The sequence below is a fragment of the Bombus fervidus genome, chromosome 15 (genome assembly GCF_041682495.2).
Source record: "Bombus fervidus isolate BK054 chromosome 15, iyBomFerv1, whole genome shotgun sequence".
Taxonomy (NCBI): domain Eukaryota; kingdom Metazoa; phylum Arthropoda; class Insecta; order Hymenoptera; family Apidae; genus Bombus; species Bombus fervidus.
In genome coordinates, this window is record NC_091531.1 from 6,273,883 (window position 1) to 6,418,061 (window position 144,179).

A 144,179-nucleotide genomic window follows, 5' to 3' on the forward strand; every position below is an offset into this window, starting at 1 on the left:
ATCGTGGGACACCGTTGGGCACCGTGGGACTTCGTTGGACTTCGTTGGACTTCGTTGGACATCGTTAAACACCGTTGGACACCGTTGGACAACATGGGACATCGTTGGACACCGTGGGACACCGTCGGTCCAGTTTGGATCACCAAAAGCCGCGAAAAGAATTTTGGATGTTCCTGACTGGACTGCAACGTGGGACACCGTTGGACACCGTTAGACACCGTGGGACAACGTGGGACAACGTGGGACACCGTTGGACAACATGGAACACCGTTGGACATCGTGGGACATCGTCGGTCCAGTTTGGATCACCAAAAGCCGCGAAAAGAATTTTGGATGTTCCAGACTGGACTGCAACGTGGGACACCGTGGGACACCGTGCGACATCGTCGGTCCAGTTTGGATCACAAAAAGCCACGAAAAGAATTTTTGAGGATCTAGACTGGACTGCAACGTGGGACATCGTAGGACATCGTGGGACACCGTTGGACACCGTGGGACAACATGGGACACTGTTGGACACCGTGGGACACCGTTGGACACCGTGGGACATCGTTGGACATCGTTGGACTTCGTTGGACATCGTTGGACATCATTGGACATCATTGGACATCGTTGGATATCGTTGGATATCGTTAGACATCGTTAGATATCGTTGTACAAGTTCTTACGATGTCAAGTCCATTGTGAGCCCAGTCTGTACAATGATACTAATCTAACTTGGCACGAAATATAAAAATCTGTCCTCCTTTCACAGTGAAACTCGCGGTTACTTTGTGAACTGGAGTGCGTCACGTGTGTTCATTGATTTTTTCGAAAGATTTTTATTTTATTCTCTGATCGGTCGCGGTTTCTCTTTCGCGTCTCCCTACTTTCAGGGGAAAATTAATTCAGACATTTCGGATTTTATAATTGTTTGATATATTCAAAACTTTAATGTAGCGAAAATAGAACGTTTAAAACAGTTTAGTACAACGATTCGTTCTTTGTTCCTTTCGCATGACACGAAATTGTATATACAGTGTCAATAGCTTCAGTTTCTTTTTCTTGTTCCAAGTTAGATTAATGTATCTTTGATACCGAATGGTGCCAGTAGGGCTACGAATTATTGTACGATGTTTAGAAAAATCAATGTAATCATTGTGTAGGATGTAGATTTTGCATGTATGCATGCTTTAAAATTTGAATAGATTCATATAAGCGTTGCGTAGAAGATGAATGTTTTTGTAGATGTATACATTTGTTTTCCTGTAGATCGTCAATGTGGAACTGCGTATAATCGTTAACTGTGTATCTGTTTGTGCGTCCTCTCCCTTTCCCCACCACTTCGAAAGTTGCACAACAGAACTAAGGTACAAGGAGTCATTCAGTCGCTGATTTCGCACCGACAACACGTGTTGCGTCAACTCTGTTACGTATTCTAACTTATTGGTGGCGTCGGTTCTTCATTACTATATTTGTAACGACGATTAACGATCGATCCGATGAATTTTCATGGAAATTTGATAATATTTAATTTATTTCATCAGACAGGTCTGTATGAACGATTCTGTTGCCGTTTTATTCGAGCATGGGTAATATTCAATATACAATTTATATTTATTTGAAAATTATTTAAATATAATAAAATTATTTTAAATATAATTTCCTAATTATTTGCAATACTAAGATGAAAGTAAAACCGATTAAATAAATCATTGTTCTATTTCCGATATATGAAATCATTCTCTCATTCGATACGAATTTTTCACGAATTATCTTATTTTTTCAAACTGGATTGTTTTTGTAGACAGAGTTTAAAACATAGAAATCTTAATAACTTCATTATTTCGATAGCTATCGTAACATTCACGTATCGAAATCAAATTATTTTGTTATATTATGTAAATTTACTACAGTTAACGTCATAAGTATATGCAACATTGTAACTTGCATCGCGCGCGTTTGTGCAGTATTCTTTAAGTATATTTAGTGGCGAACTTTTGAATTCTTGCAAATATTTTCCAATATTTATAACACGCGACTATAGTGTATTAGTGGAATGCATATTTCGTATTCTAATAACGAAAATTCACAGTATGTATTCTAATAGCGAACAGTATAATTCTAGCAGACGATTGCATTGCATTCACGGTATTCGTAAGCATTTGTTCGCTATCGAGAAATATCTCACAATTTTCAACTAATATTTATCATACTTGTCCCAATTTCTTAATAATAATTTTTAAGTGTAAAAGAAAGAGCAGTATTTTTTAAATAAACGTTCGATAGGGAAAAAAGGAAATTATCAAACGATGTTTCGGTTCTTTTCCGCCCCCCATCCCCCAACCCCACCCCCACCCACTACGCCCTTAAACAGATTTATTTTCAGGGAATATTTGTGACCGCGCGCAATGCGGTCGTAGAGTCAGTGTTTGCTACGCGATAGTTTCTTTTCAATATTTTCAAATCACGATAGTTTTGATTAAATTCGATCGAATAATCACTCGCGAAGTTAATAAAATTTTATTAATCAAATTCGTACGCGATATTAGAGTTCTTGTTCGCCGATCATAATTTAAACGGTCGCGATAACGTAGTCTTTTATTTTTCTTTTTTTATATATTTATTTTTTTGAATATTCGTTTTCGGTATTAGAGTCAGTGCCTGCCTCAAGAGGATAAAGCCTCTCCAGGAGCTCAAGAATGTAAGTAGTTTTATATATTGTATTTCAATTTGGTCTATTTATTATATTTGGTTTGAAATATTGTTAATTATAAAATAAAAATGATCGATATTTTAGAAAGTTGTAAACGTCCTTTTTAATTGAAATAAAGTCTTAAAGTCTTAATATTAAAGTACGATAAAACTGTCTGATACGCATAAAAAATCACTGAATGTTCTCAAACCTTTATATTAGAGTTGCAATATACATATTTATTAGAGTTTAGTCTTTATTATTGCTAAAGTTTCAAATTTGTTATTATGTATTAACGATATTAATGATGTCTTATGTTTTGTTATAGACATATCACTGCTTCAACTTCTTCATCTTCTTTGGGAACGTTTCAACAGTGGCTGAAAAGCCAAGAATGTAAGTATTTTTAAATATCGTACTTCAATTATGTCCATTCTGTATATTTTTCTTTGATCACTATCAATTAAGAAATACAATTTGATTAAAAATTAGCTTAGCATCTTCTCAGGTTATTCTTTCGTTAAAATAAAATAAGTGTTAAATTCTTAATACCGAATTATGAAACAAATGACTATCGTATTTAAAAAAATCATTAGATTATTAATTTTTAGATTTTTAACTTTCATATTAGAGTTTCACTTTTTATACTTATCAAAGTTTATTAGAATTCCAATCTTTATTATTACTAAAGATACGAATTTAATAATCATCGTGATTTATTCTGTAATAGATTTTTCGCAACCCTCATTTCCACCACTGGACCCTCCACGGTTCCTGCCAGACGTTAATCTCCATGATGATATTCGCTGGGACAGCGCAGCATCCATGGTACGTCCTCTGTTTCTCCGCTTCGAACGGTGAGTCGCATGCGTTTCTGTTCCTCCGGTCACCCAATCATGTCGTAGGATGAAAGGTCCGAATCGGCACGGGTGACTGGTTGTATACGTAGAATTTTTTGCGAGCATAGTGACCGCGGGTATTTTTTATACCCGTGAGTAGTAACACTCTTTTATCAAATTTATTTATTTAGGATAGGTCTTCTTGCACATCGCGATTATAACAATTAGTTTTTTAATAATTAGGTTAAACATATACGCTTGAGAATATATTCGTGTTATTTATAGATATGCATGTTAATATTCCGTATGAATATTTGCAAATGGAAAATATCTACACGAATATACCTGTATGACATAAATACACTTGATCTTAAGCAATGAATTGATCGTGACAATATTAAGTCACGTTCGTTTATTTCATTTTGGCTAGGATTTAAAATATCAGTTAAAATTGATTTTTCCCCGTAAAAGAATGTGTGAAATTTTAGGTGCAAGAAGACACTTCGCGACAGGCAGATGTTTGAATCAAAGCGATAATTTTGAACACTGCTTCTGCACTTTAGAATATATGCTTTGATAAAGAGATCGCCTGAGATTGTTTCTTTCTTAGTAATATATTTAGAGTCAATAATTCTACTTGATCGAGTCTCAGTCTTTTTTCGATTAACGCTATCTTTTCTTGCAATATTACAATTTCCTTCTGATTTATTAAATTAATAAAGTACAGTTACTTGTTTACTATTAAATGAATATAGTAGAGTTAATAAGAAACGAAGTAATAAAATATAAAATCAAAGAAAGTTAGTCCGTTAAATAAAAATTACACAAACTGATCATCTTTTTAGATCAGGATTTTCAGGTTTAACCCCTTCCGTGCCCATTGTCAGGACCTCATTCACGTGCCCAGGTGCTACTTGAATGGGAGAAAGACATTGGGCACGATGATCTAGAATTAAGTAATGTAATAATTTCTCAGCGACTGACGACGCGTTAGTGTATCGTGCACGACGTATTTTCCACATTCTGTGTGTGTGTGATTAGGCCGTGGAATTGCGTCGCTTTTTTCATTCCTTACAACTTTGAATATTAAAAATGTCGAGACACGTATCGATTCAATTTAAGTCTCGATACAATCACAATTTCTGATAATATCATCTTAATATTGCTATCAATTGCAATTATAATTCCAACTTTACTTATATTTATTTTCAAAATATAATTCCCTCAGACGTGTTTTATCACGTTTCACGCAATGGTCGCTAGCCTTCGTCAGTCGATTTCAGGAAAAAGGTACGTACCTTAGAGTATGCATGCGTATGTTAAGCTCGGGTGTCGGAGGCGTCCCGGGACGTCCTCTCTAGTGTAGGACCTTTGCACCCGGGCGTTTGTGTGAGAACCGTGGAGCGAGTGTGTTGGTGTGCATGTTTTGCAATTTTTTAAATATAGCGCTAGGTAGGATAGGTAGTATACTTTCTGGTGTGTCTGTTAATTGTAAGTAGGTAGGGCCGGGCAGGTTGGCACAGTCTCTGGTCGGGTAGGCACGTTTTCGTGTGACCAACCTGTTTCTGGAAATTTATTTGAAAAATCGACGGTGAAACTGGCACGAGTAGAGCATGCTCTCGTCTCTGGTTTTGCCTATCGATTTTTCGAATTTCGCGGTCGCGGTCGCGAGTGGGTTCGAAACGAACGTTTATCGCTCGAGCACGCACGTGCGAGTGGGCAACGATCACAGCTGCGATCGTTGGCCAGTCCATGCGCACTTCCATCAGCTTCCGCGGTTTATATTTTTATTTCACCTTTATAAGTTTTTTTTTGGTTTGCGATTTAGAAGTCTCGAGCTTAGATTTAAGTTTCAGCGGGCATTGCGCTCGAAGAAAGAAGAGGCTATATGCCGAAGAGGCCCGACAAACTGTCACTCAAGAGGGCAACTACCAATGGCTACCCATCCTCTGGGTCGTCCAGAGCATGGGAAGTCATTATCGTTACTACTTTGTCACTATGCTCGCTTTTAGTGTTTGTAGTAATAGTAGTAGTAGTTTTTGGCCGATGTATATATCGGTCCATCGTCCCATTGGGCAAATCGCGATTTTTTTTATTAGTGTGGCGACAAATTAATTACGGGTTGAATTAGAGTTGCGAAATAACATCGCGGCTATTGATTAGTGTCGCGAGAAAATGATTACGGTTTGAATTAGAGTCGCGATAAAATGATAAATCGCGTTTGCTTTAGAGTTGCGAATTACGACATCGCGATTGTCTTTTGTAATTTTTATTATGAATTTTTAGAATTTCTTAGAGAAATATACCTATCAGAATTTGTCCTGTTTTCTATTGTTTAAAATTCAATTATAAAAATGTTGATTTTTAATTAATTTTAAAGTATTGCAAATAGCAATACCAGAATATTTAAAGTAGCTTTTTTATATAGTAAATAGTAATTTTCATTGAATTCACTTTAAAAGAGTTAGCGTTGCGATATTGTTCCATCGCGAGTTCTATTTATTTTTCCTGTTAGCGTTGCGATAACGAAAGATCGCGTTTTCTTAAGTAGAGTTGCGTTTACGAAATGCCCAAACCCTCCGACTGCATTTGTCGGACACTGTTCCTGGATCACACGATACAGCTGCAAGAGCTGTGCAAGTGTGATCGTTGATCGGCAACCTCCTAAATGGTTGCACTGCGATCGTTCGCTATTAGTGTTGCGTATTGTTTAAATACGAGTGCGTAGATTTATATTTATTAGCGTTGCGTATCAAATTTCGCGAATTTTCAGAATTTTTTTTTTTTTTTTTTTTTAATGGTAGATTTATTGATATTGCAGATATAAAACGAAGCACTCATCGCGTTTGATTTTGAGAACTTTCTGCTTTATAAATATTAGTAGTAAATTAGCGTTGCGAAATAAGAATATTCCTTTCCACTCACGGTTTGTTGATCGGGTTTATATAGAGTGGAAGGCGATCGAATTTTAGTAGCCCTTCTGGCTACTGCTTTGTTTCTTTTTCAGCGCCCCTTAATGTCCCCCATGTTAACGCGCCCCTTAATGTCCCCCTTGTTAACGCGCCCCTTAATGTCCCCCTTGTTAACGCGCCCCTTAATGTCCCCCTTGTTAACGCGCCCATTAATGTCCCCCTTGTTAACGCGCCCCTTAATGTCCCCCTTGTTAACGCGCCCATTAATGTCCCCCTTGTTAACGCGCCCCTTATTGCCCCCTTATTAACGCGTCACTTAATGTCCCCCTTATTAATGCACTTCTTACTAACGTGCTACTTATTAACGTGCCCCTTATTAACGCGTCCCTTATTAACGCATCCCTTATTAACGCGTCCCTTATTAACGCGTCCCTTATTAACGCGTCCCTTATTAACGCGTCCCTTATTAACGCGTCCCTTATTAACGCGTCCCTTTTTAACGTGCTTCTTATTAACGTGTCCCTTATTGCTACGTTTATTACTGAAAATACTGCTACAAGATATATTCCTTTATCAGCATGAACATTACCACGACTGCTAAAATACAGAACTTTATTATGAATGTAATATATGTATATATTTTTTAAATTATATTTTATATATATATATTTAATATATATGTAGATGTATGAAATTGTGAGCGATTTCATGCGTAACAAAATATTATAATGAAATATCTTAATATTGCTACGAAGGCTGGAAATATTTTTCAAAATTTAATTCATTGCTATTAGAATTAATGCTGCTGATCGTTCGTTCTTAGAAACATAACTTTTAGAATCTTTTCGACCGCGATATTGTCAGTTTTTTGACAGTAATGTAGAATTTTATAAATATTCGAATTTCATTTGCGTGAAACAAAAGTTCATTCGCGATCACCGTTCGTTTGTAACAACAATTTTGCACAAAATGATTTATGTGCACATCTTTAGGTTTGTTAACTGTACTAAATAAAAATAATATAGCAATAAAGAACGATATAATAATAATATAAATAAGAAGAAAGTAACGATAAGAAAAACATTCCATAAGAAATAACAATAAGATAACGATAAATAAAAATATAATAATAATATAAAGAAGAAGAAAATAACAACACGAAAAACAGATAGAAATAACAGACAGTAAAAGTTAAAAGGCAAGAGCTAGCGATTTTATATTAATCGATTTTTCTCTCATCTTTGTATTCGAATCAGATTTTCAATTTTTACTTCAGTTCAAATTCAATTACTTGAAACTCAATTACTTAAAATACTCGCTTTCAAATTTCCTATTTTTGGCTAAAAAGATACAAACGATTTTCTATTTTTGCTCCAAAAATTTGTCAACAGCAATTTAATCTAATTGACAATTATTACTTTATTTTTAGATATTCTCATTTCAAAGCTGTCTGAGATTTTTTTCCAAGTACTAATCCAGCAAACGAGTTTGTTTCAGATTCACCAATTTACATAAAATGCATTCCAATGACACGTTGGAGTATCTCGCAGCATTTTCAATAATTATACATATTTTACAGAATTTTACTAATCTTTCGCAGATTGAATTTGTTTCGCAGTCTTGTATGGCATCGAGTTCTCGTCAAGTTTGTGCTATCGAATCTCTCGCAAAAAGCTCTCTCATACTCCCTTGATATCATCCATTCCCTTTCCCTTTGTTACATTCAGATTATTACGTAGACGGATTAAAGTAGATGTTAAGACTTTTACGTAGCTGTAATTTATGGTTAGGTAGATTACTTTGACATAGTGTTCTATGTAAGTAGGTAAAATATATGTAATCGATAGTATTGGGTTGTCAACCCAATAGATAGGTTGATATAGTAGTAAGAAGTATGGCATGGTAGAAAAAGCATGACATTGTATATATTAGATTTTTAGTTGCACGAGCCCTAGTCAGGTCTAGTTTTCGCGTCGGTTTTTCATCTCAAAGCTCCTTTTGCTGTCTGTTTCGAAGATAATAGAAACGCACAGCAAAAGGAGCATTTACTTGACGATAAATAAATTTTAGACTTTTTTGCGTAAAAGGAGGGTGGATGGGTCGCGGTTAGGGTGGGTCTCCACTCGCAGCACCTCCTCGTGGTGAGACCCGGGCAATCGGTATTATTTGATATATAATTACTAATTGTATCACTATACAGCGAAGCAATTAAACGTATAACTGATATAATTATTAATTATATGGCAAGTAATATGAGCTAATTGGCTGCGAACCTGACTAGGTGTTCGTATCAATGCGTCTGTGGTATATTACATTAATGAAATATAATTCAGATATAATTTAGAAGTGTAACTAATAAAAATAAGTATTTTTGTTGTTTACTATAAATAAGAATTCAGTGTTGGCAACTATGTAATTGCGGATTTTGTCGTTACCACCTAATGACAAAATCCGCAATCACTTAGTTGCCAATCCAATAGAATTAAATAACTCCATTTAAATCTCTTATGGATTTCCACGAGTAAAACCATTTTCTATTTCTCTACGACTTGTACGAGGTAAGCTACCGCTCGTGTGTCGTTCGCTCTGAGCATCATTGTGCGCCCCGCTGCTTAAAACTGACTTTCTTTCGTTGGTGTAAGAAGGTTAGCTCGCGGCCGATTTTTAATCGTCAATAACCAAAAAGCAAAGCCGAAAACGCAATTCCTTATTCTTGATTCTCGTCTTATTTCGACTTCAACAATTACTCCTTAAATTTCCTGGACACCCTGTATATAGGAACGAATTATTGAAAATATCGATTTCTACAATATACCCAAAAATCATCGAGATTGAAGTGTAGTTAGCTTTTCTACAGTTCAACACGAGTCAATTTTATTTCACTCGAAAACGATAATATGTTTTAAACCGTTTCCTACTTCCCGCGCTTTCCTCCAATCCTCTTTTACGAATAATATTTATTAATCCCTGAACATGCAAATGAAATAGCACTCGAGCCACGCTGAAAGTACCATTTGATACAGTTCAATATAAAATTACGTAGAATTGTTGGTGTGAAGATTGAAAGTGATTGCTGTGGCTGATTCGAATCTCTTTCACTCAACTACGCATGTACAGTTACGAAACTGAATCAAGTCTAGTCTTTACTACGCTAAATGTTCCTTGTTACGTGGGGTAGTTGGAAGTCAAACGTTGGCAGCACTTGCTATATCACTATGTACGGTCGATAGCAGTTCTCGAGTGTCTAGCAGTGGCACGTGGTTATCGTGCTACTGCTGCCAGTATGATTTAACACGCTTCTAATATATTTTCTTTTCTATTCTTTACGATATGATTCGAAAGATATTGTTTCTTATGAACCACTATTATCGTTATTGTGCCACCATTAACGTGTAACTGGATCATTGAACTTGCTGTTGGTGAACATGTGACACAGGTAAATCGGCATACTATTACACGATACATGTAGAAGGATAACACAAAATATTTGTGCAACGTTATATTTTATACCATTTACATAGCGATCGATTTAGAATAAAAATTTAAATTTTGCGTTATAAAAATGTATTATTATTTATAATTATATGTTATTATTAGAATGATACGTATATCTGATGAAGAAACACTCAATTAGGAAATAAAGATATATACGTTAGGTATATACGTTAATAAAATGTCTCATCAAAGACAAGTTGCATCAACTCTACGTTTCATTATCGGAAGATTTCTTTGTCAATTTATGTTATTAAATTCTACTTCTTCTACACCATGGTGGCGAAAGGAAGCTTCAAAAGACTTTATTCAATATTTCTTCTGTTAAATTTTTCTTTGTCGTCTTGCTCTTACAGTTTTATGAAATTCGGAGAAATCGAAGTATTCTTAGTATTATGGTAAATTGTTCTCTTCCGTAGTGAATTATTTATAATTTCCTAGTCGTAGACATTGCTTTTGGCTTTCTGATTTTCGCAATTGGCTACTATGAAGTACCAAACTCAAAACCTCCAGGAGACCAAAGTGCTGGCGTAAAAATGTGAATCTTCACATAATACAACAGTAACTGTACACGTAGAATACAAAATCAAAAAGACAATATTTTTCGATCCTCCTTTTTTATCGACGAAATTTTTTTGCCAGCTAAATCGCATAATTTCTTCGATACAATTAGTTTTATGGTGTTTACATTTTGCCTCGAAATGAGATTGTATATTTTCGTTACTGCTGTGGATAGATAATAACTTCGTCGATAAAATATGCTCGATTATTCTAATTTTTATCGAATTACTGGAATTGATATCACTCTGTTGCGTTAAACAGAGATCTCGTATTACAAGGCTACATATAATAATTTCCACCCAATTCTATAATAAGAATGTTCATTTTCTAATTTTTTCCTACCATTTAATGCAGCGAAAATTTTTAAATTTATTAAATTTATTAAATTTAAATGTTTCGTTTTTCATGCAGTCTTCTAAACCCAATTTTTTATGAATTCTAATCATGTCATCGTTCGTAATTAAGCCTACAATTAGTAGAAACTCTATAGAAGCAAACATGTAAACGCTTGGTATGTTTAAATATAGTACTGTAATAGGAAATATATTGTTCGTATGATAGGAGATCCACATAACGGGTGTTCATATAATGCAGGCTCTACTGCATTTATCGCTTTCATACATATTTTTTGTTACGACTAAAAGATACGTAAATCGTTTTATTTATCTCCTTCAATAATTTTGCTCTTACGTAAGTATTGATGTGGCAACTAAGTGATTGCCATTAGGCTGTATTGACAAAATCCGCAATTACTTAGTTGCCAACCCAATAGTATATTTCGTTTAAGTGATCGTTGATCTTTACAACGGGTTAATCAACTGTGTACATATTAAGCAAACAGAGAGTTTCGTTGTATTATGAATCTGTCTTGGTACGAACGAGTTGTAAAATTGCTTAAAATTTTGAAAAATCAAGATTAATTTACAGATAAATTACCTGTCTGTAACAAATCAACGACCATTTTTAGTTATCGAGAACGTTGCTTTCTCATTTTTAATTACAAACCACAATAAGCTGCGATAACCGATAACAGTTAACTAAATAGTAACTTCCGAGTGTTGAAATACGCGAGTGGTGAAATCGTGAACGCAAAAACAAGTACACGTCAACGACCGGTCAGGATGTTTCCTTCTTTTCTCTAACATCCATCCTCTTTCTTCATCAATTTCTTCGTCGATATTGTCGGTAAAAAAGGAACTCGACTAGTACACGAAACACTAATGAGGACACAACTCAGTTGGTGGTGGAATAACGTAGGTTTTTTTATCAGGTTTGATATGGTTCATTATAAGACTATATTAATTAATATAAAAAACTGTCGGTTCCACTATCAGCGACTTTTTGTACAATAACACTTCTTAAATTTTATTTCTGTGGGCTCTAAATTATATCATTTTTTTGCGAAACAAATTGCTTACTTTTATCATCGACAAATAGATGTCCCGTAAGACCGTGGGTCATTGAGGGGGGAACTCCACCAAACAGATCATCGCTCAAAGGCTAGAGTTTAGTAGATCGAAAAAACGATACATATACAATGATAAGGACAGTAGTTATTTAACCGAAACAGAATGCTATTTCTTGGGAATGAATTACGTGAAACGAGATACAGAATTCAATTGCGTATCGACGGTAGGAAATTGAGAGAACGATGGTTCGTTAATATCGATCGTGTGTGATACTTTAATTTTTCTAAAATGATTCTCACATTACTTTGAACAATCGTGTGAAAATTATAAGATCATGTTTCTTTAGAATTATATTAAATAAAGATATATTTTTCTACGCGTTTAATATTATCTATAGATATTCGGGTAACCAATCAGGTTTCCCAAAAGTCGATCCTTCGAGTATAAATTAGAATAACGAAATCTTCTAATACAACTTGTATTTTAATATCAAATCTTTGCGCCTGTCGAACAAATCGAGACGATTGGCCGTATATTTGTCGTATTCCTTACAGCTAACTTGAAATCATTTCACATACAAAGTAACATATAAAACTGTTGTATTTTAATATTTTATGCATGTTTACATCTCAAATGCTATCTTCATCGCTGTTTCTCTATCATCAAGCATTCATTCTATGTGAGATATTACTACATATAATTTCGTCGATTAATAACGAAAAATCAGACTGGTCTTCGCTCGACTCGAGCTTTTATTGCCGCGTCCCACGCTTACAGGGTTCAACAAATTTGAAAATAATATTCCTATTGCCATCGACTGCCTAGCTTAAACTGACGCCGAAGACAACGCGATCCGAGAACGCGGTCTAATTTGAGATAATAAAATCTTATAGCCAATCGAAGTCGATCATTGTACGTTTCGTAAGGTTATATATGAAAAGTTTAGTAACCCATTGAACCTATTGCATTGGCATGAACGCTTCGAGTTCCACTGCGTGAAACGAACCGATGACTCCTCCCCAGTGCGAAGGGTTAGGCTGTGGTTAATTTAGGTCAATACTAAGTTAATAATAATAATTTTTGTTTGAAGCGTCGAGCGTTGAAAGTTTGATCGAGTAAAATTATTTAAGATATATATATTTGAAAATAATTTTAATTCAGATGTTACGACTAACTTGAAAATTTATAGAAAACACGTATTATCTCATCCAAGTTGGTTTTAAAAATGAAAATAATTATTACCCTGTTGAATTTCTTCTATGAAGAATCTTACCGGTAATTTTCTTTTTCTCTTTTAATGCAATTTTATAGTTGGCTAAATGTTTTAATAAGGAAATTATATGATATTCGTTGCAGAGAGAGAGAGAGAGTCGGTGTCTGCAAAGAGTGGGGGACACCGTTTTTACTTATCTTTGCAGTTTTTATGCCATCTCAGTGCAAGAAATCGGAATCTCGACGTAGAGTTCTAACCGTAAACGATACCAAGCTGTAAGAAAGTCAGAATGATCACGTGAAATGGTTCAATCGGCGGTCTTGTCTCTGACACCGAACGTCATTCTAAAATAAACAATAATCATGATGAGCGAGGTAAATAAATCAATGATACTTCTGTTTCTCTATCATTTCCTCTCTGTTCCCATTTCTTATATTTATTACTGGCTTCCTTCCTTATTTTAAAGCAATTCAAATTAACTTACATTTTTTTTTTTCACTATTAAATATTCCATTATAATAATTATTTTTAATCCCTGAGAGAGCGAATGAATTATTGTTCTTAAATTGTGGGATTAGTATCTCGAATTACTGTTCTATTTATTCATTGTTAAATTAAATTCTGATATTTTCAAATCTCACCATGCCATTATGATCTTCTATTTATTTTCTTAATTTAATTAGATACAATTACTTCGTTCAATATAAAATTGAATAATTGATGATTGCATTCAATTAGATAATTCGATTAAATCAAGCAAGTCAAACAGTCCATTAATTTTTGTATAATTCCTATGTAATTTCGAGATAACAGTATCACAGTGAGAACAAAGCAAAGAGAATATTCCCTAATCGTAATATTTTTCAGACCACGCTTTACCATTTTTTTTCTATGGAATTTCCACCATCGCTATTTCAGTCCCTCCACCAAAATTAACAAACGACGAATGACCTTTTTTTTTTTTTTTTCTTAGTTGAACCGAGACGAGAATACAATACGCGGCCAAAAATGGAGAAAATACTTCCGATGGATGGAGGAAGTGTCGGTGGAGCCAACGATGTGGCTGTACATGATGGCATTCATGATCACCTCTGTCGTGGAACAAGCTTTTTTCGTCTACAAAGCGTGTCGAGTGGATCACGGTTATTCGGAAGAAATTTGCGCTAATTTGAAGGATAACGCGACGATAAACACCAAAGTACAGGTACGTGTAATACATGCACCGTGTAATCTAAAAAAGTCGGGAGGATTAAGAACAGGAATGTATCTTGAAACCCATCTCGCTCGAATAATTAAAAAAAAATTTTTTAAGATTCGTTGCGCTGATAGAGTGCGAGAGAAAAAAAACAATAATGACGATATATTTTACAAGATTCATGAACGATATATTTGCCGCAATACTTAAGATAAGAATGTAAGCACTTGAGAAGAACAAACATTTTTAACATTGTGAGATAAATATGACGATGATGTAAGGTCCGAATTTTTTAATCGAAATATGTTAATTTTTTTCAATGGTATCAGCATTGCAAAATTGAGTACTGTTTAGTCTTATATATATATATATATAATATTCTGATAAAATGAAAAAATTCTTAATAAAATATAATATGATGTTACTTGTTAGATATAATAGTAAATGATATTAAGAAAAGATAGAATATTTTATTACACTGGGCATTGTAGAATTTATAAGCCACACGTGGTATGTTTCATGGATATAATCAAGCAAAATGTAGATCAGCAATAGTATAATAAAAAATGTGATATATATATATATATATATATATATATAATTTAACAAATTCTCTATTATAATTTTCTAATTCCCTGTTAAATTTTTTTACACACTACATCTATATAAAAATTCCAATCCAGATATATGTTTAATTTTTAATATTAGATATAAGAGGGGATATGCGAGTGGAATCTTGACAAGTGGGTGGGAGGTAGAAATATATAGGCAAAGAGCCAAGCGCATGAAATACTTTGAATATATTGATGAAGTTCAACTTTTAAGACTTGGGACACACTATATATATTTTTCTACAATAAAATATGAACATTTTCAGGTAACAGTGTCGAGTTTCCATCAATGGAACAACATAGCAGGCCACGTGGTCCCTATAATACTAGCTCTATTTTTTGGGAACTGGAGCGATCGACGTGGTCGAAAATTGCCGTTAATTGTTGGGCTACTAGGAAAGTTCATCTATTCTTTTATGGTTGTAATCAATTCCATGATGGATACATGGGATCTAAATACTATAGTATATACAGCGAGTCTTCCCATGGGCATGTTAGGAGGAGATGTTGCTATTTTTGGTTCCTGTTTTGCATATATATCAGACATATCATCCGTTCAACAAAGAACCCTAAGGATTACCATTTTAGATGTGGTTTACCTCAGCACTATGCCTACTGGTAAATGAAATTCTATATTTTACTTAGTTTTGAAAAGTATGATGATTTTGAGGATTTATGTATTAATAAATGAATTGTGGATGTTTATGCAAATTTATATGTTTATGGAGATATGAAAAGAGACAAGACTCAAATATTATAACTTCACTATGGATATTTTATGATGCGGGACAAAATGACAAGATACTTTAGAGATTGACCATTTTAAGGCAAACAGAAAAGAAGTTTTGACAGAAGATAACTTGTAAATGATGAACATGCACAATTTATTAATAAAAAACGAAAAATTAATAATTAACATTAATAAAGTATTAAATATATATTAGAAAAAAGGAGGAAATGTAAATAATACATTTTTTATTTCAGGTGTGGCTCTGGGCTCTTATCTCTACTCAAATGTTGTCAAATCATCCTATACCGTAATGTTCAGCATAAACGCCACTTTATTAGCTTTAGCCATTTTGTACTCACTGGTTAGGCTAAAGTGGCAAACACTACCTCAGCAACAGTCACTAGCAGGTACTAATTTGTTAACTGACTATTTTGATAAGAAACACGTGGTGGCAACTGTGAGGACAATGACCAAGAACAGGACAAATCATGGAAAGCTTCACCTGTGGCTTCTGCTGGTCATCATGATGCTATATACTTTCCAAAGAGACGAGAAACCTATGAGTTTCTTGTATACTCAATTGAAATTCAAGTGGGACGTGAGAAAATTTAGCAATTTCAGAACATTCCAATCAGCTACCTTTGTGATAGGTCAGTTGCAATAAGATTTGTTCTCTTTAAAAAATTTGTGACGAATATCGTATAGAAAACTGTATAGAAACTTATCACACAGTCAATTATTTGACAAATTGAAATTTGGTAAAGCTACAATTATTTTTAAAAGAATTGAAATTGAAGTCAATTTAAAGTAAGATTTATTGTAATTTAGAAAACTTATTCTCGCTTTTATGAAAAGATATATGTATGTACGTAGTTTGTGTACCTTTTAGGACTGAGTTTTGAGCCTTATTACCAATTAGCAATTTCTTTTTACAAATTTTTATAAGAATTTGCAGAAGCTTAAATGGCAAATTTTTTATTATTGTGAAAATATTCTTATATAAAATGCGAAAAATTTGCGAGAAGCTTATAGCTGATGATAGAGTCTAAAAATTATTATAACCATCATAATTTGTCCGAAGGAAGCTAAACATCCAGTCACACAAATATTTCCCATGCTGTTTCATATCAGTGAAAGTTGACATTCTCAGTTAGAGTACTTTCACTGGCTGAAAGAGTGGTTTTCTCTGTGAGAAACAGTCATTGAATAATCACGACGCTGAAATGCATTGGCGTAACTTTATCTTTATTTCAGCAATGCTAATCGGCGTGCCAGTAATGAGCAAACTGATGGGAATTAGGGATACTATTATGGTAGCCATTGGCGCTATTGCTCATGCTTCTGGAAGAGTAATATTCGTCTTAGCCGAGAAACCAGAATTATTCTATGTTGGTAATAAGAAACTACAATTATTCGTTAACATAATCATCAAGTGCAACTAAAAATAGTTACCATTTTTTAAAATATTTTTTTTGATTTTCTATTTCTATAGTATGAAGAGTAAAACTAATTAATAAAATTATACGAAATGTTTTTTAAAATAAATTAAGATTTTGGAAATTAGATTCGAGAATAATTGTACAATAAACATATTTTATAATTTCAGGTGCTACTGTAGCTGCTCTTGGACCAATAGTGGCACCAGTCCTGAGGTCAATGACCTCAAAACTAGTTCCTGCGGACGAACGAGGTACTTATATAAATTGTGATATCTTTTCTCAAAATTGAGAATAAGTCTTTTAAATAATAATTTTCCTTGATTATAATGTCAAATATAATCATAACTTTGCAAAATTTTAATTTTTCAAACGATTGATTGTCTTCAGATTATCAATTTCATTTTAATATTTCATATTAACAATTCTCATGGCAATTCACAGGGAAGGTATTCGCAATTTTATCAGTTTGTGATAACGCAGTACCTTTGTTCAGTGGCATACTATATTCCCAGCTATATAATGCAACCATAGACTCAGCACCTAACTCAATTTATTGGCTGACCTTTGTCACTCAAGTGTCCATTCTAATTCTTATTCTGTGAGTATAAAGAATTTATAAGATGAAAATATAAAGCATTTTATTAGACTAACACGTGTATTCATATATTCAACTTCAATTATGTTTCAGAATAATTCAGTTTTCTATGAGGAATAAAACACATTTAGAACACATGGAATATATAGATAATGAAACTGACTGTTCATCAATACCTTCTATTATGAGTGAAAACACAAGGAGACGGACTTCTAATGAAGATGTATGCAATTGAATCTTAGACAAATCTAATTTTAATTTTCTTTTTATTTTTTAAGATATATATATGATTAATAGGCTGCTGATTTCTAATAGAATATAATGAGATACAAAGAGATATTTCTAAAACACTAGCGAAACAAATTTCCTTAGATTCAAACATATGGTGTGTACCGATGTGATCTGTATACTAACCATGATTTGTATATTTTTTTTAACTGTAAATTTTCATTTTGTGTAAATATCCGCCGTCTAATGATTAATATTGTATTATTAAACCCCTATGAGTCACAAATTTTCTATAGAATAATTTCTTCAGATTCCATTAATGTAAACCGTAAGACCTATATTTCATTAGCTGTGTTTATAAAAATGTAAATATGTTTATCTATCCATAGTGCAATGATTAATATTTTATTACTAGATATCTATAGTCCATACATCACAAATTACATGTATAAAAGAAGAAAACTTTAATTAATTATGCAAAAACTTTTAATTCACCGTGTTGAGAAATTTCCTTAGATTTTTAATATATAATATCTGTTAATGTATTATATATTTTATATTATATATTTTATATAAATTGTATTTATATAAAAATATTATAAGTCGTGTATTATTTTTCCCTCACAAATTAATCTCTAGTGACGCGAATTGACCATGTTGGAAAATTTCATTAGATTGTTATTATATGATTGTTAAATATACAATCGTTAATTTTATTTGTATAAAAGATGTTACAAGTTACAATGTGTTGTGTTTGCTTCGCAAATTAATTGGTCTAATGACGCGAATTAATTGGAATTACATACTTTTCTTCCTTCGTTTGTCTGACTAGATTTATTAATATAAACATGAATCATACTGTTTTAGCATTCAAATCAATGACTAATGGCAAAAAAGGAATGTGCACTTTGATCAACTAATATTTACATTTCATTTCGATCTTTACATTCGTTTGTTTTTTTTTGTCCTCATCTGAGAATAATCCACCATCTGCTGAATGCAAAATCATGTTGCGTCTAACTTTCGATTAGTTAATTACTATTCATCAGGTGTCCACACCAAACGTGTCAAGGATGTAGGATCATTGTTTATCATCTTAAGTATTCAACGAATGATGGCAACGGAAAATCAACAAAAACTATATTTTTGTTTTATTCCTTGCTTTATCTAAAATATTTCTGATAAATATTTTTTAATTTAAAACATACAAATTTCCAAATTATTATACATTTGAAAAAATTACATATTTTTAATCCAATTCTTCGTAAATATCTTTCCTTCCAGAATTAATAGACTATATCTACAAAAATTTATTTTAGATTAAACCAAACATCTGTGTATTAAAATTCGTGTATCATGCACCTTAATTAATTAGAATTAAAAATTAATATGTATAAAAAAATTTCACCGCTACTTCTACAATATTAAATAACTTATATCTCAAACAGAAATTTAATAAAATTTATTTAGCCCATCGAAATCCAAAAAATTCTATTCCTATTGACAAAGAAGTATTTTGCATTGTAGTAAATATTTAGCATCAGAAATCCGTGCAAAACGTTAGTTGCGAACGACGAGCTAAAATTAACGTTCCACCGTCCAACTATGTAATTTGAGACATATTAGGGGAGATAAAGATCTCGCGCCAGACACAAAAGCAGTATCAAATTAAGGATTGTTTCTTCCAATAACCCCAAACCGATCAAAATAGTAACAAACAATAAATGGTTTTCCATATAAATCTTGGAAATTTATGACTCTATATTTTTTGAAGAATTTTAGAGTTTTCTTTGTTAAAATATTTAGAATATTTAATTATAAAATATTTGTTGTATTTCGTTTCTAATCAATTTTCAGTTTCTAAGTTATGAATTTTAGCTGACAGTAGTTTTAACATTAATACTGTATAATTTCAATAAACACGTTTACAATACGTAGACGTATCGTTGGTTGAAATTATAAATTTTAATTTATTTATCATGTATAGCTTATGAATTTTAATCATTGGTAAGTCTACCACATACAAACGGTTAAATTTCCTGAAAGCGCGTCTTCAGGAACCTAATAAATGAAAGAGCGTGTATGAATGAGAATTAGCAGGCGCGTATGTGACACGCTGCTATGAAAACGGGAATTCCTTGTTTTGTTCATACGGGTAGTATTGCCATGTGGCAGACCTCTGACCCAGATTAACAACCACCTCTCAAAAACTCTCCAGTATAAAAGGTCCGCAGCTTCTGCAATCATCGCCTGTTCATGCTTAAACACAAACTGAAGAGCAACTTGTAAAGTTTATTTAAAAAAGAAAGAAATTTATTCAAGATATCCATCAGAAGATTTTCAGCTTATTTCTACAATGGTAATATACACTCCCAGACGTTTGTTTATTTTTTTTTTTTTTTTATGAAGAAACATAGAATATTGCTAATTAGGAAGAATTATAAAAAGCTTTCCAAAAATAATTTCGGAAATTCTGAAAGATTAAATGAATTTTCCATGTTCAATAACTCTAACAAATTGCAATTATTTCTAGATTTCAACGAGAAGACTCGTCATTATCTTCATTGCAACTCTAGCTATGTTTGCAGCCTTAATAAATGCGAAACCAGCAACGATTCGCCCAGCAGGCGCCATAACAGCGTATCCTATACCACAGCGACCACCATACGCACCAAATCCATGGGTCTATCCAAAACCCACGGTCGAACCAATTCATCAATGAAAATCATGAAGTTGGAAGGTCTAGGTGGAAGAAGAAATATGTAGCAAGGAAAAAATATTTAGTAAGTTCTTGGAATTCCTTTCCATAATTACCAGACTGTGGCTTTTTATAAAAATTCGCATCTTTATAAACGTAATGAAACAAATTTCACACAATCCAAGTAATACTTTGTTTCATCCACTGAATATTATAATATGTATTATATTTTTGATATTCTTTTGCATTCTTTTTATTTTTCCTATAGATGAATAAAAATCAGCATTTTAATGATTATCATATGAATTCAATAGAAGTCAATAGCTAATTGGCTAGAGAGAAATGAAACGTGTTAACGCACTGTAAACTGTAAGTCATTCATGAGTTAACTATGGTCAGGTATAATTTACTAACCAGATCACATGTGTTGTACACGAAGAGCAAATGAAATAAAAGAGAGAGAGAGAGCAACTTCTCGAATACGTGTAATAATATCGGGTGTCCAATTCGTCATTCGTTACTTTGTAAAAGTATTATAGACTATTGAAAATAATCAAACGAAACACGATTTTATTTGCGTTTGGTTATATATAGAAGTATAGATTGTATAATGTATACAGAGTGTTATGTAACTGTAAACAATTTATAATCCAGTAAAATCGAAACAACAAAATGTATAATAAAAATTAATTCACTTTGTTCAAAGAAACAATGTAGAAAATTATAACAAAAAATTATTCCATTTACAAGAAAACAATTATTAATATTTAACGCGTTAATTTTTCTACAATTCCACTTTCCTAATATAATTACATATTCATGTCATTCCAAAAAGTTACTTTCTACTTTTGCACAAAACGCTATCGATAACTAAAACGCATTATCAAATTTCTAGAAAGATCTAAACAATGAAGATACGAATCTTGTCGTAGAAATAAAGACTTACCTTTCGATGAACTCCTCCTTTGTTCTTCATTTCAAACGTACCGAAGGAGTTGTAAAAAGATACTGCTAATGATAGCTTCTATTCTTCGCTGCTTCTTTAGCCATCTTGAAAATAACAAACGTTACATGATTATACAGGGTGTTCAGGAATAAAAACATTCAATATTCAAATATATGGTACATGCGACACACTATACTGAGCAAGAAAACTTTCGTAAAATTTTCGTAAAATTTTCGAGATGGTTCGCGACTTTATAAAATATCAAGGGTATATAGAAATGGAAAGAGGACATGTGGGACACTTTCTATAAATATAGTAGTAAGTAGCTAGTAGTAAGTCAATTATGCTGCTAAGATGAAAAATACTCATATCTCGGGAATGGTTAAATTTTCGTCCTATGTTTGCTAAAGTTCTTTTACTCAGTATGGCGTTTTCTACGTATCATATAAATATTAGATGGATCCTTTGAATATATATTTCCGTCAGTTTTCTGTGTAATAATTTATAAACCAATGACATTAATATATTTAAAAAATACTCGATCGATTTTATTAATTGAAATTTACAAAGAAATTTACAAAGAAATTTACAAAGAAATTTACAAAGAAATATATTCTCTTTATTTCCCATTTCCTTCTTCCTACCTTTTACGTGTATAGAACATTCCAGATTATATTAATAGGGAAACCGTTAATCGTTCAAAACGTTAATCTACTTTTCGTCACATTTTTGTACTAAAAACGCAATAAAAAGGAAAAAGAATTAAAGAATTACCTGTAAAACTGAAAACACGAGAAGAATAACAATTTTCTAGATGAATTTGCACTAATTTACCAGCACTTTTTACATAAATCACGGAATCGTTATAATCACGTACTAGAAATGGCCGATCACTTCGAATTCTCTATTGCACTAAAAAGAATCGCGGAATAATGTTCTCCACCGGAAGTAAAACCACCAACATAAACAACCAATCACAAACAAGCTTTTTAAAAAAGACAATGGGGATTGGTGGATACTACCCAAATCATAATTTTATGTAAGCAACAATGCAATCATAAAATGAAAATTAGAAAAGGAATAAAAGAAATTCCTGGTCTAGAAATCTAGATATGATTGACAGATTATTTTAAGATAGAGAGAAGTAAATATAAAAGGCTCAATTTTGATAAAATACATTGTTTGTATGTACAATTGACTACTGTAGTGCCCCCCCCCCCCCCGTGGGGAGAATAATGTGGCAGCTCGAGGGAGCTTGCCGGTTCCGTTCATTCGAGATTATCGTTACGTTAAATTAAGAATGTTAAGATCGTGCTGTCACATTTTCGTGAATTTTTTAAGAAAATCACGGCTGAAGTACAGTGATCCTGACTGAAATCAGGTAAGTTTATTAAATAAATGATTTTTATAATAAGAGTCGTATAAATTTCGGTATAAATTAGAGATTTTTTAATTTTCGAGATCTTGGCTTTCGATCGGTAAAATGTTCGAGAAGATTTACGACAGTTAGATTTATATCATATTTTCTCATTAATTTTACCGGATCTTTCAAAATTTTAATTTAAAGTGATATAATATTGTATATTTTGGTATTCGTTATGAAATAACTTGAATAATAATTTACGTGGATTTTGTAAGATAATCGCGGTTTAAGTCCAACGATTCTGACTAAAATTATGTGAGTTAATTAAATAAATGATTCTTCATGTAGAATATGTATAAATTTTGAAATAAATTAGTGGATTTTTAATAGGAAAATTGATTTTCGTGACTTTAGCCTTCGAATGGGTAGGTGTACCAAAACTCTCAATATTTAGTAAAAAAACAAGAAATTTAATATGAAATTTTGTATATTACAAGCAAATTTGCATGAACAATGTTCTTTTATAATGTCAGAGTCCCAGAGGAAGTATCGATACAGAAAGTTAATTTTTTCGAATCTCCTATTTGTAAAAGGAACAATCTTTTTCTGGTAAAAGTATTTTCATTCTCAATTTTACATATTATTTTTATCAAAAATTTAATATATTTTGTTTTTCCATTATTTTCAAATTGTAAATTATTAGAATTTTGTTTCATTTTTTTAACGTTTGAAATTTAATATTAAATTTTTTCTGTTACAGGAAAACTTGCGTCGATTATCGATTGCAGCTATATCATCAAAGAGCTTGAAGAGAACGCGCGACAACGATATCGACAAGGTAAGTGGTGTTACCTTTCAATTTCTTGTCTTCTGTATGTGTAGCCTTTGTGAAAATTCAATTGGAAAAATGTGTTATTTTTTATAACTTTTTCCACCGTTAAGTTCATTAAAAATTTAATGCGCGGCAATGATTCGTTTTTACCTTAGTGAGCTTCGTTTGTGTGCATTGATATAGGTTTATGGATATACTTCTAGCTAGTGCAATTTTTTGTAGCGAAGCTTTTTTATTGATATAGTAAAAAATTTAAAAAATTTTTCTTTTCGTTCTTTGCTATTCAATTTCATTAATAATCATTATTAATAAATTTCATTCACGCTCATTTTATATATGGTAGAAAATGATTTCATCTAAAAGAAAGAGCTGTATGTAAGTCTACGTACGAATCGTCAGATTTTCATTCCTATATTATAAAATATAAGCAATTTAATACCAATTCTTGTGTGTTACAGGAAAATTTGTTCGATCATCGTCTTCTACATAGCAAATCAACGGCAGAAGGTAATATGAAAATCAGCGAAAGGTAAGTGGCGACGATATTTTCTTCCCATTGTTTTTAATTTTTTATACTCAAATGCACCCATAAGGCCTCCCTGAATGATTAGAGAAAAATGATTAGTGTATATCATAATGCGTTTATTAACGTTAAAAGTTGTTACTTATTTTTTATTTTTCTTGCTGTTTTCTTTCGTTGAAAATTTTACATTATTTGAAGAAAAACTTGTATAAAAAAAAAAAACGTATGTCTTTAAGTTTAAAATCTCCAGTTCACAGTTTTAAAGAATCTGGGATATATTATTATATATAAAAATAGCTGCTGAAAAGTCTTGAAAAATATTTGTCATTATTAATTTATTATCAGTATATCCACAGTGCAATGTTAAACGAGGGAAGATAGATTTATTAGCCAATAGTTTCTTATTTTCTAGTCGTACAATAAATATCCACCGACACGTATGTAAAGAAACACTTATTCTTTTTTTTTTTTTATAATATACAGCACCAACACAAACATCATGAACATTTATTCTTGCAAAGCGATAAACGATAAAAAGGACTCGTCGGGAACGAACCGATATAATTCGATTACAATTTGTCCCACATGAATAACGTACAACTGCAAGGGAATTCGCGTTATTATGGTAGAACGAATTCTTTGCTAATACGAAAATGCCATTCTATACTATGTCGGAAGGATATATTATGTCTCAATAATAGGCAGCCGTAATTTTGTCAAATACACGTTTTGCAATATTCGTGAAACTATTGGTGGGTGGTAGTTCCAATGAAAATGGATGATAGTTCATGGTAGATGAAAGTGGATATATGATAAAATATTTCATACTGGGTGGCTGGGAAAGTAAATGTATATCGTAATACGTAGATTAACGTTAAAAATTGCTACTTATTTCTTATTTTCCCGCCGTTTTTCTTCGTTGAAAATTCCACGTTATTTACACGCGACACGAAAAGCGTTTTTTCGAATATAGTTCCCGCGTATTATCAAAACGTTCAATCTAATATTTTTATATTAATCAATACAAATAGATTGATATTAACCTAGAACGAAATACGTATTATAATTGTCAAGTATAAATTTTCTCGTCGCGATTTACTAAAAATTAATATAGAACACGACAGTTAATTCGTTTTTAATTTAAGAATATTATTCTCACGTACCAGCGAATACGAATATTTTTATAATTACATGTTTCTCTGAATTCATTTTTTCCAAGTATAAGTTTTCAAATTATACATACAATCGAATTAATAATCTGTATATCATATAATAGTTTGGTTAGATTACATTAATTTTTGTTAGTTTTATGTGCTCTTAGATATGGAAGGAAACAAAGTGCATTATAAGCATTTGATACCTTCCTTTTACTGGAAATGCAAAAATGATATACAAGTAGCAAACAAACTGGCACACAAGCGTTGTAGTTGAAATTATACCTCCTTGAGCACGGCTTACTTATGGGTGATTTCTTCTATGTTTATGTATATGTACTTTTGTATGTTCTTTATATATATATATTTTTTTCTGTGTTTTTAATATGTTTTTGCATGTATTTTTTTTATGCATTTATATATTTTTTATATCTATGTTTTTGTATATGTTATATTGTTATGTTCTCCAACATGTATTTTTACGTCTGTTTTAACATTATGTAAATATATTTTGTCTGTTTCAACATTTATATGTATATATATATATATTTCTGTAATAGAGATACAGTATGGCTTTTTAGTATTCATTACAGAAATATTCTTTTTCTGAATTACTCGCGTTTTATATGCTGCATATGTGCGCATAATTTTGATCATGACGATGATTGTTTATGATCATTCTATCGATTTGAAATTATTTTATCATTTTATAAGAATATTTTATTTTTTTATATGATTACAATATATGTTAATATTTTACTTGTGATATGTATATTTACTTGTGTTTAGATTTATATGTATGTATATTTATATTTATATGTATATTTACTTATTTTTATTATGTATATCTACTTGTTTTCATATATGTCTAGTTTAATTAATTATTTTTATTTATAAACTTGTTATTTTCACATTATTAACTGATGACCATTCAGATTTTTGTTTCAAAATTCATCGTTTTAATTAATTAAATGGTAATGTTCTTGTTTGCTTTTTAAATTAATTTTAGTTTTTAAGTAATTAGATTTTTGTTTCAGTTGTTTTGTTTTAACCGAAGATATCATGAAGGTAACGTGTCTGTTTAATGTTTCTATATTGTTCAACTCAATTGTGAATTAATTTTTCATTTCAATGTATTTATTGTAATTCTAATTTGTTTAAACGTCAGCTTTTCTGTTTGATATAATTGTTGTGCATTGTGAGTGGATGGACCGGCCTGAATTCTCGTCTCTCATGCACAATAATTTAATTTATGACATATAGATTTTCACTGATAATATTAATTCAATTATGCAAGCGAATTGTAGTTTGTAGTATGCTTTACATTGATTGGATCACCATTCGTGGACCATGGAGTAGCGTTCGCTTTCGCTACACGTTCCTGCTCGTGCATTACTCACACATTTCAAATGTTGCGCTCGCAATTATACCAGCTGACTTACTTACGTATTGCCACTCTTTCATGTTGTCAGTCGGCCTTCCTGCTTCTTCGCGAGCGGTTTGAATGGCAGGTCTTACGTGTGTCGCGTGATCGGTCTTTTAAACATTCAATTTATGAAAATTTAATTTTCAGTGTTGTTGCTTCCATTAATAAAGAAAGGTGATTAAGAAGATGCACGTGTCTAAGGAAATTATTATTGCGGTGCTGGCCATTCAAATGGTTTCCTCTGAATCAGAAGGTCTTCCAGGAATTTTGGGAGGAATTGAAAACGTCGCCAACAGTGCTACTGCTTTCCGTAAGTAATTTAAAAAAAAAAATTCTAGTTTTATTTCTTCTATTTATTTCTTTAAACAATTTTCTTTTACACTGATACAGAGTTTCTTTTTTAGTTTGAGCCTCGTTCTTCGTTGCTTCTTTGAAGCAAATCTTGATTAATTCAATGGAATTTGGAGAATGATGGGAGATGATAGAGCGTTTCTTATTTTACTAAACTTGATTCTCAATTTGTAAATCTATTGTTTTTTTTTTTTTTTATCTCCCCTTATTTAAGTAGTTTCGTGTGAAATTGATTCTGAGTTCGATTTTTTAATTTCAATCTCTGTTAGTTGTTTGAAATAAATTCTGAACCATTCTATGCAATTTGAAGAATGATGGAAGATGGTAGAGTACGTTTTGTTTTCCTACATTTGATTTTCAATTTGTAGATCAAGTGATTTCTAACTATGGAAATGGAATAAAGTGTAACAAGACATGAAGCCAATTATGGAAGTTAGCCTCATCCAATTATTTTTAACTCGTTCATAGAAGAAAATACTTTCTCTTAGATATTATACTGTAATCTGATTTAAAAACTCATCTCCAGTTTTATTAGATTTGAAAGTTCTGTCTTACACATAGAAATCTGTATCTTAATTTACACAAATTATAATGTATATTATCTTTTTTGTTTCATGTTCGTCATTTGTACGATATATACAAGCATTAGCATATTTTGCAAGTAAAATATGCATCGTTTTTGCTCTGTTATTAATCTTTAAAGAAATATGTTATTCTGAGGAGAAATCAAGGTTTTGTCATAAAGACATTTTAGAAACAAAAAATTAATATTTCGCAGATAAGATCGGTGAGATAATAAGATGATTCAGAAACAAGTAGTATTCATACGTTTTTTGTAGTTTGAGCGTCATTTTATAATCATTATCAACTAGATCTGTATATCCTTTTTATTGTATAACTACAGCAATTGTCTCATTATGCCAGTGATTGTACGCTGTACAAACTCAATTACTGCGAATCTAAAAAATCACACGTACATTCCAATGTTCGTGACTGTATCGCGTCCAAGCAATCGTTTCCTCGTTTTTCCGCTCCTTCGTTTCATTTTACTGCATCATTCGTCATGTTCACATCGTCAATACGTTTTCATTTAATAATAGTTACTTAGCATTATGTAGAATTTTTTCGTCGAGCTTTTAAATATCTGCAAGTTTTCTTTAATTAAGTTGTTTGCATTAATTTCATTATTTTGAATAATTACTTTGTTTGGAGAAATGTATTATCTCTAGAAATTTTTTAGATTTTTAAAAATAATCTGTATTTGCAAAAGAATATCTTTAAAATTAAATTTATCAGTTGCTATTATATATAAATACTTCATCTTACTGTATTACTACTGTATTTTAATTTTCCGAGTTCAGTTACTCAATCTTCATCATTCGCTACTGCATACATCAGTTTTCATTTGGAAGCCATTATCGTGGTTAATAACTCGGTTTGACCCTTGTTCAAATGTCACAAGTACACTCGTGAAAATGAGAAGCACCTACGCTGAATTTACGACCAATCGACCGTTTGTTGATCGTTCGTCAGGGAAAGGAGTTGTGTTTCATTGGAAACTTTGCGTTTACTCGTTTGTTGCAGTGTCAGGACTTTTGCAACGACAGAAAGAATTGATACACCGCGTTACGGACACGGCCTCTAATTACAGTATGTGACACTTTCATCCCAACAGTTCTCTCAGTCATAGTTTCCAAATTATATTCCATCAGCTATATTTCCATTTCATTATTAATATTTATTTCGAAACAATTAAATATTAATATTTTCATCAGAAAATTTGTATTCACGTTAAATTAATGTTTACTCGAAATTCAGTTACAGTTGAGTTCAATATTGATTGGATTTGTAATAGCCTACAATTAGTCCAAGGATATTATCATGAAAATGGAATGAAGCTTGGAAAGTTGCCTCTATAAGAAAGCTAGTATTGCACCATGACTGCAACAGCATTTTTAATGGACAAGCCTAATGCGAGTTTCAGTTGCTAACAACATCGTTCAATTGCGATAACAACCGGTTGCGAAAATCTCAAGAGCTTCTTCTGAAATATATCCTTGCTTTGGCTAACATCAATTTTCTGATAATTTGGTAGTACCACTGCTTGGGCAATACTTGATAGAAAATACTGCATCAGCCAGCAACCATAATTGCAATTCCAAAGCACGTTGACAACCTTCAGACCTATTTTTCCTGTAAAGCCAATGAAATCAACTTTTTACCGTAGAATTTGACCTTCCTAATTCGATATGGGTATTCATTACCAATTGCTATTTTTCACAAGAATACTTTCTGCGTCACCATCAATCTCCATCCTCCGCTAAATCGCTTTATTATGACTATCAGTGCTATTGTAAGTGTAATTATTAAAAAAAAAAAAAAAATAAAAAGTAAAAAGTAAACGATGCTCTTTTTTATTGTTTTAGTTAACACCGCGGTGGAGACACCGAGGAATCTTCTCATCAACGCGACTAAATTCACCACTGGTTACAGTAGGTATTCTAAACTATAAGCTGATGAGAGTATTGCACGACTTGTAAAAACTTTTCACGAATACATTACATTGAAAATCTGTTTGAAACTTTGTCAATGCAATGAATAGGTTGCGGTTTTCTATGCATTTATGGGAAATTTGAAAATGTAAAACCGTACAGAAGGCACATAGTATGGAAAAATATATAAAATTTTCAAAGTATAGTGCTTTCTATAAATAGGTAAGAGAATTTTCTATCTATATGTATGAAAATATGAATTTGCATAAAAAACCGCAGTCTAGTAATCATGATAATCAAATTTCATTTACAACGCTAATGAAATTTTCACATGATTTTGTACAACACACATAGTGTATTCACGAAAAGTTTGAATGCTTTCGTGAGCCAGTGTATGTAATTACTGCAATCGACACTAATTGAGCAAAGGACAGTTGACAGCGCAGCCTCGAAGGGTCTGGAGTTGAAAATTCGAAGGTTCATAAACAAACTTCGTGCCAGAATGCCCTATGGGATACCAGAACTTGGAATACCACCTTTAGAACCGTATCGTCTTGATGAACTGGACATACATGTAGACAATTCGGACATAGGGAAGTAAGTTAGAGGATTGATTAAGTCTTTGGTCACGTTGAAGGTCCTGAAGAATTCCTAAGCCATCATCTATGCTTTAATCCGATGTACTTTGAATATCAAATGATTTTCTGTCACATTTCCGGTATTGAAAGAAGTCGAGAGAACTTCCCGGAAGTTGTTGGTATGTTCGCTAATGAACGACTTCGTGGCTCTGTCAGACTTCTAAAGTTTGTGAGAACCTGAGATTATATGGCGGATAAGTTTAGGAATTCTCCATATAGAGAAAGTTGAGACTAGGAAGTCACGTTTGCTGCAGAGTTTCATGCAAATGTGTGAAAAAGCAGCCGAACTTGACTTACGCGAGTCTTACGTACACAAATACCGTGTATTCAAACTATTTCAAGCTTCTAAGTGCTCAAAAAATTTAATTTTTATGTTGTTGGAATACCAAGTCCAATTTCTCGGCCATCAGACTGAAATAAATAAATACATACATAGATATTGAACATATTTGTTTACGTCTGCTTATTGTTAGGAATATCTTCAAAGCAAGATAAAAAGGAACATCCTGCATGAGAGGAAGAATAACCTTTTATATAATACCTATTCTCACGCTATCTGTTCAAATTAGTGGCTAACATTGTATTGAATTTTTCAGTATATCCATCGTTTTGGAGGATATCGTGCTATACAACTTGTCGACCTTCGTGGTCAACAAAGCGAAACTATCCTTGATCGGACCAACGTTTGCAGCGAATATTTCTATTCCGGAAATATACGCGGAGGGCCTTTACAATATATCCGGAGTACTGGGGAACACAGTTGATTTGAAAGGTGCTGGGTCTTTCAAAGCGAATGTATATGATTTCCAACTGTATGTGAACAGCTTATTGGGATTCCACAAAGGAGTGTACTTGAAGACCTTTGACATGGACTTTTCATTGAGATCCATCGATATCAGTTTGGGAAATTTCATGGATGATGATGAATTGTCCGACGTCATGAACAAGGTGGGATCACTTTATCAAATTACCAATAGTTAGTGGTTGGTTCGTAATTTAGGAGCTTTAGCGGATTGAATTAGAAATAGACTCGAATTTGAGTATATGGCTTATGCAACATCTATCGAGCAAAAAGAAGAAAAGGATTAAGGTATAAATAATTTGTAAACGACTTTGCTAATTTTATATTTCAATAATTCACAATAATTTTTATTATTATTATATTCACCGTGTGAAGAAGACGATCAAGCAAAAAAGTAATTTTAGATCTCTGATAGATTGAATTAATTGGAAAACAGTACATTTTAGTACTTATCTTCTGTACCATGGTTCGAAGAAATCTTATCAATTTTTATTTACTTCGATATATCTTACGAATTTTTATTGTTGTAATATTTGTTTTGTTGAAGAAGTTGTTAAAGCAGAAAATTCAAGATGATATAGTTATTCATTTAATTTCAATGTTCGAATGTAACAAATTGGTAGGGCAGAAGAACCGTGAAATTGAATTTGCATGCATTTATCCGTAGGTCTTTAAGGAGTTAACACCAAAGGTCATAGAAGTTATCAAGCCGGACATACTTCCGGGTATCGAGAGTTATGTAGGTAGCAAAATTAACGAGACCGTCCATCAAATTACCCTGAAGGACATAATTAGTGTGCTGGGCAATAACGAAATCCGAGAATTTACGCATATTATTCCGGTATAAATATATTTCTAATGAATTCTATCATTTGTAAAAAGTTTAAAAAATAATACCAACGATATTTAACTATATATATATATGTAAATGTAGATATTTAATAGAAGCAAAATAATTTTAAGATTTTAAGAATTTATAGAATTCAATTTAGTATGTTTTTAATTTAAAGTCAAAGATAGTCATTTGTTTCATTCTTCTTGAAAGATCTTACAAAATTTGTCAATAGTTACATTTTGAAAAATTATACTTCAATAAAATAGTCGTTGGGAGTATTTATTAAATTATGACTATCATAAAGTAGGTTCTTTAAAAAGGTGATCTTAGATATGAAAATTTTGTTCTATAAAAATAGAATTTCTTAAGGCAGCACAAACATTGATGTTTCTTTAAGTATGCTTTTTTGAAGTAAATCTTGTCTGTATTTCTTACAATTTTGGAGATGTTTAGTGATAAGTAGAGTGTGGTTCTTTAATCTTGTAGTTTGTTATAGAAACTTGTGTAAGTTTTTTAGTAGTGCTGTTATAACATTGTTCTGAATGTTCCAACATGTTCTTAAAAATGTACTTTACTATATGGGAAATATACAAGTTCTTATTACGTATGTACAGAGTAGTATCTGTTTTCGCCTCTTTTCTTGTATTCTAGCCACTTTCACCAATCCTTCAAATATTCCGTACACTTTCTGTATATTACACGCCACATCTTATCGAACGTTTAATGTTTTTATCATTCACAAACTGTTAAAGTAAAAAAGTAGATAAGTATTTATAATGTCGTGTTGCGAAGGAAACATGAAGATAAACTAGGTATTAAAGAATGTTTTAAAGAAATTCCAAGCTCTTTATCAACAATAATACAAATGTACAACGCGACACTAGTTTTCCACTCAGATTCAATGAACTTGCGCCGAGGGACAAAATTGGTACACTTCATGCTTAATTCATTGATTCACGTGCCAGCCGAGAGTGGCATTCTTAATTTCTCGGCATAGAGTGTGAAAGTGTCTGGTCCTTGAGTCAAATCTCGTTTACTTATCTGCTCGTATCATTTATTAACTATCAAAGTCATTGATTCTGTCATAACTAATTATTGATTGTTATGACGATAATAATGTAATACAGTAATTTGGACTCTTTTGGTACTTCTAATATAGTAGTGTATATGTATTATCTTCTAGTAGCTTAGAATACATTGTTCATATATATACATTGTATATAGTATGTACATATTATATGTATCGTAAATAATAAAAATTAACGTAATTTAAAATAATATAAGTAATATTGTTATTCAGTTTATGTTGATAAAAGTAACGAGTTATTAAGAAAAATGTATTTTGAAGCATGTCGATCGTCAATTATACTCAAGTTAACACAACTAACTAATTTTTCTACATATTATTCATTAATCTTTCAAATACCATAACTAATTAGGCAATTTTTAACAGGAAGATCATGAAACATCAGCATCAAGAATCAAGATGGAAGATAGAAGAACTGCGCAGTTACAAGTAATTCGATGATAATCAAGTAAATGGCTAGTCATTCATAATCGATGCTAATGATAACTTGCCCTGTTAAGATTAACGATAGGCCAATAACCAGATTTGCTTATCGGCTTATTAAAAAGTTATCGGCTCGTTGGTATAATTTTCCCGGATTAATTAACGTGTGATACCTTCTTGAAGAAAGGAGAACATTCTGAAGGTACTTGAAACTTCAAACGAAGAAATTTTTATTATGACTTTTCTTTCCTTTTTCCTATCTTCCCATTTATATCTCGTTGTATGATAAGAAAATTTTCACGATAATTGTTAATTGCTTCTTGATCCACGCCGATAACAGCAGACGCTTCTACGCTTGATAATTTATGGATTATTATGAACGTTGATTGTACAGCGATTACTGAAATGTGACGGTTTAGAATATTGATAGTCATGCTGAAAGAGATTGATGAGCCAGAATTGCTTTTGTCAATTTGAGGGGCGTTTTTCTATGCCTCCTATGATAGGAATAAAAATCAAGCGACGCATGTAACATGTTATGTAGTCGAGCGCTGTTTGATATTCCCTTTATCGCTTTGCTCTGAAACAAAGGCAACTTTGTTTGTTTCTTCATTGCAAAATGGGAATAAACATATAAACATAGTGACTTGATTAAATAGTCCACTTTGTAACTTACTAGAGAAATAGCAGAATATTCTTCTGAGAAAATTTCAGAATTGTAAACCGAAGAAAAATCAATACTTCTTACTTCAATAATTTTATAATTTATATAACAATTTTTCTGTTTCGTAATTACAATATTTATTACTTTAATCAAAGTCCTGGCAGATCTCATTACATTCCCTTTATTCATTAGAACAATGTTTTCAATCAAAGAAGATTGTTCGACATCTGTTACTTTAGATTTTACAAATTTATTAATTAGAATACTTTCAGAGATTGAATTATTCGTGTTTCTAGAAACATTTCAATAGAGAGGAAAATTTCTATTGTCTCGTCGCTTTTTATTTAGATGAATTTTAGTAAGTCAATTTCACTTCTTCTCTTGCCTGATTTTACTGTAAATACAAAATATTGGATTGGTTCTTGAACATCCCCAACTATAAAAGCGGTCCAAGCTTTAGCTAACAATAGATTGCGATCGAGTCGCAACGAGTCCATTATCATCGTTATCGACGCTATTCTACAATATCGTTATCGTCGATCACCAAATACTTGCACGTGCTCCACCTCTTTTATATTTCGAGTGGCCCGTTTCGTAGATAATTCTTTGTGACCCCTTTTCAACCCTTCTATCTCGATGATCGATATCGATTAACTCCAAAATTTAGGATTCTTATTTATACATCTGTTTCCTTCATTTTTATCAATTATATCATCTTCTAGTTAGAAATTGATGTTTCCTATTTGCAATTACAAGTAGAAATTCTCCCAAGGAAGCAAGGTATGAAATGTATATTGTAAACTATCTGATACATTGTATTTTTTGTCATGAATGGCTCCTGAAGAGTAATCTGTTCTTCCACTGCAATCACTTTGTTAGTTCTCTAATAGGGTGAAACATTTCATATGTGCCTCCAAATGAATAAGACTGCAGACATTCACTTGATTGCTATTGTTTCGGATACATATATATATATCAATTATAAAAATTTATTTCACATAATTAGAATTGAATCGGTCAATTAGTTCATAGACAAAACGTACAACGAATAACTTATTTAACCAAGTAAATTCATGATTGATAGTTAAACAAAGTTTCACCGTGAAGTTTGATGGACGTCCAGAAGGGTTCTTTGTTGAGTAATAGATGACCTAAACTAGAATTGAAACTCGAAAATCCTCTTTCAAAACCGACCTATGTTACTCTTTAATTTGTGGTAACAATCTAGTTTCTAAAATTTGAGAACTACTTTTTCCTTGTAGCTCGCGGTAACGTCCAGTGAAATATTAAATTTACTTGTTCATTTGGTTTTTGATTAACGATAATTCTTTTCTATTTTTCGCCTGCTGTGAAATTATTGACTTTGTATTTCAACTTAAATTTCATTATATTTCAATTTCTTTTCCAGGCTCAAAAACTCCGCCCGAAGCATCCCTTCAGTTTCACCATCAATTCAGTTTGCAGGAAATAGTATTTCTCTGTCAGGACAGCAGTGCGCTCTTCTATTTTTCACCTCGTGACCGGAGTCAACGAAAAGCAACAGTTGGCGGAGCTTCGGAGCGACGAGGAAATAACTATGCCCGAGTATTGTTGTGACAAGAACGTGTAGCTCGCGTGGAAAGAGAGAGAGAGAAAGGGAGAGAGAGAGAGAGAGAGAGCAAATCGAAAATCGCACATGCGTAAGATTGGACGATATAGAGCACCAGAAGAAGACAGTCGCGCTTAAACGGCGCCCAGCGTCAGACGTGTTAGTGCGTCGTCAGAGACAGTCGATCATCCAATTTATCCAAGGAACAGTTACCTCTTCACCAAAAGAATCTTAAAACGAAGATCCAGTTAGAGCGGAAAAGAAATTATTGTCATTTATGGGCGGATAAATCTTTGGTTGGGGTTACTAATGATGGGAATCAGGGATGGTGCTTTGAACTTTCTTCGTGAAGATTTCCACCACTTTTGCATTTTGTGACATAGGAGAACGCTTTTGAGGATCATCGAAGTATTTCTTCAGAACTTCTATGTGGAATGAAACGACGATTCTGATAAATTTTGGATCCATCGAAGGAGTGTTAACGCGTCTTTTGCCAGCTTCTTTTGCATTCCGCCGAGCAGCTTTCGGTGAGTGACAATATCTAAAATTTGTATAACGCCTTCTGTAGAACGAGTACAACTTTTTAATATTGAATAGAAATACAGAGACGTGCAAAATATTTTTATCAAATCATTATGTAATAATAGTTATTGGTTGAACACTTGTCAAAATTTTAGAATAACGCGTGTAGAATATTTAATATCTTTGTAAAAGAAAGTCAGGGACTGTGGCAGTTTTTCAGCACCGCCGCTGCAATATTTATTTGCACAAAGTTTCTCAGAAATAAAGTGCATCCCGAAAGAGTTCAGAGCAAGAAGAATATTTAAAAAACTCCTGATAACTTTCTATTCGATACTCTCCAAATTGTGCTACTACGGTTTTAAAACATTTAATATAAAAATTATTTGTAAATTATTTGTAGGGTTTTAATGCCTGAGGTATGAGATCAGTTCGTTATTAAACTTCAAAGTTCAAATAAATTTCTAAGGTGGCTGGTTAGATGAAAATATGTACCAAGAAATATTCATGGCAATTGTGTTTCCTTGAAGTTCTGACTTCCTTCGTATTTTATGTTCTTAAAAAAAAAAAAAGAAAAAAAAAAAGAAAAAATGTGAAAGAGAAGAAACAGAAGAAAAAAGTACGAAATCTGGCGAGTGAACACATAAGCGGCATTTATTAAGGTCGTCGGTGGAAATTCGCGGAGCTCGAGACGAGTTTAATGTTCACGAATCCATGCTGCTAGATAAATACTATCATAAACGACGGCTCTTTGGATCGCCTGTTGGGCAGTTGATGCTTTTATAAATAAACTCCAGAATCCGTTTCTGGTGTTTCTAATCGTCCCGGGAAAACATTAGTAAAGTGAGTTTTAATTAACTAGACGCCAGGTGTTAATACCATATTGCTCCACTTGGTCGTTCGATCTGATAGCAATCTGTGTACTTGAAACAGATTTTTGACTCAAGGAAGAGCGTTGTTGATAAACGTATCTACCAGTTCTTATTACTGTTATTTTTCTTGAAATCTGATGAAATTTAAAGTCGAAGAAAAAGTAGGAAAATGTTTGATGCGCCTAGTTTCTTTAAATCAAATAAATTTCTGGCAAAGGCCATTAATTATTCTTTGATTTTAGAGGAGCGAGATTTTGTAGTAAACAACAGTGCTGTTGATAAACGTTCCCCGGAATGTTTACTGTTTCCCTTTTAATCTGATAAGATAGAAGAGCGAAGGAAAAATTAGAAAATGTTTTCTTCATCTAGTTACGTTCAGTAAAATTAAGTGGTTTCTGTTCATCGATGTGTAGATTTACTGATAAAGAACTAATGAGAAAAAGAGAAGATAGAGAGAGAGGAAGAGGAATTATCGTTTAAATTATCAGTTCCCTATACATAATAGTAACGAAGGAAGGAAGGTATTTTGATAATATTTTTCATTTATATTCGTTTTCTATCTCCAATTCTATTTTCTATCAAGTGATAATTAGCTCTGACTTAAATTGTTTTCCACGTCACGTTCGAAAATTTGATTTTGTGATAGAATATTCCTAGATGTTCTATAAAGTTTAATAAAGCAAATTTAATTTAATTAACAGAAGATAATACTTCTAGCGAAACACTGAAACAAGCGACTAATAGTTTCACGCTGTTATAATTAAGTAATTAATTAGTCAGGGTGTTTGGTCTAATCCTCCAGGCGTAAATATTTCAACTATTTCGAACATTTTCATAATAAATCCAACATTTACGTATTAAAAATGTGTCACATAGGGAATTTAATTAAAGTTACCCTTGAGAGAAAGAGTAGCGAGCTGTGCGATGTCTGTAATGCAGCACATCGAGCTTTATAAATGAGCTTTCTTGAAGATTATTACAGAGGAAAGAATAAGGAGTAACGAACACTTTTAAGATACAGCTCTCTCTCTCATTTTGTTTTCTCACTTCTGTACATTAAGATCTTAGGACTTTTTGTGATACCTACAGCATTATGTCAGTAATTTGCAGAATCCTTCGATACTGTCTTAAAAGGTTTATCCCTTACTTAAAATAATTTCTAATATTTTTCACTTGTATTTTTTATGGAGATTTCACAATTTTTCTCACAATAGAGATTAAAAATTTTTTGTTAATCTCTATTTTGTATCTCAATTGTATTTTCAGACCAGAAATCATAGAATTTGTAAAATTCTCCATTTGTATTCTCTATAAAATGAAGATATATAAAATATATAATGTGGGAATTTTGAAATTTCTCCCTTATATTTCTTAAATACTCATTATGGAATTTGTAAAAAGTTTGTTAATTAGTATCTTTTAAATATCCACCATGGGAAATTTTAATATCTTTATCTGCATTTTCTGCATACATCCATAAAATGTATCCTGAATACATCCGTAGAAATTGTAAATTTTGATTAATTTAAAAAAGATTATACAGTTTTCCGGTAGTGGGTACTTAAAATACTAATTAACAAATTTTATATAAATTTGGAAATAAGTGCTTGAAAGTACAAAGGAGAAGTTTTAGTATTTCCACGCTGCATAATAATTGTACTCGGAAAATTCTCTACGCTGAGACTTTTTAAATGATATTTTTCTACATTCATTTTTCTTTAATTGTAGACATTCATGTGCGGATTATTACGTTTATACATATAAACCATGGCTTGTGTCAGAAGAAAAATATTTTTTTTACAACAGTTCTGTTACGTTCTTTTGGTGTTGTGTCTGCATATGGAGCAGAAACGTTTATCATGGATTTTCTGTTGTATCATGGTTGGCTGTTGAAATATATGACTGGAAGCAGATAATTTGGTATATGGAAGTTTATTAGCTTTGATGGTTGATTAGGAGGCATGTGCGCTGAATTTCTAGCTTATTCTCAAGCCTGGTAGTAGAACGACCTAATGTATAGTCAGACACATTATCATGATTAAAGGTAGTTCGAATAGCGTGGACATACTATATTGTTTCTGCATATGCTTGATTCGTCGAATCAGAAAATCCATTGACAAATTTAATTACTTAATTTTTCTAATTCGATTGCCTTAACTTAAAATTACTGTAACCATTCAGCTTTGCTATTTAACATTTTAACTTCAAGACTTTGGAACTGAAAATTCAACGACTGACGTGGTTTGGCTTTAGATGTAATTTTTCTAACATGGATAGATCCCTATAGATATAATTTTATTTTATGGATAATTATAGCTGCATTTATGAAATATCGAAATACTTTAATTTCAAGTGTATTTCCCACATTTTTAAAAGCTAGTTTGATCTTCCAACATTGTTAAATTTTTGTATAGGAAAAACTTGCTAATTCGTTGTTTTTGCACTCTGGTTATTAAAAACACTATACAATCAAGGATGAAATGTTAATGACTTTTGTTATTACAACTCTCGGGCATATTACACCTATGTTATGCAAGGATAATGTTTCAGGATATTTTTATGGAAATTTGGAGTAACAGAGACTGCGTGAGGAACTCTGACCATTCTCGGCATTTTCTTGGATGAACATTATCATTCCATGCGGCTGCAGAATGACGCGTTGCTGAAAAGAAATAATTATCAAAGATGTGAAATTAATTGTAAACGTCATATACCTGTGTTAATTGAATATTGCTGCTCATCATCGATTTTGAAATAAGCGTCTCTGCGTTTTAACACGATTGACAACATGTTTCTCAGTTGTTCCTTTTGAGATTGAATTTTGTTTCTTTCGTTTCTCCCTTTTAATTCTGAAACGTTAGTTCATGAGTTACATTATTATCGATATTATTGAGATTATTTCAACTTTCCCCAATACTCAGTTCAGTGTAAAGTTATCTAATTCAGAATTTGTATCTCTTTCTTCCCAAAACTATTTGATCTGTTTAATCAATCTTTGCAATAGATTGTTTATCGTTTATATATAAATATATTTCTTCTTTTTTTATATTCACAGTTTTTAATTAAAGTCTTATTATCTCAATTTTCCCAAAGTTCAGTGTGTTGCTTAATTACACCGGGTCCAGTGGCTCAGAAAAGCCAGAGTGGCAGCATATTCTTCCCTCTGTTGCAGTAGTATAGTGGTAATTCTACAGGAATTTTGGTAGAAATAGTTGGGCCATTGTGAAAGATCAAAGCGTGTTTGAAGTTTGAAAAAACTCAGGTTGAAAGCGTTTTTAAATGAAATTGGCATTTTGAATGAATTGACAAAGAGAAATGTGAATTAATTGACTAACGAAATTGTGAATTAGTTGTTTATACCGTTACCAGTTACTTAACATTGTTTACTTAAAACTTTCTTTACATCGCCACTAAGTTTCACAGTTTTAACTTCTTTAATTCGATAATCGTTGCTTTCCATAATCTGCAAATTTAAAAACTTGTAAAATTAAATACCTCTAAACGAGTTCCTCGAAAAAAGTGATTAAATTCTTATCACAGAGTTACTGTAAAAGTTTCAAGAAGTTATTTGACAGCTTGTCAATTTCTCCGTTAGAATGAACTTCTTGTCATGACCTTTCGAAGAAATTGAAGCGAGCTTTTTGGAATTTGCGACGTTCGTAGTATCACGAAGCTCGTAGCATCACGAAGCTCGTAGCATCACGAAGCTCGTAGCATCACGAAGCTCGTAGCATCACGAAGCTCGTAGCATCACGAAGCTCGTAGCATCACGAAGCTCGTAGCATCACGAAGCTCGTAGCATCACGAAGCTTCCACGTAGCGTCGCACAATGTGTTCGGCATTCGGCACGTGACTCATCGTATTAAGACAGAAACACGCCTTTGTTGGCCCTTCAGGGCATTAATTACAGAGATGACACATTGCGGAGTAAACCAATTAATAGCGTGACATCGGCCCCACTTTACTTTCAACCTATTGCCTTCTGCGTATATAAGACCTTCTATATATGTGTGTGTATGGTTTCCATGAGACGATCCTCTATCCCCTATCGATCTCTTGAAATGGTCTTTGGTGTCATCAGGTCGTTCAAAGATATTCCTTAGGTCTGTGAAGTTGACATTCCAAAGCGCAGATTTCTTTTTGCAAGAATCAAACGGTATTCGTTTGTCCACGATTTGGCACATTTCACATTTGCCTAATCAAAACGTTTATTTGTCCATACTTCAACTAAAGGTTACTACCAAATTAAGAAATTTGTTGTCAGTACCACCATGAAGATATTTCATTGATTTGTAAATGGGATATAATTCATGGGGGTGCTGGTAACAAATTTTTTAATTTCTTGATATACTTTTTCTGAAGGGGTGGACAAATGAAAATTTTGATTGGACAAATGTAGACAAATCGTTGACAAACAAATACTGTTTACTTTTTATAAAAATCCTCACTGAGGATTTGCTCAATCTCACAGACTCGTCGCCCTTTGTAGTTTACTTGCTCGTTTCCGACTTCTTCTTTTAACTTCTAATGTAGATCATTTTGTGCAGTGTCTGTGTTGGACAAAATTGTAATTTAAGTCAGGGGCCATTCAAATGAGAGTTGAGTTTGATTGAGATTTCAGATTATTTGGTTTATCGACTGCATCTTTTTTCTTTAAGAAATTTTCATAATTTTATTTCATCAATTTTATTCTTGTTCTGATTTTGAAATTGCAATATAGCTCTACAATACAATTTTTTTAATTTTATTAAAAAATTTTATTAGCACGAGTCACATCTGTACTTACTGAAAATTGGAGCAATGCTTGCTGATCAGCAAGTACATGGTAGTTCCTTATCAACTAAGTAAATACCTCTGAAATTTTTGTTATTGGTTGACAATTGTTGATTTGTCTGAGAACATTATTGCAACATGACACACAGTGTCCACTTCAAAGTGTTACTAAAATTATAATTATTTGTAAATCATCTTCAATATTTTTCGTGCTCCATTGGCTGACAGATGTTGATTTCTCCTTGAATTTTATTAAAACGTGGCACAATGCCCATCTATGTTCAAACAAGATCTTCTTTACGACATTAGGAACTATTTCCAGATCTTTGTTATTCCATACCCCACTTGCTCCATATAGAATTTCTTGAAAAAATTTCTTTATTCCAATTAATAAGTTAACAAAGATACAATAAAGTTGTAGAAAATCAAGTCAACTGATTAAGAAAAATCTATTATGTATGTAAAAAGTAAAATATGTAAAAATAAGTATGTGTCTACGATATTGAATTTAGAAAAACTTAATTTTTACAATTTCCTAATGCGATATACCATACATACCTCTTCAATGAACGTCGATATTTCTAGAATAATAATTATGAAAATTTTATTATGCCGTCAGTGTCAAGGATAGCTTTTCTGCAATTATTATTGTACTTTGGTGTATAGTCGTTAAGAGAGTTGCAGCTACGACCGTACGTGATTCTGTATCCTCCTAATTACTGTTATTTACGATCACTATTACAGTAATCACGTTATCTGATCGTTTGTTTCTACAACGGTCCTGCGTGTATCGAGAATTAATCTCTCAAAGAGATTAATGTTGCAGACAAGGTGGTTCGTTATCCGTGGCTAATAATGTGGTTGTCAATTCAAAGGAATCGGTAGTTTAACCTCGATGCATCCTTATACCTCTAACTAATTTGCATATTTTGTTAAAGTTCCACTAGAGCATTATAAAACCTGCACATATATCATTTTCCTCTCCCTTTTTATTGTGTGAGTCCAGTATTTATTATTTCTCGCATAATATTAATACAATCTTATTAATATTATAGATATTATATAACATATAATAACAATGCATTTACATATTTCTTCCTGGAATATCCTTTTAGTCAAATGTTCCCCTAACTATGACTTGTGTTGCTAAAGAGCCTGGAATAAAATTTTAACAATTACTGGTTTCTGTTGTCCAAGTAGAATGAGAAGTGGGTATGTGTAAGATACTGAAGAAATTGAAGACCTAGTTTCCCTTGAGAAACGATAGTTATAATATGTTGAATATTATGGAATCAAAAGATTGTATCAGTTTTAATTGCTATAATTTTAATAGATTCCAGAGATACGAAAATAGGAGGAGGTATAAGCTGAAAGGCATCCTAAGGCGAAAGGCAAAGATTATGAGTAATACTAATAATAATAGTAACTATAATTCTATTATTATAATTGAAAATTTACTACTGGAATTGTAACTTTATTAGTAGAATTCTATTGTCTTTTAATTACCACAATACTATTGTCTCATCGTCGTTCAAAGGCGGTAGGTATTTTTGCACCATAGTGTCTTACAGTTTTGCAATATAAAACGAGAGATGATAGTTGCTAGAGTCCAAGGAACTACGTGGACCATTTTCAGTCCGGCGAAAATTACTGATATTTACGTAGCTCTGTTCCCAGCTTCTCTGCTCGATAGTACGTTTAATTGCAGCTAGATTAAAGTTCAGTGACCTTGCTGAGTCTGGAAATAAACGTGGGCTAGCAAAGTAACATGCGAAAAGCGGGGTTGTTTCGAACAAGTGCTGCGTAACAAGCTTCAGCTATGAGTGATGAGTTCTACCACTAACGAGCCAGGAAGCCGCTCCTGTATACTTTCATTTTTCGTTTATTATCTAGTTTTCTTTTTTTTTTTTTTTATAAAAGAAATAGGAATACCTTGTATATAAAACCACATTTCATTTCTCTCACTTGAGAAATTATTCTGTTACAAGATCTGCTAAAGTATTATTGAGAAATTGAATTATTAAACAGATTGTAAAACAAAGCCACAATTCTTTAAGATATTTGTATCGTAGACTTTCTTGCAGTTGTTTTAAAATATTTATGACACGTTATTTAATATATTATCACACGATTCAATTATTTAGTTATTATACATGATTCAATTTTTAAAGATGCAAATACTCATTAATATCTTTTTCTTAGAGAAAAGATGCGGCTAATCTAGCGCAGTGCATATTTACAATATAATCATCCGGCTCAATTCACTATAACTGAAATAGAAATGCAAAAGCAGGCGTTAAAACGGAGAAACTCAAAGAAGAGAAGAACATTCCATCATACCAAAGAAATTGGAAAGCTACTTGCAGTTGAAGATTATAACACTTATCAAAGATGCAGTTGACTTTGATCACATGGTTGCATGCTGTTCAACCCAAAAGGGAAAAGAAAGAGATGGTCAATTGACTGATAATATATATATATATATCTAGAAAAAGTGAAAACATATGATGTAATTGCAAAAAATGTAACAAGCTACAATTGGCGAGAAGAAAAATATTGCAATCAATTTGCGGAGATAAAAACAGAGAAATAGTATAGGGTGGTGGGTGGTAGCAACTATCGAAATGATCTGAAACGAACAGACCGTAGAAGTCATATAAAAAGGGATGCTCTTTCCTATGTTTGTGAAACTCAAGTACGAAACTTTCTTTTCCCTTGTTTCTCCCTTTTTCCAGTTTTTGCGCAGAAAATCTTTCTTCCCCTGCTTGTTTCATTAGTAAACTACAAGGATGAAAATGTATAACTTCCTTGAGTTATTACTTCTTTATAAATCTTTCAACTTTTGTGCAAGTTTAATGTACGTCTGGCTTGCAGAATAGCAAATCTTCATTTGGAAAAATGACTTTAGTAATTAATATTGTCTAATTTGTTAGATGCGAGAATTTATAATTTAAATGAAATGCTGTGTATCTACGAGATATAGTTTTTAATGTTACGAAAAAATTAATATTGATATTGACTTACTTTCAAATTTGGGAACATTATTACAAAATTGGTTCAGACTGTTACTACTTTGAAATTATCAAGGGTTGAAATAATAAGAAACAATAATGTTTAAAGAATACTATGTTCAAAATTGTGTAACTAAATGAATGGAATCAGTTTCATCGACGAATTTTCAATGTTTCTCTTTAGTGCTTTTGATTTTCTAAATAAGAGTAACATTTGTTCAAACGTTTTATTATTTCATAAAAATTCCTTATATAATTGCTATAAAGTGTAGTTAGAATTTACAATGCACTACAAAGAGTCAAATGTAAAAAAGAAAAGATGAAGAAGCTGGAAGAACAGCTTAATTTTCTGCATGACGGACCAAAAATAATTCCTCTGGTGACATACCATAAACAGACTGCCTTATATGGATATCAGTACAAATTCATATTTTTACGAACACTAGTATGTTCTACGACATAAATACTGTGAGCTGGAAGTTATCTTAAACCGGGAAGTAAGCGTCATAACAAATAAAATAATAAATAGAATAGTAATATTTATTGCACCATACGTACGTTACAATGTTTTCTGATATAATACATAGCATTATAATAGAGGTCTAATAATAGAGAAAGGTAGCCAAATACGGAATATCATTTTGTTTCTCAAATGTCGTTCGTATAAAATCAATCACGACAAAAAGCACTTATTCTACTCGTTTTTCTGTGGTTGCCACGAACGTTTGAAAGTTCCTTTCTCCATTGTATTGATTTAATCCTAATCTTAATTTGATACACGAATATACCAATTCTTAAAAATTAATTCCCTGGATTTCTTGTTAAGAGCATTTTTCCATTTCCTAGGTGACCGTTTTAATAAAAAGATTCAAATTAAAACACTGGAGACTCCTGATTTGACTATCGTTCGGATAACCAAGGAGAGAAAAGCAACTCCATATACAACAGCAGAGTTACTGGCGTGTTCACAGCTAAAGGAAATCGTCCAGCCAATTTAATAATTTGAGACTATACGTTTATGATTACACGTACATGTGGCATACACCAAGCTAAGTGTAAAATCCACCAGCCACTGTTTATCAATATTATGATAAGCACCTTACTTTGGACTTATTGTATATTTTTGCATTGCGTACATCTATGTATCTTCAACATCTCCACAGATGAATAAAAATCCTCAGTCGTAAAAATCGAGGATGGATTTTAGCATAGAGTGTCATCAATTATGTTGTTAAGGATGAAAAGCTTGGCTGGTGCGATTGCATTCGCGTGCGTGACCCCATTTCTGGTTGTGTCGCGTAACCGGGAAGCCTTCAAGTGTGTCGTCCGCGGCTTCGCGAATCCAGTGCTTGCAAATCCCTAGGATAAGGCCAGATTTATTCATGATTCATCGCCGTTTACCCGTATTTTATTATCGCCCGTGGCTTTTACGAGTCTGTCTTTTACGAGACCATCGTCACTGCAAAGAAGTCTCTCCTCATTGTTCTCGTGTTCATGACAATCCGTTGGCCTCTCTGAATACCTCGTCAAACTCTAAGATAGAACCTGGCGGTGATAGCCTACAATATATACTGGATTACGTTTATCTTCTCTCGTTTCTTCTCAGAGACTTAAGAGCTGTTGTAACGCAAATATAATTTCGCTTTTATTTTCGATGGATGTTTAATTGACTGTTCTTTGATTTAAATACCTCTTTAAGAGCGGGCCATATAACATGTGAATTAAGAGTAGAAATATTTCAGTTAAGAGATCATTATCATATTATTTGTTGTTTATCGTCACTTAGTGAGGTGTGCAATTTGAAATTTTTATTCTATTTGACACAGTTGCAATCTTTTATACGGATCATTTTTATATTTTAACGAGCTGAGTATTCTTTAATTAGAATCTTTTTACTTGTGTATGTTTTCTTGATAAAAAATTTTTATTTTGGAGTTTCAATGTCGTTCCAGTTAGAATGATTTTATTTCCTTCATTTGAATGGCTTTTGATGCTTTGATAAAGTGGTATTTCTAAGTGATTAATTGTAGGAAATTGTCGTACAATTTTGCCGAGTTATTTGTTTCATTTATTATGATGATTTCTTTAAATATGGCGGTGTTATTGGTACACTTTTTTGACCCTGTTACCATCACTCTTTTTATTTTGGACATTTTCTTTAATCAAAACTCCATCGTCTGCACCGTAAATGGGACAATTCTCTCAGGAGATACTGAAAGTAACATTTTTCCCAGAAACTTCCCAGTATATTCTTTCTCACGTATCTATCTTCACAACTAATTAAACTCTCCATTTCCCATTCTTTTCTACACTCTACTTAATTCCAACGCACGATTCGTAGACAGAAATCTATAGAAATGTCAGAATCGTTAAGAAAAAACAATTCCAGATTTTTCAAACATATTTTCTAGATCTCCAATTCCATGGCACGAATCTTTAGTAATTTAGACATTGGCTGTCAAAACAGAGAAACGTTTCTTCTCTCAATGTATTGTTTCATATAATTTTCATTTTGATTTCTTTAATGCAACATAAAGTCCAAAATAATAGAAGTCTATCAATCAAAATTTCTGTGATAGTTTCTTAATTTTTGGTTCTCTTATTCCTTTTATTTCTAAATTATCAATTTCACTGATTTTTCCTGTGTATATTATTGATACATATAGTAATACAGCTTTATATTTATATTTTTAACATAGTTATATCATTTCTACTTTGTGAACGAGTCCTTGCACCCCTTCAGTGGTCAAAGGATGTAAATATAGATGACTTTATTATTATTATTTTATATTATTCATATTTTAATAGTAAATAATTAATAATTCAGTGGCAAATAATTATAACTGATAAATAATAAATCTAATATCAAGAATTATACAATTAAATAAATAACAGTGGGTGGCGAGGATTTTGTTTTATAATTTCGGTGCCTAACACAAGAATAATATTAATAGAATAAATAATAATATTTATTATTGTATTTATCCAAAAAAGGGCAGCAATTCTTCTGATCTAGTATTAACCAAATGATAGAATCACAGCTACTCTTTTTCCTAATTTTCCTCGGGATCACTGGTCTACTTTCATCGTAAAGGAAGCGAGGGTTGTAAGGTAACTTCAATTTCGGAGTTCTCAGGACATCAAGCCCACACCATTGCCATTGGCATTTCCATTTTCTTTGTGGAAGCCTAGCATTCTTGCCAGTAACGAAACGAATCTCGTCGAAGCTTGCAAAGCAAAAAAATTCGTCAAAGGAACGTGGTGCAAAGGCAACCATAAATGGGTAGCGTATTCATGTCAATGAAAACAAATGTCAGTAATACGTGGAGGATCAAGACCCAGAAGTCTGTGACACATGAGGACTGTTCCTTTAATCGTGTAATTTCCTGTGTTTTACTACTGTACATCCTAGTAATCTTAATTGTAATTTTACTTTATTTTAAGTATCTTTAGGCTTGTGATCTTTCATAGTCATATTATAATTTATAATAGTCATAATAATAGATAATAATAATGGACCTTCTCGAGCACCACGTATACACAATTGAAGTGATTCAAAATGTTTCAGGTCCCATTACCAAGTTCTCATTTCGTATTATAACTAATTACTAAACATTTATCGGAGCAGAAGGAAAGAACGACTAGATGGACAAATTGAGTTTAGGAAAATTGATCTGATATTAGATGAGAAATTGATTGGAAAAAGAGCTGGATAATTATTCGTAGAAGGTGACTGATGGTTTAAACCCTCATAAAGGGTAGGGCCTCTCACTCTTGGAATACTAAAAGAGAGTTAATAAAATGACAAACAAGGACGTGGCCTTTTGGGTTTGCCTACGAGTCCATTTCAGCCTTGGTTTGCGAAATCGTGATTATCTTATTGATTTGATTGACCATGTTAGGGCCAATTCAATTACCAGTATCGAACAAACCCTATCGGAGGGATTCTGTAAGTCGGAATTGTGAGGGCTTCTAATTTCACCGTATGATAGCAAATAAAATTATTGTTATTGAATCTATGTGTTTCTACTTAGATTTGTAAATCTTTTTAGGCGGAAACAGGTTGTTTGGTAACGTTCACGATTTTTCTTCACATTTGTATCTTTTTAGCTATCTTTCTTCTTTGGATATATTTTGTTCATAAAAAGCGTGGAATGTATAAAAAAAAGTAGTAATACTATATCGAATACTATAAGCAAATATTTAAAAGCTATGTAATTTTTAAAACATTTACGGAAATGTAACATGTAACATTATGGGTCATATAAAGCGAAGGAGGACAGTGTGTTGTAAATATAAAAATGGTAAAGATATATGCAATACTTACAAAAAGAATCGAAAATATTGATAAAGAACTAAAGAGAATCAGAAAAGTTCTTTCTCAAAATACTTGTTGAACTTACATACTTAAACCTTGTTCTATTTTGGAATTCAGACATTTATGAGGAAAATCGATTCACATTTTATTGTCTATAGATTAGAGAAAGTATGATTGTATGTTTGTATGCGATTTATGTGTCATGAAAGATAATTTGTTAGATGTGGTATTTCCACATGGCCTATAGTATCTAATTGGCAAAATATAATCCGTTTCAGGGTACGGAGAGTAGAACACGAGTACGGTGTGCTGATTCAAAGACGGAAACGGAATAAAACGCAGCTGGTAAAATGAATGGCTACGTAAGTTCTATAGTCAAACTACTATCATACTAACAGTACAATAAGTTTATTAGTATTATTGTTATTATTATAACAATTATTATTATATTGTGTTATTTGATATATTGTATTATATTACATTTTGTTAATTCATAGTATATTATTTATCACGTTATATTTTGCTATGTTGTATTATATTATAGCTACATCACAGAAGTTGTACTTGGCTTTAATAATAACAATTCAGTAAAATAGAAAGAAATAGAATTTTACTTTACTATTTAAATTTTATTTCACACTTCACAGTGTGAAGTTGAAAATCGTTAAGATATTCAGAGTAAAATTTTTTGCATGTTTGAACCAATATTTAGTACATTATGGTTGAGAGTAACGACCGTGGTGGAGAATTCCTCACCGAAAGAAAAGCCAGAAATAGAAGGAAAGGTATGGAAACGAAGCTTTCTAGATAGTCACGAATCCCTTCTTGTTTCGATATAAATCCTCTGTAAATATCAATAATCCCTTTGTCACAGAGGTTACTCATTCATCTTCTGTTTTCTCTCTATATTTGGAAATAAAACAATCACGGTGCTTGAATTTTCTCTTGAAAATCAAGTCCCTTTATATTACCTCTCTATTCAAATATAGTCTTGTCAATATATTGTTTGGAACTCTTATATTAAATTTACCTTATGTATGTCATATAGAATTTGTACTCTTTGAAAATTACTGATAGACTGTATAGATGGATTTTTATGCAAATTTATATCATTGTAAATGAACACAGATGAAAACAGACATTGGATAGGGTGTGTATTAAACTTCTCAATATCATTTGCATTAAATTTTGCAGTTCCCTTTCTTCAAACAGAACAAAATAGGGATCTTCGGTATTTTTCTGGAATTTGCTGTTAAATTTATTTCATTCTTATTCCATAGTGTTATTATCTGTCAAGTTTGAAACACACACGTCTTCGTTATATAAACATTCTCTTATCCGAAGGAAAAATTGTGCTCTGGTATTATATCAAAACTGTGAACTCTGATATTACAGTTATTTATTTTCATCCTGCGTGGTTGTTATTTTTGGACTTATTATCTGAAGTATAAGAACATTCTTCTACAATGTGAAGGAAGATCGTTATAGCTTTAATATAAATATCTTAGTACGGAACACTGAAAACAGAGGCCAACAACTAATCCCTTCCAAATCCTTATTTTTCTTCTTTTAAGAAAACTACTTATCACCAAGAAATTGCACACCGTGATTACAATTACTGAGGAAAACGGAAACTGCTATTTGGCACTTAGTTCATCTCCATCGATTGAAAAATACACATATTATTAAGAAGGCTGATGATTAATCATCATTTTTGTTACTATCATGAAACGAGCCAACGAAAACCACAAGAACTCGTTTGTCCAGGAACAAATTGCGTTATATTTTTTTAATCAATGAAATAAGCTTTCATCGTGTGGGAAAAATACGATATTTCATAAAAATTCCACGATGCTCATATCATTCTTGTTTTTCATGCAGCCAATCCTATATTTGCTTTAATTTATGTACATTCCATCTCATATAGAATTTTGTACATAGTTGCATGCATTGTGTTTACAACTTTTTCCAATCAAATTATCTTATCGAATGCTATTTTTACGTTCTGATTATCACATTCGCTGCTATGAACATGAAACGTCATTCAATTATTTTAATTTAATTGCAAACAATTTTGACGAGACGATTGTTGTGTCTTTATGTATCCACGTCTTGGAATTTAACGTTGAGAAGATGAAAAAGAAGTAATGAAATAATGTGTTGAAAGGAAAACATCTTTTTCTTCTTCCAACTAAATCCTATAAATTTTATGAATTTCAATGGACAATTACGAATTGTCTTGTTTTGAAATTCATATCATATCATATCATATCATAGACGTTTCTTTGACAAAACAATATGCGTATAAGTTGTTATTCAATAATGTTATATATATGTTTTTATACTACCTTTTACAAATTGTATTTCTGTATTTTTTATACTTCGATAAAACGATATACGAGTAAATACCTATAATTCTATTTCGGAGAAAGGGTGTGGACAATAGCAGCGAGTGAATGTGAGTAATGGAAAAAATTGTGAAGTCAGCTCCCTCCGGCACTTCACAGTCGAGCAACATACGAGCTACTGGCATCCACTGAATTTCCAGGATTTTCCAATTGCAACTAGAAGAATTGCACGCTGCAGGCGATTTTCTTACGAGATGTTGAAATATATGTACATATGTTACCCTTCGCATTTGCATGGGAAATATCGTCGACACCCGTCGTTTGCTCACCAAATATTTCTACAAACTTGGAAAACTCGTTTCTGTTGTTTCATCCGTGAGATAAGCTTCCCTTTCGAACACGTGAACCTTGTTAGATAAGCTTCCGCTGGATTTCTGAATCCTAGTATAGCATTCTGTGGTTCGATGATCCATCTGATGCATATTTTAAGATTAACTGGCATGTTGTAGAACAAAAATAATCGGATGTACAAGTCTTGTATTCTCTAGGATATACTATGTATGTGTATATGTATGTATGTATGTATGTATGTTGATATATAAGGCGGCCGATTTTAACTTAATAAATATAAGTTTCATGTGTATAAAATACACAAATACTCTTATAATACATAGATAACATTTACATTTTATAAAATATTACTGATATTTCATTTAATTTCATTTTATAAAGGATATTAAATTTATTGTTAAATGTTGTCACAGATTTTATTGAGCACAATACACAAAATGAATTTCGCATGTAAAAATAATACAATGTCAGCTTAACGAATTGTTAAGAACGCTTTCAAACGAAGGTATTAAACTTATTGGAAAAGTCCGTTGATCATTGTAACTTGGTCGGTGGTCCATTGTGACCAAACACACAGTGGATTAACAACAAATATCAGGTTCTGTTCTCAATAGGAGCCGTAAAAGATGAAAGAACCTGGTCTTTGAATTTATTTGGGTCTCGTTGTCTTGATCACCGGTGCACTTACCAGCGTACTCTCTGGAACTATTATAAACCAGGTTTGATGTCTGATAATAATTGGATGAGAGAATAGGGTTGGTTTGTTGCAGTGGAAACGGTTAGTGGGCAGGGATCTGTTGGTTTATTTTCGAAATTAATACACAAACTATAGTGCAAGCAAACGTAAGGGACTTCCTAGTCCAGAAATAATTCCAAGTTCTGGTTAGTTTAACCCTGTTATAGTCTTTTAATTTTTATGGTCTTCCAATTTCACTTTTGTTTTAAGAAACAAAAAGAGTTGAAGATTACTGCAGAAGAAAACAGAAAGTCATATTTTTATGAAGGATTAGTTTTAAAATGCAGTGTTCCATTAATTAATTAACTTTCAAAAAGATTAATGCTTTTAATTAAATTCACTTTTTCCATAACTTTAGAAGTACTTCTTGTGGTAATATCAAAATACCGAGAATATTAAAATATTGTTTGTTTTTCCAATTACACGTTTACTTCTACAATACTTATGTATCTGTTCTTTTCATTCTAAATTATTCTATATTGAAATATGGCTTTTTAGTTATAATGTGATATTAGTATCTGAATTATCATATTTTCCTTTATCTTCATATCAAATACCATTAAAATTAGGTAAATTTACAAAAACGAATTTCTCATATTCATCTCCTGAGAACTTCATCTCTAAAAAATGTTTCATCTTTTTTTCAGGAGAACGTAGACTTTAACAAACCTGCGAGTCTCAGCGATCAGAAACGAACCCTGAAAATGAAAGCTGACCAGTGCCAAAAGGGCAACATTTTATCGTCTGGTGAGTGTTTTATCTTCTTCCTTTTTTTCTTTTTTTTTTTCTTATTTTACTAGTGATATCGCATGCATTTTATCAAATAAAACTTGAAGACTATACAAAGGCTCCCGAAATCGCTTTAACAAAAGTTAATAAAACATTCTTCATACAATAGTATACATTTTTCAATTGCAACATTGTTAGAGATCTACATCTCTCTCTCTCTATGTCGATTATGTGTTTAGTAATTTTGAAAGATTTTCTTAAAAAAGAAAAAAAATAAAGCTGTTTTAGTACTTATTGTAATTATAAATAAATATTGAATGCTGTGCATAATGCATAATGCTGAAAATATGAATGACGTTCTAAAATAATTAACAGGAACTGGAAGGTCGAGAGTTTCAACGATTACTGACTTCGATGTCGATTAAGCTCATAGCCAAGGGGGTTGGTATGGCTTAATTCGAGTTATTTCATCGAATTAGACCATCGACAGTTACGGAAGTGTAGCTACGTTTGGCAGCTGACGCTACTCCATTCTCCATTTCCATGGAAAATCCCCTAGATATCTTCGGATATTGGATACACTCTGATGCAGTTTAATTAAAATTATATTGTAATATCTTCATTCGATCTTTCCTCCTGTAATGAAATATTATCTAATTTAAAGCAGACATCATAACTACTATTTGATAAATTTGAAAAATTATACTATTAGAGCTAATATTTCTTTACTTACAAAGTTTGGGTTGCGAATAACCATTATGGATGATTAATATATATTCTCAATATCTCAAGATTCTCAACTAGGAGGATCAATATGTATCTTCGATATAATATCATCAGTATTTGTTGACAATATTGTTAATCGTCTAAGAGCACTCTTAGTTCATTCCTTAAAGCTAAATCTTAATCCTCTAAGTATCTAAGTATATCTACATCTTAAGCTGTTATATAGATTGCCATACATATATCTACGTCAGTCTTTGGAATTTCGTTTCTCTTCGTGTTTCTTTGGTTTGCCTATCTATCCATGCGGAAAGCTTTATGCTTCCCTTTAATGAAGTTTACCAGTTCCTACGTTTTTCGGTTGTTGCTCTTACTATTTCCGTGCATTCCTTATTTCTCAGTGTGATCCATCTGATTAATCTCGCAAATACGACAGCACGCTACTAGTCTGTAGGCATGTGATAGGAGTTTGAATGAAAGCGTAGATAAAGTATAATGAACGAAGAAGATGAGATAAAAGGAAAATGTAAAATCGAAAGACAAGAGCTACGTACAATAAATAACAGCGAATAACATAACTTCACACCATCTTTTTCTTCCAATCTTCTTCCTCGTGAAAATATTTGGAATTTTTCTTTCATCTAGCGTGAAAAGTATTTTCCTTTCGATAACGCAGCCTTTGATATTCAAATATTACATATACGGAATTTGTTAAACATCTGGAGATAACATTTCATATAACATTGAATTTCGTGTTTGGGTAATGAAGGTACCAACGCCAATCCTGTAATTAATCATTCAGCGTGAGTAACACATACAAATATACTGCTTCATCGGCTTTGAGCTAGGGGATTTCACGATCATTCCATGAATTTCCCATGACCCGTTTGTAACGAGAAATTTATGAAACGCGACAGACGTACCAGAAGTGGAAATTTAATACGAAACCACCCAGCTCTCTAGTGCTAGTCTGGTTATTTGTCCCACACGCTTTAGCGCCGCGTGTAATTCGAGAGAACAGGCTGGTGAAAAATGCTGAGAATCTAAATGCCTTTCGAATCGTAAAAGGATTTGGTAAATTCATGGGTCGTTTCCCGTTGCTAGGGGAAAATTTAGCATGAAAAAGAACGACCGAGGAAATGGAAAATGGAGCTTGGATTCAAATCAGGATTTTCGTGTCGGTCCAGGGCTTTGCTACCTCATCCAATTATAGCTTTCGCACTCCCAGATGCGGGCAATAATAGTACTTGTTGCTAAAAAATTGTTTCTCTTCTTGTTCCTTTTTTCAACGCGTCCTGTAATCACTAAACTTCGGTTTTTAAATTCACACGTTTGAAGGAAATCGATGGATTTAACTCCATTAAATTGACCCCATCCAACGCATGATACTCTTTCACGAGTCAATAATGGGTTGCTCAGTTGCCACGAGATTAAAGATTGTTAGCGAATCAATCGAAACTATAGATTTTATTCCATAATTTGCTCGATAGGATTGATTTATTTTTAAAATTGTAGTAATCATGATATCTTTGTTGGAGGGACAAGAATATAATATGTAATATAGTAATATGTAATCGTATTAAATTGAATAATAATTTCCAATTGACAAAATATTTTGAAATTAATAAATTTTGAAGAAAAGCGTATAGAAAATGGTACTGTTTCATACGTCACTGTCATCTTCATTATTATGCAGCATGTTGCTATTTTATAGACAGGAAAAGATAGCACAATTGAAATAAAATAAAAACAGTAAGCACAAATTATGAAAATGGACATTGAGGAATATTTAAAAAGATTATATTCATAGAAAGTGCAATGAAGAGTAGAGAAATTTGTCTAGGGTAGTGAGAGACATATCTTCGTTTAATATATAATATATATTATATATTTGATACATAATATATTTTAATAAAAAGTATTAATTGGATTGGAATTTCTTTCTTACAGTTATTAGCTGATCGTTTTACATTCTAATTCAAACGAAGAACTACGTGGACTGTTTAATTAATTAAGGGGGATGTCTTCGTCCTTGAATAAAACAAGCTCCGTAGAAGTAAAAGAACACGAGGAGATAATGGATTGAAAGAAAAGGAACCGACCAGACTGATATAATAATTAAATTACGAGGCATCGTGTGACAGGAAGCATATATTGATACTAATCGCTTAATGAAAAATCGATTCGTGACAAAGCTATTCTGTTAACGAGCCTTTTCGGATCTCCCTGTTAAAAAGCAATATAGTAAACGGCTATCACGAATTAATTTCCATTTTAATTATCATTTAACATTGTTTTATCAAACAAAAGACATGAAAGGAAATATTAGATGTCTTTTAACATCTTTAAAGCAATTTCATAAAAATTGCATAAAAGAATTGTGTAACTTCTTTTTCTATACTTTTTCTTACTTTAATTAGCGATACAATAATTACAAATTTTAGCTGCAAATATTGAATTTCCTTTGCAACAAATGTGAACAAAATTAAGAAGCTTACTCAAAAAGGAAGCTATACTTTTTCTTTAAAAAGTTGTTAAAGATTAAACAAATTTCGTTTATATCATATTTTCCTCAAATCGCATAAGGCATAAAATTTGGCACATTTAGATGATCTTCGTTGATTAATTTCAAAGTACTAGAACGATCGATAACGTTGAGATATCGGTTGCGTTAATTCCCTTCAACTCGTGAAATTTTATACCAACAGGATTGCAAGTATTGCTTTTAACTCCGGTTTCCAGCTCCTCCTTCTTTCCCTTTTTTCGAAAACTTCGAACCCGATAAATCAATCTTGACGTCGAGATAATTTACAAGGCTGTCGACGGGGTGATAACAACTCATGGAGAATTTCGATTCAGTAGCTTCGCCGGGCGTGTACCGGAAATGGGCCACGCGCGTGCCTCAGGAAACAGATGAGTCAGAAATGCAATAACGCTTCTACGAGTCACGAAAAGTCAAAGTGGCGAATTCCTCTGCTTCTACTTCGGCGAAATTGTAATTTTAGTCATCCTGCATTTTTTATTAATTTCATTCTACATTAATTTAACATTAATTGTAAAAAACGCTGGATTCGTCGAAGCAAAATTGGAAAGTTTACTTTGTTCCAGTATGAGAAAACAGAGAATTTTGTTTCGATTTTACAATTTTATTTCATTAAACTGTTACGCGTTTTGTACTTTGTTTTACGTTTTGTACTTTGTTTTACGTTTTGTTCCTTTTGTAATTGTTTAGCAAATTGCTCAGAAAAGTGTTTATTCTAGAAAAGGCAAACACAATGAATTTGTCGACTGCGTTATCGATTGACGCGATAAAAAATGTTATTTCCATCAGTTTTGTAGTTCCATTTCGTTGAATATCTCATAATGCTGTACTTAGAGTAATAATATTATATAGTAGGAGATAGTGGAAATATGTAAAATTAAAATGCGACAATATTGGATGTAAAATCAGAACATTCGCTTGACGTCGCGCATGACCACAAAAGAATTCTTTGAATAAAAAAACCGTCAAGATCGTTCAGTTGTCGCAATGTCTCGGCACGATACATCGAAGTGTCCATTATTCGACGAAAAATACACCGGGCAAATCCCGGTTCGTTTCGACAACCGTTTTCATTGAAAAATTATTTTTGTCCATGATATCACTGGCTCGAACCAATGGAATTTTATTTATCAAGAAACAAATTAAAACTTCTTTCTTAAATTCTGAGAAAGAAATTCTAAGATACTCAATTCCTAATTTAATTAACGACATCTATTAAGATTTCGTTGCTACGGAATTTTAATTAAAAAATATTTATCAAGAAATAAATTCAAAATATTTGACAAAGAGCCTTTGTAAAAATTCTACAGATCTCTATCGTTACCATAGCCAACAATATTTTCATGGGAATTATATTATTGCACATTTTAATTAAGGAGTAAATTATAAATATTTGATCAGACTCTAATCACACGATTATAATTACGCTACTTCACTAGACGATTAATTATAAAATATATTTATAAAGAAGTGTATAAAACTGTTTAGAATATTTGTAGAGAATTTTATATAAAACGTGTAACAGGAATTGCTTTGAAGTTGGAAGCTTTTACCTCTGACGAAAATGAGAGAGCAGAGTCACGTTTCGGCGAAATGAAGAGTTTTCGAAATCAGAGCAAAATTGAACGAACTTTTGAAAGCCGAGTAAATGTGGGATGATGATAAAAAGCTCCTTAATCCAATACCTTCCCATGAGTGATATCAAATGTAAACCACGCGGTCAGCTTTTTTTTTCTTTCGTGCACACGCGATACCATAGTGTGATATATTGCTTCCCTGCCGTGTAAAAAATGAAAACAAAAAAAACATAAAGAATGTCATGGTGTGCAGGCTGGTGCCCGGAAGTTTGGGATGAGATATTGTGCTGGCAATCAACTGCACCTGGGGAGTTGGCCATCCTGCCCTGTCCATCTTATATCACTGGGTTTGATGTCCAGGTAATTATCATAATTAAAATTACAATTCCTGCAATTTCTAATGAAAACTTACTAAAATGTTGCCTATTATATTGTTGTATTGCTATTATCGAATCATTAAGGATCATAACAATTTGAGGTCTATTCTAGAAATCTAGATTAACACTTTAATAATGAATTTGAACGATTCTAATTTTCATGATGTGTTTCACTTGTACTTCACGATCTGTTCTAATGAATGTATTTGAATTTTCAGGCGAATGCATCCAGAGAATGCATGTCAGATGGCCAGTGGTTTTGGAATAATAGTACCAATAGTACTTGGAGCAACTACAGTCAATGCTATAGAAATTCATTGGTGACTATTGTAATGACACTGCCCGATGGTCAAAAGAACAACGGCACTCTTATTAAAGTAAATGCTTGTGAACACTACTAAATTTATCAGTGACATTAATAAGAAACCATCCAGAATGATCCACAGATAGCATATTTAATTGAATGGGTCGTTAGGAAATATAATAATAATAATACTACCATGGAACCAGATTCTGAGTTTTTTGTTATCATCTTGGAAGTTTTAAGAAACCTTGACGACTTTGAAGCTTCAAGACTTCATTGATCATGAGAAAGAAACTAATCTGTGGAAAAAGGAACAGAAATGTCAGAAACTCGTTCAAAGGAGATAGAAATCGATGGGAATTACGCGAATGAGGTCAAACATTTTTCAAAAGGCAGTCGATGATTAGAGACTATTTATTGCGTTCCTGATATAATTTTCAGAATTGCTTAACACGACGTGAAATCCCATTACGTGTAATTAATTCGATAGTGTTACAATCTTTTGTGTATCATGGTCAATTTGCTTTCGCAACAAAATTAGTATGTGAACCATATCGGCGGCCTCTCTTTGATTGAAACCTGCGGTTTATCGATCAAATTCACGCAGACTGATTTCCCCCGTGCTTCATAATGTCTCCAATTACCTTTGCAAGATTTAATAAACATTCTAATTAATAATAACTTATGTTTCAGAAATTTTTTCCGATGGTAAAGACCATCTCGAAAGTCGGGTATACCGTCTCTCTCTTCACTCTGGTGATAGCTTTCTTAATTTTGGTTGTGATCAAGTAAGTATCAGCTCAAGGATATTATTTTTTATTCCTGTTTTTCAATTTTTAATAAGTAGCTTATAATAAAAGGTATTTTTATTATTTAGAGTTAGAGCCTATAATATTTCAATTTTTCTAATCCTCCATTTTGACTATATTAGGTTGTCGCATGAGCTTGTACTAATACTTAACATTACTGACTTCCATATATTAATTCACATATTCTACGTTTCAAAGTATAACGTTGAATTAATTTTATTTCTCGGGGGTAAATCAAAATACGAGTAATCCGACCGTCGCAATTTCATCAAGTACAGAAGAGAATTTAGACAGAGAGAAATTTTTTTGATGGCGGGTCCTCTTTTTTTCTTATTCAGTAATCCTCTTATCATCTGCATCCACCAGACACTTTTAATACTAGTGTTGTTTATAATTCCATGCAAGAAAAATTAGAAATACAAACGCATGGAACAATTTATTAATTTTATTTTAACTAACATGTTTCAATATCTGATCTTTAAAATCCCGAATCATTACTTTAAGTTTATCCCAAATTGGACGTAGGAAATTGAGGTGCCCCCGGAATATGCTGCACATGCATTTGTTCGCCTCGTTCATGCTCCGTGCGTTTATGGCGCTGATGAAGGACGTACTGTTCGTCTCTGGAATGGCCTTAGCTTCAGATGTTATGATAAAAAATGGAAACACATATTGGCTAGTGGACGAGAAAGAAAACAGCTGGCTGTGCAAAGTGTTCACCAGCTTCTGGCAATACTTCATCCTTGCAAACTACTTTTGGATATTAATGGAGGGGCTCTACTTGCACAACTTAGTCTTTCTAGCACTCTTCACCGATATAAACTCAAGCATCATTGGCTACGTTTGCCTCGGATGGGGTGAGCATCTCTCAATAGCTATTTTCTGACTAATGTAGTAATTCCTTGAAAATTCTGAGCTTCTCTAAATCTTATCAAGTACATTGTTCATTCATATGATATAGTTAATTCATAGTTCTGTTTTTGTTCTTTCCTTTTTTTATTTTTTTATTTTTTTTTTTTTTTTTTTTTTTGATATTAATGTGGTAAGAAATATCAATTTTGGAAGGACTTGCATCATAAAAGATAGCACTGGCGATGTGAACTTGTCGTTCGTGTTGTCTTATGTTGTTGCTTAGAGTTTCCTAAACTGCTTTAGCGAAATTATCATGTAAAGTAGCAAAGTTAGTTTCTCTACGTGCCTGTGCTCTCAGGTCTCCCAGCTGTATTCGTATCGTGCTGGATAGTGGCGAGAGTGACTCTTGATAACAAGTACTGCTGGACCACTCATGAAAATTCCAACCTCTTCCTCCTCATTCGAGTTCCGACTATGCTGTCGATTCTGGTAAGTTACGTAAGGCTACATAAGGAATTTTCCAAGATAATCGTGTAGCTTCTGTATTCCATTCAAGTTGTTCAACTTTGGATCTCACTCTCCTTGTCGCAACTTGGGAAAAGCGTTCAGAACTTTTTCCACATTAAAACTTTTTGATCACTTCGATAGACTTGAATATGAGAACCACCGGTTTCAAATTCCACAGATCAATTTTGGACTGTTCGTCAATATCGTTAGAGTGCTCCTGTTGAAGCTCAAGTCCACAGTATCGGAGGAGACGCAAAGATACAAGTAAGTTTCGCCACCTAATTTCCGATAAGTCCTTTGAGTTATACACCTGTTTACACAACCTAGTTCTCTGAGAACTCCTACAAGCTACCTCGTTCCAGAAGATGAGTAGCTTCAATTCTCTTTGAGTGTAGATTGTTCTTCGCGTGTTAAAGACTCTGAATTACTTTGCAGAAGGTGGGCGAAAAGCACATTGGTCCTGGTGCCACTTTTTGGAGTACATTATACCGTTTTCTTAGGCATGTCTTATAGTATTGGTGTAGATGAAACTGTTGAAGTTGTGTGGCTCTTCTGCGACCAACTGTTCGCTTCTTTTCAGGTATATGACTTAGAGAGTCTCTACACTTTTCTTCGACTTCACTATTTTATAATATCTTCATCTGCAACGTCCAATTCTCTTTGCTCTTTTCATACCATTGTGGTTTAAAGTTCCATCCTCGTCAGTTGTTCATTATGACATTATGATTATGGTTCTTAATTAAATTTCTTGTTCTTTTTTTGGCAATAGGGTTTTTTCGTGGCCGTTTTGTATTGTTTCCTGAACGGTGAGGTACGAACCGAGGTAACCAAGGCGATCAGGAGCCAGAAATTGCCTCGTTTTCGCACTAGGTGGAACTCAAGACCATCCACCCACTCTAGCAGCACGTGCAGCTGCAATGCATCGAAACTTGGTAGACGGTCAAAGCGGCCACGTTGGTGGAAAAAACCTTGGCTCTGTTTTCTTCACGACAGGACAGCTCGACGCTCAACCCACTCGATGGCGAGTACACAAGGTGTCCTCTCTATCCTATCAAATCCTTCGTTCTCTCACGCACGCCTTCAATGCTATCTCGATACCGCTGGCTGTTACATTTTCAACACCGTGTTTGACATTTCATTTTCATATCTTCATCAGTCTGCATGTTTTTGTGTTATGTTCTAATCAATTAATGTATTTTAATTTGACGAAAGATTTCTACCAACATTAAAAATTGGTATGCGTGATCGGATCATTTGTTCTGATATTATGGACTAGTTGATCATTATTTCATTACTTTCGGTAGATATCAGTCCATATTAAATTATAATACCTTGAGAAGTAGGTTGTTATTCTACAGTGAATCTATAGAATAGTTGGTGATTAAAGCGGGAATCATTAATAAGAATCATTAGTAGTCAACTTGATATTCTTTTCTGGTTATTAATATTCCATTGCTCAAGACTTTCACCAGTCATTCGTTATAATTTGTCGTGAATGATGATGATGCAGTTCCTCTTCCCATTTATTATTTTTCCATTTTCTTTGATTTATGGTTCAGTAGAAACAGCGAATCCCTGCATTTGTTCTTGCAAATCTCTGTACAGAATAGTTGTTCTCTTGCTTGTAGATCTCTAATATTTTTCATTCCGAAGTGGAAAGAATATTAAAATTTTAAAGATGGTATGATATGTCGCTTTCAATCTTTCATACAAAATTGCTCCTTTGTCTTGCCATATATAATATTTTCCCCAAAAAATGAGTTTTAGACGGTAGAATAATTGTAAATTCTCAAACTCTTTTTAAACAATTTTATTTGCCATTCTATATTTGTTTATGTCAGCATTGAAAGTATTCTGGTTGTAAAATTGCGTGAGCTACAATGTAAATTGATCTGATTCTTTATATTTAATGTATTTCTGATGGAGTTGATGAGGGTATCGAAGCGTTAAGGAATGTGACTGCTCATTCTCTCAGATATTGGTACGCGAGGAGGTAGTTTAGCGAGCAGCAGAGGTTACTTGGAAATCGCAGGGAACGGACAGAGCGCATATCCGGGAAATCAGGATCAACAGGCGAATCACACGTCACCCCTCTACAGCAAATACACGGATCAATCGTTACTTTCCTTTTGCTCGAACGTGAGTACAGAGTTTTCTCCACCCACCTAAGTGATGGAGTTACACCCTTTTTATCCACATGATCAAGTATAAAAAGCAATTTTATAAAGTAGATTTTTAAAATTGTATAATAAATCGTATATACTGAATATGTCATAGAAATTTCAAAGATATTGAAACGTTTATTTACTTATATAAATAAATTTAATTAATTAATGAATGAATTAAATGTTTAATAATATACTTAAAAGTATATTAAATGGAGCTAATTTATTTTTTTATGAACTTTCAACTAACTAGGGGTTAATAAATCTATGTTCTAAGATTGGATTTTATTTTAGGTTTCGGAAGTAACACCTTGCACAGGGCTCAATACAGATAGAATTCGAGAGCAGCATTGTTGGAGTGATTCAGAGTGTTGTCATCTCGCCTATGAGCTACACAATTTACATCATGGGCTCTCATAAAACCCGTAATCAGATTTAAATCAGTTTACTACTAAGACTCTGCGTGCAAACAGCTAATAAAAGTAATGAGAAAATTTCTTCAGTGAAAGGACGTGTACTATACACGATTATTATAAAACATATGAAGACTGTAAATCCATCAACGGTCCGTCAAAACTGTTTTAATCATAACGCTGCTAAAAAGTCTTGAATAATTCAACATCCACATTTCTTCTACTGCTTTTTTATTACTCTATATTTTTTATAATGAAATTGCCAAAACGAGGGAAGCTGGACATACAAATTTTCTATTTTTATAGATGTTACTATTGAAACAAAATCTTTTTACCAAGAAATAGTAAACTTCTATGTTTTTAATACAATTATAACGTATAATATTTGCATTATAATTGTTATACAAAGGTTTCTAAAGGGTTTCATTGAGTTTTACTATAGAGTGATTTACGAAACAATTTAATTGACAAGTATTATCACCGTAGGGTAATTAATACAATTTAACGCTGAACTGTAACAGTGATAAATGACTTACCAGTATTTCTATGGCCATTTTACTTTAAATTGCTAACTGTAAGCTTAAACACACGTGTTTATTCTTTACAGAAATTCTTATGTTCTAGATCTACGAACTGCATCAAGTTACGTTCAGTCCAACTGTAAGTGCGTGTGAAATTATAATAATTTAAACTAGATATACATGTCGCTCAGAAAGTTCGTTCCGATTTTTAAGGAAATCTTAATTAAGGAAATTTTAAAGGAAATGCAGCACATTTAAATTTGGATATACATTTATTGAATTATATAGAAAACTTTTCAATGTGATTTTTTATGTCGACCAAAGAGTTAAACCTTTTGCCACTAAGAGAATTTTGTAATGATCTATATAGATGAAAATCTGAGAGTGTCATGTCTGATGAATACGATGAGTGGAGTAGCACATCCCTACCAAGCTACAACAGCGTTTATCGAATAAGAAACTAACTATAAAACTAACAAAAATTAATGTAACCTAACTAAACTATTATATGATATACAGATTATTAATTCGATTGTATGTATAATTTGAAAACTTATATTTGGTAAAAATGAATTCAAAGAATCATATAATTATAAAAATGTTATGATAAGTTATTAGCTGGTACGTGAGAATAATATTCTTAAATTAAAAATGAATTAACTGTCGTGTTCTATATTAATTTTTAGTAAATCACGACGAGAAAATTTATACTTGACAATTATAATACGTATTTCGTTCTAGGTTAATATCAATCTATTTGTATTGATTAATATAAAAATATTAGATTGAACGTTTTGATAATACGCGGAAACTATATTCGAAAAAACGCTTTTCGTGTTGCGTGCAGATAATGTAGAATTTTCAGTGAAGGAAACCGGCGAGAAAAATAAAAAATAAGTAGCAATTTTTAACGTTAATCTACGTATTACGATATACATTTACTTTCCCAGCCACCCAGTATGAAATATTTTATCATATATCCACTTTCATCTACCATGAATTATCATCCATTTTCATTGGAATTACCATTCATCAATAATTTTACGAATACTACAAAACGTGTATTTGACAAAATTACGGCTGCCTATTATTGAGACCTAATATATCCTTCCGACATAATAGAATGGTCATTTTCGTATTGGCAAAGAATTCGTTCTACCATAATAACGCGAATTCCCTTGCAGTTGTACGTTATTCATGTGGGACAAATTGTAATCGAATTATATCGGTTCGTTCCCAATGAGTCCTTTTTATCGTTTATCGCTTTGCGAGAATAAATGTTCATGATGTTTGTGTTGGTGCTGTATATTATAAAAATAAAAAAGAATAAGTGTTTCTGTACATATGTGTCGGTGGATGTTTATTGTACGACTAAAAAATAAGAAACTATTGGCTAATAAATCTATCTTTCCTCGTTTAACATTGCACTGTGGATATACTCATAAGAAATTAACAATGACAAATATTTTTCAAGACTTTTCAGCAGCTATTTTTTTATATAATAATATATCTCAGATTCTTTAAAACTGTAAACTGGAGATTTTAAACTTAAAGACATACGTTTATTTTTTTATACACGATCTTCTATCCTTTGATCTGTAGATGTTATGTACACTGCATCAGGATCCGTTGAACCCGACTGTAAACGGATATAGATATATAATAATTTGAGTTGGATATACATATGTATTAGCTTTATATATTGTACATCCATCTTCAATTATTTTTTCGTGTAGTCTACGAGCAAAGTGAACGACCGTTAGTCTGTGAATATCGCATTATCTCTAGAACTACCATCCACTAATTGTTTTGCGAAAAATACAAAACATATGTTTGACAAAATTACTCTTGATTCTTATCAGGATAAAAAGATTAGGGAAATAGTTCAGATTGGTAGTACTAGTGTCAGCAAAGAATTTATTTGACCAGGGTTACGTGGATTTCCTGAGACTTGTATTTTAATAATAATATGGAACGGATTGAAATCGAACGAGGTCCGTTCCTAATGAGTCTGGATTAACTGTCAATATGTAGTTCTTTGTCGTTTATCACTTTGTACATAGCATATGTGAATATTTGTCAGTGACGTGTGTATTTATGATGTACAATTGCAAGCAAATGTATGTTTTTATTCTTGTGTATACTTGTATGTGTGTATTCGGGTTGTTATTTCTTGCAATGAATTCAGCCTACGAACGCGAGGAGATCGGTTGAAAATTTTCCACGTGCTTTATTGTCTATCTGTATTCCAAATCTAATCAATACATTATCCGTTATCACGTTATGGACAGTTCATAATTAAACATAGATGTATGGAGACATTCCGATTAACGAGGGTTACGTGGAATTTTTTCGATGTCAATTTCATTGTCAATTATTGGTTTCCTTTCTTATTCGCTGTTATTGTTTTACCAGAAGGATTCGTTGAAAAAATATTATCGAACGAACATATCAATATTACGAATGAATCATAATTAGTAAATCAGTGTAGTAGCTGGAATTTAAAATGAAGACTTGATAAACAGATTCAGTACTTTGATATGTAAATTTTTTAAATACATGAAATATTTCAGTATATGAGAGCATCTCAGATACAACATTTTCTCTGATTAAATCATGGAAAAGTACTATTTCTGTTAAAAAGTACAAATGCGTAATTGCATTGGATTGTATCATATTTAGAAACATTTATACTACCTTTTGTCTCAACAGCTTTCTCTTTTAGAGATCAAGTCCAAGCTGTTATATATGTATAATCGATGTAAAAGTTCATAACTGATTGAAATAATGTGGAAAATATGTATACATTGTTTGTTATTTTCCTAACAGATTTTTTTATTTGAAAACTATTTGGTCTACAATTTTGTGCTAAATACAAGCACGTCATTTTTACAATAGTTCTTATCAATGATTCATGTATTTACATTATCACATTCTACTCATTTCCTTGTAGTTTCTACAGTGGCACACAATAGTAATTGCATCTGTTATTTTCTCGAAATATATCTTGCAAGTGGACACTGCGTTGAGATCGACTATGCTGGCCACTATCAAATCGGATATTCACTGTCAACGTAGTGTCCATTTGCGAGAAATGGTCTCGAAAGCAACTCGTGATAGTTTTACTTTCAAATGAACGTGTATCTTTGCAAATCATTCATTCGTACATGAAAGTCATCACTATGATCCTTCCTCTACAATTGTACCTATTAACGGAACTTTCTTTTTCTCATGCGGCAAACTGAGTGGTTTACTGAAAATAAAAAGGATATATTAAATAAAAATTAACAACAAATGAACAATTTTATGGAAGAATTACGTAATATTAAATTATAGAGGAAAGACTTTAATGGAATATTGTGTTTCTATACGTTGGTCAATTACCTAGAAGCTCCAATTACAAAATTTATCTAATTACTAAAATAGACAAATAATTATATTACTAGTATTTAACAATACAAAATAGTGAAAAAGATTTATTAGAGAATTAAAAAATTATTATTTTTATTATTATTATTATTATTATTATGAATTCTACACTAATTATCTGATATAACTAATACGATTATATAATGTTTAGTTCCCTGTGTACATAGAGGTCTGATAAGTCAAATAGGCGAGTGAAGAAGAGTTGACAGAATTGCATCTCTTGTTTGAGATTTATTTGAAATTTATTGGAAATCCACTTACCATCCACTGACGTTCTGCGCGGGAAGACATGTGTTTTCCAGTTGGCTGAAAGCCTTTCCTTCTTCGCAGACCTGCAATCGTGGCCGACCATTCACACACACGAAATAACGCTGACAGTCATAAGGACTGGCGTAGAACTCAAACTTGTACAGCCGATTTTCATCGTTAGGATCATTTGGGCACCGGAGTCCTAAGAATGCTACATTGACAATAGTAAAGCAGTAATTAACAATTAAATAGTGTAGTGAATAATTGAAGTCACGAATCACACAACAGCATAATTTCACTTTTTGCTACCATATTATGTAAGTTATTGGTGTCAACAACATCACAGATGTATGAAAGATGCTATTTAAACTTACTTCAAAAAAATCTAACTCTCTTGAAATATTAATTGGTGTTTCTGTCCTGTTACAGAATGCACCTCAATTTCAATAACAAAAATAATTATTCCCAATATATTTGGCAAATTTTTCATTAATTTGAAATTTTGACGATAAACTTGAAAATTAAAAATAAATATCTTACAAATGTCTTAAATGTTTATAATTCTTTAATATTGAAATATATATATTCGTAAGAATTCGAGAATGTGAAAAGAATTATGTGTTTAGATTTAACTCATCATCTTCCACTTTCTGTAGAAATCCTGTTCTTGTATGATGTTTTTAATATGTAAAAAATTCCTTACGCTGTGATGTGACGAAAGAAGATAAAAAAACACGTTTAAAGGATGTAAAGAAGAGGAGATATAAAATCCGCTCACATTCAACATCGCAGTCTGGTACTTGATCAGGCCAGTCGCAACGATAAGATTCAGAGTTGAAGGCCAACCCTTCGGGGCAATGGAAAACATGTGCTCTCCCCTCTACACAGGACATGAATGTACCACAATTGCGTTGATCTCCGATTTTGAAGAAACCATACTGATGGGGACAGTCATCCGTTGGCTGTGGTGTCTCTGAAAATTAATTTTTATCATTTTAATGTAATTGCCAATACAATTATTTTTCAAGCATTTAAATTCTGTCTTCACATATTCTCAATGATTAAAATATACAATTCTCCTAATGTGAATAATATCAATGAAATTCTATAAAATGTAAAGATTAAATTCTGTAAAATGTAAGTATAATATAGCAGAGTTAATTTACAAAAAATGATCAAATTTGAAAGAACTGTTTTCACATGATACTAACGTCGGTTAGGTCTTCCATCACAATTCACACCCGCAGGATATTCACAAGGATAGGCGAACCTCACGTTAGGATTGAATAAGAGTCCCTCAGGACACAATTTGTGTTCGGGGATACCATCAATGCATTCGATGTAAGCGTCACATTGGGATGGCACAGAAAATCGACCATTCTTTTCAGGACAGCTATCTTTGTATACGCTGGCCGCTGTAAAAATAAGATAAACAGCTTTCTTTACTTGCTAACTCTATTTAATCTTGAATCATGTTATTTCCATACTCTGTGGAAAAATTGGGTTGTTAATGATCCAGTAAATATTCCACCCTCGATTTTCTTCCAGAGGAATTGTTACATTGAAAAACGTTTGAAACAGTTTGGTTCAGAAAAATAATAAGTTCATTTTAATATATGCTTCTTTTAGGTTTCCCTTTTGGAATATTTCTACAGCAGCCTATACAACTGTTTCTGTAGATATGTTGCAATATATATTTGTTAATATTTTTGCAATTTCCAAACATATTTTTCAATTGAAGTAATAGGTAAAAATTCTCCTAAACATATTAAAAGATCCAGTTTGCCTATGTAATATTAAAAACTATGTTTATATGTAATGCGAACAATAATATTGTTTAATAATAATTTAATGTGTATTATATTTATTATATATATCATATATGTTATACATTTAATAATGAAAATTTGAATTTCAGGGAAAATAATGAAGCAGTCACGGTATAACAGAAGAACATTCTCTTGAGATTGTAAGTAACTGTTACGGAACGTGAAGATGAAGCTATTAGGAGAATCCAGTTTTTTTAACGTACATTTGTCAAACACCTGTTCCGATATTATTTCACGACAGAGTTTCTCGATGAGAGTTTTATGAAATCGTCTGGTTCTGTGCCTCTTACTTCATAATTTCTGAAGTGATCCACGACGATGATCTTCCAGGAATAGATATTTCGAAATGTTTTCATTTTCTAAAAGATAAAAGTTAACTCGTCACAGTTTATTAAGAATTTTTGGCTCAATTTTTATCCACTCGATTTAGTTTTACTAAATTTAATAATCGGTTCTCTATAAATATGGTCTAGTTCTTCTTTAACTCGTCAATCTCAATATAAAGTTATATATATATATATATATATGTATATTAATTGTTTTAATTTATTCACTACTGTTTTTTATATATCCGTCATAATTTATTTTAATATGTTTTGCACAAGTTTCCCATAAAATCTTTTCTCCAAATTCTTTCATTATTTTATTATTAATAATCAAAAATATCCCTAATTGCCCACTACCTTAATTATCAGCTCTGTAATATACTTCTTCCTGTTTTACATACTCAAAGAGCTTTTAAAAAATTTCTTCCTCGTTTTCGCTTAACGCCATTCTATTTCTTTATTGAGAAGTTAAGCAAACACAGAAGACGTTGATTGCTAATGAATGGTTAATAGTTGCAGAGCTCTTTTCGCGGACCTTCGGATTGGGAAACCCTGGCCCCTTGCATAATGCAGCACCTTGAAGACGAAACCGGTCCCTGAACCGCGCATGTATTCACGCTCACTATCGAAGTCTCGAAAGGAGAAAGTTCGAGGATGCGATTTGACCTCCGCACTTCTCTATCTATCTTCATCTTACAGTGAATATTATTCAATTATACTAACCGAAATTGAAATTGAAACTAAATCAAGTCGTTCACAGATCGAAGTGGTTAATTTTATTTTTTGATATTTTTGAATTTTCTCGATGGAAAAGCATTTAATTGACGCTTCTTACATAATTTCATTAACATTCTCTATTTTACGATTTGTGAAGTTAACCGATTTGGCAAATAAGCAGCTCAGTTCACTGACTAACAACTAAGGAGTGAAATAATGTGCAATAGTTATGTAAATGCAATGTTATTAAAAGACGTACATAAAACGAGTTACGTACAGAGTTTGGTATGGATTTAAAAATTATTATGGAATTATGGAAAAGTATTTTGGAAAAGTAGTTAGCGTTATAAAATAGTTGCAAATAAAAGGATTTCCCCTTTAACCTTTTTGAAAATCTAAATTTTATGAATTCAAACTATATGCTTGAAAGTACTTAAGTGAACTTTTGTAGGAATTCTTACATATATGTGTACATATAAAACGCGTAAAAATCACGGAAGGTATGAAAGTCTGAAAGTACAGCGTGATGATACTGTCAAATTACCACTTAATGCCAGTTCAGGATTAAGTATCTCTCGTTCACTTAGCGGAAGCTGTAGCTTCCCTCAGGCATCGAGATCGTCGTCTTCAGTTTACGTAACGTATTACAAAATCGGAAATCTATGATTTATAGCATGCTTTATTGAAAAATATTGCAAGAATATATTGTAGATGTTTCACTTCTTAATTGACATGTTCGGTATTAGTGAATTAATACCTAAAAGTTTCCTTTCTTTTAGATAAATCTTCGGCATTAAAAAGTTGATTTCTTTTGTAGCGTGAATAATAAATAACATTCGGGTTAGCAATCGAGTGAGGATCTTAATGAGAAACGGTGTGATTTTGATCGTATAACGATAACGAAAATTATCGTTATATCGTGAGAGAATGGTCGTGCAAAACGTGACATGGTGATGCAACATGATGATGAAGAGCTGAATGGTTTACCGGGACAGTCAATGAATTTTAACAAACACGACTATTTTTATCGATGGGATAGTTTGGAACCTAAGCAACAAGACACAATTTACATGAGCAAACAAGCTAAAGCCATTGAAATATCTCTCTTCATCTGTTTCCACTAGTTGACGAACCTACATAATGACCAGAAGAATCTGTGGAAGTATCTTTTAATGTATTCTGAATCCATAAAAGAGGCAGTTCTTGGATTCTTGAAAGAACCGGTTAGATCAGTATTATGGGAAATATTCTATGGATATTCTGTATATGTAAATTTTTAGTATTATAGATAACAGTATTTGATAACAAATTAGCATTATTGTAGATGTCTTATTTTATGGGGCATTATGATAAAAGATATCTAATATGAGTATTATAGAAGATCAGATTTTAAAGAGCTGTAAACTTCATTGCAACAGGTACTCTACCAATTTTTATCTTCACTGCAATTACTAGCACTTAAACTGATTCTGGAATCCCTATTATCGCAATAACTGTGATCATTAACAAAGAAACTACACTGAAGTGATATCACTGTAATAATCGTCATATTATAATTTTTATCACATGATCCCATTGACTGAATACAAAATTGCTAATTATATCTGTTCTATCATGTGACACTTGAACTTGAAAGTTGTATATTTATCTATCTATATGTTTTAAGAATGGTATATATTCTCCTAGCTTGAGTAAGAACTCAATATCTTAGTATTTGCATTTAATTAAATAACATTTAATTAATTGAGGGCCTCTGGCAGAAATAAATATGGTATTTACTAAAAATGTTCATTAAAGTTTTATAGTTTATTAGAAAATTAGAAAATTAAAAACGTGATCCTTGAAAATAGAGATTTTTTTCTATGATTGCACAATTTCTTTTCTATCTATCACCCATTCTTAATTAATTCCACCATAACGAGCAAATTACAAGTGATAATATTTTTCTTTTTGCAAATAAAACGTATTTTTCGTTAAACGATATATTTTGAATAATTTAAATTGCAAGGGATAATAATATCTTTCATTTTGCAGTTTATCATGAATAAGATAGTCTCTCTAAGGAAGAGTCTCTCATAAGTAATCACAGATGAGCACACATATCTTCAGGATCCATATATTATAAGACGCAAGAAATGTCACTGATTCTGCTTTGCAGAATGAAGAGAACGGCGTTCGCTTTCTCGAAGATACGATCTTGTATAGACGAGAGCGGAAAAGAAGCCCCCTGGAAGGAATGCGAGTCTGGTTGGTTATTTCTAATAGACGTAACGCAATCATAAAGAGGAGCACGCGTATTGGCTGAAAGTGCCACATATGGAAATATCAGATATAAAAATACGTAGCGATAGTCCTCCTTCCAGATAGATACTGAATCTAGGGTAAGTGCCCCCAATATCGCCTACCAAATTTTTAGTTGTTTTCAAATAAAAGGTAAAGTCTCAAGCGAAAGAGATACTATTTGTCTTTCATGTACAAATATAAAATACGTCCTTTCATACATATATATTTGTGTAGAACTTATGTTGCCGAATCCTTCCTACTCTTTTTTCTCAAAATATTACTGGTGAGCGATATTACGGGCTAGGCCTAGGCGATATTAGGAGCACTTACCCTACGTATATACCAATGGAAGCGTTCACATGACGATTTTCGTGACATATAGTATTGCGATACTGGTGTTTCGTGTATCCCAAGTACCTCCGCCGCTGGCGATACTTTTCGTACGAAGTCGGTAGATCAAAGAATGATCAACACAGGCGATAAACACAGGCAACCTATACACGAACAAATGAGACTGTACGTTTCATTTCCAGATGTGTATCACGAACGTGTATCGCAATACGCGGTTCGTGATACACGTATCGCGTGTGAAAAGGGCCATAGAGGGCAGACCCTCTCTTGCCCCTGTGCCGTCCCGCGAAACTTTCCAACTGCTCACAGTACTCACAGCTCGCGAAGCCGAGGACGCCGCAGGCGATCAACAAACAAACGGTCGTTGTTGTTATGGTCATCTCGAGCTCCTGCTGTCTCGACTTCCGAAACCAAAACTATCTGAATCCTCCTGCTCACGAGCTTTTATGATCTTCGCTCTACCACCACGCATGCCGGCTCCTTCTCGATCTTCTCCTCCCTCGTACGTTTTTTCGGATCATTCAAAATTTTGAGATACTATGTTACATAAGTCGAATTTGGATTTGCAATAGATTACTATGGGAGAGTAATAGAAATTTGGATTTGGATAGAAATTGAAGATTGGGTGAGAATATTGTATATTAGCAGTACATTGTATATTTATACTTCATTCAATAATATTTAATTAGATAAAATCATATTTGACTGTAAATATTTCTGCGAATATATATTTTTAGAAATACAAATAAAAGGATAGGACATAGAATTGTGATTTGTTTCATCTACTTTGGATATTTTACATATTTTTATACATTATGTACATTTCATTTATTTTTAAAAAATTGTATTTATAAAGAAATATTTTGGTGTATTTCTATATTACAAAATAGAAACGATGACCTAATGCGTAATTATTTTTTTTTTAAATTATACTTTTTATATCTCAATCTATAGATACAATTAAAATAAAAAATGTGTATGAATAAATTAATTTTTTTCATACAATTGCATTATCTTTCTTATTCAAAAATAGTTCTTCTTCCGATTTGAAATATTGGTTCCTCAAAACGGCGCCTGCAATGTCATCCTAACCTCACTTTCTTCGAGCTCGTAATGCAAAGTAACATTCCAAACCGAGTTTGTCCATCTTACAGCTTATTTTTCTAACGTATCGAAGAAAAGGTTTGAAGACGACCGATACGTAGAAAAAATCGAAGAAAATGTCAAGGCTCTGCTGGTTCGACGCCCGAGGCTTCTCCAACCGCGAAACTTAGCACATCGTCCGACGTTGCGCAAATTCACCGCTTTTTTCTATAACTTCTATATTATTCTTTCCTGCGTACTTCCACGAAAGGATTTGTATCCTTTACATTTTCATGTGAAAATGAATCATCGAAAGTGAGTATTCATAATTTCTTCGTAAACACAGTTACATTGTCTGTATCATTTTTTTCTGGAAATGTTTTATGTGTTCTATCAATAATCAAAATTATGGTAGATAAAACTCTTGCGAGATAATTAGTTTTGCACTTAGGTGAATGCGTTTGTACACTTTGATTTTTATATTTTCTACTTTCTGTTTTAAATTTATTAACTTCTTTTCTTTTCTATATTGTCAATTTATTTGAACAATTGTTTTTCGTGTTAATTTGCAGGAGGGAGAATTGACTTTGCACCATTTCATTCATTGCCATTGTAAGGAGTAATTACATGACTCTTTGGTCTTGGAGCAGAATTCGTTCCCAGCAGTGTTTCGATACGATCCTTTGTGTAGCGTTCAATGGTTATTATAACGTGAAATTGATTTTAGTTTACGCCTTATGGTATGGTTAACCATTATTTTTACGAGAGAAGTTAAATTGAAAAATTAACGAGATGCGTGGGACTCGTGATATGAAATATTATTGCATTTCCTTACCCATGATGGAATATATGGTTATAATTTCGGACGCTATAGGTTATTTTAGTAACTCGAATAAAATAATAAATATTGATAAGAATATGGAAAACTAATATAACTTTGAGATCTTCCATTTAAATTTTGGTGTATTTTAATATTATGTAAAGTGGTGTGGGCAATGAACTCTTTTAATAATAATAAATATAAATTAATATTTACTAATGAAATACATTTAAATTATTATTTGTAATTAATTGTTATAATAAAATTCCTCTTAATAGATGTAAAATCTGATATACAATAAAGAATATTATCATCATAAAACACATTATTAATAAAACGAATGTTAATTAATGTTTATTAATTGGTTAATATTTGTGAAATTTATAATGAAAATTTTTATTTTGCTCCGTCGATTGTTGTCATTATTCTGAATAACATATTTGAGCCAGAATAAGTTATAGGAATACATATATTTTACATTGCCAAATTATGATATTGAATTAAATGTAACTGATTATGTTCGATAATTCGACCTAGAATGAGTAAAAGTTATATTATACGTGTCCATTAAATTATTCAATCTTCTCCATTTGTATCAATTACGTATTCCACAATATTTAAGCAAACTAAACTGCTTCCTTTTAAATACTTTCAATTGCTCGTAGGTGCAATCTCGATTCATAGTTTGAAAGTAGTTTGCGAAAAATTAAATATTATTTAAATGAGTACTTCGATTTTTTGATTAGAATTTGCAAACTTTTATATAGGTATTTCGTGACTTAAAAGGAATATAGAAAGAAAGATGAATTTAATCCTTTTAATTAAATTTTGTTTTATTAATGAAAGTTTGTTTATTTTATGGACACTGTGAGAATCTCTGACTTATTTCAAACGCTCAGAATCACTTTGGACGCAATAAACACTTTATTTTTACATAAGCGGAACTTAGCTTATTTATTTAACACTTTAACCTAATCCAATTTTCTAAATCTCGGCATGTCCCGATGCTTCGAACTTTTGTCCATAATTGATTATTTACAAAAAGAAATACGTTGATAACAAATTAAAATAATTGAAATATATGTACACAACAATGTCACTACCGAGGTACCGAATAGATGTGACGTTCAATGTTTTTTCATGTCCTGCATTTTTGGGGTCACCTGACACCTCGTATCATTTTTATATCGCATGCGACGTTATCGACAGTAGAGTAGCGGTTTGAATCGAAACTAAATTTTCCTATGAAATTACAAATAAGGTATAAAACTACAGTTTTAGCCGAATTCGTATTGAAAACACTGATTTTTGGCAGGTAGATATGTGACAATCTTTTATATCCTCGGTCGATAATAGTATGCAACAAGGTATTATCATTGATCGGTGACATAGATTTCTTTGGCGGGTGATAACGTAGAGAACTTCTTTAGCCTGACATTGGGCTGCGCTTCTTTGATCTAAAGTTGGCGGTATGTGTAATGAAATCAGTCACTATGTCTGCAAATCAAACAAATTTTCATTTGTAAAGAAAGCTAATTAAGAGAATTAATCTGGCAGACCAGTGCCTAAGACGGTAATGTGGCCGGCTACCACCACGAAATCAGAGTTCCAATCTCGTTGTCTCTGCACTTTTTCTAAAATTATTACATATGATAATAATTGACTCTATTCGTCAACGGCCTTAGCCGCGGAAATTACCAGATACCCATAAGAACACCCAAGTCAAGCTATGTTACTTTTTGAGATTCTTCCGGGAATGTTACACATTTCATTTTTTGAAAATAAATGTACAGTTGGTTACTTTCTGAATAATCACTTTTATTTTTGATCCTTATCAATATTAAACAACGTAGTTACGTAAGGGTATATATATTACATGGAAAATTCTGTCCTCCTAGTGCGCATATATCTTCCCAAGATACCACGATTTTCCCCGAGAGAAGAAAAAAAATTTGTATTTCGATAATTACACCGACTCACACATTCTCCGATCTAGTTCTCCCTCTCACGCTCAACCTTTCACTCTCTGCCTCTCTTACTCCGTTATCTTTTGTCCTTTTTCACTCCTCCACACTGGAACATATTACTCAATTTTCACATTGTTTCTAAAATCATTAACTTTAAAGACGATTCAAAAAGCATTTGCATTATTCAATTCAAAAACAATCGAATTGATCTCTCCAAATAATACTCAAATGATATGTCTTTGTCCGTTTATCTATTTTCTTGTAACGTTCTTTGTTTTAATCCTTATCCGTTCCCGTAACGAGAAACGTATCCTAACCTCAAAACAATATAGAATTGTAAATATAAAATATCGTAAAATTTTAAATATACCGAATAAAAGTTGAATAAATAATGAATCTGATTTCTTGTTTCGTCCAGAATGTGGGTGGACCATGTATCATCCAACCCAATATGTGGAAGGACCAACATCGCTCTACACGATGTACCAAACGAAGTAATTCCTCACTTTCAGTGGAGGATGCACGATCAGAACTCTGAAAAGCGAATTTCCATCGAGATACCCTTGTTTTCGAACGAAATTTCATGAGTTTGTCCATATATGTAGGGAACAAAGAGAAAGGGATCTGGATGGAAACTCTGTGGTTACTTGGAGGTAGAAACCGAACGGGAAACGAAGAAAACTAGTTTCTTCCCCGTACTGGCGTCACTTCCCTGTTTGCAGCAAACGAGATAAAGAAGCGAATGTTTATTTAAATCGACGCACACGATCCCTCTCGCTCGTCAAACGCGTTGGAAGATAATTCTCATCGTAAGTTGCGCCACTGAACACGTGACTATATTTTTCTGACATCACTTCGCTTTCTTTTCGGTGTTCCGGAGTAATTTACCGCAATTTCGAAGTACTCTTTGTTCGAGCATGGTGCTTGATGAGCCTGAGTGAACCTAACGTTAGTCGATTCTACTCGAAAAATCATTTTTCTCGCCTGTTTTCCTTACGCGAGGACGAGTAGAAGAAAAATTTGAACAACACATCGCCTTATGTTTGCAATACTTATACAATCACACAAGAACATTTCTTTTTAAAAATTGTCAATCAACTTGATAAGAATTTTTGGTAATTTTATGCTCTTCTTATGTATGTTGTCAAAAAATAAGAGGTTCTTCTTTCTAGGGAGTTTCTGAGATTTCATTCGCGTTGGTAGGAAGATGTCAGAGGTTCATCGAGCAGCCATACGTCGCAGTAGGCCATTTCCTCCTATCTAAGAATTTGAAAGACTAACTAAAAAAGCAAAGAGCAAAGTGCCGCGTCGAGATTCCGCTTTTGCCGTCATTATTCTTCTCCATTGGTTTGTAAAAGAGATTCTTGAAATTTTACATTCCACAAGAAAAAAGAAAGATCAAAATTCTCTATTTTTTGGAGCTCGAGTTATTTCTAAGCCTTGTTTGACGATTCAGGAATTTTTTAAGTGGATGTGCAGGCACTGTTCTTTCACAAAATGGAACCATTTATCTTCAAACAACTTCAGCTCCTGGCTTTTTCCCTAGCGCGAAGGTCTAATTTGTTTTGTGGATCGATAATTACGCTATGGTTTCCAATCTTTCATTCTTCAACGAGTATCAACAATCATTAACCATTTTCTTTTCTAATATTCTTCTATTAGGACGTTAGTCATAGTGATATGTATTCGGTTAACAACTAAAACTGAAAATGTACCCAGTCTGTAAATAGTCCGACTTGGATTTAAATCAAATGTTATCAACTATTTAGAGTATATTAAAGCTTTTTTAGACGAACAAAGTTAATAATATGTCGAGTAACTTGATTGCTATGCCTTCTAAGGAATTTTTTCTTGAGAAATTCCCTTTTCAAATATTATTCCAGGGATTAAAAGTATTTCGATGTTATTGATACTCGTTCAAAAACTGTCAGGGGTGTACAAAGATTGCTAATCAATACTGAATAAGCGGATATTCGGAACAGCGATCACCGCTCAACTTAGATCGAAGCATATAGGGGATGAAGAAGACATTTTCCCCTAATTGTGTTACTAGTCCACATTAAAGACTCGTGCCTTCCTTAATCAATCTTTCTTTTTCGATTATCTTAATTGAGATATGGTTGTACTTTGTTTTCAAGTAAATTTTTCTAGAATCTTTCTAACCTAACCTAGTCAACATAACAAAATCGATATCGTAGTTAAAGTTATATTTGGAAAATACTGTTTGTTACTCTTCTTCATCGCCGATAAGCTTCTAATAACGACGTTACAGGGTTCGGAACTGAAAAACTAAAAAAATCCTAAGACAGCAGCCTCGTTCTTGGATCGATCGATCCGCGATCGAACCTATAGATCGATGGTTGCGCATAGAAAGTATATCTCGTCATATATATATATATGATACATATATATATAATATAATATAATATAATATATATATATATTAGAAAAATTTTTTTAACAGACGCATTAATACTTAAAGATAAATGTTCAGATCAATCTTTCATTCTTCCGCGACATTTACTCCCATTCTTGCGCTCTTTTCTTTGATCATTCGTTCTACTACCAGAATTTCACGGTTTTTTCCTTGCAAAAGGTGCAGACTGATATGTGAAAAGATCACTGATCGATATGTAGATCCGATATGGAGATCCGAGAATAGAATAAATGGAGAGACGTAAATTTCCCAAGCTGCCCCCTGTAGCTGTCTTTCCGCTGTAATTTCTTCTTTCCCTTTTGCCTTATCACTTTTCCACTTGCTCATTTTCCCAATTTTCCCATTTTGCAACTCTTCTATTCAGTTTTTCAATTTTTCCACTTACCAACTTTCCTCCCAAAACTGGGAACTCTTTATTTTCCAATTTTCCATTTTTATACCAGCTTCCCTTGTTCTCACAATTTTACTCATTACAATTTCTTCTCTTTGTTTCCCAAAGCAAAGTGACAAATACGATCATCGAATGGACATTTATGATATTCCAAGAGTATTCTCTTCTTTGTTAATTTTAAAAACAAACAAACCTAAGATTATCGGTAATATATCTACTAGTAACAATCACAACTCTACTCTAGAACGTAAGATACATAAAACCATTTATAAATAATAACAATTAAGTGATCAACAGTCGTTGTAGGAACTTGTCATTATTAGAACTCGATGTTTTCTACTGAAGAACATTTATAATCAAATAACAGATACCATTTTCTTGTGGTGCTCCACAGTAGGGCACCCCAGAGCTGAGAATTCTTACCAATTTCAAAATATCAATAATTTCAAATCTACATATTGCTCTCTCTCTCTCTCTGTCTCTCTCTGTCTCTCTCTTTCTATCTATTTATTTATTTAATTTGTCTGTTTGTTGATTTATACCAGCCCTCTGCAACTTCCATAGAACCCCATTCATGGTGTCTAGCAGGGGGCTAACAATCTTTAATTGAATATGTCCAATGGAAACGCGACTTCACGTCGCAATTCCAGTTTAATGTACAAGATAAGATTAAAATTCCTCTTGTAAGATTATAATCATATAATTCTAAGCTTTTTTCAAAATTGGGAAAGACTAGATTTAGGCAAGATCCAGTTTCTTTCTTTCTTCATATTTTCTTCGCCATTTTCTTTCTTTCCATCTTCATCTTTTACTCTCGTGTTTTCTTCAACTCTCAGGAACAAAGTTTCTTTGTTACGATCGCCTTGTTCTTTAATTCTTCTCTCTTCATCAATTAGCTGCACGTCTACGCGTATCTTTCAGCAGTTAAAATGCTCTCTTGGAAAACACAAGTGTCGCTTTACATCTAAGAATGGTAATGGTTGCGGTTGAACTTCTTTTTGGGGCATACCAAATTTATACTTATTTTCATAACGTATGAGAGTTTTTGAGGAGTAAAATGCGGAACTATGACTTTTATGGATAGGGATCATCATTTTAGATATTACGTATATATAAAGTTGTAACACATTCGGCAATTTGTTTGGACGATGTTTAGACTTTGATCAGTAAGGTTGTCTTTATCATATTGGCTTCTATAACGCATCCCGTCTTTTGCGGGTTTTCAGTTTGCTGGTATCTATCTAAGAACAACATGTTTCTTAATAATATTAATTAAATCTAACTTACACCTAACTCAAACAAAGATCAATTTATTCAGTTAATCCTCTCTCTCAAATGCTCTCAATCCGAATGAGTCATAAAACATGTGTATCCAAGTAAACAGTCCAATATTCATAAACTTGATGTGTAGACAACGTTAAAGATAATAATCTCTGTGTTTTAAATACGGTATTTTCAGATTTTATTCGTCGAAAACTACCACATATTATTAAAAAGGTAAAAAATTCGGAATGCTCCAAAATAAAGTTTAGCCATGGTCTCTCCCCCAACTTCTATATTTTTTCTTCTTCTTCTTCATGATTCCGCCTCTGACAGCTCTGCCTCTCATTCTCTCGCACTCTCAGACTCTCCCATTCTCTCGCGCTCTCTCTCACGTTTATACAACTAGAATAATAAATATTGCCGCGAAAATTATTTGCTACATTCGTCCCAAACAGTAGTCAACAAGTTCGCCCATCGGAGACTCGCGGTTCCGCTATTTTTGTTTCTGTCTTTACCTTTTTTCGATTCAGGGGGTTCTTTTGAATGATCATTAAAAGGTGGATTATGCTCGACGATCGATTAGGATGGATTTGGAAATTGACGTTTCTCAGTGTGGAGAAGTGAAATTAGTAAGGGAAGCTCAGAATTTCGAAGCAGCACCTCCTGCACAATCGTCGAGCGCTTATCGAGAAAGATTCTGGGTTTCTATATCCTTTTTTTCAAAAAAAAGCCAGTTCGTGAAATTTCCTCGTTAATTCTTCACAGAAGAAACAAATGATTAAATCATTACACTGTACTTGAACAAGCATATGCATCGATTCTCTTTCAGCCATCTTAAATAATAACTTCCTAACTTATTTGTGTTGGGCACCCTAATTTTAAAATCAACAAAATTGTTTTAAAGCAATTCGAGATCAAACATTAATGCATATTTTGCATTAATCATAATATAAACTATAATATTAAAGAAATCTCTTTGAAAACCAGTTATCTAATTTATCTGTTTAACACCGTAACCTTACAATCAATGAAACTTTAACTTTCCAATAGTAAAGTGCATCAGTTTACCATTAAGTATAACATAATCTAATTTTAAAAGACCTTTCAGAAGCAGCTATCCAACTTATTTATGTCAATCATTCTAATCTCAAACAATTCTCGAATAATTATAACATAACCTAACATTAGAATATCTCCTTGAAAAGCAACTATCCGACCTATTCCTGTTAACCACATAATCTCAAACAGTCCTCCATTAATCATAACATGAACTTAAAAGAACTTTCTTGAAAAACAATTACCCAACTTCTTTTTGTGAACCATCCTAATGTCAAAACCAATAAAACATTTTCAAACATAATGTCACTTACCAAATATTTAACTTGTGTGTTAGCTAACTAAAAATTATAAATGAATAGCATCGCGAGTACCAACTCTGTAGCCCCTCGCTTCATAACCTCTCAAAGGCCATTATACACCGCGAGCTCCGAAAGGGACGTTTTTTTACGCCGATGAACGCTCGACGCCGGTCAGGCTCGCATAATAATTTATCTTGATATCATCAAATATATATATTTATATCGGCGCTGATAGCCGCTCAATCGTCCCAGGTGGGGAAGCTTTCGTGGTCGATGAACAGCGATGATTGGCCAGCAGTTTCTGGCCTCTGACTTGGTGTCCCACCGAAGTTCGTGCTGCCGAACACAGGTTGCCCGAATGCATCCAGTTGCTGGCCCTCATAGATGCTGCGATCAGTCGTCGTGTACGACGCATGCGTTTGCTGTTGTTGCGGTTGTTGCTTTTGTGTATCTGTTACTGTCAATTCGATGTTGCCGGCTGATACGTTTTCCTCTAGATTCTCCGAAGTGTTTCCTTCCTCCAGGCTGCTGTGCTTGATACCGTAGTAGAAGTACATGATGAAACCTAGGATTGGTTATAAATTATGTTATGTTAGGTTTTATAATTTGGAACTTTAGTAACTTGAGAAAGTTTAAAATGTTATTAGGACATATTTAGGCTAAGATACCTTAAATACTTCTTACTAGTGACTCTGGGTAATCAATAGGATAAAATAGATTAGAAGTAGAATTATTATTAATAGGAATTTAACATTTCTGTGCATTTATGGGAAATTTAAAGATACAAAAATGTATTAGCAGTTAATAATATAAAGAAACATCCAAAGTATTAGAATATCAAAAGTACTGTACATATTATATAAAGTATTACTTCTGGAAGCTTCAGGTTGTAAACCAGATATCTAATAAGAATTATATTTGGATTTTGCATTAGCATTGCACTAGCTTCTTCAGAACTCAAATAACATGTTGTGGTTAATTGTGAAAGTAATGTTTAGTTGATAGGTGCTTACAAGATGCAGTATCTCTTGGACTAATCATGATTCAAATTGCATTAAAGTAAAAAAGAAATTTGTTAGGTTTACCGAGAATCATCCAGACAGTGAATCTGACGAGTGTCAAGATGCTCAGCTTGAAGATGAGGTATATGTTCACAGTGATGGCAATCGCCGGTACGAATGGGAGTCCCGGTGTCATAAACATTACGCTACTTCTAAAAATGTTCCAATTTCACAATAAATGAGTAAAAGAATATTTAGTTAAAGTTTAAATAAAAGTTCTATTTTAAATTGAAATTTACCTGTTTTGTGACTTTCTACTTATGGCAAGCAATACTCCAATTATGGCAAAGAGGAACACGAACATCATTATCGTTGTGAACGTTCCCATATTTCCTAAAATGAATAACGTTAGTATTATATTATTGATACGATTGGAAAGTTGAAAGAAAGGTGAAAGGTTAAAGGTTTATTTCTCTGTGGCTTACCCATGCCGCAAACTATAATCAAATCGAAGATGACGATCAGCAAAAAGAGTACGCCGACTAATTTCATGACGTAGCGACCAGACGCCTCCGTCGCTGGGCCTCTGTCAACCCAGGGGAAGATGGCAGGACAGAGATATTGTGCTGCCTAAGATAACAAGACATTTTATATTAGATATCAGAATAAACTCCAAATTATACTTATACTACATACTTTGTATACTACAAAAATATTTCACTGTTAAATTCAAGAAAAGAAGGGAAGATTCAATATTAAATACTGAAAGAAGATTCTAGAACAAAATTATAATTGGCAATAAAAATATGTATTACTTTGATAGAGTATAACGAGAAAACAAAAAATAAATAAAATTATAGCTAGAAGAATAAAACAGTATTCTATAACGTTATAATCAGGGAAAATAGGAATGTTGCAGAGTTATAATTAGGAAAACAAAGAATATTCCAGAATTATAATTAGAGAAAGAAAGAAACATTTCGAAGCTTCTAAATTCTATACCTGCAACCGACGTTGGAGGTAATTCAAAGGTGGTCCAATTATTGGCGTATTTCCTGGATACTGATGCGCACTGCCACAACCGGAGGCAGCTGCAGCTGCATGCACACTACCGTAGAATTTATTCTCAGTTCTATCACTGACTAGATATTGATCATCTTTACCCAAACCAACTTCGTCCTCCTCTGCACCATAAGTGTCGTCCGAGTCTGGCGACGAACTATTGCATCTCCTCACTCTTCTTACCTGAAGAACAAACAGTTCATCTTTGACTATTCATTCGTATAAACATTTTTATCATTATTGTCACAATAGTGTTCATTGTTCTTGCAACTCTACCATGATGCGTTGGCCGCTGTTTGCTGCAGCAAGATCTGATTGTGTAGCCTGGACAGAATTCAGTGCAGTAGTTAGCTGATCAGGTCTCAGCTCCTTTCCATAAGTCACTTGACCATTTCCCTGATTTTCTTTAGTTGGTGATCGGCAAGGTGTTCTTAAACTCTGTGGTAGCAACTCTACAAGGTTCGTTGAGTGAGGTTGATAACGGAGAATCAGTACACAGGTAGACACCAAAGTGTACGCTAGTAGAGTACCTAAAAATCCAAGAACAAAGAACATTTTAACTATGTATTTGATACTATATACGAGGTGATTATCTCGTTGGAGACGTCAAAGAAGAAGCTGCTGATTGAACATTGTTTCGACCTAAAGAATGACTGGAAACCGTTCTTATCTTTAAACTCTTCAAGGGCAACTTCTCCTTTTTGTAACCTCAAGCGAAAAAAGTCGCTCTGTGTTTTAACAATAGTTTAACAAACCATTAATCAGATAACGACAGATATCTCGTCTCGCTATCGTTAGTAACCGATGAAAAGAAATATTTCGCGCGACTTAAAGAAGACTCAATACTGAAAGAATTAACTGGTTCTGGTTACTTCGAAGAAAATTCTTTACGATGTGAAGGAAGAGGGAGAGCTGATTTTTCATAGGACTCACCGATAGACATCATCTCTACCAACACCTCTAATTGAATAAACAGCGCAGCCAAGGCTGCACACACACCGGAAGTCAGTGTTGCTATGACTGGAGTACCTGTTGCTGGCCACACTTGGCTCAGAGTCCTAGACACCATACAAAAATACACCATTAGAAAGTGTAGATCTTACGAAATGATCATTAATGAAATATACAAAAGGATATTTGTTATGAATTAGATAAAGATACAAAGATCGAGAGGGGATTTTTATGAGGCAAATATAAATAATATAGAAATTGTAATACTTATTTCAATGAAGTTAACATAGAAAATTTTCAAATAGAAATTTGTAAGATCTCTAGAAAATGTATTATCTATTTTGTTCTTATCTTATTTAGTTAATTTCAATTAATATTTATTTTAACTAATACTAATTCAACTTTACTTAGAAGAAGATTTAAAAACGCAAACGAGTTGAGTCTTACCGACAACGCTGTCAGGTCAAACTTACCTGAATATAAGGCCATCCTGGGCCATAGCATAGACTATCCTAGGCATGGGGAACATGCTACCAAACATGGAGACTGTCAATCCAGCCAACGCACCAACTGCCACGATATATTTGCACTTGTATGCTCCAACTTGACCAAACATCTCCACCAATGCCGAATCTTGATCTACCTCATCGTATGGCACTGAAAAAAGGAAGTAGAACATTTTATCAATTTCCCACTTAGTACTTTTCTTATTTCTTCTTACTTTTTCCCTTCTTCTTTTTCAGGCTGTTTTTCTAAGGACTTTTATCAGCAGACTGTGTTAAGAGAACTGGCAAGCATTCGTGTTCGAAAAATGTAAAGGTTGGTTTTTTAGAAGCATCAATTATGTCCGTTATTTAGAAGCATAACGAACCGTGCCTGTGTGACGAGGGTAAGCGAAGGATCACGTGTCGTTGAAGGGTGGCCAGAGATGCGTGAAGGGAGGTCAAGGATGGCCAAAGGCCTTTTGGTCGACGGATGACAGAGTTGAAGCGAATAATCTGTGGAAATGCCATCACTTGCCTGTTAATAATTAAACTAGCGTCATTAAATAACAACTATTCAGTCTAGAATATCTATAGGATGTTGTTCTCGTAAATATATTTATTTTGTTGTTTGTTGCAATTAAAGGAAACCTTAAATTGAGATTAGAATAAATTTCAAACTTCTGTATTAATAATGTTAATTATTAATAATGTTGAATATTTGGTTACTCTTTGTACTGCACTTGTAAATTATTGTTGTCACAATTATATTTCATCTTAGAACTTATATCGTTTGTTTAAATGTAAGCACTTAAAGTTTTAATTAAGATGATGTTAATATTCTTGCTTTAGCATATTGCAAGCCATAATATATTTATCCAATTCACATTTTCTATAATTTATGATACAAAAGAAGAAAGAGATTAATGTTTATTAAATTTTCCATACGTTCTACAATTAGTAAATAAGAAATTTCATTTTTCTTTATTCCCCCTAAAATAGTATTATATATATTCATTATAATAATGCATATTGGCAATTGTTTTGTCATTTGTTACAAAGACACAGACTGTATAATTCCAAATATTTCTTCTTTCCACGAAAGGGTGAATTCAAATTGAAACTTAATCTTTTAATTAGAACTCTTCTACTTTTCTGTTTTTGTTTCCCATGTTTGGTCCTGTTTGCAACTGAAAATTGTAGAAATAGTAGAGAGTAAAGGGAATCGGACAAGTACTTACCAATCAGCGTCAGCATCATGCTGGTGGTGACATAAGCGGTGAGTATTATGATTAACGAGGCGACTATAGCGAGGGGGATGCTCCTCTTCGGGTTTGTCGCCTCTTCGCCGGTGGTCGCTATAATATCGAAGCCGATGAACGCGTAAAAACACGTCGCTGCACCGGTGAACACCTGCAACAAGTATATTGCCTATTAATAGGACAGTTGAAGTCAGGAATTCCTGTTCAGGTGTGTATGTCAACAGCACAGGATCGTTTCGTTTTTTCTTTTTGAAATATTTATCGATGGATTTGTTCTTGGTTCTTGCGATTCATACTTTCAATATCCTCAAGTTGAGAATTTGTCCATGGAATAAATTTTTAAAGAGCTCCATGTACCCTTGGTCTGGAAAATAATTCATAGAACATTTTGGAAGGATGACACATTCTACAATGATGAAAATATTCGTAGAATATTCTTGAAGAGTTTCATATTCTTTAACTTAGAAGGTTATCCTTAGAATTTTCTAGGTGAAAAGTATCATGCATTCTTTATTTGAGAATTTATTCAGAGAATATTCTGCAGAAACTTTATGTCACCAAATAGGACATTTTATCTACAGAATGTTCTGTAACAACAGCATATTTTTCAACTAAGAATTTATCCATTGAACAAATATCCTGGAATATGATACAAAAATTCTATGTTTTCTAATAGGCGATTTATCCATAGAATTCTCCGTCAGAATTTTGTTATTAATATCTTGTCAAATTGAAAATTTATATCCCTTCGTGCAACGTGATGGGAAATTTATCTGAAAAGTTGAAATAAGATACTGATCACATTCTGGGAGAAGCTCGATCGTGAATAAGGGGGAATAATTGAGGATGAGAAATGTTTTCCAGCCTGTTAGGGTTGGAGTTCGGATGAGCAGAATGACAAACGAGAAGCTGTGTTCGTTTCATTACTGACCTCAACATGTTGCAACTTTTCTGTACAAACGTTTAACCTGCAATTATGGATGAAACGAATTGAAATCTAACTCATAATGAAATATCGTTCATAATTTCACAAGGAATTTAAATCTGATCTACAATACAATATACATAATATGCACGATATATAATATGGTTTCATTGAAATTTTCCAACTTTGAAAATCATAGAAGCCTTTTGGACAACTCAACACTTGATGATTAACAAAAAAAAAAAAAAAAAAATGCTTCTTTTAAGAATTTCTCAACAATCTAATATTTAGTAATTAATCTATGAGAGAATTATTTAGGAATAAAATAACTATGCGATTGAAATAACCAGATACTGGAATGAATAAATCAGTGGAACAATGGCAAAGGATATTTCGTTACTTGGGAAGAGTAGATCCGTAGGACGGGAAGGATAGAAATCGGCAAATTAAGTTGCTACCTTAATAAAAACGTTCTTTGAGAGCTGAAGAGTCTTCCAGGCCTCCTTTCAACGCGGATACTCCGTAGCCCATTAAATTTTTCAAGGTCCCCTAATGTCGTTATGAATTCTGATGTCGGCAGCTTCAACGAAACTGAATAAAATTGAAAACTTAATTCAATCTCGTAGGAAACGAAACCTGAGCATTACGACCATCTTTATTTCATAAAAGTGATGAATCATAAACTGGAATAATGTTACAACCATAGATACTAGATTGAATGTGAAAAAAGGCTACCGCTATCTATCGAATTATTCTGAAAATACTAGGTATCTCTTCTACAATTCTAGAAATTATACTTAACGCTCCGTCTGTGACCTTATCTTTACTTTACTCTTTATATCGCGTCAAATTTGTAGAATATTATGTAATAGTATTTTTTTGCTACATGTTATTTTAATCTTTTTAACGGGGGAAAGACTTAAACAAGAAGAGAACGATCCAGTGTGTAGATGTTGGAACGAAAAATGAATATGAAGACGGATTAAGAGAAATTTCTCGCTGGTTCCTCGAATGCCAACGATCAAAGAGGATGAAAACGGAATAAGAATAGATCGAAATCCAATTCAGAGGAACTAAATCTGAATACGAAATACCACGATCAACTGGATCACTGTGAAAATTCACAGAATACTAAAAATCGGATCTAAACGCTAAATCCCTAGGAATTGATCGAAATTATATTTTATGGGGATTTCTTTACTACGATAGGACGGGAAGAATAGAAGGGGAATAGAAGTAGATTGGAATGTAATTCAGAACAACTAGATTGAGAGTAACTAGCATTTCCCTATTAACCGAATCCCCATGAAAATCCCTAGAATATTGGGGATTCCTAAAAACTGATAGGAATTCTATTTTCTAAGACTACTTCGCGTGTTTCTTCGACCCGAACGGTCGAATGAAATAAAAAGGAGTAAAAGATAGGAGGGAAACTAGTTTAGACGGACAGGTTTATTCGTTCAAAGTGTTCATCGAGGAAGGAACTTGGCAAGTTGAAATGTTAACAAGTTCTATAGGATGACTTCTTTTCTTAGAAGAGAAAAATCTCGTGAATGTTTGAGAATACACGCTTGACCCTGTAGTATTTCGCCTCCGCAGTTCTCTCACGCCCCCATATTCCAAGCACCGCCCACGTAAAGCCTCGAGTGGAAATCCTCCAAACAGAGAATGCATTTCCTCGTTAAAAAGACACAGACATCTGAATTTAAACGGGCGTAACCCCCTCCAACCATTCGCCCTGTAGCCTTCATCCTTTTTTCTTACGCTTCGTTTTATTTCTGAAATTTATTACGTGCTTTTTGCGTGGAGCTAAACGAGCAAATTTGTAGGTTATGTTGGAAGCAAATGTTACCACGATGAAATACATGGTCGTACAAGAGAACGTTAACGAACAAAATGGCTCGCTTTTAGCGGAGTAAATTGGCAGATATAGGGATGTAAAACCAAAGCCCCTCAAGGCCCGAAACAACAAAGGAAGAATCACTAAAGGAAGTAATAGAGTAAATTCTACTAAATAATTATACTCTATTAAATTAGCAGAAAATGTTACATCAAATTATATAAAAATATATTTTTTGATGTTATCAGTTTTAAGTAGAGTAAACAACATTGCTTTATTGTAAAAAAATATCTTTATTATAAAAAAATACGAACCAAAAAAATATATTCTCATTAAGCAGCTAGAGAACAAAGTAATTAAGCGAAACAAGAGATCATAATACTAAGCTAAAGGCAAAGAGGTAGTCACTTCCAAAAAGCTAATATTCCTAAAGAAGACTTTAATTTTTACACGAATATAACATTTCAATCGGAAAAATGACTGTAAATTAAGATTTGTAATTTTTAACAATGTTTGTTAGCTATCATGGATACGTCAAAATCAAATAGACTTGCCGACAACTTGTTCGAGGATTCGATTAGTTTTAAAAGCAAGCGTCAACTGCAATCTGATTATTGAAGGGTGAGCATATTAATTTCACAATTCGTTCATTGTACAAAATGATGAGACAAAGACCAACAACTATGTATTTATATATTATCGTTTATTTTCCAATTGAATCCTCACAAAAAGTAAATTTTCATTTGCAAATAATAATAAATAAATTATTGTTAACATCGTTAAAACGATCTTTATTTCAATAAGAAACTTAATTTTTATTCACAATTAAAACATTATTTTGGCTTTTTATTTATTATTTAATAGGGAAATAAAATTTTGCCTAACGCTGAATGGAAGAGTTTCAAAGTATCTTTAGATCGTTGAAGAATCGCGATTCGTCCGTATTCTTATTATCCCGAATTAATGACGACGCTTCGGATGGCCATTGACCTACAACGCAACTCTTTATCCCCAGTTGTATTTCCAAGAGACCTTAACAAGGATGAAAGTTACAACAAGAAACATCTACAGAATTTCTACGTCACTGTTCGATGGACATTACGGAATATAATCAATCGAAATTGCTCGATGGTCGACAGTCACCCCCTACAAAGGGGTAGTTTCAGAGGTGTGATCAAAGAGAGAGGAGGTAGTTAACGCATGCATTAATATTAATCGAGAGGTTGACACAAGCAGTCTGCCGTGACCTCTCGAGCAATTTCCGGCGTGGGGGTGAGAAATAGGAAGGGACGAGGTCGCTAAAGATTTGAAAAGCCACCCCCAGAAAACCCACGCATACTCCTAAGGTCAGATAGAATGCACGTATTAACCGTTTCTGGAACGTTGATTTCTCCAGGCATTTGAGAATTTGGCGAATTTCCATGGAAAGGCGAGGAGGAAGTATGATTTTGAATAGGTTAGGAATAATTTAGGGAAACGAAATTAGTGTGTACATATCGTTGGCTCTTTCATTTCTAGAAGATTAATATCTGAAGGCATTGAAGAAACTGGAATCTACAAGATTTTAATTGAAACTCGAGGAAAAGTTTAATTTTGTATAGGTTAGGATAAATTCAGAAAATCGAATATATATATATGTGTACGTATATTAGTTTCTTTCGTTTTTGAAAGATTAATCTTTAAGGGTGTTTGAGAATCTCGAGGAGAAAAGAAACTTTAATTTTTTTATAGATTACCAACGGTTAAAGAAATTTCATACATTTGAAAGATCTCTAGGGACAATTAAGGATCTAGAGAATTTTTATCGAAAATTAGCAAAGAAGATTCATTTTCTCTTAAAAGTTAACTTCCTCGATTTATCTTTCTGATTTTAATTTCTCTAATTAAATATCGATATGTATTCTTTTATATTTCTTTATGATTCTAAGTATTATAAGACTGTTATAGGTTACGTTTATTATAAAATCCTTCATATAAGTTAATACTTTGCTGCCATTAACGCATACAGCTTTGTGCTTGAAGGAACAATACTGCGCCATAGTGATACGTATTATTGTTATTATTATCATTACATAATGAACGCCCTTTATCCGGAAGGTATTTCTCTCAGTATGAAGTTTTGTCGAAAATAACTTGATGGCTCATCGTTTGCGTCATTAGACGCACCGTAGAAAATCCCTATGATGCACAGATCACGTCACTGAACACCTAACAGAAAATACCCATGACGCATACGTTGCGTTAGCAGGTGAAGGTGTTAATTTAACAAAGCCAAGCAATATTAATAACATCGACAATATTGAACATTTAACAGAATGGAATAAAAACTCGTTCGGATTTCTTCGAAAATACGTCGTAAAAAGACAACAGAATTATAGCGGGTAACCTACGTTCGTTTTATCCCTAAAATTTATTTTCAACCCGCACGGATGCATATTTGCCAAAGTTAACTTCACTTTCGTCAGGTTTTCGAAATTTTATACAAACAAGTTTTAACTTCGAATATTTATCGAAGAAATGGTAGAATCAGGTCAATGAAAGGTTGCTTTCTAGGTAGGGGCGAATAATGAAGTGGTATGGGGTAGTTTTTCCAAGACACGAACAGGCTTTTCAGGGAAAGTAACGCAAGTTGGAAACGTGACGATGAAAAATTCACGTTTTCAAGGGGACACACGCGGTCTCGGCGACGGAAATATTCATCGTGGATCGCCGATAAACACGCGATGGGGGTTGCTGAGGGGGTTGAAAAGGGAAAGTATCGCGTGCATAAATGCCAGAATACGACTAAGCAAACTTTTTCTCTTTTTAATTAATAATTCACGACCGTCGACACTTTGGATTGCTGACGACCGACACTAAATACATAACGTTTGGCTGAACTTCGTTTTGAGGTACGTAAATTTGTGATATTTTTTTTTTTTTTTTTCTTTATAATATATGGATAATTTTCGACGAGTAGAATACAAAAAGACTACTTTGAAGGCTTGAAGATCATTATCCTAAAAATAATGCATGTATTACAGCTTACTGTACTGTATATTACACTTTATGTGAAACAAGTATTTCTAGATACTACTCGTAAAAAGCAATATCATATGTCATGAAAGGAAGTCATAAATTCTATATGCCACGTAACGCGGTTCAATCTAATTTTTATTTTGAAACAGTGTGAATAGGAGGGCAAGCAGAATGTTAGAAAATCGTCATTTTTCAACATCGCCTGGAATTGAAAAATTCATGCACAACCTTAAGACTGTGTCTCCCCAAGGAAGAAGAAACGTCCTTACCGTCTCCCTGAGAAACGATGGATAAGTTGTTAAAAATTAAATCGAAATATGCGAATATGACAGTAATCGTACTTACCTAAACGTTATATTTCATCTTACTCTTTTTCAGATATTGAACGATTTTCAAAAAGATGAACGAGAAGAGTCGGTTGATAAATCGACTAAAGTTATCGATGATAAAATGACTAAAGTTTTGAATCGAGCAAAACCCAAGTACGTTCTTACGAACACACGTGGATGCAAAGTCGTTGTTCACATTGTTGGTTGCTGTTCGCATGTAACAATGATATTACGGTATTTTGGATTCCAATCTGCAATCGATTCAGTTGCTAATTTTCCTATTCTAACTACTTTAAAGACGATTTAGTATCTTAAACAAAAGGACAAAATATAACGCTTAGGTGAGCTCCATCGCTATCATATCCACATGTCTCGATTCATTTTTCACAACTTTTCCATCGTTTCTTCAGAAAGCGACATCTTTTGTTCCTTGGGAGACACCTTTGAAGATACCGCATGACTTTCTCAACTCCAGGCGGTACCACAGTTGGACATTTTTTAACATTTTTCTTTGATGGAAACGTTTCATTGAGAAACACGAAGATAGAAAAACCTGAAAATGATAAAATGCGGGCGTTGTCAATTCTCTTCTATTTATTCTGCTTTCCAACGAGATGAATATTCCAATATTTACCCGTTTCAACACCTCGGACGTCCTTCGAATAAACGTTTCGCGAATCCTTCGGGATGAAGAAACTCCGGTGCACCCACGGGATATTTAATATCATGAATATTGTTTTTTTTTTTTTTCGTTTGTCTCCTATCTGTCTCTTTATCCCATGCAAAAATGCTACTCTTCATGCCACATACTTGAGCAGCCATGCGTGTAAAATAATCGAGTTATCCAACAATGAAATTTTTCTAAAGTTTGCTCTTGAAAATTGCAGGAAGTTCGAGTGGAAGAATGTTTGTCGAGTGGTTTGAAGAAAATGAAGTGGTTTAAGTGTGACTCATTTCTATGAGGGAATACCTAATATTAAAAGAGTTATTTTCTGTGAGGTGTAATAATATTTAATATATCTATTTGTAAATTAATGATCTTATTAGATTGGATATATCGTTTAATTAAAATCTTATTGGTTAAGAGGATTATAGATAGCATAAAAGAAAACTAATAAATACTAGAAATTTTATAAAACAAATTAAGTGATGCAAGATGAAGATTGACAAAATTCAAGATTTTACTGCTTAAGGGGAATTCACTATAAATAACATAAAGAAAAATGAAATAATAATTATATTATAAATCGAGATGAGATAAAAAATACTATAAATTCTGTAAAACAGATTAATTAATATCACATAAGATCAATATTTAAAGAAATCTCTGATTCGATAGATTTCTCGCCTGGCAAATGAGAGGATTACTGATGATTTTCGAGAAACGACTACTTAACGAACAATATCCAGTTGAAACCTAAATAATGCATCCCCTTGCTAAATCCAATTCCATCCGTACGGGTCACACGGTTCCCGGGTAACGTGGATTCCCCGCGAGCCGTGAATCCGAATTCCCTTTCTCCGTTTGTCCACCTGATGCACTGTACGGTTTCACCGGTTTCGTTGAAACCCTTTCGACGCAACAAGTTTGCCATTGTTCCGTGAACCACGAGTGAAAAGCTGCCGGAAATGGACCGGCAACTCTGCTTCCTTTCAAACACCTCGCGCTTTCCCACACTTTTTCTTTTGTCCCTCGCTGAGATGAGATGCTGAAGCTATACAATTTGGTGGCAGAATCGCGTAGATTTCTCGATATTTAACACTAACTTTACCGGATCATATGACCGGTTTCAAAATTTAATTGAAAATTGTACATGCATCGTTATATCTCTTGTTCGTCTAACTTTGTGCAATCAATATCTCAATGTTTGTTAACGTAAGAATTTATATACAGTTAAATATCTTTTGCAATAATTTACATAAAGTTGAAGTTAAAGACCGGGCCTGGTAAAATTAGTGTTATAATATTCCTACTTTTCGATATCTAAAATTCCTAGCGTGAATTTTTGGGAATCGAATATATATATATTGACTTTTTCATTTATGGAAGATTAATCTCTGGAAGCATTCAAGGATATAGATGATTTTAATTGAAAGGTGTGCAGACGTTTGATTTTGTATAGGTTAGGAGTAATTTGAGAAATCGAATATATATTGACTTTTTCATTTATGAAAGATTAATCTCTGAAGGTATTCAAGCATTTAGAGAAGATGCTTTCATAGTTTTTTCTGATTGAATTAATTGGTGGGTGAAGTTAATGGGAGTTAGGTCTGAATGAATTTCTGTCGAATTAGGTTAAATTAGCTTTGTATATTAGGTTAGTGTTAGTACGTGCAGGAATTGGTTTAGATTTGGTACAATCTACATTAAGTTTGACTTGATTTATAATTAGATTTGCATGAAAATTGGACTTTTGTGTTGAAATTTTAAATTAACTAAAATTGTGATTAGCTTTAGGTTAGGTTTGATTATTAAGTTTGTGTCGTCTTTAAATAAAGTCCTAGTAACATTCCAGTTAAATTTGACTGTAATTAGGTTTATTGAGGTTTGACCAAGCATGCATCAAGTTTAGCTTAAATTGAAATTAGTTTTTGGTGCAATTTTACTTAGCTTATCATTCAATTCGGCTAAGATTCTTTATAGTATCATATATAGTAAGTTCAAAGAAGTTTATATTTACCTTGTCTTCTATGCATTACATTTTATGAAATTAGAAGTCGAATAACTCTTAAACTATCCATTTTCTAACACAAATGTCTTAATACCTTTTTGTGTACAACAAAAAAATCTAGAGTTCTATTTTAAAAAGTACCGCCTTAAAGTCTCCTTAACAAAATGAAATCAAAGAAAATTTTTTCCATTGTTACATGTGCTTCTTGTAATAGTTTAACTTTGTTAGTTTTACTGTCTAAGGGGAATTCATTATAAATAACATAAAGAAAAATGAAATAATAATTATATTATAAATCGAGATGAGATAAAAAATACTATAAATTCTGTAGTTGATGTACTAAATGTTGTAGTTGTTTGTTAACTTAAATGGGAAGCTTTTTCATACAATCGCCAATACCACAGGTATTTAGTTGATCTCGTTTAATTGAGACATCCTTGTATATGCATTTAAAAATACTTACACCACTCCAGTCATACGGAAAGAAGCCGTCGTGCTCGTTCCAGTTATCGGTATCCACGTAGTACATCCCCGCCGTCATAATGAACACCCAAACGGCGAGATTGATGGCGTTTAACACGTTATTGAACACCAATGATTTCTTCACGCCTGCGGCCATTAGCAGCATCATCAGTAGGGTGATGACGAACGCGAGGAAATCGGGCGGTCGACCTTCAACAAACCAAGATCATCTTATTCGTCGTCGTTTATACTCTTTTTACATTGAATCATCGAACGAATTCTCCTCAAAAATAATTCGTTGCATATATACGTAAACCATAAAGATCATTGTTATAAATTAATTAATGTTGAAATAGGAAAGTTCGTGGTATCGAAATGAAATGTTTGTTAATCTTTTTGCATCTTTATTAAGCTTGGAATATATGCGATTGAAAAGTGTCATGCTAATTAACGAAACCCAATTTGTGCCATCGACTAACGAGACCAGGGATATCGGACTTAGTGGTACGTTTCCGGTTCACTTCGTCTCTGTAACCATTCTCGATAGCTGGAAATCTCACCTCTCCTCTTCTGACTTTTTGAGAGTCGATTGCTTTCAATCTGAACCATTCCTACGCACAACCACGATACTTTCCATACTTTACGAAATATTAGATAGATATTCCATAGGGTGTCGTAATAATAGTAATAAACATGGTATGATCGATAAGACGATGATTCTATGTGAGAAAATAATGTAGAAAATGTTGAGTACAATTTTTTCGCAATTTCAATGATATCTAACAATTTTTCAATTTTTACGATTTTAAAAAGATATTCTGTTAGAAGGGATCTTGAAATCTAAATAGTTGGAAATCATGACAGATAATACTAAATGTAACAACTTGTTTCTCAAAAAGTCCCTAAAACTGAAGAAGCCCCTAGAATCTAATTTATACGAAGAGTTATCATAATAACAGAAACGACGGCAATACTCTTCGAAAGATTCTTCAACGATTTAACAATATAAAAATAGAGTAAAAGAATCGCGACAGAAACATAATTTTCGATAGAACGAAACGAGGCAAAGTCGCTGCATTGATGGAAACGCGTCGAAGGGATCTCAATTTCCGTCGTGGCGGCGTTAATACCGAATTGTTTCCTTTACGTGTTCCCTCATCGTCGGGATTTCTGTAGAAAATCAATTTCTGCATTTCAATCGTCCAGTATCTTCATCCCCTGCAGCGGTTGATCGTCTTCATGCCTTGATCGTTGTTTTATTTATTTCACCAGTCCCTTTTCCTCCTCCCGCCCTACATCCACACCACTATTGTCGATTTTGCATCCATTCGTTGGATATGAATTTTACTGTGCTCTATTTCTCGTCCGTTTTCCGCCGAGACATTAACTTGGATTCGCTATACTCTTTTTTCACTTCTTTTTTCAATTATTCTTCCCTTTCCTCTTTCTTTTTTTTTTTTTTTAGTTCTTTTCTCGAGGTCGAAGCATTGTGAACCTTACTGGTAAAATTGCTTTTCCTTCTTCTCTTTATCTTTTCCTGCTTATTTTTCTTTTTTCAGAAAAATATAATGAGGTTTCTAACAAATGAAATTCTCTGTCAGAACACTATCGAAATTACAACGTTCATTTAATTACAACTTACGAGAAATGGTAGTGGACTGACTTATACCACTATGATTCTCAACCGCTTAAATAATTATCCAAAGGATCTTTGTTATTTGTAATTATCTAAAAGTTGATTGGTATTAGACTTGGTGTCCAATATAGAAAACAATATACTTTTCACTATACATATACCCTATAGAAACCAGGAAAAGAATTGTGGAAAAGCTATCAAGTTACTCGAGCCACCGAGACGTGAAAGAAAAAAATATAGAAAATCGATGTGTATGATGGAGAGGCGAAAATGTCGAAGTTAGAGAGAGGACGTCGATCATCTTGGGCGAACAATGATAATGGCAACGCCTGGCAGAGCTTAGGAAGTTCGTCCTGCGGAACTGGAAGTCTGTTTGATCGAACAATATATCGTCGAATGGCGCATTGGTCCGCTTGATAGAACAAAGAAGACAATTCTCAGAGGGAATCTCCTAGGTTCCAATCGAATCGATCATCAGTGTGCTCCATTGTGCTCGTTCGAGGAACTGAAGACTTGGTAATGTGAAAGTTTTCGGCATTATTGCAAACATGGATTAAATCTAATACCGGTGGGATTTGAATTGAACCTGTGATATTTTGGAGGTTAGGAATTGTACATTTTACGAGATCATTGAGAATCTATTTTATAATCTCAATTTTACCAATATTATTATTCGGTAACATTAAGGATTTATTTCTCCATCTGAAACAAAGGCTACAGCTCTATTTTATACCTAACCCCTTTAGGGATGAATTTATTAAGACTAAAATTAAGGTTAGGAAAGTTTATGTTTATTAAGTATTAAAGTAAACCATTTTTATCCTATTTCATGGCTAAATTTTTCAGAAGGTAATTTATCAAGGTTAGAGGAAAATGGAAAGAAAAGATGTTTAAGAAGGAAAATTAATATAACCTAATTTGAATAAAGAAAAATGTTCAAAATAGGAGATTAATATAGCTTAACCTTTAGATTCCTCGTCAATCATCGATCAAAATTCCTCTAATCATAGATCAAACAGATTCTCCATTTTCTACTGAAATATTGAACAAATGAAATCTAACCTCAAAAACGAATGAAAGAAAAATGTGAGAAATCAGCGAAAACCACAAAAGCCCTTCTTCATCCTAGCATACCTTAGTTCACGTTATCTAACCTCTTTTTAAGGCTTGTCCTCATGAATATTAAGTTCGAATAGCGTGTACGTGTTGGATACGTGAATCACGAATCACCCAGTGTATCCTTTGCTGCGAAACGAGGGGAAAAAGCGGCGAAGGGTCGCCCAGAGGAAGAAGGGAACCCGGGGATAACAAAAAGGGGTGCGAGAGGGGCGCTTGCGCGGATCAAGTCTAGCACCTGTGGACCTCATCGATCCGAAACGAAGCCGAGCACTTCGATGCTCTTTAACCTGCCCACCTGAACCCACTTCCTCCATTCTTATTCTCCTCATCCTGCGGATGTCGGATTCTTCGTCTTCTCTCTTATTGTAAATCGATCCTTTGATCTCTTCCTAACCTCTAACACCGTAGTTGGCAGATCTGATTTCTAAACTCAATTTATTCCTTTAGATACAATTCTATAGGGATCCTTGAAATATGGCTGCTTATAATTAAGTTAGGGTTAGTAGGACTTATTTTTCTTCGAGAATAAATTGAATTTGGTTGAATATATACTGTCACTCATAAATATATCAGGATATTTCGTCTGTAAAAACAGTATGTGTATTTTCTCGGAATATACAAATTTCATGACAAATTATAGCAGCACTACAGTTCGTATCGAGTCACTAGAATCTAATGTAACTATTAAAAATGTAACAATGTACGTACTACTACATACATATATTTGCTGTTTAAATATCATTGTTGTACTAATATCGAAAGTCTTTCTATCAACTTCGAAGAACACTCTAAAGCGATTTTAAGTCCAAATTGAATCCTGTTAACAATAGATTAGCTTTTACTTCGACTTGTTGCAGAGTAAATCTTATTTGAATAACCTGACACTTCAATAGATTTTGGTAACATTTGGAATTTATTAATACTGAAAGAAAAGTCACTTTAAGGTCATTTTAAGATTATTCTAAGTCCAAATTGAAGCCTTATTAAGTATAGATTATATTCTATTTCAACTTGTTACAGAATAAATCTTCTTCAAACTAACCTAAACTTCTAAAACTAATTTAAATCTGTTAATGATGAAAGAATACAAATACACATTAGGTATTTTTACGAAGAATATGACTAAAAATACAAAATATAATGACGTGGATCGAAATCTATGGAACACCCGGTATATTTTAGATGACTGAGACCAAGAAAAAAAGAAAAACGAGGAAAATAAGTTGGCACTTCTTCCTTTGTTCTCCGATGGGACTCCTAAGTACGACCCAGCTGCAAAGTACCTAGGAAGCGAAGTATATGTGGTGCATTCGAATAATGGCGGACGCACGCTTCGTTGAGAAAGCTGGCTGAACCGTTACCATCTGCTGGGACGACGAGATGGCAAAGGTGAAGACGTTAAGGAAATTCATTCAAGGATCATCGGGCAGGGACCCTTTACCAGCCAGCTGGAAATGTACACAAAATGTCGCTTTTCCATGTTCTCACTAGATTTTTCAAAGCTTTGCTCAAAGCAACCCTTGGCGAACAGAGACACTTCTACATATTTCGTGTGGAAGTTCGTCAGATAGTTCAGATATTACTATTGCTTCAGACAAACATAACTTAAAAGCATAGTAATAGTTAATATTTGACATGCTTAAGTATATTTGAAGATTTAAGAAGAAAATTGGGTGGTAAATCATGGAGAAATGCGTTTTAATCGAACATAACCTTAAAATTGAATTCTAAGTAAACACTTGACTGGCTTGACGATATTCTATTATACATAGCCACAAAGATTATGAGAAATAAACTGATTGCAGTTAATGAAAAATTGTGATTTATTCATATTTTGAAATACTTCTTGGTGAAAATAAATAAATCTGGATACTTTAAGGTTATGTAGATTAAGTTTACATAATTCTAATTTCCCATAAACCTAGATTTACCATTATTACAGATAACCTAACCTAGCTTTTCCACCAAGTTTCCCAATAGCCTCATGACATAACCATTGAAATTATCGTGTGTCAACGTAAAGTGTAGTCAAAAATTTGCAATGACATTAAAATTTTGCTAAGAACTGTATCTCTTGGACGATGAAACCGATCCTCGACGATTAAAAAGCGGGAAAACGTGCCCTATCGCCAAATCGCAGGTCTTCGTGACTCGTTAAGCTTTTTTACGTTGAAACAAAGCAGGAAACAAAGAAGAGTTTTATTGTTTGCCAGGAAATATTCCTTTGGCCTCGTGCACTCGAGAGCTCTAACTTGATAATCATCGAGCTAACGAAGTATCAATTTTTAGGTTATTTTTATACGCAGGACGGTTTATTGTCCACCATATTTGAATAACCTGAACCTATTGAAGAAAATTCCCTAGCTAAAAATAAATACGATATTACTAGTCTTTATTAAAGAAACGTAGTTTGACTGTTATTACATTATTATAATTTAGGAAGTATAAAGTATCCAAGAATATTATGTCAGATATTTTATATCAGAAGGATTTAAGAGAATATAAGATTTTTATCAAGCTTCTAAATTAAAATTCAAAGGGAACTCTTTAGAAGTAAATTATGAATACAATAAAGTTGTTTTCTACGTAAAAAGCGTAGTTCATAAAATCTCAAACATTCTTCTCCATATTTTACTAGAAAAAGATCCACAGCTATAAATATCAAATAACCAACCTTTATTAAACAGATATAGCTTAATTTACATAAATAAATTTTGATGAACAAATAACTTCTCTTATTAAATAAACCGCCATGAACGAGTGAAAAATTGTGAGATATTAAAACGGAACACTTTGTATATCGAATGTACTGATAAATCTGCCATTATTAATCATTACTTATTACATTCCGGTATACTTAATTTATTTCAAGTAATGGAAATGGCTGACTAATTTATGCGTAAACCTTTTCCCACTTCCTTTCATTTCCCCTTCTCTCTTTTTACATTTCATATTTTCTCCGCGTCCGGTTTCTAATTTCCGGTCTTTATATCGTTGTTTCTACGGTTATGTTGTTTCAGGTTAAAACATCGTTAACGAAGATCAAACTGCGATGTTCGATTAGCTGAATCGCCATGCCGATGTCTTCCATTGTTTCTTCTACCACGAGTTTTCCTGAAAACGACCTGATAAAAGGGAAATTCCGATATTTCTCTCGTCTTTTCTCAGATAGAGAAATTTCCTATCTTATTTGTCTCACGAACAACTAACCTGTGATCAACGATAGCTGAATGATGGTAATTCTTCGATCTTTTAGGTTATATTTTATATTACATATTTCTATGTATACATATATATTTACTAACTACTTAATAGAAGTTTCAATGTACAGCTTAGCAACTTTTTACAATAATTTATATATTAATAATACATATTACATAATATGTGTTATATAATGTTGTTATTTCTGTATTCAGAGGTAAGATCATATTAACTATTATTTTATTCTTTAGATAAATCTGTCACACCGTTCTGAGCCAAAAACCTTTATTGCACTTTCTTACATAGACTAGGGATAAAAACAAAAGAACATGTTAAACCTATCTTCTAGTTACTATTTATTGTAACTAGCGTATCTGCATATAGATGGCGAGCACGAACTCACGTTGTCATTTTCAACGTATAAAAACACTAGTCTGCGAGGCAAGAGATTTTTGACCATCGTCGCGAATAAATAAAAATAAAAGGAAAAGGGATTAAAAAGGATTTGGAATACAGGCAAAATACATGGCTGGAACTTTTGTACTCGCGGGTCGATTTGGAAACAGATGGCTTCGCAAATGGTGGAAGGAAAAAACAGTGAAACAAAGAAAGAAAGAAAGGAATTCAAGCTTGTTTCACAAAGAGACAAATGCTGGCCAGGAATATTGAACTGAAACGCGTTGTCTGTTTTTTCATCTCTTATTCTCTTCGTCTCTTTCTATTTCCGTAGAGGATTTTGAAACGATCTCTCTAGTATTCTATCCTACAAAATCATATACGCAATCCACTTTCCAATTTTTCCCTTCTTTTTTCTCACCTTTTCCTGATAATTAATTTTTTTAATCGATCCTTTGTAACGCGAATTGGAACTGGAACGTATCGTTTTAATATGTTTTAAATCATTTCAGTATGCTATGTTATAGAGTTTCTAACGTGTACATTCTTTGAACGAGAAAGTCATTTTTGAATTCTCTTCGACTCTTTGCCTGGAATTAAATTCAAGGTAAATCTGTACACTTGTATGAAACGTAAAATAATTTGCAATAAATTAAACGATCGTGTTATAAATTTACAATTTCAGTATATTTCATTTAGAATTCACCCTGAAACTAGCTAAAATTAAAGTTAAAATTAAAAGTAATGACAAATGGTAAAATTAATCAGTTGAAGATTAGATTTTCCGAAAATTATTATTTATTGGTACTTTGACTGGGGAGGAAAGCTCTTTTAGTGAAAAAGAAGACAATGTAGAAGTGTAAAAAAAATAGTACAAGATGATAGAAATAAAAAACGAATAATAAGTCACAACTGAGAGGAAGAAGATAAAATGTAAAATTAAAAATTCTAAAAATTATGACATTTTTAAGTTCTGAAAAATATGAAATTACATATCTGTAGAATCTATTCCCTAAATCGCGTCTTTTCCAAATTTCCCTACAATATATTAACGATTACAAAAGAAGAAGATTAGGAGTGGACGGAGTATAAGCTCGTAATAGAACTATACTGAAAATTTTTATTTGCCTCAAATGACCGTTTCGTCACTCGAAACGCGTCAACTTTAACGCCTCATTGATTTTACGAGCACGCTATATCGACTTTAGCAACTGTAGGTCCGACTATCTGAAACTTGCTACTTAAACCGCAGGTCTGACTAGGGTCGAATCCATGCCACTTGCATCGTGTACCACCATACGTACTACTGTCCGAACTGTCTGACTATAAACTTCCCTAACTCCTCAACCACGCTCTCCACAACCTACAAAGCAGAATTCTCGTAAAAAAGTTTCGCTGGTTTTCAACAAATATATTTGGATATAATGGATCGTAAAAGTGATGGAACACCTGTGGACAGCTTATGTGTCTTATATGAAACATTTAGAAGAACGACTGTTCAATTGATTGAGAAATTAGATTTTATTTTGAAATTATACAGGGTATAATAGAAGATGTGACACTAATTTTGGAAGCTGATTGTACGACAAATAAGAATGAAAAAGATTTATATAAACATATGTTCAAAGCTCTATCTTCACAAAGAAATTTACTCTTTTGATTTTGTATTACACAATTACCTTTACACGGAAGACGATCATGCATTTAGACGTAATCAGCGCTTGTTAGAAATTGCGGAATGAACCGCATTGTTCGAGTGAAGATCCGAACTGGATTCGTAGAATCTTTTCTCGCGCTAGAGAAATCTGATAATCAGATTACCAACGTATTTGTCGCGGAGTAGAGAGAAAACCTTTGGGTGCAAAGGGTCGACTCGATCTCATGAAATTAATTTTGCCGCAAACGCTCAACTCTCGTTGCTTCACTTGCTTTCCTAGTGATAGTAGTGAGAAAATATCCAGGATCAGCAGTCCTTTTTCTATTTTCTTTCTTCTTTACATAACACGTGTCTTTCAGTGAGAAAATCAAGTATAGTATTAATAAAACAAATTATAAAGTATTTTAAATAACACTAATAAATTAAATAATCTTAGAAGATTTGATAATATTCCGCGATATTCATGAGTTTTATTAACCCTTGCAGTAAGATTATTTTTATAGGAAAATTCATCACTATCCCCCGTCTAGTAAGATAAGAAATAATGATAAGATAATGAAAGAGGTTACAAATTCTACTTTTTAGAACGTAAAATTTGTTTTGCTTTTCTAATCGGGATTTTTCGTTCCTGTAATTCATCACTGTTGCCTTTTCGTTGCAGACAACCAATGACCTAAGCTAATTGCTTTAAACGATCCGTACAAGAGCACACACTTCATGATTTTCTTAACTATAAATAACACTATAAAAATAATATAAAATAATAATAAATTGTACATCGAAGTAACTACATTGAACATATGAATTATTAAACACATGCTAAATAAATGTTCTATAAATTATTTAAAGTCTGACTGTCCTGAAAGAATGCATTTGCACAGGCCTCGGTATCAGTAGAACAATCCCATACTCGTACAGACATCAAATTGTCACGAGCCAAATACGAAACGCATAACCAATACTCTCAAGTAGAACAATTCGCCACTGGTGAGACACTCGAGTAGAATGATCCTTGTACGCGATCGATCCACCGCGAATAGAATGTTCTACTTTCACGCTCGCCAGTAGAAGCGCCGCGTGAGTAGCCAGACATCCAGAAATGTAACTCGTAACAGGGAGACCGGATATCCAGTTACCCGGGTTCCTCTTTGTTGTTTCATCAACCCGTGTTCATACCTCGTAATAATCGGATGCAGTAGAATAATCCTAGCACAATTCTGCAGACACAGGATGTCCTAACAATTTTGATATAGGCGACAAAAAGAGTATTTCTACGTGAAAAAATAAATGGAAAATATGCAAAATATATGGAGTATCGTAATAAAAAGGAAAAATGGAAGGTTCCAGAATTTCTGAGAAAACGAATTTTCGATGTATTTATTTTTATTCGATGTATCATGTCACCATTTTATATTCTCTCATAGGTATTATATAAGAATGAGATATTTTATTCATCGTTTTATTCTGCACCATTTTTAACTTTTCCTTGTGATATGAAGAAATATATAATGCGTTAAATTAGACTGTGAAAAATGGAAAGTACATTGTACACCACAATTTCTTGTAATTACCATAAAACTGCAGGAAATTTTCATTCAAATTAATACGACGTAGCCGGTGATAATGAGCACACACGGTAGCGTTACACAGTAGGAAAAATGTAAAATTCAAAATTCGTTAAAATTGACATTTCCCTTTTTCCTCGTGGATCCTTCATATTTAAACTTGGTTAATTGCTGACTGAATACGAGAAAAACAGTTAGTGGTTTGAAACGAAAATAAGTGAAATATATGGAATAAGATTTTCCCCCTGAAAGGCCTCGTTTTCAGGAAAATAAAATTTGAAAACATATTCCGTAAAAAAAGTAAATTTTCAAATTTGATTTTCTCGGAAATAGAGTCCTGTGAAAAAACTGTATTCTACATTTTCGATCAATTTCATACGTAGAATAACGTCCTGCCGACTCTTCTCTACTGTCCAATCCGGGTCTGATCAAATTCGAATATATTTGACAAAATTTCAAATTCGATTTTCTCAAAATCGAAACGTCATACGAAAAAATGTCATTCTACATTTTCGACATATTTCTACACGTACGATAACCTTCTGCCGATGATTTTATCCTGTCCAATCGAAAATTAGCCAAGTTTGAGTATAGCCGACAATTTTTCAGATTCGATTTTCCGGAAAACGAAGCGTCATATGAAAAAACTTTATTCTACATTTCCAATTTACTTTTTAACGTAGAGTTACTCTCATTTCTATCGTACCATTATTTCTGGATATCCTGTACATGTGCAAGTAGTATAAGCTAACGATTTATCGGATCAGCCATAAAATCTCTTCGCAGCACTGCCACTTGTGAAACATCGTATTAACGACCACGACGAGCGTGAGTAAAAGAAATAGACTATCAAATAAAGTTTCTTTGAGCTGGTACGCGATGTAAATTCTCTTCAGATGCATTTTCGCCTGTGTATTTCAGCTCCTTTGATGGATCACGAAAAAAAATTGTCGGACCGGTTGTATAAAAGTACTGTGGCTACCTTTTTACCATTTTACCTAGAAGCGATAGCGTACCACCTCTTAGTACTTTTTAGCGCAGGTTCAATTTTTCAGCGAGTCATAATGCCATCTCCTAACCGTTTCCTTTAAGAAACTCTTTTTACCAAGTAATGTATAATATAGTATCTTTTAAACATCTTTTCACGTGAAACTATTTTTCAATTAGTTATAATGGCAGCCTTTACCGTTTTTCCCAGAGGGAAAATTTCATTTTGAAATTTGTCGTGAGGGGTTGCCTCATAATAATTAACAGCGGTACTCATTATCATTTTTATTTATTTATTTTTTTTTTTTTTGCAAGTTCTCAACGAGTACGTAAACTCAAAAATAGATTCTCATGAATTCGGCAAAAATTCTTCGAAAATACGTAAATAGATCGTATAGACTTCATCTTTTCGAAATATGTAACGACCAGGGACAAACACGAACAGTATGCGTCGTTGGAACGTTCGAAAAACATTATCCCTGAGAATGATGCATATTCAGGAGCTAATAAACGCAAATAACCGACTGTCGATAAGTTTTTCAAATAGATTCCGCGTTGTTTCTAAAAGCAGTCGTTCATCAGCAACGTAGCATAAATGTGTAAATGTTACGTATTACGTGTACGGTTCGTGATAAATACAAATCGTACAATAAAAATACAAATGTCAGAATCGTTTTTAATAAATTCATTTCAATGATGGAACTTGCTTATCCTCCGTGTAATATTATGGAAAATTGCAAGTCCCAATATAATGATAATTAGCGGATTCCACTGTACATTTTGTAGTCGTGGTATAGTGAGCGGATGGGGTAGGAACGTAGTTAAACGGTTGAATGAGATAGTAGCTCACCGAAAATGGTTCCCACGCTGTTGGCTATCGCTCCGGAAACGGCTCCATTCGTAAGGGCATCCAGGCAGGCGCTAAGAGCGCAGGCACACGCGCTCGTACCTATAAGGTACTCCAGTATCATGTTCCATCCAATAATGAATGCTATTAATTCGCCTACGGTCACGTAACTGTACATGTAAGCGCTGCCAGTTGTGTGAGGCACTCGTACTCCAAACTCGGCGTAACATGCTCCTGTAACATCAACACGAAACATCATGTTCAGTTAAACAAAATACAAAGGAGCTGTTGTTTTTTTTTTTTTTTCTTGCTGCCACATTTCAGGATTATTCTTTTAATAACTGTATTATCACGTAAGCGTTTATTATATATTCGATAAAGCGCCTTTATGATATTCAACACTGAATCATCGATCGCGCACTTTTTTTGGTTTTTAGGTTATCTTCTGCGCTCCTCAATATTATTACTATTAATAATATTTTCAATAAAATAATAACTAATTATTGAACCTGGGCCCATAACCTGTTGTTATTTCTGTATTTAGAGATAGGATCACAAAAGCTATTATTTTATTCTTCGAATAAATCTATCATACCGTTCTGAACCGAAAAACCTTTATTGCACTTTTTTACATGGACTAGGGATAACAATCAAAAGAATATCTTAAACCTATCGATTAAATCTATCGATTGTATCTAGAACTATTTTCTAGTTACTATTTATTGTAACTAGCGCGTCTTCATATAGATGGCGAGCGTGAACCCACGTTGTCATTTTCAACAGGAGCAGATATTAGTTTGGACAGAATGTAACGTAAAATTTCAAAGGTTGCAATCTAACTTGCTTCATACATTTCTTAGTAAAATTCTTTATGTTTGGTAAAAGGAGGCTACCGTATAAAAACCCCACTGAACTTTCTGGCCGGTCAAATGCATAGTCACACGATTTCAATTTCTGTCCACGATAACACGATAGAGAATACGAGAAAAATTCTCGAAACTTCCTTTGATGTGATATAACAAAATTTGTAAGAAGCTGTTGGTAAAATAATTGGAAAGTTTCTAAAAGTATTTTGTATTACAATATAACAAACATACTCAGAATATTTCCCTAGGAAAAAATTTGTTTATTCCCAAACACATTTTCACTGAAACGTAACAAAATTTCTCAATATGAATTGTTGATAAAATACCCTAAAATTATCATAATGCTTTTTCATGTGTCAAACACGCTCAATTCGGAATATTTTAAAAACGCTCAAAGACCTTTCTGCTATAACATAGACAAATTTCTCAGTACGAGTTATCTGTAAAATGTCCAAAAAGTTTCCAAAACTCTAAAATTTCCAAAACCATTTTTGCCATAATATAAAACAAAAATGTTCAAACCATAATTTTAGCGAAATACCAGAAAATTTCTTGAAATAATTTCTACGTAAAATGAACAAAATGTAGCCGGAATATTTTTCAATGAAATATGAAAAATGTTGTGAAAATTCTTCCAAATTAAAAGCACCACGCAAATTCCCAAACTCCTTTTTTCTTTCTTTTTTCATCCATATCAACAAATTTGCCCAACCTTAATTTCAACTAAATATAAAAAATGAATTCTGAAAATACTAATAAGTAAACCAACCAATAAGTTTGCATTTTCAATAGTTTCAAAAGTTTTCGTACCGTATTGAAAATTCCTCTGAAAACATTTTCCAATGAAAAATATCACAAAAGCTCTCAAAGCCGTTTCACCCTTTTTCATTAATATCAACAAGCTTTGTCAAGCTATTGTTGTTTCGCCAAAATAGCAAAAAAATTCCTGAAACTTCTGACTCGCGTTCGAAAAAAAAAAAAAAAAAAATCGATGGACAGTAGCCAAAGAAACATCAACAGAATAATGAGGCAGAGGCGGCGATTAACGATATGACATGATAAATTAGCAGTCGGCACCGGCGTACGTCAGTTATCGACGTTTTAATCCGTTGGTTGATTCGACCGGACAACCAGCCACGTTCTGATGTAACAACTGATTAAAGCTTCACGCGTTTAAAGGCCGCTAATTGATGCGCGAGTACGACCTGCAATGATTTAAATTAATTAGCCTCACGGCGTCAATTTCCTTCCTGATTTTTCACTTTTTCTTTTTTTTTTTTTTTTTTCATTAACCGTGACAGGTACCTCGCTCGAACAAATATTAAAATGTTCGATTCGCGTTTCATCGCCGATAATCTCGACGTGTGGCGGCGGATAATTTTCAGACATGTTAATTAAGCACGCTTACGACGTGTTTGTTTAATTCGTTTATTTGGAACCATCGTATTTCGCGAGAATATCAACGTGCAATTTTCGTGGTATTTTGGATTTACGCTATCGGGACAGATGTAGGAGCTTTGGTCTGGAAACTGGTTTTTAACTCGGCAAATATCGGACAAAATAACACTGTGATAGCAAGAATAACGAATGAATAATTAGCTTGTGTTTTTGTTTAACTTGTGGGAAATTTATGGAAGCAAAAGTATTTTCTGTATAAAATTATGTTAGTATTCTCTTCGATATAAAAAGCAAACATATCGTATGTTTTCTTTAAACTCAAAAATCTTCTCTAAATATTCTCTTTGATGCAAGAAAAAAGAAGATACAATATGCTGTACCTTTAGAAGATAAGATACAATATATTTTACCTCGAAAAGGATACTAACATATTTTAGACCGAATATTATATATTATATATGATATATAATATTTTATAATATAACATATTTTAGATAGAAAATATTTTAACTTCCACAGGTTGGAAATAAAAATTTATTAATGCAATGTCTTCTGTGTTGTTGTAACATATTTTATCAATCAACGTATTTTATATACAACGTATTTCCATTAATTGAACATATTTCATATTTTTACTTTCACAAATTGAAAATGAAAATTAATCGATGCAGCACCAAGCATCTTCTTTACATCAAAAAGAATATATTTCATATAAAAAATATTTCTATTTTAAAGATAATACAATGTATTGTACATATATTTTTATAATACATTATTATTGTATACGATAGAGAACTGAGAAACAAACGTATTATGTAAGATCGCCACGTAGCAATCCACGTACAGTTATGGGATTCACGCGTCTGGTTACAGGAAAGCAAGGCTGATGTGCAGCCCGTAAATCTAATCCGACATTCTTTTCCACTCGCCTCGAGCCATAGCAGCTGTCCTGCCGTATATGTGTCAGCAAACAGAGATGTATGGAAGCACGTGCACCATGGTGATCATGGACTTTATTCCGTGACCGGTGGCCTGATATAGGGAAAATAGGAAAACGGATTTTTCCAGCGGCAAGGGAAGGTTTGATGATACAAGTTAGATGAGAAAATGGATAATACAATTATATACCACGTGTCGTGCAACTGTAGTTTGGAGAAAATAGTTTTGCAACGAAAGTGGTAAAAGATTTTATCGGATAAAATGAAATTGTTTAGACTGACTATTTACGAGAATATTGTAGAGGTTTCAAGGTCAGTATATTTTTTCATGGTATGGCGTCAAAGTGGAAAATAAGTTTAAAAGCTCTGTGAAGTTTGATTTTACAAAATTTATGGAACGAATCTGAGTGCTATGCCACAACGTTGAAATTTTCGAATATTTGTTCAGTTTGTTCATTTTGATATATTTTTATGGAAAATTGTATTTCAATCCATTAGGAAAACTCAAAGAGAATAATTGAAATGAAATAATTAAAAAAACAGAATTTTAGTTGATTCTGTTTTATACCGTAAAGAAACGACGATTCCTATAACTAAGTAGACAATTGTTAAAAAGAATCCCATGATATACATCAGCCGGACAAAGGAAAGTGTAGCCAGGCTATATCTGTCTAGACAGCCTATAAGTAGAAGCAGACTGTACATTGTCAGACATTTGTAAGTCTTTTAAGATGTGACATGATAACACGATTTGTAAGTAGAATATAAGCTATATCCCGAGTATAGCAAGCAGAATAGAATTATACGTAGCATTCTGTTTTTAAGGAGAATAACTTTGTGTATAATCAGACTTTTAGAATAAAATTGCGGTAAGCAGAATATTATAATAATTTGTATTTTTCATTAACTTAACACGTGTGTTTTAATTGCAATTATTTCTGTTGAAAATTCGTGTCAACATTTTGGTAAGTACAACACAGTGTTCCAAGTAGAATATCACCAATTGTGATCGGACTGTGATCAGACGGACAAGTGAAACAAGATGTTAAGGGGATTAACTTCGCATATAGACAGACCATAAAATACAGTTATACTAAACAGGACAATGGAAGAATTTATTTTTGAAAAATTGTTTCTGGCATGGACGTCGACTAAATTCTATTTTACGAATTTTCTAAGCGGAATACAGCGTTCCAAGTAGAATATAATCGACTGTAACCAGACAGAAGCAAGTAGAACAGAATTATACGTAACAGCCATCTTCTAAGGAGAGTAACTACGTACTTGGTCAGACATGGAAATAAAATTCCCGTAAGGAAGGCAATATGACGATTTATCTTTTAATTATCTTCGCGTATATTATAGTTGTCTAATAATGTCATCGACTAAAATTCACTTTATGATTTAAAATAAGCATTCTTGTGAATGTTCTACGAATGCTTGAAAACAGCATCGATTGTTCTCGGCACAGAAAGAATGAGCAATGAGAAAGAATGTTTTTATGGCGTATGCTTGCAAATCTTTGATTAATTCTAAGTGACAAAAAGGAAACGATGATATGCGATTTCCCCACTATTTATACGATAGAGCTCCATCTGTACATGCGTAAAGATAATTTTATTCGTTTTATTTCTTATTAAGTTTGTTTCTTTATAAAGATTTGATAAACAAGCTTCTAAACACGTCAAATCATCTGATATCGATTTTCAAAAAAATTATATATCAGGAATTATATGCATTTGTTGATCTTTGTCCCGAGTCCCCGTTTAAACGAGGATAATTTCATTAGAGTGGGGAGCGATCGAGCATTCATTCGTCTGGTGTAAACGCGCCCTAAGGCAACGATGAACTGCGTGTACAATAGGCGTGAGCCACTTTAAAATCTTTCCAAGTGGAAACAGAATTGGATCACGTGATGTTTTACCACCTTGGACCGTTCTCGACGGTTTCCACCACACAAACACCGTAAATCTAATCCGACCGCGTATCTAGCCGACGATAAATACGGTCGAGAATTCTCGCCGGCAGCGATGGTAAAACAACGCTTCCCATGAAGACATACTGCTCCCACAGCTGCGGATGCCATACTTTTCCCAAACGTTTCTCTAACACACAAGAGGGTTAAAACATCCTTCATCTCGAGGGAAAAACACATAATCCTTGGACTTGTTATTACAGGCCCATGTTTATCTTACAATATTTCATTTTATTTTCAATATTTTGTTTCTGGATGTTGGCTAAATTTTTCAGTATTTACAATTGTACTTCGAATGACAAGATATCGGAAAATTTGCAAGATGCTTTTGTCATTGGAAGCAAGCGAGATCGTCCATATTTTGAAATATTAAGAAAAAATGAGCGAGATTAATAAGGAATTAAAAATAACTGATTTTGTTGAAATACCGATTGGTGGAATTGTACGTTTTTGCAATTTATGGTTTCATACTCATTTTCTTTGCTTTTTGATGTTTAAGTTTTTGGCTTCTACTATTTCGCATAAATTTTGCAAATTCTTGTAAACTGACTTACCGGAAAAGATGGAAGCAATGGCCGCGATTATGAAGGAGATGACGACGCCTGGCCCGGCGACGCTGCGCGCCACCATCCCCGCGACTAGGTACATCCCTGTCCCGACGCAGGAGCCAACCCCCAAGGACGTCAGGTCCAGAGTCGTCAGGCACTTCTGTAGCACAGAAACTTTCGTTTAATAACCTGTTTTATAATCTTCCTTTAATATAATATTTAATAGAACATTGCATCTCATATTATTTTCAATATTTAATGCAATATTATATATACATATAATATTCAGTAATATATTGAGTTCTCTGTAGAAGAATTATATCATTGGCATTAGAAAATTGTCTGTCGAATTTCTTAAAAAAAGAGAAAATATACTGGTAGATATCCAAGAATTTTTTCATCAAACTGTAGTGACTGCAAGAAACTCCAAAATGTAAAAATACTATTTTCTTCCACTGTTTTCAAAATAAGAAAAATAAACTCTAGAAGATATCTAGAGAATTTTTACAAGTCTTCTCACCATATCTAGTGATAAAGAAAAACAAAATTCACTAAATCGCAGAAAATAATTTCAAACAATCCCAATTCGTGAAAAGAATAATCTCTTTCTCAATTTTTCAAATAAAAAAAAAAAAAAAAGAAAATCAAGTAACAGACACAAACTTCTACTGAAAAGAAAATAACTAAATTGAGGGAAACAATTTCCGAACGTCCTAATATATGAAGACAGTAATCTGTTTCCCTATTTTGCCAGACAGGAAAGATGATGTGTAGGAGCGAAGACATAACATATTGCGAAAAGAAATTAATTCCCCATGGTCTATCATCGCGATGATTGATCACCTAGCCAGAACAGGAGATCTGAAGTAGCGTAGGAGTCGAGCGCAAGGGCTTGTAAAATCCTGTTAAAAATAGCTAGGGATCGATACGTGCAGGTGGATAACACGTACACAGATGCTTCTTCCTCTCAAGAATCCAGAATCTTAATGTCAGCCGGCTTGTCGTCGAAAGAAACATGGAGATTGCTCCCCGGCACAAAAAGGAGAGTTAAATTTGTTCCACGACTCTATTTCACCTTGTCTATTATCGGAGCGTACCTACCTACGCGAACCAACATCCATTCGATGAGATAAATAAAGTTTCTGATTCGCTGGAGGATCGTATGAAACCGTGCAAGTGGGAAATCTTTCAGAAAGAATCGTATTTCTAGGGAAAATAAAAAGTCCCTATAAGACAAATTGGCACTTTGTATCTTTCTACTAATATTTGGTAAAATCTTCCATAAAGCTATTAAAATATTCGATTATAATTTTAAAGAGCAATTAGGATTATTATATGGAAAAAAAAGGAATCGTAGGATAAATTAATATTAGTTCTATACAAGTTTAAATGTTTTTATACATTTCTGAGGGCTAAGATAATTGAAATTACTGAAAAATTAGGATCGTTATTTACAATATCAAAAGTTCAAGAGGCAGAATTGAAGCCGTTTTCAGCTGGATTGTTTGAGGTTATGTTTGAAAAAGTTCAAAAGAGAATGGAGACTTAGTATGAGAAGATACTTGCCTGTAATTTCTGCTTGGAATCGGTCGGATGCAGTGACTCCGGTCCAGTTTTCCTCTGGTCACCCTGAAGACTGTCCACATTCTTCGTTCGTATAAATTTCCCGAAGAGCTCCAGGCCCTTTTCTCGGTTCATCAATTCGAGCTTCATTTTTCCTGCAACCAAATGCCATCAAAATATTTAACAAATAACAAACAGGATCATCTTTCTCTTGAAATTTGAAAATGAAAAGAAATGTTAAGGTTACTAGTGGAAATCTCTCGACAAAATTTTTAATCAAGCTCACAAAGTTCTAGTCTAATTGAAATTTGGCTGAGTCATATTTCACGGTGTCAACTTTTCTTTCTACCAGGGACACATTAATGGCAACATTCATCATTTCGAAACTCCCTAGACTTCGTCTAATTAATAAACGCCTGCACTTCGGTGTCCTTCCTTTACTTTCTATTTTACAAAATTAAATTTATTCACTTTTAATCAAGTTTAGAAACATTTCCCAGTTTTAATTATTTGACTGGAGATTTTTTATTTGAAAATTTTAGTTTCTCACTATCTCGAGAAATTACTGCAGTTTTTATTGTTTCGTTAAAAAAAGGCCAATTTTTTAAATATTTCCTTATTTCGTAAAGAAAAATTGAGGTCTAGTATACAAAATTGAGAAAAGTCAACAGAAAAATGGGGAGGTCAAATTTAAGAAAAAAAATCCCTAGAATCGAATAATTGGATACGAATGAAAATTTGACATGAAAATTCGCGGATGGGTTCGATAATGTTCCTCATAGATTTTCGAAAGGTTAGGAAGTCGCACAGGCGAATTATCGATTTATTATCCAGCGACGTCTGACGTCGTCTGCGCAGCATGCGTCTTTTGTCCTTCCACACGATATCCCTGGAAAGAAAGAACCACGCGAAAGAAGAAAATTACGTCCCGCGACCTCATCACTCTTAGTCACTTGCTAAGAACCATATTGCCCCGGGGAAACCACGGCCAAACAGAAAACCACCTATCCAACACGCGACCAGGACATTCTAGCGTATCAACATTTATTTCTAGCAACTTTTCACCACACAGATGCCATTTTCAAACGTTTATCTCAATTTTGTACGAAACCAAGAATTCATTTCTTAAAACTACGACAACATTGTCTATAAGAATAATAAAATAAAAAATAGACGAAACAGACAGATAAATATCGAAATATTTTGTAAGTAATTATTCAAAATCAGAACTTTAGATTGAAGAAATAACTTGTGCAACGAAGAAGTTGATCAGAAATGATAAAAGAAGAGAGAGTATTGAGATATTTCGAAAGTGATTACTAAATGTTAAATAAAGAATTTTTAGAACAGACTGTTCCATTTAGGGAGGTGCTATTTTTAAGGAGAAAAAGCAGTGGACTGAAAATAGAGTGAAAGACGCCACTGTAGTTCCAGAGAGTAGCATGGACGCAATAGAGAAAAGAAGTATTGTGCAAAGGTGTAAACAGGAAGGATAATCGTTCAAGGAAAAAAAAGGTGCACTCAGTGAAAGGTACTCGTAGATAAATTATTCAAGGCACGCTCCGAAAGTGGCGTCTATGAAAATGCCCCTTGCGTTCAACGATGCTAATGGAATTCCTGAACGTTGTCCGATCGCTCACAGACCCATTCTACTGCATCCAAATCCTGTGAATTTCCAAAATCGCATTTTAAATCAACTGTTACATTTTAAGCTCTCTGACATCTTTCAATTCGAAAACTGCCTTAATCTATACAGCTAAATATTTGATGATAAATGATTTATCTGTATATTAAATATAACTTTGGTAACCAAATATACGAGAGAATCCAGAAATTTATTTCAAATAATTGGACCATGGTGGCCACAGCTATAAGTTAGGTTTGAATTAGGTTAGATTATATCTAGACTATGAGTAAAAGCAAAATTTCATTTAAAATAATTGGATCGTGGTGACCACGCCTATAGATTAGCGTTAAGGTTATATTTATACTATATTTGGCTAAACTTGAGAATAATTTAGGTTTATGTTAGGTTGAATGAAATTTGGGAAAAGCTAGGTTAAAATTGAACTGATCTGGGTCAATTTTCAGTTACATTGGGGTTAAGTTTGAGTTAAATCGCATCAAGTTTAAGTTGGCAATTTACTTTCTAAGTATCAAAACTGTTTTGGAATTTCTCCGTCGAGCAAGTTTTTATAGCGGTCGTTTTTGGTGCGTTTCCATCGCGGAGGTAGGATGCACGCGAAATGAAAATGCCAATTAAAGGCGAGATGGCGGCGCGATAGAATAGCGGATGAAAGTTTCGCAATTTCACGGATGACGTTCGGGCATGCACACGAGCGTGCAAGAAATAATCGCGAGCTTTCAGCTACCCCCTCGCAATGGGGTCGGGACGCGATTTTTCCGGTTACTTGGTAACGAGCCACAAAAGTGGTTCGTCGGTATGCGACGCGGCATTTCCCGTCATAACGGACACGTACGCGGTTTCGTACAGTTCCGACTAGTTTTTCGAAAGCTTTACGCGATTTTTTTTTTCATGAAACTTCTACCTAACCTCTCTGTCTATTTTACACTTTTATTTCGCTTCAATAAAACTTATGACCGAGTGCGTTTCGTTTACATGTAAATGCTCACTCAAAAATAGAAAATGGCGTCCAAAAACAATCGTTCTTGAAATTTCTATACGAAAAGATAGTTTAAAGGTTAAGAAGGAAACCAAAACGAATTCTCGTGAGGACAAAATATGTCGATTATTACTTGTGAACGATTCCTAACCTCTAGAACAACATTTCGTATTGATATTTAATCTTCTAAATGATTTCTAAAATGTTCATGCTCATAGTTTCAGCAAGAAAAGGCTTGTAGAGGCTTATAGAGAGATTAGGAAACATCATAGACGAGAATAAACAAGGAATAAGGATTCTTGTGAGAACAGAATATATATAATTTTTAAGGCTCATTGGTCAATCGTTATTCGTAAACGATTTCTAACCTCTAAAGTAATACTTTGTACCGAAATTTTACTTTCAATATTATGCTCATTCTTATATCTTCCGAAAGAAAGATGCACATCACAGATTAGGAAATTTTTGTGAATAATAATGTCTCTGCCATTCGTTTCCACGACGCAATCTAAGTCCTGGATGTCGAGTCTTTCAGAGAGATGAACTTGTACGCGATTGTTTGTTGGCGACTGATGCGTGCAGTGCATGTTGTCTCTTCCATCTGCGGTGTCTCTTTGAATCTGAAATTCCAAACTGCAGTATATTGTTGTTAATTGTATCACTATCCATATCGTTCAACTCCCTGGGTTAGATAGCCTTCTGACGTCAAACTATCAAGCGTATACCTTGCCGCAATTTATCAAGCTTTATTAATCCTGGCATGGATCATAGCTGACCACAACAATTTTATTTGATATTTCATATTTAACGTGATGAAGGCCATTAGTGGTTATTCTCGTGCACGATATAAATTAAAATTAGGTAACCAAGTACCAAGTAAATTAAAATTAAGTAACAACGTAAAGCAACCTAAACTGTAATCTAACCCAAATTTCTCCCAAATCCAATTCAACTGTAACCTAACCTTCCCCAAATTTAACCTCACATTTAACTCGATAAAAACCATAGTAGCGTAAAATGTATAATACAAATTAAAATTAAGAACGTTATAGAGAAATTGCAATTCCGATATTTAGAGAAGAAAATTTTGGCAAGTAGTTTCGAAGATTATTAGGTAGAAAACTTGTTCAAAGGTTTCTCGATGCCATGCAAATTTTATTTTCGTACCACTGTGAATTTTGTGCACCTCCAAAATTATGAATCCCACCTCCTATCTCATGTACACTCTCGTAAAACACACTTTAGAGGAACTTTTTTAAGGGTTAACTCGGTACCTGCAAAAGGTTCCATCCTCCTTTGTGGAACAAACTTCGAAATGTTCAAAATAGATTACGATGTTCCTTTAGATTTTTTTTTCGTGAACATCTATTATCTGGCACTAACTGATTTGCCCTGGATTCGCTGATTCCTGATTCGCTCCTGTTGAACGATTTCAAACATGGCGTCAGACAGCACATTAACCACCCCAGTGAAAAGTTTGAAAGAGGTTAACTTGGAAGTACCACGATGAAACAAGTTCTCCAAGCTCTCGACGAAAATCTAATTTAGTGCATATTCTCGGAGAAATCTCAATTAATGAGAACCTGGCTTAGATGTGTGCAGTGTGAAGAGGCGATAGAAAAATTTCATTCCATATTTCCGATATATTTTTTCACATAGTAGCGCCTTCTTGGCTATTTTCATAGCAACAAATGTGTCAAATGATACAAGACTAATACCAAACTCGCCATAAGGTCTTTTAAAGTTCTTTTTCGAACTTTTAATGGTTCAAAATGAGGCTCGTTCAAAGCCATTCATTTCGAAAGGCATGGAAGCGAGAATTCTACCCTTTTACCAAACTTCGATAGTGGATTCGTGCACCGAGGAAATTTATGAAGCGCGATTCATTTGTTTATTTATGGCTGCTGGTACATCCGCAACGGGCGATAAACGGGGCCGCCGGCTACTAAACTGCCTTCTGCATGAAGAAGCGCGATACGACCTAACCTAGACGTTCGCCAAGAGCTTGCCAAGGTGAAACGCACCTATTTTTTTGCTCCAAAAAGGTGTAAATATCTTTTGAAGATTTGCGAGACTTCCGGTGGATGTACTCGCAACAAATTTGCAAAGAAAATAGTCGTAATATTAAAAAATAATTTGATTAGTAAGGTTGATATCAGTTAAAAAGCAAAGTTAATAATATATAAATTAGGTTAGTTTAGTTTTAACCTAACCTAAAGATTACATCAGAATATCAACTTTGTTGAAGAAGGGTACTTATGAAAGAAGCCAACTAAGGTGTTACCGGATGAATATGATAGATGAAAAACTTCCAAGTTCTCACATTAATTCCTAACGAGGTTCTAAGTTCTTTCGAGCGAGAACAGGTGTCCCCCCAAGAAAACCTTTTGCGAAACTTTCAGAAAATTGCATTCTCCTTTATTCTACTCTTTTTCTGCTCGTTTTTAATTCGTAATTAAGGGAGAATCGCGATGGTTAATCAGAAATAAGCTGCTCAACGTGGCTTCGTTCACCACTTCCAGTTCTTTAACGAGAAAACCTAACCTACAATAACCTCCGAAGCTTTATAACATTCACAGTTTGCATAAAATCACCCTTATACTTCGAATTATACAGAGTGTCCTAGAAATTGTGATCTAATTGAAAAGAGTATGCTTCTTTTGAACAAATAAGATCAAATTATAGAAAAAAATTTTGGAAGACTAAATTTCCTATATTGTTTAACTGAAGAGTGTATCTTTACGTGTAATACCTTCAGTTTTCAACTTAATTTTGTTTTATTTTGTCATACATTACCACTCAGTTCCTATTTGTACCACAATTTTTGAAATACCTCGTATAGTGAGGAAAACAAGGTTAGGTTACAGTCTTTCACGGCTCAGGATATCGCAGTTCAGCCTGTTACACGCATGACAATGTTCTGTTTAACATTATTTGGTCGAACAGGCTCCCGAGAAAGAACCGAGTCCAAAAAAAACAAAATTACGACGTTTCGTGAACATTGTAGTTCACATTGTGAATATCATGCGCATGTGTAACAATGTGAATTGTGAATGTTAGGTTAACTCTAACCTCAAACGATAATTGTTTAGCAAACAACCAGAAGCAAGAACGACTAAGACCGTGGACAGGGTAGAAGAAACGCCGAAGGTAATAAGCAGCGAAGCAATTAGATGAAGTAATGCGGTCGTAAAAGAAGGAAAACGAGAGAAAATGGGAAAACAAAAACAAAAGGCGAAATACGCGAGGTTATAATTAGACAGCCAGGTAGACGTCAACTCTGTCTGCCGTCAGAAATGTGTGCTCCAGTTTCACCGCTAATTATATCATCGTTCCAGACGTGTTTCATGCCAGACAGTAGAATTATCGTATGGAAGAACCGAAATGCGTAAACGCAACGAAAAATTGCAACACAGGTGACGTTCCTCAGTCATGAACCAACCTGTGAAGGTTAGTTTGTACATAATCTATCCGTGAAGTAACGAAACTTTCAATATATTTGTAGGAGTGAGATTTTTATTCCAAGTAAAAAATAAATTTTTTTAGCGGCTCTCTAGAAACTTTATTTAAGGAGAGGTGTAAAATTGCCTAATTTGAAGTTATCAAATTAAAATTCTGTTAAATGTGTCAAATTAAAATAAAACTTAGCGGGGTCAGAGACCCTATGGTGTTAACTTTGCTGCCGCCATTGTCACAGATAAATCACGTGACAGATTGAGAACAGCCAGCGAATGAAATCTCGTTCGATGGATACTCGTTTACGCTTCGTTGCACCCATCCATTGATTTACTCACTGTATTTTAAGGCATGAAAATGGACATAGATGACCCGTGGATATTTTTACAGTCCGCTGAAAGTGGTAACTGGTTCCTGTCAAATAGAACCTGGTGTGATTGATCGAATCCCTTTGTCGATGTATCTACGCTATTTTTTCGTCGTATGAACCATTTGTCTGATATTTTTCTACTTGCCTCAGAAAATAAATTTTCCTTCTTCTTTTTTTCATTTTTATGTAAGAAAAAAGATCTGTAAATTTCATCGAATTACAATTTCAATGCATCAGTGCGTGCCATGAATAAAATTCCCTAGTCAGAAGTCAGTAGATCAGACGATAGAAGTGCTGACAGTACCATAAGGCGTTTCCTTGAGAAATCGAACCGTGAAATGACCTAGTGGCACCGATGCCAAGCCAATGATGTAGAGAAACTGCTCGAGGACAATTAACTCAGCAGAACCTGAACGTTTCTTTGAGGAAAGTGCTTCGCTACCAGTCGGCCAATCACGGCCTCCATCTTGCAGCACAACCGGGACAAAGGAATTCCCTATTCGGGTCTGTTTTTCGCAGTATCCATAATCCAAAGCAATGCTGATTGTTATTCCACTTTCTATTCTATTAATTTTAAATACGTCCATGGCTTATTACAGATGGGGAGTCACAATGGAACAGAATTTTTTAAAAATAATTTTTCTTATTGGTAATCCTGGAAATATAAAGCTCCTTTCACATCTGGGCAATTTCTTTAATTTTTCTCATTTTCTAAAGTTCGAATAATTAGCAATTTTCCTTTTAATTCGTAATAACGTAATAGTGTACAAATTTTTAGCTGAAAAAGTAAATTGCATTGTGGAATGAAATAATTATTAATGAATTAGCTATATACTTTTCATTTATGTATCAAATCAATTTTGATTTTAAATGAATTATCAATGTTAAATAATTTTGATTTTTATATCAAATCAGTTTCTATAAATTTTTCGTGGATCAAAAAATTTCGCAAAGGAATATCAAGAGTTCCTTCATCGATAGTGGCCTTGAAAAATGTTCTGCTTTCCAAGTACAGTTTTTTTTTTCCTTTTTGCAATTTGCAAAGACCTATACAGGTCAGGATATTTTTGGAAATATCTGAAAGGAAACAGAGAACGTTTGCCAATTCCATAGATAGACGCCTTTGAGACCTCTCGCATGTCGTGACTCGTTAAGCTGATCAACGATCGCAATTTCGAATCAGTCCTTTAATCTACCGACTGCTATTGGTTATCCATTACGCGTTTAACGAGGTCGCCGCTGCAAGAAACGATATTGCACCGGTATGGATTTATTTACAGCACGTCCTGACCAGCATCCCGCACTTCTTCATCCGCATCCCCTTGAATATCCAATAGAAAAGCGCGATATCTGCTTTTTCCCTATTTTTCTTTTTTTTTTTTTTTTATTCAAGGCATTTTTCATAATTCTCTTTAAAACATGCATCCACACGAAGCGAGTAATTTAAGATCGCAGTCAAACTCATAGAATATCATTCTTCCTGTCAGAACTAGGAGAAAAATGTCATAAAATGTCAAAAAAAAATAAAAAATAAAAAAAATATTGTAACCTTGTCCAACTATGGAAAATGCTTTAGCTAATAGAACGACATCTCAATGTTTACCATATGAATCTCAGTGTTTGAACCGATCACATGAGTCAGATACGTCAAGTTACTTCACTTTTATCATAAATATTTGTTAAATTGAATAGAAATAAAACGGGATAAAATTAGAAAGCTTTTATGTCTGTCTAGACATGCTATAAGTAGAATTAAACTGTACATGCTCAGACGCGCAATGGTCTTGCAAAATTTGACTTAATGACACGATCTCTAAGTAGAATATAAACTATAGTCAGATTATAGCAAATAGAAGAGAAATATACATACAATATATAATAGTAACATTCAGTTTTTAAGAAAAATAATCTTGTATATGGTCAGACTTTACAATAAAATTGCTGTAAGCGGAATATTGTAATAATCTGTATTTTTAGTTAACTTTAAGCATATTTTAATTATAATTATTTCTGGCGAAAATTCATTTTAAGATTTTTATAGCATATATACAGATAATAAAATAAGATTAGTAAACAGGATAATGGAACAATTTACTTTTTAATCTTTGTGAGTATCGTACGTGTAAAAATATACTTTGTTTATATCTTTTATACTCCATGTGTTGTATATTACAAAAATTGTTTGTGACACAATCATCAACTAAAATCTATCACACGAATTTTATAGGCAGAATATAGCGTTCTCAGAATGTAATCGAGTGTAGTCAGACACAGGCAAGTAGAACGGAATTATACATGGTAGCCAACTTTTAAGGAGAGTAACTTCGCACATGGTCGGACGTTAAAATAAAATTGCACTGAGCAAGGCAATGCAACGACTTTTTTTATTATCTTCGTGCACATTATAGTTATATACTCTGAAAATTGTTTCTAAGAGCATCGTCGACTAAAATTCACTTAATGCTTTTTTTTAAGGCAACAAAGTACCGCGAGCACTCTCGGTGCGAATCATTAAAAAATTTTTCCAAATGGAGACGAAATTGGATCACATGATGTTTCGCGGTTTCGAACGATTCTCCACCATTTGCGCTGCTTTAATTATATTTACAGCATAGGCTGTTATTAACAGGCACGCTTTTTGACAAAAAGGACTTAAAATTAGAAATACCATAAAAGCAGAATGTTTAATTAAACATTATTGACGTTTCTAATGAAAAAGAACATGTGTAATTCCATAAGTTTAATAACTATATTTCAATAATGATAACAAATATATCAAACAATATATTAAAAATTGGAATTTTTTCGAAAAGTCTTATGAGCGCTATGTACACGCGATGCATCTAGACGTTTCCCGCAGCGCTTTTCCAAAGCCCAACTCTTGTACCTGCCAATAAGACGAAGAACTCGATTTCCTGTCGCGAAATATTAATAATTCGCCGCTGGACACTTAACAAAATTCATTACACCTTATTTACCCTAATTTCAATTACGATAAACAATGTCCTGCATGCTTCTGTGCTTTCATGTGCAGCAATTTTCGATGGGAATCACGAGAAAAGTGCAAACCGTTGTTCATCTGGAAACCACTGGTGAAAACAAAATGGATTCGAATGGAAGAAATAGATGAAAATAGGTTAGAGGTTCAAAATAGAATGATTGGCTCAGCGAGTAACATGGTTGGCCACCACGCGGTTGAACAAGGTTCGGATCCCTAATACTAAGAAAATTTATTTTCCAAGATTTTTAATAGCCATATAGTTGGGGAAAACAGGGGAAAAATGTGGCGGCAAATTTACGGGAAATGGGAGGAAATGGCAGTTTTCCTAGAAAACGGAGCGGAAAATAGTCTTCAAAAGTTGGGGTAAGGAAAGAAGATTAATGGAAATCAGAAGAAAAAAGGAAATAGGTTGTGTGAAAAAGAAAGAAAAAATAAGTATTCGAAAAGAAAAAAATGGACATATAAATATATGATTGAGTATCAGAAAAAAATATTTTAAGAATAAGGAAAATATAGAGATAAAGAGAATAATAAAAATGTCGGAAGGTAGTAAATAAAACATAATGTAAAGGGAAGGGCATGAAAGGACACACACAGGCGAAGAGAGAAATTCGACCCACGAAAAATATTAGTTTTCCAGAAACAAACAAGATATAATAAACGCTGTTCGAAACTCCCGTAAAAAATGAAATTAGAAATTCGTAAAAAATATAAGTTAAGGGAAGAAATTACGGAACTGTTTTCACAAAGGAACGAAACAAATAAAAAAAATAAGTAGTAAGATGAAAAATTCCAAGGGAAAATTATCTTGACATTTCTAAAATAAGATAACACAAAAGGGTGAGTGTAAAGACAAAGAAAAACTTGAACGCGTGAAAAAGTAGGTCTGCGATAAACGAAAGCGGAGTAAGGAGAAGAACGGGTAGGATCTCATTCAATTAAACCGGATGGAGAGAGGAAGGTGAAGAGGGGAGGAAAGCAGCCCACAGTTCGTTCTCGTGTCAGGAACAGCAGAAAACGAAGGCACACTTGCCCGTGAATTTATTTCCCCTATGAAGATAGCTAGCAGGCCGGTTCTTGGCTGTCATCCAACTTCTCTAGGGTCGACCTTCGCACCGAGAACGACCTGAACCCAGGGACGCGCATTTATCGGGGGCGTAACCGAACTTCTCTCCAATCGCCTATTTCATCCCTCGTGCATTATTTCTCGACTTTGAAGTTCACGGAAATAATCCTGTATCGGTGTGCCTTACATTTCTATATTTTTACCAACTGCATAAATAACTTAAGCAAAATTTCGTTTGATAGACGTAGTCATACAGTGATTCGTCAATGTATCTCAACATTCATCACAGCAAAATTGTATGTATATATATATATATTGTGCATCTTATATAAAACATTTTAAAACTTCATTAACATTATGACGAGAGAAAAAGTTGGAAACTAACCTAAAAGTGTATCGTATGTAGAAGTTACAGTATATTTACTGCAAACATATATTCAATATAGAGTATAGTATAGAGCATAGGTAGTTTTAAAATGATTGAATATCGAGAGTCTCATTAATACAATGGATAATTGATTCTTGAAATATTTTTGTGATTCCTGTGAAATACTACTTGCACTAGATATTTTATACTTTCTACGTGCATTTTCCAATTTGTTTCAAGCTTATTCAATCATGATGGTAGAGTCTCGTAATAAGATTAATGAAATTTTTATGTATTTCGTATAGCACACATAATATATTCGTAAAATATTGATAAAAGTGACCACAAGTGTTCGAATATTTTTATGGGTGATTCTACTTCCATGAAATTTCGATTTCAGACACGAAGATAATTTGGAGATCGTTCGAAAGTCGTATAGATAGTCGTAATTCAACGTCAAAGAGTCTGGAGCATCCGGTTTCAACCTGGCCTTTCCGGGTCAAACACTCGCTCAGAAATCTTTTTACTTCTGACACGGAAACGCGTACGACCGTGAAACACCGCATAAATTTATCAAAAATGGAACAGAAACTTCCGACTTGAAAGTTGAGAACTTTTGCAGTTGGCAAACTCGAGAACCAAATAAAAGAAAAGATTCACATCCGTGAGATTCCTGTCAGATGTTTATAGCGTGTTATGAAATGATTTGTTCATTCACAATATTATAAATTTGGATTTAGATTATTTGTATAGAATTATACATTTTTCCTGCGCTTTTAATTTAAGAAATAATTAGACTAGATGATTATGCAAATTCATGTGTTTATGAATAAAATCAAAGGAACAAAAATTAAACAAAAATTTGTTTCACACATATATTTGTACAAACACATTATCTATTGCTTTCTTGCTCTCTCTAATTGTACATAATTTTGTCAAAACGCGTAAAGACGCAACAGTTGCGTTCGTCATAGCGAAAGCGTCAACCATATTCCGTAGGCAAATAGGAGTCGTTCAAGCCTTCAAAAATTCAAAAAATATTCCGAGGTACGTATCAATGCCTCTGTTACGTTATGCAATTGTTATATAAAGCAAAATATTTGAAACCTATCTCAATAAGAATAAAACTTGTAGAAAAGAAATTCAAAGTGGTAAAATTTCGCTTCATTCGCTTAAGAAAAGTGAATTGAGAATATGAAATAGTTTCACAATTCTTCCTCATATTTTTAAAAACAAGGGAGGAATCTTGGACAATTATGAATAATCAAATAAAATATATTTCAATACCGTGTATTACAATAATAGAATTGAATATTTTTGCGTCAAGGACCATGATCTAATTTCGTCGCACAGCCCTCTTTTGACCTGGTTTTCATACGGTTTCGGCGCACCTGATCCAACGAGGATATGCCCCGCCTTTGAACGACGAGAATTCGATATACCAGTCCGTTTCTACATTCTGATCTAACTGTCAGATGGACTTTCTGAATGCATCAGCAGTTTCAAATCAGTAATACAAAAAATTGTATCAACCTAACCTATCACACTCCATTTATTAACAGAAATAAAGACAACCATGGGAAAATATTCACAAGCTTATAAAAGTATTCAGACACTCGCAGACAAGTTTTATGAACATATTATCGGTAACTATCATAATATCGGTACTCTTTACCATGTAAAAAGTAAAAAGTATAAAATAAAATTGAAAATTCTAAAATTTAGTAACTTAACCTCAAATTAATGCATCGAGATGCATGAATGACTCGATGAGACAAGAATAGAAATTACTCTTATCTTAAAATAATCTAATAATCTTCTCTTGCTGTATTTTAAATGAACAATTCCAAGACAAACTCAATTATGATTCCTCTTCTGGAATCTACTACTGCTAACCTATCTATTATCCACCGTTTCCTCGCTATGTTTTAAATGAACAATTCCAAGACGCAGTCCATTATTATTCCTCCTCTGGAGCCTAGTACTATTAACAATTAACATATTATCTACCATTTTCTCACTATATTTTAAACAAACAATTTCAAGATAAACTCCATTATACTTCCTCCACCGGGACCTAATGTACTGCTATGAGGACCCTAGTGTTACTAAACTACTACTACTACTACTAGTACTGTTAAATGAATCCCTCGTACTACTAACCTACTATGTACCATTTTCCCGCTATAGTTTAAACGAACAATTTCTAAGATGCGCTCCATTATAATTCCTCCAGAGGGTTTATAATGGAGGATCTGGAACTTTGAGCGATTAAAAACAATTACAATGTGACACGCGAAACACCAGCATCTAATGAACTGGAAGATACCAACAACAAATAACAGCATACGTTGCCCGCGCAATAATTGCAGTCGTCACATTTCTTTCAACCCTGCAAGGGCTGACGTTTTAACGGACAGGCAGTTGTGTACACGACAGGATGCGCCAGGTAAAATGGTGTCTTTGCAGAACTGCAATTACGTTCGCTCGTGTTTCACCGTGACAGCGTCAAAAACATCGCGTTCCGCCGCAATTACTATTTCGAGCGACCGGTTTAATTGAACGGAACGACCCCAACGATTTTTCTTCCCGTCCCTAACTGTTTCGAATGTTAAACATCGAGCATTCTTTATTTTCCAATGATCTGGATGAATATTTACATGGCTACCATAATGGTTATACACGGGCACGTTTAATTAAACGGATCCAGATGGCTACCGGACCATTTTTTTAGGTTAATTGCCGTGCGACTTCGTATTTTTACATTTTCATTTTCTGGTAGTACGCATATCGGGGAAAATTCTTTATTTTGAGAATATTTTAAAATTAGAGTTCTCATTGCAATGTGTTGAACATATTAGAAATTTTTTGCAAGAAAACATTTCATTAATTCAACCAACTCATAACACAAATGCAATATAAATTTCGAAATCTGAAAAATTCGTAAAATAATATAAATATCGAGATTCGAAACACGTGGAAAATAATATAGGTTTTAAAAATTCCAGCTTTATTTTAAACAATCGAAAATATTTCAAGTTTAGGAGAAAATTGATTATAAGAGAAGATTTCATTAAATCGACATCCAGCTGGGAGTGTAAAGCAAAGCAGAATGAAGACAGTGGATAAAACCTGTTAACGTCGCTAATTGCATTTCGATTAGGGTCGATAACTGTGTGATGTAACTGGATTCAATACCTTTTCCCCTCTATTTTTCCAATGTCGTGGCCAACGAATAGACCGTGTATTTGCAGTAAAATGGTAGAGACAGTGTATTGAGCAGAGGATTGGAACGTATAGTATATATCGTTGAAATGAGGTTAGGATGCGGGTCAGCCATTGGCAGCGCGAAATATGTAATTCGATTGTTTCGACTGCACGTTGTTTCTTGCGAAACAATGGATAAAACCGGAGCTATTATTAATCCTTCTCGTGATACACTTGAAAACGCTACTACTGTAAATTAAATGTATCACCGTCGGAATTATAATCCCTGATGTCAAATTGCATTAACATTCGAAACTTTAACAACTTGGAAATTCATCGAAGATATGTATTTTATTCCATTCTCATTTCATTGCGATATATTTTTCGAAATCATTATATTATATTGAATTTTATTCTTACTGTATTTTATACATTTTAATATAAAAGCAAAGTTTTTTTTCTCTTTAAGGCCATTTTTTTTTCTTAGTCAAATTAAGCTGAAATTATCGAATTAAAAGTATCGGATAATTAACGACAAGTTCATCAATACAATCCTTTCGGTTGTACAACCTGTTCATTGAGAATGGGTCGCGTTATGTGAAACACCGATCGTATAGATGACTGTCCCGTTTGTCTAATTAAAATTGACGCACGCCTCTTGGACAATAATAAATGGCGATTTCTAGGAAGCCAGCAAACATGTTCAGCCTTTGTTAATTGAAAATTAACGATAACGATAAAAGTTTATTAATCTACCGTTGCTCGAGCAACGATAATTAATACGGTTGATTATTATCTTCATCAGTGAATTTAAATCGAACGTCGTTTAATAGTTGGACGAAGAGCCCACTCAAAAAATACGGCGCTGTACCGTGAAAACGTTGACACGCACGCTCGCCAGCCATCGTGGTCATCGATCATGCACCTCTTTTCTCCACGTGGCTCATTGCAACAAATGGTCGCATTAATGTCGCTTCCACTTGGCTATAATCTCATTAAATTATTGCTTCTAAATGGTTGAACTTCGTTTAAAGGTACACCAGATATTTTGTATCTTCTTTAATAACATATGATTTTTGCACAAAAATAGTGAAAAATGTAAAATGAAAAATGTATATTATATTGTAACTTCATTTTTAAATCTACATCAGACTACTGCCACAAAAATTCGTATCTGAATAATTTTAAGATTACTTACTTTTCATTAAACAATTTTGCCCTTAAAAAGTACTTAAGAGATAAGATTTTTATGTTAATTGAAACGTTATTAAATAAGTCTAAATAACATGGAAACAACTGAAGCAATATCTCATAGTGGCAAAAGGTGGTCTTTTTGGAATTTATGGCTTCGAATACGAATGAAATATTGAGCTGATACAACGTTATCCTAATCCTGAATGGATTAATCGTTGTCTTTTTATTCTATATTTTATTCCAGGAGACCATTCATAGCTTCTGTTTCTTTACAACTTAATTATGAGCGAGGATCAATTTGTATTCCCCTATTTTTAGCCAGGTTCATCAAAATTTTATATTTACACACGTGGAATCGTTGATTATTCAACAGAATTAGTTCGCAGGTTCCTTTGAAGCTTCGCTGCTATCTAATCAATGGATCAAGAATACGAATGTGACTTGTTTCGCTCACAATTAGGTTTTTCCTAGTTAAGAACAGTTTTATCTCCTACCACGTGACCCAGTTCCACGTGCATGCCACCGAGCAATGAGACTGGAGGTCTCTATACCATTTATCGTTTCCAATCGTTAATTACCGCCATTATACTTTCCCTAATCTTCATTAGAAATCGATCGCCATCGAAAATTCCCTATACAGTGCATTCATCTGCATGATTACATTTTTATTTACCCTAATCATTGTTTGAAATCAAGTATTCTCCGTACGGCATATTCTCTGTATTCATTTGCATGATTGTAATATTACTTTCATTCCATTTCCTCTAATCTTCGTTGGCTATCATTCCAGATGGACTGTATAGGGGAAAAAATAAACCTGTTAAACATATTCGTTAAGATACGGAAATTCTCTATAAAATTGGCCATTCTGCAAGATTGCAGTTTTATTTTAATTTTATTTTATCTAATAAAATATACAAAACCACACGAGTAGAGGGAAGCTGTTGTTTCCACAATTCTCATTTTGAAACTATTAATCATCTGTCCATTTCAAATCAAGAAAAAAGCCAATCCTAACTTCTAGATGAACAAACAGAAATAGAAGCAGGATGTACATCCAGGAAATTTTCCTAGATCTAGAAACCTTTTTTATATCTTTGATTTGTCTAGTAAATTTCTATGAAGTTGCTATCGACCTTGATACATTATTTGTTTCGTGGGAGTAATATGTAAATTACTGTATAGAAAATGTAGAACATTAAAAAATATTAAAAAGAAAATAAAAAAAGATAAACTTAAAGTGTAAAATTGAAGTTACGAAAGAAAACCATAGGGAAGGATATAAATATTTTAAAAGTTAAATTTTCTTTAGTAAAATTATGAGAAAAAGAAATTGGGAAATGTTTGGAACTCCTAGACATTCAGTAAGAAAAACAAAGGCAAGAATAGGATCAAAATTACTCAGAGTTAAGAGAAATGGTGGCAAACAGATGTTTCGGGAGATTATCTGGTTGGAACGCGTCCAAAACGAGACCACAGAGAATTAGATTGCGGGAATTTTACAAAACCGTGGCGAAATCGGCTTACGATTTCTAGCCGAGACTTAATCCGCGGAAAATCGGTCTGCAATTGCTCTTAGGTTCGACTATCCTATTCAAGCTGTTGAAAAAGTTTCGTTCCTTTCGCTCGTTTTAAAAACAAGATTCGAGATCTACAAAAAATAGAAGATTTTAAAAAATTGAGGAATAGCGAATGGAAAAAAATATTTGAAAAAGTACAAGGTACTGACAGAAGCGCGGTTCTAGTAAAACATTAGAATTCAAGAAAATAAAAACAATAAAGTTCCATATAACGAAATCTTGAAAAGGGAATTAAATATCAAAATTGATTTTTGAAATATTAAACTACAAAATAAAGCTTAGAAAATGGTAGATAAATTTATTAATAATATTACGATGAGAGGAATTCTCACTATGATTGAGAAAATGCACTTGAATGATGAAACTTTTAATGAGAAGTAAAGTGGAACGAGTGAGATTTCGTGTGCGTGCACGTGATATGGAAACTGTTACCGGAAACCAAAACTGGCGAACAGTAATTATCAAAACGTTACATAATTTGTGGACGAAGTTCCGCAACAAAAATATGCTGGAGACTGTACAGATATATAATTAGTGTTGGAACTGAATTTAAAGAATTGTCACCAAAATATCAGAATCGTCAAACAAAAATAATTCAAAAAGAGATTCACATAAAAGAGAAAACAGTTGCTTTTAGTGAAAGAATTAGCAACAAGCATACAACAGAGCTACCTAAATCAAACTATGAACAGTTTCGTTAAAAATATCCCTAGAAATCGAGGTCTAGTAAAATTCCAACAAAGAAAATTTCCATAGAAAAGACTTTTAGCAGTTTTAGCAGAACTGAACACTAATTTAACACAATTTGATCTCAATTTCACACAAAAAGAAGCAAAGTCTCTATTTCAAAAATTCCTAGACGATATATAGGGGGATTCCGTCTCAGACACGTTTTATAATACCAGATAAAGTGTTCATTTTAGAAGAAAGGTAGATTTTCGAGCTACTCAAGCTCCCACGGGAGGAAAGCTGTCGTTCGTCAATTAAAAGAATTATTCTTAACGAAATATCACTGCATTGTCGTTGATTAACGCGGTGCACGTGCGACTGCAGATTTTGTTGGCGACGAGGAGGCCTTACAACGTAACCCTGAACTCTGGTACATCGATCTACCGCAATGCAACGGGCAGAAATACCAGGAAGCCTCCTCGTGCGAAAGAAGAACCCAGGAAAGAAGATCCTCTCGAGTGGAGAAGACTGATGAAGGTATACTTTAAACATTGACACTATGTGGCACAGTTATTATACGAAAGAATTATAGAAGGACTAATAGGAATAAAATTCATAGGTTGCCTCACTGATATTCGCATGAAATATTTACATTTATGAAAGATTCGAAGGTGCAAAGATACACATATAACAATGCATATATTAGATGCAGAGATGAATTCTTCCCGAGTTCTGTATAAAATTTGTATGTAATCAATGCGAAGTCTGTCGAAAAGAATTCATTTCTGTCTAACCTTAGTTTCACCTAACCCTAACCCTAGTCGTAATCTATTAATATATGAAAATGTACAGGGTATATCGCGATTTGTGGACAATTGATTGGCAATTCGAAAAGAAACAATAAAATTTGTTCGTCCGAGGCCTCGTTATCAAGACACTCGAGTTTGAAAATTTGTCAAGTAGTGCGTTCAGAAGCTATTATTGATCAATACCAAAATTGGATAGTAGAGAATAGCGATAATGTAACAAGCACCGTTTTTTTAAATATGCCTTGGTCTTTATCATTATTTACATCGTTTTTTATGACGAATGAATTTATGGCACTAGTTCATTTGTTCTTTTCTTTTTTTTTTTAATTTATATGCATAATGAAACTCGGGAATCTAGAAATTAATGGCGTCGGCCAGTTTTGCTTCTGAAAGGCTGGATAAAATGGTCGAACTTTATAGGATTATTTCGTTATTAGACAAATTCTTTATCTTTATCATTTTTATCGATTAAATGCATATAGAATGAATGAAAATTATTCTAAATTAATCAATTAATTTATCTTAAATTGTTCCAAATTGATGACGCACCGGGTGCGTCCTACATTAACAATTTCTTGAGAAAATGCGAAGAAAAAGTGAGAAAAAACAGATTTCTCGAAAGATCTACAATATAATAGCTCGTTAAACTGAATTTATACGGTTTCTGAGTTGTTAAGAAGCAATTTCACTGGAACAATTTTTTGCCACGAGACCGCAGGTTTGTCGGAAGTTGAGCGAAAAAATTGAATCTAACTTGCATTAAAGAGTAAACCTATTAAAACGTGGCGGGAAATGCCTGAGGCAGGGCGTAGAAGTTTCTAGAGATGGTCATAGTTTCTTCAGAGAAAAAGTGTAGGATGTAACGCTGTTTCATACTGTGCAGAACAAAGAGTATCCTTCAGTTGCTATACCACGCTCCCTCCTTTAAAATTTCATTCATCTGTATTCTTTAGAAGACTCATGGATCATATTCTACAAGGCTATTTTATGCAAAAAACTCACTATCTAATCTTTTCGCTTTATTTCTGCTTATTATGTCATTTTTAAGCCACAATATCTTTTTTTATTATCAAGTTTGATTTTATTTTATCATCAATCCTGATAATTCCACAATATAATTCATTTTTATTAATTTTCCTGGGACCAAGGGCAGCAAAATCGAGTAAATTTTCACTGAATATACAAAATTATTTTCTGAATATATAGACTACAAGAATCTGAAAGGAAAATAAAAATATTATTTACCATAGATCTTGTAAATTTAAAATTATATATTTATATTAATATAAAATTATATATTAATTTCACAATGCCTGTGTTTTACACGTTATTTTACTACTTGATCCTTAACTTTTCATCGAATGATTAAAAACCTGAATATAGAACAAGTGGATGGAAACCTAGCAACAATTTTCCAAGCCGTGTAACAACGGATTAGAAGCAAATTGCTCTGGCTATTCGCTGGCTAACAAGAGAACAACCAGATGGAAGAAGCGAAAAAGTATTAATGAGAAATAATCGCAGAGAATGGGAAATACGTTTTACCTCATCGGGGTAATGGGTGGAGCCTAGGCAAAGCCATCCAACCGGAAGTCTGCTCCTGGAGATTATCCTCCCACCCGACAATTTCACAATCATCAACTTAAAAAAAAAGGAAAGGATGAAAGAAAAGAACAGGAAAAGATTTCAACGAGCAGTAAAAACTGTTTTATCACTTGGAGACCCGGTTTTCATAAATTAGCAAAACTGTTAAAGCGAATAAACAGCAGATGAATAATAAAGAATGAATACGGAGAAATATAAGCCAAATACTATTTCTAGGCAGATAAGGCCGAAAGAAACTATTGTAGTTGTAAGATATATATGTAATTTTATGAATCGCTATATGTATATAGTGCTGGTTAAAAGCATTATAGATAGAAATTTGATCTGTGTATGTATCTACGAAATTCGTAAAATTATTTAAAGTGTGTAAAATTGATTTAGTGGAGAGGTTATATTGTAAAACGTTCAGATAGCGTTCGGTGGCGCTTTGTAAATTGATCTTTAGTGCTTGCACTAAGCTCTGCCCTCCTACTTTTACCCGATAGTGTATGTGGCACGCGATTGTTCCGGTTTGCACGTCGACCGACTGATATTCATGCCGGAACGTTTCGCTATTTTTCCGTCGTGTTTTTTTCTCCCCTATACTTTCGAACGTTGCCACTGATTATACAGGACATCCCCTTTTAATGGATCTGCTATGTCGATATATTGAAATTATTTGTGCTATCGATACCAGAAGGAGAAATTATCACTCTTTGATCTATTGTATCCCAAACTTTCTCACAGTTTGTACTGATCTTATTATGTAAATCTTATCTTTAATACTAGAAAGGAAAATTGTTTCTCTTCGATCTGGCGTATTTCCAGAGGAGGATAAATTACTTCTAGACGAGATGGAAAACAAGATGGAATGTATCGAATGTATTTCAAAGCACCGTCAACTTTATCTACATGTTTTACAACTTTCCCATCGCATTTGTCATAAATAATTGCACTTTTATACCTTGAGATTTATAGGAAGTTGTTCTATTAAAATTTTAAATGCTCGAAGCCATTTTACAGTGATTTTACAATTATCTCTTAACTTTTTATAATAATTTTTGTCTTCTGTGACCTAGCAAAGTTAACAAGTTAGGTCACAACATCAATGCAATTAGAATGGAAGCATTTAGAATCAGGTTCGTACCAGTATTTTTTTCACCGAATAACATATTTCGTTTAATAAGTTTGATTTGATAGAATCACGTACTTCATCGTCTCGTTTGAAGATTTCAATGAGTTTCGTGAAAAGCTTCAGCGCTGATTCTGTACAAGTGGTTAATACCTAACTCTTACATCATTCGTTCAATCATGTTTCATTTTGTCAGTCTTTGATTCTATTTCGACTGTACTTAATTTGCAACTAGAGATCTTAACTTTCAACGAATGTGTATTATTGAAAGTTACAATAATATTAAGCGCTCAAAGTATTATACTGATGGACGGTTATAGCAAAAGTTTAAAAAAATTTAAGGAATGAAAAATTAAATTAATTAATAGTTTTATGATATCTGACTTTATTTTGTAAGTTATACTTCGCAAGTTAAGTGTTATTAACCTAAAAGACAAAGAATTAGGAATTGCCTAATTAGGTTAGGTTACTTATTTCTCAATTCTTTGTCATTCCGGTTAATTTTACATTAAGAACCATTTAATAACCTTTATCTTGTGAAGTACAGTTTACAAAATAAAGTCAGACAACCTAAAATTAATTTAATCAATGAACATTAATTTAATCGGAAACGAAATGTGCTCTGAACAAATTTTATTGTATATTTTCGACTTATTTCTACATATAGAATCGCTCTTTTGCCAGCTGCGCCATAATTATTGGAACACTATGTGTTATTTATTTGAAGCTTTTTTATAGTTATGGATGTCTAAATAAAGAAGTAGTATAGTGATTCCATGATTATCTCAAGCAGCATAACTAAGTTATAAGCCGAATATATATGAAACCAGATATTTAATTCAGGAATGGGTATACGAGTGCGCGGCCAGACGCATGAATTCGTACTTGACCCGCTTGGAAGTCGGTCTTTCAAGAATAAAAATCAAGAAATCCTGTTAAAAATTCACAGAAGACAGCGTTAGGCTGGTCTTAATTGAGAATTTTGTGGCTTTCTTTGAAAACCCCGCCCTTCCACCTTGAACTCTACTTTTTGTTAAAAACACTTTGGCCCACAAGTATAAAAGAATTGTGTAATTACCTTTTCCTAACCTAAAAATCTTTCAGTCAACTTCTCACGGTAGTCTCGATGAATTTTCACTTCTTTATGATTCAATTTCTGCGCAATTATAATTATTTGGAACATATTTCATATATAAATCGAATCACAATGAAATAGAAGTCCGATGTGAATGGGTTAAGAGAATAACTATAATTCATATATAAATTGAGCGATAGAAACAGTTCATGTTCAAAAAAGCTTAAGTGAAATGTCCCTAGAAGAATCTTTAGTTTAAGAAAAGTAGCTATTACGTATACAATTCTTCCAGAGCTTTTGCTTTACGTTTCTAGTAAATATAATTTAGATAAGAATCGAATTATAAATTACAGAATGAAAAGTCCACTGAACAATTTCTAGATTAGGAAAAATAAAATTCCCTAAGCAATTGGTGTTCGAAATAATCCATTGAAAATCCATCAAACGTTTCTCGAGCCAACATTACCAGTTCCTCCGTTATAAGTCATGCAGACAATCGACGATTATCCTCTTAAGTATAGGGCAAATCATCCATAGAAGCAGATATTAGGATAATAATCATGGAATACGATTAATTAGTAAGAAAAGGAGGTATCAGTTACACGGTTCCTGAATAAACAAGGAAAATACGGATTACCGAAAATGATTGAGGCGAATAGCTGCCTCGAATAATCGCACAGACTCGAGAAGTCGGTCAATTAACAGAAATAGGTTCGCACAATGGCTGGTTTCGCGTGAAGCAAGGTAGAGTACTCCGAGCAATTTCATGTTAGCACTGGATTCCAGCGTTCATTTAAAAAAAAAATACAGTGGCTCACGATAGTATTCGAACATTTACCACAAAAGTTGTAAAATATTTGAATACAGCATGAATAGTATTAAACATATAATTAATGCTAATATAAGGTGGTTTCACTGTACATGTACCGCCAACCATAAATATTGGAACTCCTGACAATATTTAATAAAAATTGTATTCTTTTCATTGCTTGTATTTTTTAATTACACCTCATAATGTATAAAACTTATTAAAATAGAATTTAGTTGAGTTCTTCAATCAATGTAACAAATAGGTGTCTTAATACCTATGACCTACAGTGTACAATGCATATAATATATTCACAAATAATTTGTATAAGTATTCCAATATTATCATAAACCACTAAATCAAATAATCCCACAGAAGCCAGTTTCGGCATCATATTTCTTCTCTTTCATAATATTCGAATCATCAACCAATGAAAACTGTTGTCTTTCACATTGGAAAATGTTTCACGTTTTGTAAACGACCAGGGACCAATTTAATCCTTACATTATCGTTCCACTTTCCAGTTTATCACTCCAATTTGTTGGAGGCTTCTTTATTTTGTTCGCTCTTCTATTTTATCGTGGTCAGGAAAAAATTGACAAGCATATATGCACAGATGCAATCAAGCGATCATATAACAAACTTTCGTTCGATAAAAACCTTCCTCTTTCCTCCATTTTTACTTCTGTTTCCTTCATCGTTGCTCTTTCAGATCGACCTTTTTCCTCTTCTTTTACTTTTAACGAGAAGCACGAGCTATCATTAAGGGGTATTTCTAGAAAAACTTGTCTGCAAAATTTTCTCTTCAATTCAATATTCTCAACCGCCCGCCCCCCCCCCCATTTGTTCTTGTTTTTGTATTTTAAGTTCTGGCAGTGGCACATTGCTCTCTACTTCCTTCATTTCAGGGAATTATGTGCATGATAGAGAAAATACAATATTTTTGTTATCATTTGGTTGATATTTCTTAGATATTATGTAAAATTGCTGTAGTTTCAAAACAGGAGTTCTACATGTATTCTGCATTTAAATTTTAATTCTTAGATTTAAGTTTCTATTTTATATATATAAATAATTATTAAATTAATTATATACTAAAAATATAAGCTCAAGTTATTTTAATAGAATAAATGTGCTATTGATTTCGTTGACATCTTAAGCTTACAGTTTGTATATTTTAATTTCTGAATAGTAAAAGTAGAAATTCTATATTCTAAATTTAGACCTTTCGTATTTTATTCTCCTTGATCTAAAATTGGATCCTCTATGTCTAATGTAAACTCGGGCTATTTCAATAGGGTAAATGTTATTGATTTTGTGGACACTCTAAGCTTAGAATTCCTATACTATAATTTCTTCATATGTTAAATGTGCAAGACTGATATTCTAAATTTGCATTTCCTAAGTCTCTGTATTTAAATCATCTAATGAAGTCTTGCATCGCTATAATTTGTACATTCTAGATTTAAACCTCCTATATTTTAACACACACTATGAATCTTCTATATTCCAAATAACCCAGTCTTCTTGAGCCTCTTGGTTTCAGACCAGCAAGATCACAGACATATCAAAAACTGAAGAGAAAATCAATAAATTGAATATTGCAAAAATTCTTTATAAGCTGCTACTTCTGACAAATTGAAGCGAAGAATCCTTACCATATAAAACCTGACTTCTAAGGAGATAAGCACAAAAACCTAATTTTCTCAATATATCGATTATTGGACTTGCGCTATTTTGCAATTCATGTCTCCAATTTGAAGCCTAAAAGAGAATAATAATTCCTTTGGATATTCACTACACAAAACCTGACATATATAAAAAGATAAGCACAAAAAGCTGATTTTGTCAAAATATTGGTTGATGAACTTATGTTATTTTGCAATTCATGGTTTCAATTTGAAGCCCAAAAGAGAGTAATAATTTCTTTAGATATTAATATAGAGAGATTTGTCATTTAACGTGAAATGATCATGGTTGAAATAAACAAAATGTAAAGAGGCTACTGTTGCGTGCAGAGGAACATTTTTATCACGTTCCCGACGCATCGAGACAAGTCTTTCGTGTTTACGACGAGCGGCTTAACTGTTTGGTCGATCGGTCACGGAAATACGATAGCCTGGACAGGGCCGTTTAATGTCACTGCCAGGTATTACTGGAAACGAGAGTGCTAGACATCGGACAGATCGAAGAGGACCTTCATAGAGATGTTCCACTGGGAATACGAAGGAGAAGAGCGCTGTTATGTTGCCTAGCCTTGGGAGACTTGATCTCAGAACAACTGAAATAATTATTACACTAATTGGTATCTTATTTGAAAGATCTCTTTAGAATGGAAAGTAGATAATAACTTTGAAGGCTAATTAAATAAATAGGAATGAACTTCAAAGCTTTACTTTGACATAACAAGGACTGTGAAGAAATTACTTTTTGCAGAAATAGAATAATTTGAGTGCAAGGAAAGTGACAGAGGATAAATTCCAAATATTACCAAGTCTGTAGTTACATAAAATTTTGTGAATGGAAGAATTACAGAATATAGAATTATAGAAGAAAAAGACCAAGTCTAACAATTATCTAATTCGTTCCCATAACTTTCCACCTATTAACGAGTAAAGCTATCAATATTTCTTCAAACCTATATTTTAGTAATATTTTCCCAAGAGATCTGTATCTCAAAAAATGTTTGAAAGTCAACATTGGACTTATAAACTGAAAAACTAAAAATAATATCAAGTCATTTTTCACAGTTTCTCAATGCCAAATTTTTTCAGAACAAGGTTTTCTCTTGTGTCTTTCTCAAGAAATTAATCTGAAATTAATGACAAGAACAAGTTTCTAGCCCCTAGGAGGGAAACATTGCATCTTTTGCACTTCCTTCTATCATCCGTCGCCTCAGTTCTTAAGGAAAGTCTGACATGCTTCATTCCATCGACGTGTAAGAAGGAAAAAGAATAAGATGTCGTTCCTCATCAGCCAACCAGACTAAATTTGAATCGAAACTTCTCTTCAATTATTCCCTTTCTCCTCGTTTTATGGATCATGCAACGCCGCCTGTCGCAAATTAACGGGCTTTCTTCATTCCAGAATGATATATTATATATATGTATAGCTTCGTGCTACGTCTAAGGGAACGTCAAAGTTAATGGAGAGAGGTCCATAAGCAAGAAAAATAGTTCCCTTTTCTACTGTTTACTACTGATCTAAAATTAGACATCGTGAAGGAGATCACAGTGCACGCGATGGACTGCTTCTTTTCTGGAAACATCACCTCTGTGATAACACATTGTGAATTGTTGCAACTAAGCGGATATCTTTCAAGGCGGTTTTGTAGAGAATTGATCAGGGTCAATGGTATGAAATTGGAAAATGAATAGTGATCAAATTTATGAAATTTCTTGACAATTAAAAAGATTTCCAACAGATAGCAGATAATTTGTTAAGAGTTACCTTCTTCCCTTGATTTTAGGACTGTATCTCTATCTTTACTCTAATGAAGACTCCTAAAGTCTAACTTCTTGTTTCCTAACCTTAGTGCCTCTGAACAAATATAAGAACCAGGATCCTCCTCTAGAGACACTTAAACCATCCTATATAAAGCTCAAAGCTAAGCAAACAAGACTATCAACACCATTTCTCTACATTCCAACTTTCTTATGCCGGACAAGAATTACTCCAATAAGTGTGTCTTACTTTATCACATTCCCCTTCAATCATCCGCAATCATTAGCTACTTGAAAGATTTCCATAAGACAAAGGTCGTATAAGACTTAGCTTTTGTAGAAGCTTAGAACTCGTAACCTCTCTAAAAAAGAAAGCACCAAAACTGATCCAAGTCCATAGAACTCTGCCCAACGCTATTCGACAAAAAGTACAACCAATTAATAGAGAATGACAGAATAAGGTACTTACCTCGTCTCGTCTACCCCGTCGTCGCGGTCACCCTCCTCTGCGTCCACGCCACAAGGAATCACAGTTCACGGGGGAGTGGTACGAATTGGTACACTAATCCAGAACGGTCATCGGAACTAGCTGAGCGATCCTGGACGTGTAACACGTCAGTTGTGCTGCCACACGTAGCAGGGGAACGCGAACAGACGAGGATAACGATGGTACAACGGAGGACGAAACCAGCTACACTCTCTCCGTTTCTAAATGCACATATATACCTATCTATCTATCTATCTATAAGCCTATCTGTCTAGATTTGATCAGACTCGCACGATATGACCCATCAGTCTCTCCAATCCTTGCACTAGGTACGCTGGCTCTTCTTCTTCTTCACCATTCAGTCCAGTTTCGTCTATTCTAGCTAGTTCAGACCAGCTAAGTGATCCGCAGCTACGAGAAAATGATATTTTATGATATGTTTGGTTCACCAACGACGGTCGTCCAGCCGGATTTCCTCCCTTCCTTATTGGGCCTTCTTTCTGTTCTTTCTCAGCTTTTTGTTCTTGCTTGATTGGTGTTATTTGGTGTCAGCTCGCTGGTCGGCTGTTTAAGTGAGAAAAACGTAGCTGCCGCTTTCTAAACTAACGAAAATTCCGGCACACACGACTCTCTCTCGCTCTCGCGCTCGCGCTCACACACGGCTCCCGATGCTGCTGGCCAGAGTCACATTTTAGTGCGACACACACGGGTGGCGGTACTCCGTGGGGCTACGCTCTCTCTCAGCTTGCCTCCGTCTCTGTTCGCCTTGATCGAGCCTCTATCCCACCCCTAGACAACCGACCCCACTATCGCGAATCCCCACCTGCGTGCAACCCCCTGACGATACACCCCCAACAGAGTGGTAGTGGTGGTGGTGGTAGCTATAGTAATGATGGTTTAGACCTCTTCGTGGTATCGGTTTGCTCATGAAAATATCCTTTTCAGACCCCTGACAGTGTTACCAGTTACGTTGTTTGTTGTGAATATATTGGTAATACAGGAACACCTGAAAAAGGATTTGGTATTAGTACATTATTGTAAGCAAACTTTTGTAATTATAGTATGATATCTATGACATTGTATTTTAGTATTATAATACCACTCATGGTATACTAAACAAATAAATAACAATAGTTCAGTACAATATTAAAAGTGTATTAGTACTTTAGCATAAGGAATGTTTTTTGTTAATTATTCTTTAGAACAGGGATGATAGTTCCACAGAGAAATCGTAGAGTGTGTCAAGTTATTCCCATCACTAGCACCCTCTGAAACACCCCTGCCAAATGATACACCACTGAAGCTTCACCATGCTTCCCCTCCACAAACCAATAAAACCCGGTAGTGTACTATCTCCAGGGGCACCCTGTTCCCTAAAATATTCTACAAATCTCCTGTACAAATAAATAGCGACCTACGAACATTAGCAAGCACTATTTGAAGCATTCAGCTGAGAAGATCTATATGACTTTCTATTCTTCCTCTATTTTTCCATTCAACGTAATTATTCCTAATCACACATAAGTACGCATATAATTGCCTATTATTATGGCAGCCATTACTATACAAAGGGAGTAGTTTAATATCTCGTATGCAATGTGATACCTTCTCAGAATTAATTAATTACTAAAGTCGTCTCGGAGAAGTCCCTTTTCAAAGAGATAATTCCAGCGGTCAGATCCACCAGTTGCTGTAAACGACCATCTACTCCGAGGAACCTCTTCTAAATAGGAACCTGTAAACGACCCGATATTTGCATGACTAAACCGCGGTACCATGGTGAAATTTATTTTTAAAATAGCTGAACGTTGTGATTGTCAGCGTTTGCAGACGATCCTCCCTTAGACTACGAATTTTATCCTGGCCCAAAATTCATCCGCTCCCCCGACGATTATCGATTGACCAAACTTTCACAATCCCTTTAAACTTAAACTGTT

The 144,179-nt window shown here is 33.3% G+C and overlaps 5 protein-coding genes and 4 long non-coding RNA genes across 25 annotated transcripts in view; 7 read left to right on the top strand and 2 right to left on the bottom strand.

Moving 5' to 3' along the window:
* The first annotated feature begins 2,549 nt into the window (after positions 1–2,549).
* Positions 2,550–18,500, top strand: LOC139994805 (probable peptidoglycan muropeptide transporter SLC46). Of its 6 annotated transcripts, none has more exons than XM_072017752.1 (11): positions 2,550–2,683; positions 3,003–3,070; positions 9,768–9,861; positions 13,252–13,474; positions 14,074–14,304; positions 15,173–15,524; positions 15,891–16,286; positions 16,891–17,028; positions 17,243–17,326; positions 17,517–17,673; positions 17,764–18,500. In XM_072017752.1, exons 4-11 carry the CDS (start codon positions 13,463–13,465, stop codon positions 17,903–17,905), a joined length of 1,512 nt encoding a protein of 503 aa, XP_071873853.1. In that variant the 5' UTR covers positions 2,550–2,683; positions 3,003–3,070; positions 9,768–9,861; positions 13,252–13,462; the 3' UTR covers positions 17,906–18,500. The 6 variants fall into 6 exon arrangements, with proteins under 6 accessions (XP_071873853.1, XP_071873858.1, XP_071873854.1 ...); XM_072017757.1 differs by having other exon boundaries at positions 13,306–13,474; XM_072017753.1 differs by lacking the exon at positions 9,768–9,861.
* A 1,410-nt stretch (positions 18,501–19,910) lies between these two features.
* LOC139994813 (uncharacterized) lies at positions 19,911–21,362 on the top strand. Its single transcript, XR_011801758.1, has 2 exons — positions 19,911–20,257; positions 20,432–21,362. It is a non-coding gene; the product is annotated as an uncharacterized lncRNA (long non-coding RNA).
* Positions 21,363–26,876: 5,514 nt separating this feature from the next.
* LOC139995205 (uncharacterized) lies at positions 26,877–32,566 on the top strand. Of its 2 annotated transcripts, XM_072018435.1 has the most exons (6): positions 26,877–27,150; positions 28,776–28,841; positions 29,618–29,683; positions 30,118–30,280; positions 30,918–31,269; positions 31,791–32,566. In XM_072018435.1, exons 1-6 carry the CDS (start codon positions 27,027–27,029, stop codon positions 31,968–31,970), a joined length of 951 nt encoding a protein of 316 aa, XP_071874536.1. In that variant the 5' UTR covers positions 26,877–27,026; the 3' UTR covers positions 31,971–32,566. The 2 variants fall into 2 exon arrangements, with proteins under 2 accessions (XP_071874536.1, XP_071874537.1); XM_072018436.1 differs by lacking the exon at positions 28,776–28,841 and having other exon boundaries at positions 26,878–27,150.
* A 785-nt stretch (positions 32,567–33,351) lies between these two features.
* LOC139995204 (parathyroid hormone/parathyroid hormone-related peptide receptor) lies at positions 33,352–63,741 on the top strand. 7 transcript variants are annotated; one of them, XM_072018428.1, is made up of 14 exons: positions 33,357–33,493; positions 35,541–36,247; positions 49,492–49,575; positions 53,296–53,395; positions 58,473–58,579; positions 58,815–58,973; positions 59,594–59,688; positions 60,214–60,566; positions 60,920–61,050; positions 61,247–61,332; positions 61,504–61,648; positions 61,838–62,102; positions 63,044–63,207; positions 63,528–63,741. In XM_072018428.1, the coding sequence occupies exons 3-14, from the start codon at positions 49,564–49,566 to the stop codon at positions 63,651–63,653; spliced, it is 1,743 nt and encodes a 580-aa protein (XP_071874529.1). In that variant the 5' UTR covers positions 33,357–33,493; positions 35,541–36,247; positions 49,492–49,563; the 3' UTR covers positions 63,654–63,741. The 7 variants fall into 7 exon arrangements, with proteins under 7 accessions (XP_071874532.1, XP_071874529.1, XP_071874530.1 ...); XM_072018429.1 differs by having other exon boundaries at positions 60,229–60,566; XM_072018430.1 differs by having other exon boundaries at positions 33,366–33,493; positions 60,235–60,566.
* A 3,229-nt stretch (positions 63,742–66,970) lies between these two features.
* Positions 66,971–73,935, bottom strand: LOC139995207 (protein obstructor-E). The gene is made up of 5 exons (XM_072018438.1): positions 73,668–73,935; positions 69,057–69,260; positions 68,624–68,818; positions 67,858–68,056; positions 66,971–67,420 (listed from the first exon to the last, which is right to left on the bottom strand). The coding sequence occupies exons 1-5, from the start codon at positions 73,729–73,731 to the stop codon at positions 67,348–67,350; spliced, it is 735 nt and encodes a 244-aa protein (XP_071874539.1). The 5' UTR covers positions 73,732–73,935; the 3' UTR covers positions 66,971–67,347.
* Positions 71,405–73,955, top strand: LOC139995208 (uncharacterized). The gene is made up of 2 exons (XR_011801912.1): positions 71,405–71,940; positions 72,752–73,955. It is a non-coding gene; the product is annotated as an uncharacterized lncRNA (long non-coding RNA).
* A 3,096-nt stretch (positions 73,956–77,051) lies between these two features.
* The window catches only part of LOC139994875 (solute carrier family 7 member 14), a 71,021-nt gene continuing 3,893 nt past the window's right edge, over positions 77,052–144,179 (bottom strand). Inside the window, exons 2-15 of one of the 5 annotated variants that reach the window (XM_072017909.1) lie at positions 142,225–143,248; positions 115,374–115,525; positions 113,814–113,967; positions 108,086–108,316; positions 96,676–96,884; positions 87,408–87,579; positions 86,158–86,341; positions 85,667–85,791; positions 85,010–85,263; positions 84,674–84,916; positions 84,157–84,301; positions 83,971–84,064; positions 83,756–83,883; positions 77,052–83,235 (exon numbers count right to left, since the gene is read on the bottom strand). In XM_072017909.1, the coding sequence (XP_071874010.1) occupies positions 82,910–83,235; positions 83,756–83,883; positions 83,971–84,064; positions 84,157–84,301; positions 84,674–84,916; positions 85,010–85,263; positions 85,667–85,791; positions 86,158–86,341; positions 87,408–87,579; positions 96,676–96,884; positions 108,086–108,316; positions 113,814–113,967; positions 115,374–115,520 (2,412 nt within the window). In that variant the 5' untranslated portion in view covers positions 115,521–115,525; positions 142,225–143,248 and the 3' untranslated portion in view covers positions 77,052–82,909. Of the gene's footprint in view, positions 83,236–83,755; positions 83,884–83,970; positions 84,065–84,156; positions 84,302–84,673; positions 84,917–85,009; positions 85,264–85,666; positions 85,792–86,157; positions 86,342–87,407; positions 87,580–96,675; positions 96,885–108,085; positions 108,317–108,399; positions 108,730–113,813; positions 113,968–115,373; positions 115,526–115,841; positions 115,994–142,224; positions 143,249–144,179 lie in introns of those variants that run through there. The other 4 variants (XM_072017908.1, XM_072017912.1, XM_072017911.1 and 1 more) reach the window with 4 other exon arrangements.
* LOC139994915 (uncharacterized) lies at positions 89,579–91,829 on the top strand. The gene is made up of 3 exons (XR_011801798.1): positions 89,579–89,902; positions 90,183–91,649; positions 91,712–91,829. It is a non-coding gene; the product is annotated as an uncharacterized lncRNA (long non-coding RNA).
* Positions 132,902–136,308, top strand: LOC139994817 (uncharacterized). The gene is made up of 2 exons (XR_011801762.1): positions 132,902–133,441; positions 135,097–136,308. It is a non-coding gene; the product is annotated as an uncharacterized lncRNA (long non-coding RNA).

Excerpts from the sequence above, each read along its gene's own strand:
- LOC139994805 (XM_072017752.1), top strand. Across the intron at positions 14,305-15,172 it reads CGATAAACACCAAAGTACAG|GTAACAGTGTCGAGTTTCCA; the intron begins GTACGTGTAATA and ends GAACATTTTCAG. Across the intron at positions 15,525-15,890 it reads CCTCAGCACTATGCCTACTG|GTGTGGCTCTGGGCTCTTAT; the intron begins GTAAATGAAATT and ends TTTTTATTTCAG.
- LOC139995205 (XM_072018435.1), top strand. The coding sequence starts at position 27,027 with ATGCACGTGTCTAAGGAAATTATTATTGCGGTGCTGGCCATTCAAATG. Across the intron at positions 27,151-28,775 it reads CAACAGTGCTACTGCTTTCC|TGTCAGGACTTTTGCAACGA; the intron begins GTAAGTAATTTA and ends CGTTTGTTGCAG. Across the intron at positions 28,842-29,617 it reads GGACACGGCCTCTAATTACA|TTAACACCGCGGTGGAGACA; the intron begins GTATGTGACACT and ends TTATTGTTTTAG.
- LOC139995204 (XM_072018428.1), top strand. Across the intron at positions 61,333-61,503 it reads GAGGAGACGCAAAGATACAA|AAGGTGGGCGAAAAGCACAT; the intron begins GTAAGTTTCGCC and ends ATTACTTTGCAG. Across the intron at positions 63,208-63,527 it reads TACTTTCCTTTTGCTCGAAC|GTTTCGGAAGTAACACCTTG; the intron begins GTGAGTACAGAG and ends ATTTTATTTTAG.
- LOC139995207 (XM_072018438.1), bottom strand. The coding sequence starts at position 73,731 with ATGACCATAACAACAACGACCGTTTGTTTGTTGATCGCCTGCGGCGTC. Across the intron at positions 68,819-69,056 it reads TGATGGAAGACCTAACCGAC|AGACACCACAGCCAACGGAT; the intron begins GTTAGTATCATG and ends ATTAATTTTCAG. Across the intron at positions 67,421-67,857 it reads GCGCAGAACGTCAGTGGATG|TAAACCACTCAGTTTGCCGC; the intron begins GTAAGTGGATTT and ends TTTTATTTTCAG.